Raw genomic sequence first — 143011 nt, 5'->3', positions numbered from 1 at the left:
AGTCCAGTGCTCAATCCACTGAGCCACACCAGCCAGGGCTCAGGACAATCCCTTTTGAACATGGCCAAAGAGGTGACAGGGTAGGGATCCTAAATAGTCTGATCATGGGGCTGATCACCAGAAAGATCAATTGATTAAAAGATAAGAACTTTCAGCCCCACCCACCAACATCTGGGTAGGGGAATAAGGGTATCACAGATTAAGCTCTATAAAAACTCTTTATTGAGAGGTCTTGATGAGCATCCAGGTTGATGAATGCATCCACATGCCAGGAGGGTGACACACCTCAGTTCCATGGGGACAGAAGCTCCTGCCCCTGGGGCTTTTCCAGACCTCACCCATGTATCTTTTCATCTGACTATTAAGCTGTATCTTTTATAATATCCTCTGTAATGAAACTGGCAAACATAAGCATTAGAAATGACTCTCTGAGTTCCTTGAGCTACTTTAGCAAATTAACAGAACCAAGGAGGACTGTGGGAACCTCCAATTTATAGCCAGTTGGGCAGAAGCAAAAGCGGCAACTTGAACCTATAATTGGTGCCTACAGCGAGGTCAGTATTGTGGGACTGAGGCCTTAACTAGCAGGCTCTATTGCCAAAACTAAGTTAAATGTGTAAGACACCCAATCCGTGTCCACAAGGAATTGGAGAATTGCTTGGTGGGACAGGGAAGCACTCCAGAAATGCCTTCCAACATGCAAATATATATTTATCTAAACAGAATTTAAACAGGGGATAAAAGTAAATAAATATTAAGTCTTGTAAAGGCTCAAAAAGTTATCACCCACAGAACTTCTTTAAAATACTTACATAAGAATACATCAATATAAAAATTTTAAATGAATACTAGAGAATAGAAGATGTGCTGTACAAGAAAATGCAGCACACAAATATACAGTTAGGTCTTAATATTGTTGATGTATTTCACACTCAAACACAGTGTGAAATATGGTCATAAAACTCCTGGTGATAACAACACTTAGAGATTGGAATGAAGGGATGGGTGTAAAAACCAAAGTATATAAAACCTGGCGCTATGCAAAGGTTAACTCCAGGTATTCCTAAAATTAAAATTTTCAGATGTTACTATTATTAAATATAAATATTTCTAAAAGTATAAATTTGTATATAATTGAAAGAACAGGAACTGGATATGTAACTTCGAATCTAATGAAAAGAAATTTAGAAAAAAAATTGATCAATCAAGAAAAGAATAAAACAGGAAAGTAGAGCAAAAGACAAAAGAAGAAATGACAAGAAGAAATCCAAATATCTCTAGAATTATCATATGTAACGGTCTTTTACCAAAAGAATATTGGATAAAAATAACTATATATGATTGAAAAGAACTGTATTTACAACAAAATTGTACCAAAAGTTTTAAAAATGATACACTAATCAAGTGCTAAGAAAACAAAAGCAATTTAACAATATTACAATCAATAACAAATACAATTCACAATTATAAAATGGAAAAGGTTACTCTTTTGATATTGATAAAATATATATTGCCTCTTTCTATCCCATACTAATATCCCTTTTCAACAAAGAGTCATCCTCAGCTTAGAAACTTCTGCAGGCATCCATACGGCCTTAGAATTTATAATGTTGTTTTGTTTTTAGTACATTTATTTTTGTAGTTAAGTTCTATTCATGGATATTTCACTTTTATTTTTCAATGATAGTTTTAATAGTTTTTGAAATAAATCTTATGAACTATAAAAAGCTAATGAAAGTAAAATACAGTCAAACCAGTTCTCAGATGTCTTGATTCTCAAGCAGTTTGATACTTGGCCAAGTTGTTCATGGGAAAAACTGTCTTGTTGTCAAATCAAACTTTGGTTCTTGGTTCACGACCTGACAAGCCCTTTCATGTGGATACCTGTATAATCAGTAACGTGTCTCTCAGGTGACAAACAAAGGAGGAGATTTGGTTTTCAAACAAATAGCTTCTCAAGCTGCCTTCAGGAATGAATTAAGTTCTAATGAGCAAAGTTCGAGAGCTGAGGTTCCACTGTACTAAATAAATAATAGCATGTGCGAGACCTGGGTAAAGCAAAATACTTGAAGGCACCATGTGAAGCTGCACAGATATGACAAAAACGAAAAGGTGATGTGGCACCGAATGGCTAGCAGCTCACCCCAATGAGAATTATAAAATTCTTGGAGTGGGATTTCTAAAAGTGACTGCATTTCATTTGGTTACTTATACGATCGTTTAAATGAGTAAGTTCATTAACTACAAACTTTGGTATTTTAACTTTATCTATGTAATTGTTATTAATTACCTGTATCCTCATAACCAGGCAAGCAGTCTGGTTATTGGGGAACACAAGGAAGTTCAAGAAAACTTTCTTTTTCAATAGGTTAAGGTAAAATCTGAAGTTGATTTGCCTTTATAGGTTTGCCACTGGGTATCTGAGATAGAGGCTGATATGTTAGCAAAGTCCTATGTAATGAAAGGCATTGTTTTCAACAAGAACTTGTACTGTAAACAATTAAGAGCCAGTGGTGTCATTAGGCTAAAGTAACCAGAACCCTCTTGGAGGAAGGAAGAAATAAGAGTAACAAATAGAAAGACAAAGATCTAGCAAGATACCTTTGAAGAAGGAGAAGATAGGGCTGAGGAAGGAGAACTTAGTTGTTTTTTTTTTTAAAAAAGGGGCATAAATGCAATTTAAGCTGAACCATAAGACACTTTTTGACACAAAATTAGTAACTTGGTTGTTTTTTTTAAAACTTGTCTTCAAGAAATTCAATGGTTTCTATGGTTTGGTATCCTAGATTTGGTTAATTTGGCATTTAAAAAATAGCTTATCCTTTTCAGTTTCCTAATAAAATTCCTTTTGAAAAAATACCAAGAAAAAATACACGTGACACCAGCACAACTGAAGAGGATCAATGAGCGAGCCTGGGTATTAGTTCTGCCTGACATATCAAATATTTGCATGAGAATTGAACCTCAGTTTTTACTTCTGTGAAATGTCAAGTTTGGTCTAAATGGCCCCCCAAATACCTTTTGGCTTCACATTCTATTATTTAATGATAATAAGAAAATTTTGTATACATTTAGATGCAGTAATGACAACACACTCACTCTGCTCTTAGAAGAGCAAAGAGTCTGGAAATTTGTCCCCTTACCTACAGAGGGCCCTGTGCCTGCTCTGGCCAACAGATTATGGCAGAAACAACACCGTGCCAGTTTCCAGAACAGTACCCTAAGAAACTGGCAGCATCTACTTCCTGTCTCTTGAAAAACTCTTTCTGGGAGCCCTAGGCTGCCATGTAATAAATTTAACTACCTTGCAACTATCATGCTAGACAATTTACAAGCTGGTTCTCTGGTCAATGCTTCCAGCTGAACTCAGCCTTCTAAACTTTCCTACCAAGGTATCAGTCACGAGGGTGAAAGGTCTTGGACCTTTAGACCATCCTATTCACCAGTTTATTCATCGATGATGTCAGTCACTTCCACATGGAACAGAAGAGTCTCTCAGCTGAGACCCACTCAACGTCCTTGCCCACCCAATTGTGAGATACAGTGAAATTGTTTGACACGGCTAAATCTTGAGGTGATTGCTTATGCAGTAATACTTAAGTGAATCAATATGGTAAAAGATTGTTAGAAGTAGATCTTTTTTTCCCTGGAATTATGTTTAGTTTGTGGAACACTAGGGAGACAATTTATGAATTCAGACCTTCTCATCTTGGATATTTTCAATGATTTGAATGTTACATCTAGAGAGAACTGCATTATTCCTACAACTTCTTTTTGCTCCTTACCCTATTTTGGGGTGGCTGCATGCCAATTGGAGGACCATAACTCTTTTGTGCCGAATGATAATCCAAGTTTCATTAGGTAAGACACAACAACTTCTAGTTTTAGCAAAGCGATTTCCTCCCAAATGTTTCTGCCTGTCATGGTCAATACGATGTTGGAATTGGGAGAAATTCCATATCTATCAGCTGAATTTAGATAGAAGAGTTGAAACTTTTTGGAAGAGAATTTTTTTACTACTTATCCTAATATTGTTTCATTTCAGGCAAGTTACTCAAACTGTCTTAGCACTGGCTCTACTGTTTGTTTTTAGTTTTCAGCAAGTACATATATGTGTGTAACATCTTCCACAAAATAAACTCTGGCATAAAATACGACATATAGCATGAAATGAATTTGATGATGAGAATAAATTTCTTTCAGATTCAGTCCCAAATCTCCTTCTTTTTCTGTTCACCTCAACAGTTACTGAGTGCCTTCCATATTTCAGTCTACGATCTATTACTGGAGATACAAACATGGGGTAAGTCACAGCTTCCGGCCTTGAGGATCTCAGAGATTAAAGAGGAGTTTGTAAATCAAACTAGTCATGTAAAACCGTACGGCTCACACCTGAGGAATTGTAAGGGCTCATGATCATGGCAGCTAAAAGAACAGAACGCAGCATCCAGGGATGTTATTAAGATACAGAAGCAATCCATGTGAAACACAGCAGGAGAGATTCCCTACAAGCACCTAGTGAGGCAGGAGACAGTGTTCTCAAAATTGCAGTCAGAGAAGCTGACAACAAGAAATATATTGTTTAAAAAATCTGGGCAACAAAAATCCAAGGGAACTAAATGTGCAGAATTAGCATAAGATTTTGAATGGCATTTTGTAAAGGGCTTGGTTTAGGATGCTGTTTTTTGTTAAGGAGTTTTAAACGAAGGCAAATTTGAACATTTGGTGCCAGTACTACAAAAACACATCACAAACTCCACCATTACACTACGAGATATTGAAAGTGAAAGTAATTGGAATAAAATTCCAGCAGTCTACTTACTAACATGAATGCATACATATTTATATTGACATTGGATCTACAACAGCTCTAAAAGTCAGCTAATCTGTACCCTCAAGGACATATAACACTTCCGGACACCTATTCAGCCAGAAGCTCTTATAGGCAACATGAGTGTCACTAGGGAAAAATTTAAAGGTGCAGATGAAACTCTCACTCAGCCCCATCTGCACCATACTCCAGACCCTGCCTGAGAACCTTCCTGTTCCTTCTTCAGACAATGAGCTCAATGAAGGCTATTTAAAATGAAATGATATCCTGTGATAATGCATCTATGCACTTTATCCATTCAAAAATTAATTGAGTACCAGCTATATTTTCAGTATGCTAAATCCGCTTTATTTGCAGATGACATGACACTGTACATAGAGAACCTTAAGGACTCCACCAAGAAACTACAAAACTGATAATGAATTCAGAAAAGTAGCAGGATCCAAAATTAATATCCAGAAATCAGTTGCATTCTTATATGCCAATATAGAACAATCAGAAAGGGAAATTAAGAAAACAATACCACTCATGACTGCTTCAAAAGAATAAAACACCTAGGAATAAACCTAACCAAGGATGTAAAAGACCTGTACTCAGAAAATTATTAAACACTGAAGGAAGAAATTGAAGAAGACACAATTAAGTAGAAGCATATACTGTGTTCGTGGATCGGAAGAATGAACATCATTAAAATGTCCATGCTAACACAAAGCAACCTATAGATTCAACACAATTCTTACCAAGATTCCAATGATGTATTTCACAAAACTAGAAAAAATATTTCAAAAATTTGTATGGAACATCAAAAGGCCCCACATAACTATAGCAATCTTGAGAAAGAAGAACAAAGCTAGAGGAATCACACTACCTAATATCAAACTATACTATAAGGCCATAGAAATCAAAACATCATGGTATTGGTATAAAAACTGACACATAGGTCAATGGAACAGAATAGAGAGCTCAGAAATAAACCCACACAGTTGTAGTCAATATTTAACAGAGGAAGCAAACGTATACAATGGGCTAAAGGGAATTTATTCAATAAATGGTGTTGGGAAAATTGGATGGACATGCAGAAAAATGAAATAGGATCACATTCTTACACCACACACAAGAATAAATTCAAAATGGATTAAAGACTTAAATGTTAGACCAAAAACCATAAAAATCCTAGAAGAAAACAGGCAGTAAAATCTTGGACATTGCTTGTAACAATATTTTATCTGATATATCTCTCGGGCAAGAGAAACAAAATAAAAATATAAGCAAATGGGACTACATAAAACTAAAGTTTTTTTGCACAGCAAAGAAAACCATCAACAAAATAAAAGGACAATTCATGGAATGGGAGAAAAATTCAGCAACACATCTGATAAGGGGTTAATACCCAAAATTTATAAAGAACTTATAAAACTCAACACCCAAAAACCAAACAATCCACATAAAAATGGGAAAAGGAACTGAACAGACAGTTCTTCAAAAAAGACATATGGATGGCCAATAGACATATGAAAAGATGCTCAATGTCACTAATCATCAGAGAAATACCACAAATTAAAACCACAACGAGTTTTTACCTTACCCCAGTCAGAAGGGCTATCATCAATAAATCAACAAACAGCAAGTGCTAGGAAGGATGTGGAGAAAAGGGAACCCTTTTGTATTGTTGGTGGGAATGCAGATTGGTGCAGCCACTGTAGAAAGCAGTATGAACATATCTCAAAAAATTAAAAAATATCTGCCTTTTGACCCTGTGATCCCACTTCTGGGAATATATCCAAAGAAACCCAAAACACTCATTTGAAAGAACATAAGCACCCCTATGTTCATTGCAGCATTATTTACAATCACCAAGATATGGAAGCAGCTAAATTGTCCACCAGATGAGTGGACAAAACAACGATGGGACATTTACACAATGGAATACTACTCAGCTGTAAAAAAGAAGAAAATTTTACCCTTCTCGACAGCATGAATGGACCTGGATAACATTAAACTAAGTGAAATAAGTCAGTCAGAGAAAAACAAACACCATATGATTTCACTCATGTGGAATCAAATGAACAAACTGAACAAGCAAAATAGAGACAGACTTAAAGATAGAAAGCAGAATGACAGCTATGGTGAGGTGGGGAGATGATCAAATAGGAAAAATGACCCATGGACATGGACAACTGGGTGGTTGGTGACTGCTGAGGGGAGTGGGGTACAAAGGGGATACATGGTAATGGAAAAGCTACAATAAAAATGTTGATAAAAAAGGAAATGATGTGTTGTAATGATATATCTTGGCACTGAATTCATTCAAAAATATTGAGTACCACCTATATTTTCTGTATACTAACCCATGTAAATTCTATTTTTAACACAAGTGGTTCTTTTAGCAAATGAGGTCTCTGAACTATCTTCAGGCCTCTTCCAGTCTAATACTCTGTGATCCTAGAGCTAAGATTTCTTTGATACAATTATTTTTGTCTAAAGAAAAATTTTATTCTATCTCCACTCCAGAATTGATCATCAAACTTAAATATGTCTGTCTTTGTACAAAATCGTTTTTGACTTAGGACAAAAGTATCATCAGTGTTCACAACAGAGAAAATACAAATTTGTTTTCTGAAAGTGTTCAAAACAGATAAAATAGTATCTGTCAAAGATCTTTATAGTTATAGAATGTATGCTTTAAATGTAATGGAAACTTTAGTAAGTAAATTAATATTTATATCTGACCTAAAAATGTCTTAAGGTACACTGACTTTAAAAATCATTAAGAAAGGAACAATGGCCCCTGTCAGCATTTCTGCCTGGGAGATGGCTGCCCCCGTAGCTCTTACCCTGATGCCAGACAGTTCAGTTCTTTCCCGTGTGGCTCTGGTGCCTTTCAAGCTGCTGCCCTAGTGCTGAATGAATGTGGTCTTTCAGCTGGATTCTCATCTCTCAACATTGGTAAATATTCATAAGATCTACTACACCCTAATAAGTTAAATCTAACAGCAGACATTGGCCAAGATGATGACCAAACAGGAGGCCTGCAGTTTTGAAGTTTTTCAGAGTGCTTTAGCAAGTGATGCTGCCAAGTAAAAAGAGAAGACCTGCCACTGGAAATGATTTATCTACCAGGAAAAGTGGACATGATAGGTATGTCTCAGAGACATTAGATCAAAACTAGTGACGTAAGTGACAAAGTGGCACATTTCTGGCTAATCCATTGTGGGTCTTTTAAGTGTACAAATGCCAGCTGGAACATTGTTTTGGTTCTGCCAGGCAAACTTCCAAAGTGTAATTATTTCATGTCATTTATTTTATACATGGGTTTATAAAACAAAAACACATTAGGTAATTTGAGTGCTTAGAAATTAAAGTTTTATCTTAGTGCACTGATCCACCAAAAAATAAAAATAAAAATAATTAAAATATTTTTAAGAGGAAAAACAAAATTGGAACCTTAAAAGTATAGATCTAAAATTAGGATTTTAGCGTCAGATGATGCATTTTATTACTTTTAAGATATTCTCATATCATATAGAGTTTTAGGTTGGATAAATATTTGAATTCTTTAGGGACTGGGAAATATTATAGGGAAAGTTTGCCCACAGAAAAAGCATAATAAAGCCCAAAGGAAACCTGAATCAGAAATTAAATCTCAAAATCTTTCAAAGAGACATGTCTTGGCTTTATGAAAGAATAGTATCTCTATGTTATATAAAATTCATTTTTCATGTCATGCAATTAGTGCTAATAGTAACATGCAATTTTTTTTAAAATTTCAAGTACAAATACTTTGGTCAACAACTCAGATTATTTCAATGGAATTTCCAAGTGTGTTTTATTATGTGTGAGACTATTCCATACTATTGTGGTCTGCTTTTGGTTTATGATACACTATCATTAACACATCCCTTCTCTTATTTGATTTTGTCATGTTTAATTTTATTACAGTATATTTCCTCTTCAGATCCTCTTCCAATTTATATCATATCTGCCCCACTTTCCCCAGGGTCTATCTAATGTGTTTTATTTCCCTAGAAAATGTCTATATCTCTAAAACACTCAATGTTCCTCCATATTCAGGTGTTTTTAATTTACATATATGAGATTGCACTATGTATAATATTTTTATCTTACATATTTTTGAGAACTATCCATGTAGCTTTGATTACATCTAGTTCATTATTTCTGACTACCTCATAGCATTCTATAATATGTATCATCACATTTTATCTATCCATTATCTCAGAGATGGACGAACATGGTGCCTTCAAATGTTCATTTTCACAAACAGTGCTGAGACAAACTTTGCTTGAGTCTATTCCTTTCTGGGGCTGTGCAAGGTTATCTCTGGGCATATTACCAGGACTGGGGGTTCTGAGTCATATATTATATGCGTATTTATTTGTCTACCTTATTTGTCTTTCCAAAGAACCAGCTCTTGGTTTTGTTGATCTCTTCATTTATTTATTTTTTTGTCTTTCTTTATTTTATTGATGCTGCCTTTATCTTTATTATTTCCTTCTTTTTTCCCCCACCAGCCTTACTCTGTTGTCCCTTTTCTAACTTCTCGGCTTGAACTCCTAGCTCATTTGTTTTTAATTGTTCTAGTTTTCTAATAATATATTCAAAACATTGTCTCCATGAAGCATTGCTTTAATGTTCCTTACACTTGATATACAGCACATTAAATTAGTTCTAAGTATTTCACAAGTTTCTCTTACATTTTTTCTGTTTAAGCCAAAGTCATTTAGTAGTATGCTATTTCAAATCTCCAAACACATGGGATTTTTAAAGACGTTCTTTTATGCCTTCTTCTCCAAATGAGTTGGCGAAATATGTTGAATTGTGTTAAGAATGAACTGATACTACACTATCTATGGACCTACACAGGTGTGGCCCAAAGTCAATGATGAAAGGAAATTATCCCAGAGGGCAGAGCTTGAAGCAGCACACAAGGTCACCACCTTTGTGTAGACAGAAAAGTAGCCGGAAAGACTACACATAAGATCTTGAGGAGTGCCATGTGACTTGGCTGGTGGGTCAGGAGCCAGGAGGAATAAGACTGCGGAAGAGATATGTGGGTAGATGCTTGGAATGAGCATAAAATATACCAAGTAACTCATCAAGAGAGGTTAGCTAGCTTCTGTCCTTGGCCATGACAGTGCTCACAATGGGCCCATAAAAAAGTAGTCATGGTGGTCGTATATGTACTCTACAACATTGCCTTCTCCTACCAAAGCTAATCCAATGACCACTGCTGTTGAATTATCAGATCTGCCTGTAGCAGAGACTGATGCAGTGTGCTAAAATGGTACTGTCACTCTAAATCAATCAACAATTTTGTTCAAGTTGCTTGCATTGGACCCGTTTACAGCTAAGAAGACATAAGTATATTCAGACGACCAGGACTCACTGGTCGTACCACACATGTTATTGCCTGAATAAGCCACATTGATAGAATGTTAAAACAACTTCTTTACAGGTACAAGCTAAGACATCAGCTTGTGGATGACAATCGAGTTGCAATCGAGTGCTGCCCTTCAGGATGTGACATATGCTTTGAACCAATGGTCATTATATTACTATGACTATAACAGCCAGAACACATGGGTCCAGAAAGCAAAGAATTAGGAGTGCCTCTTGTCATCACTCACAATAAACCACTTCGGAAGTCTGTACTTTTATCTGCAAAACTTATGTGATGATGGACTACAGGGGACCAGGAAGGGTCTAATAAATCTGAAGCTGTGGCTGCCACCTGATTATTTTTGACTCTTTGGACCAGTGGGCCAGCAGGCAAAGAAAGAGAACTATACAGGATGGTGTAATTGACTTACTACATTGTGAGGAAACAAAGTTACTACTAGTGGGCTGACCAAAGAGTTTGTTTACCTTTTTCCATACAATGGCTCTAGTACTGATTAGTTGTCTTTAACTTCATTCAAAACAATATTTTTAGATTTTATTGTGACTGGTGTCATATCAGTGTGCATTTAAAAAAACTCATCAAAATTGGTGAATTTTTGTGCAGCCATTTTAATCTTGAAGATGAAAGAGGCTACGCTACATTTCCAGCATGTTATGCTTTATTATTTCAAGAAAAGTAAAAATGCACTGAAACACACAAAAAAGATTTGTGCAATGTATGGAGAAGGTGCTGCAACTGATCAAAAGGGTCAAAAGTGGTTTGCGAAGTTTCTTGGTACTATTGACATTGTGGCTAAATAATTCTTTGCTGTGGGGCTGTCTCATGCTTTGGAAGATGTTTTAGCAGCACCCCTGCCCTCTACCTACTAGAAGCCACTAGTGGGAAATGGCCGACATACTCAAAATATGCAAATCAATAAAGTTATTGGTGAAAATGAAAAATGTGTCTTTTATTTTATGGAAAACACTAAAAGGACTTTTGGGCCACCCCAATACATAATGGGAGAAAGAAGAAGCATTCTCAGAACTTAGGACATTCACTGGGTTTATCTTAATGCTTCTATGTGTAATGACATCACTGAAAAGGCCATTGAAGCAACTGTGGATTAGAGAACAGTAAAAAGATGATCACATCCCTCAGGGATGAGCATCTGAGTTTTGTTAAAGTGAAGCAACACAGGCTAGCAGGATTGCTAGCCAAGGATGAGTGGAGTATAAAATGACCGCTAAAGAGCTAAGATGATGAGTAGCATCAGGATCAACTGCAGCAGAGGTTACAGCTTGTCCCATTAGCTTTCTATTGATTGTAGCTTGTTTTATTTAAATTTTACTTCATTTTATTTAAAATTGTGATCAGTCAGTACATTGAATAATAGTGACTATAGAAGGGTAAGTGAATGTGGGGCATAAGTAGATACGTGCGGTGTGAGATTCAGACCACAGCAGATGCTCTTGGTGCCCAACCCACATCCCCTGCGCTTCCTACTTCAGGCACTGTGGCCCCCTAGCCAGAAGGTTTCCTGGGACTCAGGAGGGTGTTTGTCCATATGTGGGGCAGGCTGGAGTCTCCAGGGAGCTAATGCCCATGAGAACAGTCCTTAACCAATGAGGGTAGGAGTGGGTGGGTAAGTCCCCCAGCTTTTTTACTCCTTGAATGTGACAAGTTTGCAGTACATTCTAGTCTCTCAGAGTGTCCCGAAGGGATTTAATCTCATTGCCTGAGTGATAACTTATTCCTTAACCTATTCTGTATTGGCTTTCTCCCCTTCCCTACTTCACTTCTGCGTTTCCCTATGGTGGCTTAGAGTCACCAATAAAATAAAATATTTGCTCTCAAGTCCTTTGCTCTGGGCCTGATTCTGTGAAAATCCAGCCTAAAATAATATTGGTATATTCTCTTCAAAGAAGAACAATATCTTAGCTTTCTCTCCACTACCGCCAGTCTAATACTCTACAACCAGAATTTTTATTAAGGCATCCTTTTCCTTTCCACCCTTATTTTTGTTCGTTTGTTTTCTCTCTTTTTTTTGGGGGGGGGGGTGTAATGATTATAAGGACAGTGAACATTATTCATTGTTCATTTTTCTTGTTTATAGAATGCTTCTTCCAAAAAGTATTTTCAGTAAAGACTGTGTGTGATAAAATTCTAAAACCTTGTATGCTTGAGAACCTCTCCATTTTACTCTGACATTTAAAAGATCATCTAGATATAAAATTCTAATTCAAAGTTGCTTCAGCACTTTTTTAAATTATATTTTGTCATTGCAGTTGTCCCAATTTTTCCTCCTTTGCTCCCCTCCCCCCAGCACCTCCCACTCCCTCAAAAGCTCTCCATATCCATGGTTTTGTTTCTGTTCTTCTTGTTTGCTTAGTTTGTTTTTAGATTCAATTGTTGATAGATATGCATTTATTACACATTTATTGTTCATAGTTTCGATCTTTTTCTTAAGTATTTCCCTTTAATATGTCATATAATAATGTTTTGGTGATGATGAACTCCTTTGTTTTTTCTTGTCTGGGAAGCTCTTTGTCTGTCCTTTAATTCTAAATGATAGCTTTGCTGAGTAGAGCAATCTAGGCTATAGGTCTCTGCTCTTCAACTTTGAATATTTCTTGCCAGTCCCTTCTAGCCTGAAAAGTTTCTTTTGAGAAGTCAGCTGACACTCTTATGGGAACTGCCCAGTAGGTAACTAACTGCTTTTCTCTTGCTGTTTTTAAGATTGTCTCTTTATCTTTAATCTTTGGCATTTTAATTATGATGTGTCTTGGAGTGGGACTCTTTGCATCCATCTTGTTTGGGGCTCTCGGTGCTCCCTGGACTTGCATGTCTATTTCCTTCACCAAATTAGAGAAGTTTTATTACATTATTTTTTTCAAATAGATTTCCAATGTCTTGCTCTTTCTCTTCTCCTTCTGGTACCCCTATGATACAAATGTTGGACCTCTTGCAGTTGTCCCAGAGGCTGCTTACACTATCCTCATTTTTTTTTTTTGGATTCTTTTTTCTTGTTGTTTTTTCTCCTGATTGGTTGCTTTTTGTTTCCTTATGTTCTAAATCACAGATTTGATTCTCAGCTTCATCCGCTCTATTGTTGTTTCCCTGGGTATTGTCCCTGGGTATTGTTCTTTATTTTACTTAGTGTATCCTTAGTTTCTGACTAAATCTCTTTTATGCTGTTAAGGTCCTCACTAAGTTCCTGGAGCATCCTTGCTACCAGTGTTTTGAACTCTGCATCTGATAGATGGCTTTTCTCCATTTTGTTTAGTTCTTTTTCTGGAGTTTTGATCTGTTCTTTCATTTGGGCTATGTTTATTTGCCTCCTCATTTTGGCAGCCTCCCTGTGTTTGTTTCGATGTATTAGTTAGAGCTGCTATGACTCCCTGTCTTGGAAGCATGGCTTAATGTAGTAGGTAAGTACTCAAGGTGCACCCTTTGTGTAGGCTGAGTACACTCTCCTTTTGTAGTTAAGGCTTGATTGCTATTGACAGATCAATGGGAGGGATTTACCCAGGCTAGTCAGCTGCAAGGACTGGCTGTGACCACTGACCACCAACCTTCACCCTCTGTGGAGGATCCACTGTGCAGGGGTAGGGTGCTGTTGCGTGACATGGTCTGTAACTGCCCAAAGAGTATTCATATGGAAAAGTCATGGTTAACAGCTTGGATGGATCCATAAGTTGGGTGGGAAAGAGTCTTCAGGGATCTCCAAGGCAGGGCAAACAGTGTTAACCAGGTTGATGGAGACTCAGATATGGTACCTGCCTGCTAGCTCTGTGGCTCTGTGGCGGAAGGGCTCAGAAAAGGGACAATGGCCTCTGATTAACTTTCTGTCTAAGAGAAAGCTATTCCCCGGCTCCTTCTTTGATGCCAGTCACTTTAGTTCCTCCCTGTATGCTGCTGGTGCCTTATCAAGCAGCTATCTCAGCACTGGAGCTCAAAGATAGTGAGTCTGAGTTAGTCTGTGTGTGGGTTCTTTAAGGGGAACTGCTTGTGACTCCAGCAGTTTCTTCCACCAACTCATTCCTGATAATTTTTGCAGCCAGAAGTTATGGGGACTTATCTTTCTGGCTCTGGAACCCTGGGCTGGGGAACCTGGTGTGTGGCTGGGACTCCTCACTTCTGAGATATCCCTCCCAAATTTTTATCCATCACATGGGGATGTGGGACCAGCCATTCTGTGTTTCTGCCCCTCCTACCAGCCTGGATGGATATGGTTTCTTTAATTCCATTGTTGTCAGACTTCCATTCAACTTGATTTCTGAAGGTTCTAAGTAATGGTTTTTCTACCTTTTACTTGTAATTTTGATGTGGTTGTGTGAGGAAGTGAGCTGTGTTTACCTATAATGACATCTTGATCGGAAGTCCACCATCTTTTTCAAATGGGTACCCTCTTGTCCCCTTGCTTATGCTATTGCTGTTAAGAAGCATGATGTCATTTTAATTTTTGTTCAACTATAGATGTCTTGGTGCCTCTCTCTGAAACTTTTTAGTGTATTTTTTCATTGTACACATCTTACTGTGTATTTTTACAATAACTGAAAGATCAAATAGTCTATATGACATATCCTTAAGTTAGCACATATTATATTTGGCATTTTAAAACATTCTACCTTATCACTAAAGAGAAAGAAAGCTTTATGGGTCACTACAATCTGAACAGGAACATGGCAGGCATGAAGGGGTGCCACTTAGATCTGCCCTCAAGACAGAAGCTGCCATGAGGAATGAAGTGCGCTGACAGCCTCCAACTTCAGTGCCTTTAGGATCTGTCCCTGTGTTCAAATCAAGGTCAAGTTCTCCCTCTGAACAGCTTCCTGGAGAGACTAAGCCCAGCATGGGTACCAAAGCATGGCAATTTCCTCCCAATTCAAAACTCCTGTGTGAGCAGTCTTTGTACTGGAGCTTCCCTCTGGGCTGAGACTTTCTCAGAGCTGAACAATAGTCTGAGGCTCTTCCTGCCCAGTCTCTCATCCTTTCCCTTTCACAAGTGTCGACTTGCACTGTGGACTGTAGGCTTTCTCTGCCCACGTTTGCTCCCTGTGCTCTTTATCTTGCACAGGTGTTACCTCCACTACACCTCTGCATTTTTAACTTCACATTGGTGTCTGCTTTCAGGAGGACCCAGACTTACAGGAAAAAATGAGTGTCTATGTGTGTTATTTATTTAAGTGGAAAGCCCAGCTGAGAAGACTTGCAATCTGATCATTTTCCATATGCTGCCACGTGAGTTGCACTACTGTTCCCAGCATGCTCTGCTTTTTCTAATCCTCGTCCCATTAAGGTTTGCAGTAAAATGAATTTAGGAATACCAAAAATAGATATATTTTATTATAAATCAATATAGTCTTTTTCTTATAGCCTTCTCTGGCTTGACATATTTTGTATTTAGAGTATACAAAATAATACAAATACTATTATCTCTTTAACCCACTCATAGTTTACCATACAGACTCATTTTCCCACCGACCACAACTTGGATACTGGCTTGGCAGTACTGATTAGTTTGTTCCTGTTTACTTTTTTGTGAGTGGTTTTTGACTCATTTAGTTAACATTTTCCACCTTCAGGGTTTTTTCACTTTACAAAACACTAAAACTGAAGTATTCAGACACCAATAATTCACAATATCTTTGTAGATTGTACAAAGCAAAGAATACATTTTAAAGCATGAAGATAAGAATTGTTTTTAAAACCTGATGTATTTTGGTAACACTTTTTACAAATGCAATTGCAATATGTTTGTTTTTATATAAAAACATTTTGATTTAGTAAAACTTTAATAAAGGACCTCTCTAGGTACACTCTTTCAGTTTAGCTGTGGTAATTAGGATTTGTTAAAACACCAAAAAATTTCTAGCTACTCCTCTATCTCAATCAATTCAAATCACTGAAGTTTATAGAAAAAAGATTATATTTCTTTAGTCTGAAGCCTTTCTCTAATTACAGGTACTCAGCCTGCCAATAAGAAAATTGCAGACAGTTTATGAAAAACATGTGGTTTGTAGTGGTGTGATTATGATTATTCACATTTCAATTTTTACCATGTATTAATTTGCATACTGACTTTTTCTCTCTGTGGTTAGCATCAAATGTTTGGCACCAGTGTACTCATATCAAATAGACTACTGTGGTGATACTTTTCTGAGTTCACTATTTATTTTTTGTGTCAGCAGAAACCACAAAGCTACTAGGTGTCACATAACAGCTGCATTGCAGCAAATTTTCGTTGAAAAATAAACTTACTTTTTTGCCCTGGTCTAGTGCATTTTTGGTATATGTATTCCAAGGCTTGTCCCTGGAAGAAAAATGCCTGGCACATCACAGGAAATTTTCTGAGTAATTATTTTGAGTTGAAAATGTTGAATTTAATTTCAACATAATAAAAACAAAACCAAAAACCTAGCAACTCTCACCTTGCATAGGAATTTTAATAGAAAAAGTTTAAACTTATTTACTTTGTTAACAATTTCTTCATTGCATATAATTGATAAAAAACATAGACATCAGAATTCTGTGGGATACATTTTATAGACAAGCTAAGAGTATTTCTGGTAGAGGAGTTAATTCTGCATTAAAGGGGCCCAAGGTACTAGTAATGAACCAGAAATATTAGAAATCCCTAGATAATCCTTGTCAGGGCGGCTCAGTTGGGATTGTCATCTGGTAGAACAAAGGGATGTGGGTGTGATTCTCAGTGGGGGCACAAACCTGGGTTGTGGGTTCCATCCCCAGATGGGAGGCAATTGACCGATGTGTTTCTCCCATCAATGTTTCTCTCTCTCTCTCTCAAATCAATAAATATATCCTCAGGTGAGGATTTTTTAAAAAATCCCTAAATAGGAATAAGAAAATAAATAATTTGAGTAGCTGGAAATATATTAGGGCTACAGCAGGAAACCAAGCAAAGTCATTGCTCACACTGCACTTATTTCTGATGGAGGAGACAGACCACGGACACAAGTGTATGATTTTAACGTCAGACAGTGATAGGAGCTGTTGTTAATAAATTGTGTACTCAGACAGAGTGGAAGTATTCCAAGAGACAAACAAAATGAAACACATAACAACAAAAAAACCTAGGATGTCCCTGAAGAAATGGCTGATTCCAGTTCTTAGGCAGTAATAGTATAAAATAACCTTAGAATATTTTCTTATACCAGAAGTAAGTTATCAAAGACTGCACAATGTTATATCAAAATGACTCAGGAGCCAACTTGAGGAAACTCTATATCAGCCCAGATTCAAACAAAAGAGCCACAACAATGGTTATTGGATTAAACAGGTTTATTAAAAGAATTTGAATTTACATGAGTGTGGAAAAGCCAGAAAAGCAGCCAGAGAGTTACATTACCAATGTCTTCAGTCTGAAGGTTGAAGTGGTTTGAAAGGCAAGAAATCTACAAGCACCCGAGAAGCTGTCAATCAGGCCATTGAAGCAATTCAATCTGGTCACAGCAAACTCCTGGGCGTAATGGTTTCTGCTTCTACCTCCAACTTTCAAATTTTGCAAGTTCCTGTCATTGACAAACTGACTCAAAACCACACAGGAAATGCAATTCTGGGATATGTGGTTTCCAAACTTGGAGGATGTGGCCCAGGGTTCCAACTAAATACCAGCTCCCACTGTCTTAATATGGACAATGTGAATATCAATAAGGACAAATGCAATTAACTGAAATACATAAACTATGACTAAGTCCATAAGTTAATAATGGTCCTAAATTATACCTATTGCAGAAACAGCCTCAACTATCCCCTTACCTGTATCTCTGCCCCTGACCATGTGACTGCAGCACCTCTTAAAATCCAGCAACCACTTATGATAAAAAACTCTCAGCAAAGTGGGAATAGAGAGAACATGCCCCAACATAGAAAAGTCAGTAGAGGAGGGCATTTATTGAGCTTGCCTTATTTGTTTCGTGTCTCTCAGAGATAATTGTCCTTTGTTACCTAAAATCTAGTGTTTTACAAATTGTTGTTTCTTATATTTTGTATTTTTTAAAAAATTATTTCAGGCAAGAAGGTCACCTGGGCCTTGTTTCTCCATCTTGGCCACAAGCAGAAATGCTTTAGTGTGTTAAACTATTGAGTTTGTAGGGGCGGGGTGTGGAGAGACGTGACCCGCCAAGAGCTGAGATCGTAACATTAACAGGCACCTGTTGCAGGATGCTAATGACCTCATTATTTTGAGATTTAATTTGTAAAAAGGGAGCAAACCAAGCATTTGTCCTGTCTTTCTAATATAAACTCTATGTCTGGATAACTAAAACATTGATGAAGGACATTTCTCTTTATAGAAATACTTTAGCTAACAAATTAAGATGGAATATTAGAATTGGAATTTATCATTTTGCAACTCCTAATGAATTAATGGATCTAGGAAATACCAATGTCAACCTACATCACAAAAACATATAGCATACTTTCTGTTGTAAGAACACCACACTCTCTTGTGAAGCAGTTTTACCAATAAAATCTCATACGATCCAAAGATAAGATAAGAATGAAGTAATAACAAAACTCATCGGCAAAATCTAGACTGTGGGAAACTCTATGGACAAATTATGAATTTTTATTTTCAGTAAAGAGATTGCAGGGGGAAAAAGAGGGAACAGTGAAAGAGAGAAAATTTATAGATTAAAAGAGAATTAAGAAACTTATCAACCAGTTATATACCTTATTTGACTAATGATTCAAACTTGGAAGAAAATGATGTTCATGAGTGAAATGCCAATTTGAATACTGATTGGATATTTGCTACATTAAAGAATTTTTACCTCTACTTTTTCAGTTTGGGGGGAAGACTAAGAAAAGTTTCATCAATTGAGAAGTGCTGACCACGAAGAGTGAAGACTTAATGGTACCTAAAACCTGTCTTTAAAAAGTATAGCTTTCAGGCTTCTTCTATGTCAAGGGAAGGAGAAATGGAAGGGGCAAGAGGTGATCGATCATCTGGGTGGCCGTAGGGGCCTGGAGAGACTGTGCTACTTGGTGTGTCTGGTCACAAGGTTCCTGCGAATCTTTGATAAACAGTACATACTTCCTTATTCCTCAAGCTGAAGGCTAATAGCTTCTACTTAGTCTTCCACATAGACATGCTAATCATTAGGGAAATTGTTTTCAGTTTTACTGAGAAATAATTGACACATATCAGTGTATAAGTTTGAGGCATATAGCACAATGGTTCAATTTGCATGTACAGACAGTCCCTAACTCACAGTCGTTTGACTTCTAATTTTTCAAGTTTGTGATGGTGCAAAAGCAATATGCATTTAGTAGAAGTCATGCTTCAACTTTTGAATTTTGATCTTTTCCTGGGCTAGTGATATGCAGTGTGGTACTCTATTATAAATGCTGGGGATCAGCAGCAAGATAAGTTTGCTCAGCTGTAGGCCAAGGTTAAGCGTTCTGTACATACTTAAGGTAGGCTAGGTTAAGCTATGATGTTCACTAGTGTATGTGTATTATCTGCAGTTTCAACTCACAATATTTTCAACTATCGATTTTTTAAAAAGATTTTATTTATTTATTTTTAGAGAGAGAGGAAGGAAGGGAGAAAGGGAGAGAAACATGGTGTGCCACAGAAACATTGATTGGTTACCTCTCACACACCCCTAACTGGGGACCTGGCCTGCAACCCAGACATGTGCCCTGTCCTGAAATTGAACCAGTGACCTTTCAGTGTGCAGGATGATGCCCAATCCGCTGAGCAATCTCAGTCAGGGCTCGACTAACAATTGTTTCATCGGGACATAACCCCATCTTAGGTCGAGGAGCATCTAATTGTGAACTGATTACCACAGGTGGTTCAGCTAACATTCATCTCATATAGATTACACTTAAAAAAAAAGAAGAAAAACAAAAGAAAAAAATTTTCTCCTCGTGATGAGAATTCTTAGGATTTGCTCTGTTAATAACTTTCTTATGTATTATACAACAGTTAGCTATAATCATTATGTTGTACATTTCATCTCTAGTACTAATTTATGTTATAAATGGAAGTTTGTACCTTTCGACCCTTTCTCCAGTTTCCCCTGCCTTTACCTCTTGCTTCTGGCAACCACAAATTTGATCTCTTTTTCTAAGGTTTGTTTTGTTGTTGTTTTACTTTTTTTGATTCTAGATCATATAGTATTTATTGTTCTCTGACTTATTTCACTCAGCATAATGCCTTAAAGGTCCACCCATGTTGTTGCAAGTGGTGGGATTTCTTTATGTGCAATATATTTATATATTGCACATTCAAGAGGGGACCCAAAAAACAGAATTTATATATAAAAAATTGTGTATTTATTCTTACATGTTTAAACTCCAGTCACCTTCAAAATATTCTCCATTTGATGCAATATACCTTTCAAGACCTTTTTTCCACTGCTGAAAACAGTGTTTGAATTCATTGATTTTGATGCCTTTTAGTGTTTCTGCCATTTTTTGTTTCACCTCTTCCACATCAGCAAAATGTTTGCCTTTGAGGACTTTTTGCATTCAGGGAAACAAACAAACAAAAAAAGTTGCACAGGGTAAGATCAGGTGAATAGGGAGGTTGGGGCTGGAGACTCACGCTGGTTTTAGTCAAAAACTGTTGAACACTCAGCACAGTGTGGGCAGGTGCGCTCGTAAATCACCCATCATGAAATGGGCAGATGTGTTGAAAGAGTCTTCATAAAAACATTCACTGAAGTCAAATGCAGCCTCTCACAATGACACCAGCTGGTACACTGATACAGATGGGTTCCTAGAACACTTACCTAGCGGGGGAAGCTTGTACTATAAGGAGCCTGCCCTCCATAAGGTAATTCTGCTTTGTTGGGGGCCCCCGTTCATATCTACCAAGAAACACTTCAAAATAGTGTGGGATGGGAAATGGGTGTGGATCTAGATAAAACAACTTTCCCGTGAGTTTAATAAATGTGGAAGCTGTTCTACTTTCTTATATCTCATGTTTTCTATAATAAAATTAAAAAGAGAATTCTACTGCAGAAAGTGACAGTGTAATGATGAGGGATCATTATTAGAGGGAGCAGGAAGGTCTCTCTTAGCAGGAGACTTTCGAGAAGTGGCTTGATGAAAGTTAAGTAGAACAGTGAGGTTTAAAAGAAGTCAGTCTATAGGATTTTCAGTGGGGCGGTGGAGTGTGGGGAATGAAGCTCGAGTGCGCTGGCTGAGATGACTAAGAGGCGACAGAGTTATTCTTTCCAGTAGCTCACTGTAAAGGGAAGAGGAGAGACTGTGGAATCTCACTCCCTTGGGCAGAGCAGGACACTGTGCCTTTCTGAAACAATACGGGACTTTCTCCGTGTTTGCTTGAAATTACCTCCTGACTGTTAGCTCTCCTCCTGGGGCCTCTTTTTCTAACCTGTTTCCTCTTGGCTTTAGATAGTGCTTTTCCTGCCTAGCTGTCCTCATTGGCTGTGTCCATTTCCTTTGAAGAGTTGCCTTTAAGTCCCATGTCACAAACCAGGTGCCACACAAGGGATTGCCAGAACTCTTACGCTGTTCGAGACTTTTATTTCTCAGCTTTATGCACACTGATTCTTCAGTTGCTTCCTCCTCTTGCCTGTTTTTCCCTTTCCTGACTTCTGACTTCATTGTTCACTTTCCATTTTCAAATTTGCCTTGCCTTTTAGACTAGATTTTCAGCATTATTCTCTTATATCCATCACTTTGTTTACTTGTTTACCAAGAGTAAGATCCCTTCTGCAAAGTGCCTTGAGCTGCTCATCTGACCCCAGCCCTAGGACCTATGTTGTTTACTAAGGATAAAGCAGTGGAAACTGCACAGTAGGTTGTTTAACCTACAGTTCTGGATCGCCTCCTTGGTGAAACCATGGCCATTTCATGTCCAAATTAAAGTTGTCCATGGCCAGCCAACCTGGCAGTAGAAGGAGAAGAACATTCCTCTGATGACTGGAATCCCTGGGCTCATTAACCATTAACAGAGACCAGGGCGGAACAGCTGGCTCTGCATGCAGAGGCCCAACCCCTACAGCTCTGCAAGCTCTCCCAATCCTGTGCTTTATTCCAAAGCACCTGCTGAAGCACTTCCCTGCAGCTCAGACCTGCTCCTTTCTAATGCTTTGTGTGATGATACGGGAAATATGCATAAAGCACTCTAGCTGAATTACGAAGTATGATGATGATTATCTTGAGAATAGTACTTGGGCTATACAGCTGCAACCTGAATTAGCTGCTGCCTTTCATGGAGTGCAATTTTTACTTGAAAGAGTGGCAGGAAGACAAGCCGTGTTCATTCAGATGTGGATGCTAGGAAGATATTTTCTCAAAATGGATGAAATAAGCTTGTCCCTTAAAGGAAATCAATGGATGGTATTTGTTGCCAATGATAACTTTCAAGTTTCCAACAAGGGAGAGCATATTATACATAATGCAAGTTGTTTTTATCATGTTTTTCTACTTAACTTTCTCTCAATTATCCAAATTGAAGGCCAGAAACAACTGTCTTCATTAAGTGACTCTTCTCATATGGTATTCATTATTTGAGAAAATTCACTTGTATAACTTATATACCATTTGTGGTAAAGGAACTATTTCCTGTAAAATAAGTTTTCAGTGACAAGAGCTATGCTTTTAAACTGCGACTTAGCAATTTTATTATCTCACCAGCAAGGGGCAGCAAAGGACAATGTTTGTTTGAAACACTGAGCTATTACGTGAATTTAATTTGGAACTTGTCCTGTTATTCTTCTGTTTAATGAATACGCCTCTGACCACATTCACACTTCTCCTATTGAAGCTAAGCTAGAGGGATCGAAAAGGAACATCCAAAAGAGGAAAGAATAAATTGTAACATTTAAAATGCAATTCTAAGAAAAGGATAATATCTTCCAGTCCTTTGTGTTGACCAGTGGTGAGTTTCTTATAATTTTCAGGTTGGGTCCCAGTACCTACCACTAGTTAAGTATAGACACAAAAAGTATCCATGGTGCATTAACGAAGAGGAAAGGGTGAAAGTGGTATCTTGTCATAATTCTACATTTCTCACAAAATACAGGTTTCCTGTCTGAGGTTTAGTCATCTAGCTTTTTTAAATTATTTCATTTTTAATAAGTATTTATTAAGCATTTACCATTAAGCCAGAGCCATACTACGTACTGGAGACAACTGATAAAACTTGTACAAGCCCTGGCCAGGGAGCTCAGTTGGTGAGAGTGTCCTTCCAGTATGCCAAGGTTGTGGGTTTGATCCTCAGTCAGAGCACATACAAGAACCAACCAATGAATGTAAAAATAAGTAGAAATACAAGTCAATATTTCTACCTTCCTCTTTCTGTCTAAAAAAATCAATAAATAAAAACTGATACAATACCTGTGCTGTCCTCCTGCTGTTTTCTTGTTTGTTTGTTTGTTTGTTTTCAGTTGGGGAAAGTCATGCAAACTGAAAGAAGAGCTAGAGATAGAATAGCAGAACACCAAGCATGAACAGAGAGTAAGATGCTAGTGAAGGTACGGGCAAATGCCAAGTCCTAGAACTGGTGATTTTTCTTCAGAAACTTCTTTGAAATCTTTCACTGTTTTTCCCAATCACAAGGGCTGGTGTGACAAAATATAACTTTGTTTTTCTTATATCTGAATGAAATATGTCTTAAGACCCTACTCTGTCTAAAGGATAAAGCTTAATTATTTTCAATAAACTCTATTGTTTTGGGGATTTTTGAGTATTTCACATTTTACTCAAATTTAGAATCTGCTCTCAACAGCATTATTTCTTCCAAGGTTTGGGAACGTACACCTATTTCTCTCGTTCCATATGTCTCAATGCTGTGTTGTAATCCATGAGAGGTAACTCATTTTATATGGCACTTGTGTGTTCTCTTTCCACGCTGACATCAACATCAGAATGTGATTGTAACCAAGATGTGATCTGCTCTATGTCCTCCTAAGGATCCCTGCAGGGCAGCCTGTTCTCTCCCTTCCTCCCTCCCTCCCTTCATCCCTCACTCCCTCCCTTTCTCTAACTTCTGCATCCTATTTGTCATCGTTTGGAAGCACTCCCATGTCACCACAGGTGATAGGGTGTTCACTGACCCTGCATCAGTCCCATTTCTGCCCCATATCCTAGGTAACTATATTTAAGGTCTCTACTGCACTCTTCTGGAATAGAAAATTGTGTGGGAACTGTTAGATCAGGGTCCCAGAAGGAAAGCAGACTCAGAATCTTTCATTTTCAGAGTTCTCTCAGTACATTCTGGGTTTTCGACTACCCACCAGATACTTTGGACCTTAATCATTGGAAGGACTGAATGAGATGAATACCTTTTAAAATTTCTTCTATGTAATACTTGCACCAAGGCTTCTGAACTTGAAGACCAATATTTAGCATTTATTCCAGAGAAATTTCCTTGAATGAGAGAGGCTAAACTAATAAAGAACATGCATGGGAAAGAGTATAAAGTAATATTTCACATACTGACCCATATGTTCAACTCTGCTGTTATTTAAGAATAAAAACCAAATCAACATATAACTTGTACCTCAAGCATATTTTTTTCTTTTTAATGCTAAGCTCTTCAAAAGAGGTTTCCATTCCTGAACCATTTATCAAGTATTAGTTCCAGTAATATGGCACCTATGCAACAGAAATAAAAATACTTTGAGATTTCACGAGCATATCTGTTTCAAGTTCACTATTGTATATCTATATTGAATTGTCTACCATACACAAAAGTTGACTGGGTATTCTCTCAGAAAAATAATTTTTTTCCAAAAATGGATTGCCATCTGGTGTCTGCTGACATGGCAAGCCATGTGCACAAAAAAGGCCAAGAAGAAAAAGGGACCCCCTTTTACAGAGGGGGGAAATGGTTAATGGGAGGAGCCGTTATAACCATACAGCTTTGTTGTAAACATAGAGTTCATCCTGTAGCTTTGGCAACTGACTTAGAGTAGGAGAGCTCTTCCCAAAACCCTCCCGATTCCTGACTAGCTTAGGTAGCTCATAAATTTTGGTAAAATACAGGGTGTTGGGTGTGTGTGTGTTGTGTTTCCAGAATTCCAATAGTATCTGTGAGTTTGAGGTTAGCCACCAGAGGGCAGCAAATAGTAGCACAAAACCTCACACTTGCAGTAGCAGCTGATTATGACTTAAATATGAATGTTAGATCACATTAAAGATTTTCTTGACACAAAAAAGATTTTTGTGGCTATTTTTAAAAATATAAAAATAAGTGCTATGCTGGTTATTAGTGAAAAAGTAATCAAATTTATTTTCAGTAGCACTTTATTCTAAATCTTTCTTCCAGACAACCAGTATCTGCTCACTGCCCAATGATTTTTTTGCAGGGTGATATTTTTAAAGTAAGTTTTACTTGGCTAAGAATGGTGGAATGAAGCAAGATTCCCCAGTGACTAAGTCAATGATCAAATACGTAATTATAAAACCTACAAAAGGTGTGGGGGAGGGTAAATCTTACCACCAGCAGCAAAACAAATAAAGGGTTGCAACTGGATACCATAAAGAAATGAGGTCAAATCAGGACACAGAAAATACTGTTACATTGTATCATACCTCCTTAACTTGCCTTAACCTTCCAGAAGAATTATTGGGAAAACTGAGTCTCCTGAAAATTCTTGCTGATGTCATCCAATTTGGAAATATGTGGACAGAGGAGTTAAGTAGGTAACCCTGAGAAAAATGAGAGACCCACAGTAACACAACCTAACTTGAGAATTCATCCGAGATAAGATGGGGCAATAACCTTACTGTCTTTAATAGAACTGCATTGCTTTGGAATGACAGCCAATGCAAGAATCCACTTCTGACAGAATCTAGAAAAGAGCTCAGATGGCAGATCTCCAGCAAGGGTAACACTCTTCCTGCACAGCAGGGCTCCACCTCCGCCATGGCAGCATGCTCAGTGATCACGCTCACCACTCCTGTTTGCTCATACATTTGAAAGAAAGACCAGCTGGTTACAGATTAGACGGCAAGTGAATTAGTACTGTTGAACCGGGTAGTAACACCTGATAATAAATGTGACTCAGGTAAAAATAAATCACATGGCAATTATGAAACTATAGTAGAGTAAAAAAGAATAAACAAGAAAAAAAAAGAAACAACGAAGGAAGGAAGGGAAAATTACAGTTCATAATATTCAGAAGGCTGCGAGTAAGCGTAACTCAAACTACAGAGGCAGAGTCCCCATGAGTGTTTTCTGCTGTGCAGTAACATAGTAACAAAATGAATAATCCAATAAAAGAGCTAAAAACCAAAAGGATTAGAATTAAAAGGTTATAAGGAAATTTCAGAGACAAGAAAAGAATCTGAAAACTGACCCATAATTGTAGATGTAACAAATAAATTGTAATAACAGAAATAGTAAGGGGAAAATAAATTATAATAACATGGAGTAAAGGCTTGAGATAATTGTAATGACCGCAGAAGAAAAAAAGCAAATTTAAAGTAATTTTACGTCCACTACTGGTAATCTGGTAAACTAAGTACCTAAACTGATCCTATTGCTGAGAACAACTAAAATTGTTGAGCAAAAATATTTTAATAATCTTAAATGCATGGAAATCTGCAAAGAAAAAAGTATGTAGTACTGAGGCCTAAAATAAGTAAAAGGCAGGAGGAAACTCTGAAAGGTAAGTAAGGCACTGAAGTTGGCTTTTTGTTTTAACGGAGTTACTGAGCTTAGATGATATCAAACATTAATTTTTAAGGTTTTAGGGATGGGAGATAAGCCCAAACCTTCCTCAAGTTAGGGATTATATCAGCTAACCGCTTTTTAATAAAATTGCCCCTAAAGTGTTATACTTGCAGTTTAAGAACAAACTACAAAACACCCTGACATCATTCTGGAATTGGAAAAAAAATAAAAGAAAGTAAGAAAGAAAAAAGAAACAAAGGAAATTGCCCATCTTGAAATTTGAACATTGAACTTTGATTGTAATTGGAAACGAAAAAGGATTTCTCCTGAAAATTTGCAACCACAGTCAGGCTGCCCTTTCCGTTGGTATCCTGAATACGCATCCCCTCGTATCCAGCAACACACACAAACAGAAGCCAAAGCCCTCAAGTCAGTAATTTGGTTCAGTTGATCCAGCACTGATAATGCCCACACATGCCTGACAGAAGCACGTGTTGTGCCGGTTCGCCCATGAAGAAACCCACTTCAATGCAGGCCTCAAAACACTTCCACAGGCAAAGCTGAAGGGAAAATGAGGGCTCAAAGTAAAGAGGAAAAAAAAAGTTAATAAACTCACTGTGAAATAAGGCACCATGAATGAGAGCAAGCAAAAACAACATAAAGGCTCAAAAGTCTTCAGATACAGGAATTGCCAGATAGAAAAAATAAAAATAACTTTGTTTAAAATGTTTCAAAATACAAAAAGTCATAAAATCATGAGTAAAGAATAAATAGATATGTAAAAGAAACTCAACATTTCCAGAAATTAAAAACTAATAGAAATTCAAATCTGAATGGATGTTTTACATCAAATTGTCTATAATTAAAGTTCAGAGAGCCAGAGAAGTAGGAAAACATGAAAGAGACATGAAGGGCAGAATGGAAGGTCTAATATGTATCTATGTAATTGGAATCTGGAAGGACAGGAGAGGAGAGGGGAGGGAGAGAGGGCGATAGGGAGGGGTCATATTTGAAGACACTGATTGAGACTTTTTAGAACTTGTGAACGCTAAGGAGGATAACTTAAAAAAAGTCCTACTTTAAGATTCACCAGAGTTTAATTACAGATCATTTAAAGGAAAAAGAAACAAAAAAATTAATAATTTAAATGAAGGAAAACAAAAGGAAATTCTTAAAAGTTCTATGGCAGTTTTCAAAGGAAGAAATGTATCCAAATCTCATTTCCTACCCCGTCCCTAAGAAAAACTTTGTCTTATTCTTTCTCCAAATACTTTAAAAAGAGCTGGAGAAATCCATGCTATAAATCCTATTCCTGAATAAGGCTTTTTTTTTCTTGTCAGTTGGAAAGGTTCTTTTTTATTTAGGTGGTAGTTTAAAGATCCTTTAAGACCAGTATCAACGCATAATCTGTGCCTCTAAATCAGGCAAACGTGGAATTACAATTGTGCGATTACCACAAAGTCAAACTGAGCTGAGTTAAGATGATAATAGTACAAGATACAGTTTGCTGTGAAGACTCAACGAAGAAGTCCACTGTGTGGCGAAATAGTTACGACCAGCTGCGTAGTAGGAACTCACCACCGCAGTCTTCGTACAAGCCAGCGAGCTCTGCACGCTGCCAGGAGCACGAACCTGCGTGCGCGCGGAGCCGCCAGGCTCCAGATTGTCCTGCGCCAAAGGCCGAGCCAGCAGCGGTCGCCTTTGAAAAAGGCCAACCCTCAAAGCCAGCGCCAGGGCGCAGATGTGGTTGTGGGCTGAGTGTCTGCAACAGACCTTCGGCTCCAGATTCCATTTAAACTCTCCAAAGCTGCACTACCTATGTATACTAAATTGATACTAAAATCAAAAGAAGGGGAGAGGACGGACAGAGAGAAGGAGAAGAAAGAGAAACAACCGAATAAAACCGGACAAACTCACATGTCTCTAGGTACAATTACGCGTTCAGAAATATTTGGGAATAGGTGCAAATGTTTTTTGTTTTTGTTTTCCCTCTTCTACCTATTGTTTTCTTCTACCATAGTTTCCTTAATAATTAATGATGATATATCATTCTCTATGGAATATGTGCAAACATTGTATTTATCTGGTATCTTTTCTTCTCATCTTCGTAAAATGCTACTGCTTTTTTTCACTCCGTCTTATCAAGATTTATTTTGGAAGGGAAGAATTGAAAGAAGCTGTTCTTCAGAAAGTAATACACAATTCAATGTGATTACACACAAAACTTTTTAAAAGACTGGAACCAGAATAAAACATAATGTAGGGATGAAGAAGACTCCTATCATTTTTTCCACTTGCTGGTTTTTACTGATTATGTTTTTCATTCATGAAAATAAAAGGAATTGTCTTTGTTCTAAATGGAGTTTTAAAAATAAGAATGTAAATTCTTTGAGTGAAGTGAGGCGACAGGCAGAAGTGTTGTGGGTTATACGGTCACATCAGAGACACTCAGTTACAGCTCGGGCTTCCACAAACACCGCGGAAAACCGCTCGGACACTACACGTCCATGTCTGCAGCATATTTTTCCTTGTTTGGTAGTTATTTTTAACTAGAATGTATGAGGTTTCTTGGTTTTCTTTTCCTGACTAAATTTATTGGGGTAACTGGTTAATAACATTACATAAATTTCAGGCATACAACTTTATAACATGACATCTCTGCATTCTAAGATGTACACACCACTCAAAGCCTAGTCTCCTTCTGTCACCTTGCATTTGAGCCCTTTGCCCTCTTCATCCTCCCCCACCCTGTTCCCCTCTGGTAACCACCATTCTGTTGTCCATATTCATGAGTTTTGCTTTGTTTGTTTGTATGTTTGTTTTGTTTGTTATTTTGTTGCTAGTATATAGAATATTTTGAAATCATTGAGTTAAAATCAACACTTATTATGTGAAGAATATGGTTTATTTCATATTTTACCATGTTTTGGGTATAAGCAACATCAAATTCCAGCATACGTTAATTTAATATACACAAACTGAGTAGGTTTTTGTATTTCACAGACTGCTAAAATTTATGTTTAAACACCTTCTTTAGTTTGGACAATTGCTATTAAAACTGTTTAAGTAAACATAAATGATTTTTCACACTTTTTTTTTTTTACTAAAGATAACTACTATATGTTATTTTTCATTTGGGGGAAGATTTTGAGAAAACAATACACTTCAAGGTTTGGCTCACATTTAATAGAGTACACATACAACTCTAATGCAGCCATTGAGAAATGGGAAATGCAAACATAAGAAGCTGATTATCCAACCTCACCCTCAGATGCTTTGCTTATGACGTACTACGTGAACAGAGATAAAGGCAGAAGATTCTTAATGCATGCACACACTTGTAATTACAGTTATTTCTTTGTAAGTGTGGCAAGTAGAATAAATAGTGCTGGATCTTTTAGGTTGATAGAAAGATATAATATAAAAGAAAATCAAGCTTAACAGAGAAAATGATTTCTGAATTTAGGTTTATATTTTGAAACATCAGCATAAATGTTTAAAAGAGATAAAATTTACCTTTTATTCCCTTTTTAAAGGAGTTTGTAATTAGAACCTGAATATGTGGATGATGCCACAACCATGACGGACAGGCTGTTTGGCGGGCAGAGCTCATACACTATGTTCTTCAACATTGGATCGATTCTCTGGTGCTTGCTATAGAGGTGAACAGCTGTGAAGGGGTGACGATTCTGTGTTTGGTTAGCCTAAGAGTGCTTGATCCACAATTATATAGGATAGTGAGGAAGGCGCAGGCTCCAGTTCTTTATTACCTCTTTTCAGATGCTTGAGCTTAGTGAAAATGTTAAGAAATGCTTTTTCTTCAGCTTTTAAAAATATACAGAATCATTTCTAGAGTTCCCCAGGAATTAAGACCTGTTCCTTTTAAGCTGAGAAATGTACTGCATTTTCTGCTTCCCTACAGAGATATTTCCTACTCCAAAATGCTACCCCTTTCTCATTCACATACAGATTGTGTGACAGGGGGGAACCAGGGCCAGGGAGGATGTATGGAAGGAGTGATTTCACTAGAGGCGGGCTGAAAGCCAATAGCTGAATTTTAATATGACCAAGTATATTTATTTAGACCCATTTCAGAATACCAATCAAAGTAGGCAATTTAAAGCATTTTTACATAATGTATAGATGATTTATAATCTGTAACTACCAAACAGCTTATTGAAATTTATTATTATGTATAGATTTTTGCAAAAAAATTAATGTTCTGTGAATTTCATGTATTTTATTGCCAGTAAGGTATTCCTTAATCATTGAGAAATAAGGATAGTTTTCTTTTCTTTTTTTAGTATCATTTTTTGTTTTTCAGTTAAAGTTGACATAAAATCTATTAATTTCAGGTGTACACTTCAACGATTAGACATAACTTACTAAGTGATCATCCCAATATACACATCTGACACTGTACATAATTATTAGAATATTATTGACTACATTCCCTATGCTGAACATTACATCTTTATGACTATTCTGTAACTATCAATTTGTACTTATTAATCCTTTCATCTTTTTCACTCATCCCTGCATACCCCCTTCCATCTGACAACCATCAAAATGTTCTTTGTATCTATAAGTCTGTTTCTATTCTCCTTGTTCATTTGTTTTATTTTTTAGATTCAATTGTTGGTAGATATGTATTTATTGCTATTTTATTGTTCATATTTTGATTTTTTTCTTTTTAAAGACCTTTTAACATTCATGTAATACTGGTTTGATGGTGATGAACTCCTGTAAATTTTTCCTTCTGGGGAAGCTCTTTATATACCCTTTGATTCCCAATGATAGCTTTGCTGTGTGGAGTAATCTTGGCTGTAGGTCCTTGCTTTTCCTCACTTTGAATTTCTTACCAATATCTTCTGGCCTGCAAAGTTTCTGTTAAGAAATTAGCTGACAGTCTTATGGGAGCTCCCTTGTAGGTAACTAACTGTTGTTTTGTTTTTGTTTTTTTTCTACTTTTAGGATTCTCTCCTTGTTTTAACCTTTAGCATTTCAATTATGATGTGTCTTGGTGTAGGCCTCTTTAGGTTCATTGTGTTTGGGATTCTCTGTGCTTCCTGGACTTGTATGTCTATTTCTTTCACCAGGTTAGGAAAATTTTCTGTCATTATTTTTTTCAACTAGGTTTTCAAATTCTTGCTGTCTCTCCTGTTCTTGCTGCACCCCCTTGACGTGCATGTTGCCATGCTTGAAGTAGGCTCCTTACACTAGCCTTATTTTTTTTATTCTTTTTTCTTTTTGCAGTTCTAATTGGGTGTTTTTTGCTTTCTTATATTCCAAATTGCTAATTGGATTCTCAGCTTCATCAACTCTACTATTGACACCCTCTAAATTATTTTTCATTTCAATTAGTGTATCCTTCATTTCTGACTGGTTCTTTTTTATGGTTTCCATATCCTCTCTCATTTTCCCTTTTTTAGCAAAACACATATTACTTTTTATTTTCCTTTCTGATTAAATTCACTTGTATTTCTTTTTATTAAATTTAGAAATAAAAAAATAAATCAATTCTAATTATATTTAAGTTACTATGACATAGTAAAATGGAGCAGGCTCACTCAGAGAAGGAGATCAATATTCAAAAATATTTGAGATAGATATGAAAAGAACATAAATAAATAAACATGTTCTTTGAGTAACTTGCATTATTACTTTTAGTTGGTATAAAACTAAACACTCATGAAGAAATTAATGATATTAAGCACAAATGAGGAATTACTAAAGATAATATTATATATTCACAATATTTTAAAAAATATTTTATGTATTTATTTTTAGAGAAAGGGGAAAGGATGGAAAAAGAGAGAGGGAAACACATATATGAGAGAAACAGTGATCGGTTGCCTCTCAGACGTGCCCCAAGCGGGGACCTGGCCCACAACCCAGGCATGTGCTCTGACTGGGAATTGAATCAGCGACCTATTGCTTTGCAGGACCAGCCACCCCAGTCACAGCAGTCTTCACCATATTGAAACTGAATGCAAATTCAGTTTTAAAAAAGAAGTAGGATTTATACTGTGGTTTTTAAATACGATGTGCCCTTAAACATCATAAAGGTAGGGCACTTCAGGTGTGAGGAAAAAACTGAAAGTAAAAATAGCAGTGGAGTCGAGAATGAGCAAAGAATGTGAAGATAGTGAAGAGAGGAAGCAGATTGGAGAGCAGAGATTGTTAGGGCTCAGAATAGTGAGAAATAAGATCTTCCAGAGATTGGTATCTTTTGTTATTAACATTAAGACACTATAACAAGCAAAACAGAGACAGACTCATTAAAAAAAAAAGACCCTAAAGCCAAACAAGAGAGTTTGGATGCAATATAATAAGCTATAGGGAGCCATTATTGAATAGTTTCTTTAAATTTCAATATTCTTATACAAATTAGTAGCGTTTTTTCTTACACTCAATGGAGCCTAACATTAAGCCTTCCTTGTTGTTTTCATCAACTGAGAATTCTCATTTCAAATGAAAGTTTTCCCTTTAGTATATAAAGGATTGAAATACAACCATAGCCAGGTAGCTAGCTCAGTTGTTGGAGCATAGTCCCATACACCAAAAAGGTTGTGGGTCTGATTCCTGGTCAGGGCACGTACCTAGGTTGCAGGTTCAGTCCCTGGTTGGGGTGCGTATGGGAGGTAACCGATGCTTCTCTCTCACATTGATGTTTCTCTCTCTCTCTAAAATCAATAAACATATCTTTGGCTGAATACTAAAAATAAATAAATAAATAAATAAATAAATAAAATACAACCGTAATTCCGAAACATAAGAAAATAACTTCTGAATATTTTGATAAAAGAAATTAATGCTAGCATAATTGCTGTTATGATTTTAATAGGTTAGAAAGAGTGCATCACAATCTCGAAAGGTAAAATATACTAATAGGGATGAAAGGACAGAGTAAGGGCAGCATTTCCATAGCTGTGGGTAGAGTAGTTGGGAGTGACTGCTCACCACCGATAGCTTACAAGGAGAGGCAGAAACAGGAGGCTGTTAACCGCTTGATTGTCTCCAGACTCAGAAATAAGCAGCGCATGATGCAGAACGCAAGGTTCCATGTCAAGTGTACTCTGGCTCATTCCAGACCTAGAGAATCATAACAAAAATGCTAATTTATATTTGGTAGTCCTTTTGTGTTTTTCAAGGGCATTTGCTTCATATCAGTTTATCTCCTTAATCTTTAAACTCTAATCTGGAGGAAGCAAGATAGATAAAACTTGTTCAGCATTAAGTTAATGCTTAGCAGAATCAGGACTCTCATTTAGCCTTTTCTGATTTCAAATCTAGAGAGTTCTCCCCTGTAAATTGCTGCTTCTTATGTGATAAAAAAACATTTATTCTTTGCCCTAGAAAAATTTAAGTAATATGCCAATTGAGATTATATTGTAAGTTATTTTTTTCTTCCTGAATGCTTTATAATCCACTCATCAATGTTGATGTGATTTTAACTTCTGTTCAGTTTTGCATTAGACACTTTTCATATAGTAGCAAGTAGATTTCTGGATTCTGAATGGGACTCTACTAGTGAAACGGTAGTGAAATTTCATTCTCAGTTGCTAGAATTGTGTCTCACCAAACACTTACATAGCTAGCTAGGAGCTTTCCGTGGTCTCTCGAAAAGCTGTAAGCTCCACTTTGGTTAGAATAATGAGACGTTTACGGAGGACCAGATTCTTGGGCTCCACTCTGCACTAAGAGGCTTGGAATCTTTGGAATCTGCTTTTGTAACCAGCATTTCAGGTGATTCTTCTGCATACCAGTTTTAAAAATCTGAGAATTGAGTTACTCCTGCTCTTTCCTGCTGAAGAAATTACCCTTCTTTTCTTCTTCCATCTTAAAGTACAACAGTGTGTTGTGCGAAGGAGATCTCTTTTCTCCCAATTTAGTCCCTAACATCTGCAAAATGAAACACACACACACACACACATTCCAAGAGTCACAGTTCCACTCAAAAATAAGTTACATCGGCTAACGCAAGGAGCAAATGATCAGGGTGGTGATGGGGTAAGTGGAGGTGGGCAAAAGAGGGAAATGCGGACAGAAAGAGACTTTGCTTGGGGCCTAGGGTGCACGATGCAGTGTGCAGATGCTGTTATGTTGAGTTGTGCACTTGAAACATGTATGTTTTTTTTTAATCAATGTAACCTCAATAAATTCAATTTTAAAAAAGAGTGTTTTGTCTCTTCTGAATGTCTTTTGCTTGACTCCATGTGACTTCTAGTGATTCCCCCCTCCAATTTCTGCCAAAATTGCCTTTGGAATTTTAATAGGGAATCCATTTAATCTGTGGAATAATTTAGATAGCATGGACATTTGAGATATATATGAAATAGTCAACGTGTGTGTGTGTGCACAGAGGGAAGGGGTAAGGAGGAGTAAACATTTCCTTGATTAACTGGGTTGGGGTGGGTGAAACCCCAAGGCAGCAGACCCAGCAATATAAAAAATATTATGATGTCACAAGTGTAATTTTAAGAATGAGTATTAATTATGTATAATTTAGAAATATTAATTGAATATAATGAAAAAGATATTGGAGAGCATAGGAAAAATGACATAGCAAGCTTTGCAGTATCTACATAATCTAGTAAGTTCATTTCATTGCCTTTGCAGAGATGAAAATCCTCCATGGTAGAAATTAGAAATGTAACTAAATAAAAGTTTAAATGAAAGACTGCTTTGAAAATATTTATTGGTGCTGCTGCTAATGAAGATAATATCATACATTTTTTCTTCAAAATTTTTATGATTTCTAGCCTAACCAAGGAGTGTAAACTCGTTTAAAAGTATTTATATTTCCCAAGTGGATTTCAAGTACTATCAGGTTTTATACAGAGAAAATATTCTATATCAATAACCAAGCATTTATTTATTTATCCTCACCTGAGGACATTTTTTCATTGTTTTAGAGAGAGAGGAAGGGAGGGAGGAAGAAAGAGGGAGAAACATTGATGCGAGAGAGAAGCACCAATTGGTTGCCTCTCCCATGCTCCCATACCGGGGATAGTACGCGGCTGGACCGGGGATCAAACCTACAACCTAGGTATGTGCCCTGATGGGAAATCGAAACCTGAATCTTCAGGTTGTGGGACAATGATTCAACCAATTGAGCCACACTGGCCAGAGCTAACCAAACATTTATCATAATATTGGAAACTATTTCTTCCAATAGTTCGCTCATTTTATGTAATGGGAGAAAGCATATTGATTCACAAGACCAAGAAAAATAATCACAATGTCATAAGAAAACATTTATTTTATTCATGACAGAAATATTAACTTGTTTTTAGAAATACTTTCTAGCAAAATAAAGGTCTGAATATAATAATTGTAGTTATTAGGAGCATATAGAAACGCATATTTTCTCAAACAAATTAAGCAGACACATTTTGAACAGAGCAGGATTAATTTTGAAGAACTTTAGATTAAGAAAAAATCCTTTAAGCTTTTTTTCTACCACAATACAGTAAATCTGACTCCCTGACTGTAATTCAAAAAAAGGTCTTGTATAAATTCATGAAGAAACTGTTCATTCCCTGTAGTAGAGGAAATCATGTCAGCAAAAAGCATGTGACTAACCCCGCTTTCATAGTATTTGGTGGGAAAGTCAGTATGTTTCCCAGTCATTGGTTTCCAATTAATGGTCCATTTCTTTTTAACATAAAACTCTTGGATACAGAGGGTCAAATTTAAGGTTGACCCTGTACATATGGGGATTATACTCTGCTAAGGGAAGCTTTAAATTTGGAACTGACAAAATGGACATAAACATGGATGGCCCCAGAGAAGCTTTTCTTCACTTGCCAGCAGGAAACATGCATTCCCTAGATCACATACTGGGGCCGAGGGGAGGAAACCGAGGTCACCAGGAAAGGGGGAGATTGGTGGTGGAGATGCAAAATGAAAAAGGGTCTTACATAAGGACTGATCTCTCAACTGCCAGCACCTGGATGAACTGTGTGTGTTACGGATTTGACCTCATGGGTTTATCATGAAACAAAATGAACAAACTCTTAAGGTGGGCAATCCATAATATTTCCCCAGTCTTACAATAACTAATAATTTATAATAATAAAGACCACATTTCATAAACAGAAGTGGATTTTCAAATATGATCTGTACATAATTACGCTGAATGACAGAATATTGGATTGAATTTAGTATCCTGTAGTTTGACCTCTTATCTTTCTTTGGTGTCTTGTCCCTGCTTTTTACACATCATTTGAAATGTTTAGAAGAAGCAAAGGAAAAATAAAATCTGCACTTACTTTTTTGGTGCTGGTATATTTAAAATGGTAGCAGGAAGTTAAACTTCATCACTTAATATCTGACCACTTTTTATGGTATTTACAATTTTTTCTTCTATGTTATCAGTTAAATTATATACATTATTAATTATTACATTTGTTATTGACATGAAAATATATTTTTTGTAAAAATCCTCAACTTTTAGTAACTGGGAAATTTTTCATTGAAATTTTATTTCATTATATAAATCTTATAGAGGGAAGTATATATCATGTCATGTGTAATCTGTTTTTAGTAAATTTCAAAGAAAGTGCAAATTATTGATTATTAGTCCTATTTTACCTACTATTTGAACGTATTAAAAAGAAATCACTCATATTTGTTCATGAGAGATGGTGTGACCTGTACCTCCAGCATGTGGGGGAAACACGTGGATGAAGCGATAATTACTGTAGTGTGTCATGGCCCCTATGGATTAAAAAAATGCTCTATGTACACAGCAAAAATGAACTTGAAGGGGGATTTGACTTCTTTGTCACTTACAGTGTTGTTTTCCTAGATTTGAGCATCAGTCCAACTCAGAGAGGAGGGCAGTATGTGTGTTTGACAAACATCACCCTGCTTGAGATTTGTTCCTTTGGGTTGATGGGCTGTTGTCTCTTAGATTTCTCCAATATAATTATATAAATTTCTGAGGTGGCTGTAAATAAATCAATTTAACAGATTATTGTAATGTCATCAAGGCCTTTGATGAGTTAATTGAAAATTTTTGTGTGAAAAGGGGAAAGGGAAATAAGCAGAGAATGATAGGGCTACAGCAGGCTTTGAATGGTCAACACAGCATAAGGGCCCTGAGAGATAAAGAGGAGAAAAGAGGACAAGAGCGTTTTAGCTAAAACTCATCTGCTTGTTAGTTTTCCTTGGGCCAGACTGCTCAGTAGTGCCTGTGACCTTTGCCATGTCTTTAGGTGCTTCAGTACCCCAAAGAGAAGTCCTCATTTCACCAGTAGGGCCCTTCTTTTGAGTTTCTCATTTCAGCTGAGGTCAAGTTATCTGACTCATGTCTTTTCATCTGCCTGCCTGCTTATTAATATAGTTGCTATATCCTATAGATTCTACCTCCATTCTATCTCTCATCTGTTTCTTTTTTTTAATCTTTTAAAAAAATTTATTGATTATCCATCTGTTTCTTTCTTTATATTTTTATTGCCAAAATCAAGTTCAAGACTGCATCACCTCTTGTCTGGATTACTGATTTGCCTTCTAACAAGAAGGCATTATCACCCAGTACCTTATTAGCTTGAATCCATACCGATACATAGATATATTTTACTAAAAAAGTACCAGTGACTACTCATTCACAGACAGCAACCAAATGGACAGTAAACTGCTTTTTCTCACATTCAGAGTCAGCCACAATAATGGCTAACTTCTCTCTCAATCTCTTCTTTTTCTTCTGTTTCAAATAGTTGCCAAATTCATTGGTGCTCCTGCCGCCTGGAGCATGTCCTTTCATTCCTCTTACCCCAAAGTTGTTTATTTACTAACATTTTAGATATATTTTTGTGACATTTTCCTGATTTTTCTCAACTAGAAGTGATAATTTTAAAATTTGAACCTTTATAATTATGTGAACATCTTCCATGCCAGATTTAGGTTTTTTCTTTTCTATTACAGTGTTAATTTTTTGTTCTACCTTTTAGATTGTAAACATGATAAGAGAATAAACTCTATTTTATTGTTTCTTGTATCTTCTATTTAGCACATCTCAATACCTTCATGTAAAATAAGAACTCTGTAAATTTTGTTAGATTGAGAGTAATGTGTAGAGACGTAAAAAATGTAATATACTTTAATCACCCCATGAAGAAAGAATGTTTAGACTATACATAATGGTACAGCTTAAAAAAATATATTGTTTTTTAAATGATCTTGGTTGACAGTAGGCCTTCCAAAAGGCGGTCTGTGATCTTTTCTATTGTTTTCAAATCCCTATATAAATATGGAAAAGAAAATTATGAAATTGTTTTGGCTCACTTAACTAGTGGAATGACTAATTAAGAGATATATACATATATATAATTATTATTTTATATATACACATATATTTTTATTGTAATAAGGAGTCTTTTTTATACATTTCTACCACTTGGAAAACTAGGATTGTCTTGAAGTCAATGGAAAGCTGTAAGAGTCTCTATCAGGTTCTCTCTAACAAAAGGGAATGAATGTTGAAGTGGAAGGTATGGAGCTGCCGCAGTACAAAGCATCGTGAACATTTTAGTTAGCAACTGAGCTTATTAACATAAACAGAAATGAAATTTACTTTATGTTCCCCAAAAGACATTAGAAGTATAGTAACTATGGTGGGTACCTAGGGTACTTAGTGCCTAAAATTTAATTCCTAAATAAATACCTCCCCTGACCCCAGCTTCCCCTTTGAGTTATTGCTACTAGGGCAGGGCGTTGATTTCAAATGTCGATAACAGATAGGGAAATATTCCTTTAAGAATTCATATTAAACAAAAAGAATATGTTAAATATACAGAAGTTCAGTATCTAAAGTTATTTTGCAGTACCTAACTCACTTCATGATTACTGTTTACTATCTAAATACAAAGACATCATCAATCTCTGACTTTACATTTCTTCCAGTGATACTAAGAAAGAGTCCTTGTTAGCTCTTTCTCCCCTTCCCTATTGCTAAAGTGATAAGTTTAAATGTGTTAACATTTAGCATTCATTTAGTTACTTCACTTCAAAAAAACAAAACCCAACCTTTAATAATAAATCTTTGCAAACTAACGCCGGCATCGCACAAGTTTTTGGAATGCTCTCTTGAAATCTTCATTAAAGATTGTATAAATCAGTGGATTTATAAGGGAATTGAGATATCCAAGCCATGCCAAAAAATTTGACATTTCTTCAGAAATTTTACACTGTTCACAGACATTAACAACCAATTCTTTTACAAAAAAAGGAAGCCAACATATTACAAATGCGCCCAAAATTAATCCCAGGGTAGTGGCTGCTTTGCGTTCTCTTGTGCCTGAGACCTTTTGCCTTCTCCAAGATTTCTCATGTTTGAATTGAGACCTGGGACTTTTTACTGTGCTACGAATTCTATCAAAGTCTGTTGATGGATCAGATAAAGACTTTTCTAGCATGGAGTGGGTGGACACCAGTCTAGTGCTTTTCTCACCACTCTCCAAAAGAACTTGACCATTCAGTTCCTCCTTGGCAATCCTACTTGCTTGTCTCTTGTGGTATAATGTCTTTGCTGCTTTATATATTTTGTAGTAGAGGATCAAAATCAATGCCAATGGGATATAGAAAGCTCCAAATGTTGAGTAAATAGTGGAAACAATGTGGTCATGTTTGATGATGCACTCATCATCTCGACTACTTCCTTGGTGCCTCCAGAACAGAGGAGGCATAGAGATAAAAATAGATATAATCCAAACTACTGTAATCATAATGCCAGTATTCTTAGGAGTCCTTTTCCTGGCATACTCGACAGCATCTGTGATTGCCCGGTACCGATCCAAAGCTATAGCAGAGAGATGCAGGATGGAGCAAGTGCAGCATGTAATGTCAACGCTCAGCCAAATGTCACAGACCACTTGCCCCATAATCCAGCTCTCTCTCACAATATACACAATGCTGAAAGGCATCACCAGGACAGCTACAAGAAAATCTGTAACTGCCAGAGAGCAAATTAAGTAGTTGGCTGGGTGGTGCAGCTTCCGGGTCACAATAATTGCAGTGATCACAAGGGAGTTGATGGTGGTTGTCATCAGCGCCAGGCTGGAGAGAGTGAGGGACACCAGGATCTTGGATGGCATTCTGTTTAGTAGTTCTTCTGAGGTCCAATTTTGATCAGATGAATTTAAGAAATCCATTTTTTTGTTTTAAAAGATAACTACAGCTGAAGAATGGATACCTGTAACAAAGGAGAAAAGCAGTTCAGAGAAGGATTTGTAACCCAGTGAGAGAAAGACAAATTCCACGTGATTTCACTCATATGTAGAATCTAATGAGTAAACTGAAGGAACAAACAAGATAGAGACAGACTCAGAGAGAGAGAGCAGGCTGCCAGCTCTGGGGGTGAGGGTGGAGGGATGGAGCAAAAAAAGAAAAAAAAAGACTCACAGACATGGACACCAGTGTGGTGGTTGTGGGGCTTGGGGGTGGGGGAAGTGGGGGTTGGAGGTAGAAAAGGGTGTAAGGGAGATAGGTGGTAGTGAAAAAATACAAATTTTAAAAAGACTTTTCTCTTCAAAATAATCTTTTTAAAACTGTTTATGTATATTTTCCCAGGATATTCAAAGGATAAAAAAAATGAATTGAAAATGAAGATTTTATTTTATTTTTAATTTAAGAAACCAGTAAAAACAGTAACAAACAGTAACTTTGAAAACATTTCTTAAAATGCAGCTCAAATAAAACAATTTTATGAGTTAATTAAACTATTACTCAGGAAAATTTGTACCATTATAAAATTGAATTAAAAAACTATATTAATCTTAGCTATGATGTTCTCTTTGCAGAAGAAAAAACTTAAAAACACATATCATTAGTATTTATTTATGTGTTATATAAGAAAATATTATTTTAAAGGCAGTATTTAAAATCATAAACAATTTTATACTAAATTCAAAGTTACATTGAGAACATTATGATTGAGTTTATGAAGACTGAAGGAACTTTTAATGTATTTTATGTCATGATATAAAGGTCATAGAGGAAAATAAACAAAATAAAATATTTTTAGTATCTCTTAGCATTCCATTATTATTTTATGAAGTTAGGAAAATATCAAAATGTTTCCTAGTCTTTGTGGATAGCAGTAGTTTTAGTTTAAAATAAAATAAAATTAGTTACAGTGAAATAAATGGGCAATGCTGCCCATTATTATAACAACCACTAAATAAGGTGACCTTGACCGTAGGGAGAGCTCATAATAGCACACAGCCCGGGACGGCAATTATTTTTTCTATAAGCCACCATTATAACAATTGTGTAACCTTACTTTTGAAAGAAGAGCTTGCAAACATGGTTTCTGACTTTTGCTTTGGTCTATGCTATTATGTAATTACAAGTCAAATAAGAGTAATAAGAATATACTTGTTTTTATAAAATAATTTTTTACATCAACCTTCTCTCTTCCTTTAATAATTCTTTAGCAGCTCTCTCTGTCTTAGGAAGAGACAGAGAGAAGAGAGAAACCTGAAACTTGATTCTTAGTTATAACTAATAATAATTGTACTTCCCTATTCCTTAAATAATTTTTACTTTAAATGGTTATTTCATTCGTTGAAACTAATAGAACAATACATTAAAATACTTGATATTTTTATATCAAGTGCTTCTTATGAAGAGTGTGTATATTTTAAATCATCACAGTGCAGCATATTTAATACTCTATTGCAACTGGTTTACCACTACTAAATTTCATTTTTATTTTCTCCTATTCATTGGAGGCCGGTTCTGATGGTTTGCTCCTAAGCAAATTAAGTGGCAGAAGGAATTAGAATACCTGTTACTCAGAAAATAGGTATTTCTGCTGTGTGTATATCAATGTTATAAATTATATCAACACTTACCTATTTTTAAAGAGCAAGTAAGAAAACTCCAGGTTTTCACAGTTTCCCCTGTTTTCAGCCTGTTATGAGAGTTATGCCATATGACCGTATTTCCTAAATTAGTGTTGGAGCATAGGTCCATCAGCATCATTAGAATCCCTGTTATGTGCTTTCAATATCAGTGGGCCTCACAGTGTTTCGCTATCTTCCTTGGAAACAACTCTGGGATGGGGTAGGGGGTCAATGGTCAATGGGGGAATGCTTATTCCAAAGCCATTTAGAGATCTTAGAAACATCATAGATGAATTAATTTATAACTTCCTTTCAAATTTACCCCCATTCTTCCATCATAACATTTGCACTACTTATTCTGTAAAGAGGCTAAATATTTTCTTAATTGGTTAATTCTTTTGCAACAGTATTTAGTGTTATGAGAATTCATTTAAAAGAGCTGCCATTTTCCATGTCATGAGCAAAAATAACTTTCCACTGTAATTTGCCTGATAAACAGTTTTGGCACAAGAGCCTCTTTAAGAGATAATCCTCAAATTACATTTTGAATAGAATATTGAAAAAAGAGAAACTAAAAATAGTTTCTATGTGTGTTTCCATAATAAAATGTAATTCTGTGGGGAAATGGACCAGCTTATAATAAGAAAGAGAATTATTTGATAATTCAAATGATTTCTCAAAGCACCAGCTTGTAGCATTCAAATTAGGCTCATTAAAATGGTACTTAGTACTAGGGAAAAATATCAAAACATGTCATAAATTCTATTGTAGTTTATAAGAAATCTCCTTAGTAAATTTGGAAAATTAATCTTCTGATAGAAAACAAGGAAAATAGGAAAACAATTGGGTTTCTTCACCTTTTTGTCTTATTTTCCTTGCCACTTATAATTAGAATTTCAATAAAACATGTACCATTATTAATTCAAACATAGCCTTTAATTAGATTTGTTCAGATTCTTTTACATCTAAAGTTCCCACTGTGAGTCCTCGTGGTGCCAGGGACCACTTCTGGGTTGCCGAACATAGACTACGGCACACGAATTTCTCCTACTCTTAGAACGTAGACTGCATTCTGTATTTTGAATGTCTTTACTGGGTAATAGTTAGGATTACTCTAAGTAGAGCCTATCGTTCCATCAATTATATGTAGCCTTTTTCATAATAACAGACAGAAAAACTTCCCAGGATTTACTTCTTGACTTATATAAGTTAAAAAAAAAGTTGATTTATATTCAGTTGTCTGTTTATCTTAATGTCCAATTATATTATTCCCATTCAGGATAACCTATAAACTCCTAGTTTAATTTACTTTAGATTATAAAGACTGGGGGGTGGGGGAAGGCATACACAAATAGCTTTAATAATAACATTGTAAAAAGACAAAAAAAGTAACATTCGATTCTACCAAGACCTCATGAGAAACTACAAAACTGTCTGCTCTAATTAGAATAATAAAAATACTTGTCTTGTCTGAGTGGTTACTTCTCCAGGGACTATGTTAACTGCTTTACATATACTAACCCACTCAATTGTCCTTGCTAATCTACAAGGTAGGAACGGGTATTTTCTCCCATTCCATAGACAAGAAAACTGAAGTATAGTGATTTAATGAACTTTTCTACAATAATGATATAACTGACCGGTGGAACAAACCCATGCAGTTAATCATCATTTTATTGTCTGTGAGAGGTTTGTTACTTTACTTAATAAACCCTGTTCTAGTATTGAGGTCAATGGATTTTCTTTTGTTCTGTAAAATAAAGATTATGTTATAGAGTAAGAAGTATGTTCAAATGGAGGCAGGTATCCAATAGAATGAACTGCTTATTTCTTTCTGGTAATTTTTAAGATAATGACCAGATGTAAGTGTGCAAACTGATGTGCAAATTATAAAAGTAGGAATGTGTTCATAGTGTTTTTAAATTTTTTATTCTGCTTTTCCAGTTCTGAGATGTCCCTCTGTTCTTATTGTATATCCTTGCTCCCATTTATTTCTTTAAGAACTGTTGTTTATTGAGTGCTATTTATGTGCTGACTAATCTTCCAACTGTAAAAAATACCCCCGCAAGAACCACCAAACAAACAACCAAACCTATTCCTAAACAAAACAGCAAAATAACATATTGTTCTTATTTTTAAGACACTAGCATGTTTATAAAACAGCTAACCATACTTATAATACAGTCATACAATGCAATAAGGGCATTATAGAGGTAGGTATAAAGTGTACTGCTGGTGAGGAAGATTTAATCATTCCGTGGTGAAACAGTGAAAGCCTTTGCGGGTAGAGGAAGGTGTGAGAAACAGCAGAAGCATAAAAAGGCAGGATGCATATGGAGTAAGTAGTCCGATGTGAGTACTACAAAGGCACATCAGCAGCAAGAGTGGAGGAGAAAGATGAAAGTTATGGTAACCAGAAAGACACACTATAATAAGGACACGAGATTTTCTTTGCCAGGCAATAAAAAGTCATTGAAATGTTTCAGAGGGTAAGTGAAAGGATAGGATCTGCGCTTTGGCAGAGTGAGTTGTACAGGTAGACTGATTCAGCTTGAAGGGACTGGTGCTGCTGCTCTAGGGAGAAAGCATAAGCAAAAAAATTACAGAGAACTCTTAAGTATGTAGCTGAAATTAGAACCTGAGAAAGTCATTGGAATAAAACTGATCTAGGTTTTTTATCCTCCATCAACACTCTAAAATTAGGGATTCTATATCAGAGAAAAAGATAATCGAATTGATTCAGGACTGGATTAGGAATTGGGATGCAGGCTGGGATCAAAGGCCAAGGAAGAATTTGGTGGTGATGCTGGGTCAATGCAGATTCAGAAAGGAGCAGATCAGAGAGGGCAATTCAATGAAGAAATGGGCCAGGGATGGGTAATTTGAGGTCTTGATGAGGTTAAGGAGCAGGTGTAATGTAGGTTCAGGTAATGTATGAGGATGAAAAGAAGAAAAAGAAAGAAAGAAAGAAAAGAAAGAAAAGAAAGAAAAGAAAGAAAAGAAAGAAAGAAAGAAAGAAAGAGAGAGAGAGAGAGAGAAAGGAAGGAAGGAAGGAAGGAAGAGAGGAAGGAAGGAAGAAAAGGAAGGAAGGAAGGAAGGAAGGAAGGAAGGAAGGAAGGAAGGAAGGAAGGAAGGAGGAAAGAAAGAAAGAAAAGAAAGATTGCAGTTATGTTCAGAGCCTGGGATTGCAGTTTCAAATTTAAGAAGTGGTTTGAGGACTGGGGTAGGAAAACAGTAATAATTGCTCTAACTTCTTCAGCTCAGTAAAGACTTGCTTACAGAGAGCAATGTGGGTCTTCACAAACACTTTATAACACTTCTAAAGTCAAGGGCATTGCTCACATTTTCCAGGTATGTGTATAAATTTTCTTTATTTTGTTATCATTGTCTGTTGGATATAGTCTTTAAGTCTCTTGAACTCTGGTTCTTGATATACCCTACTAAGGTTTGTCAACTCAACCGCCTTTTTGGCTTTCGATACCCATTTTCTGCCTGTCGCATCTTGCTTCACCTATTCAACTTAGGTGGTGTGTCTGATTCCCACACGTTTGACCTAGTCTCATTCCACCCTTTGGATTATCATTCCCTTAGACTTCCCACTGTCTGCAATAATTCCCATTTCTCTCATGCTCAAAATACATTCACTTTCTCTCCCGGGTGCCCCAAACTCATCCAATCATGGCACAGTCTCAGAGTCCATAATCTTGGGTTTTGCACGAGATCAAAAAGCAGACGAGGCTCTAGGAAGCTGCAGTATCTCTTGATTCAGAGGTCTGTAAGGTAAAAACGAAGTTATCTGTTGCCCAGTTCCCAACAGAGAGTGATCAGTCAGGGACAGGATACTTGTAATAGATATTTCCATTCAAAAAGATGAGGCCAATAGAGGCACAAAGCAGCCTCTGATCTGAAATTCAGCCAGGCAAATGCCAGAGTGCAGTACGTGGAGGATTAGAAATGCACCTTCATAAGAGGCTCACTTTTGCTCTCTGATTTGCTTGCCTAATCCACTGGATCCTGTGACGCTGGAAGCCTCTCTCTTAACTTTGCTTTCAGAGAGGTCATGTGTTTTCTATGAGAAATAGTCTGGATTTACAGATAAGTAGACTTCTCAGCCTGCTTTTTGCCTATAGAAGATGTTTTTATTTTGAACTGTTTCTTTCCTCTTTGATCATAATTAGTATAATTCTCTTAAAAACTTCATATTTCCCTGTGAATCGGATTGGAAATCACAACATGCCTGAAAATGCCACATGCATCATTTTTCAAGATAGACTTCTGTCTACTTTGCACAGAATATTAGAGCTGTGGGGTGATACCGTTAAGATTCTTACAAGCCCTTTTGTCTAGCTGACAGGCTCTACTAGGCCGCCTCTTAAACCTTTTTGAAGTTTTAATAAAGAATTTTCATATTCTTGATCTGTTCTTTACCCGAAGGCCATGTGTGCTTTGAGAATCGTTGCTATCCTCCCAGATAAGTGATGAGATATAGTTTTGTTTTCCTTCAGCAAATCTTATATATGTCTTACATATGTCTTCTAAATTATGCTTGCAAAGTATAATTCTTCCCTTTCCACACCTTAATATACACAGCTAAGAAAAAAAAAACCAAAAACACCTGTAACTGACACTTTAAACAATATGCTTGGAAATCATCTTTGCCAGATCCACAAATTCATCAAGCTTATTTTATCTTTTATGTTACAGGAGGCACATTCTTACAAATTGTTTTGCTACCACAAAACATAGGTTGCCCTCTTTCTAGTCTCCAAGATAGTTTCATCACTTCCTTTTCAGGCACCATTAAAAGTTGGCTCACTAACAGTCTCCTCACTGGTTTTTTTAGGCTCTTCCTGCCACCTGGTCTTAAAGCCAAGGCCATGGGTACTGACCCTGAGCTGACAAGGATGAACTGTGTTGGATTATTTGTTGTGAGTTCAGCATCACTAATGAGCTCCCGATCCCTGCAATGTACAGCAGCTGTAGGGAGCTGTATTTTGATGAAGAGGGGAACTCACACATGGTTTGGGAGGCAGAAGAGGAGGACAACTGATGACCCTCTGGATGCGGTTGCAGCGAGATGCATGGGCAGATGTTGGCAGGAGCTTCTCTGTCTGCTTCTGCACAATTTCTCAGATACTTTTGAGAAATACAACAGTTTCCAGGGAAGACTTTGAGAACTGTCCACGCTGGGACTTAGGCTCAGATGTTTCAGTGTCTGCTTCTTCAACTTTAGGCAGCAATTGGATTTTGACCTGAAATTAAATTTAGACTTTCCTGACCTTCTTTTCCTAGTTTTCCCAATATTAATGTAAACTCCAATATCTTCATTGAATTTCTTATTCCAGGAATATTTGGGTGACTCTGTTACCCTGACAAGTCCTACACTAATACAAGGAGACACATTGCTAAGTGGTAATTAGAAATTAATAACCAAAGTACCCTTAACCCTTAACCAAATCTTAAAAATGTGAAGCCAAATTTTCATTAAAACCATTAATGAAAGAGCCCTTAACTTAACCAAATCTTAAAAATATTTAGAAAGAAGAGAATAAGTTGAGTGAAATTTTACACACTCACATGTCATTTCTTGAATTATTCTGGTTACTGTTTTCAAGAGACACCTGCATAGTAATCTGTTACAGTTGGGAAAATAATTGATTGCAACAATGAAAATCTTGGGGAAAACTGCAATGCATTTGGTGAACACTGTGAAACCAGTTATAGGAGCACCAGCTATGGCAAAGGAAGCAAATACACATGCACAGTCTCAGTGTGCCATGCTATTTCCTTTGACACTGGCTGAAATCTGAAGAGGGAGGGAGCTGAGTATTGGTGTAGGCAGAGGAGGGATGGGGGACATAGGAGCAAGGGGTTGTGAAGGTAGTAAGAACTGATGTTATGAGATTGAGAGTTCAGTTTATTAAAAGGCTATCGAGCATTGTGAATGAAACCCACAAGTGCTGGAGTTGATCAGAACTTCAGTCGAAATCTGTCTTCACCATTTACTAGTGTTGGCTTGGGAAAGTCATTTCAACTTTCAAAGACTCAGCTTCATTATCTGTAAAGTGAAAATAATAAGAATCAAACCTATAATGTGCTGTTAAAGATGAAATCCCTTCGGTACCTGGTACCTAATAAACTCAGTATTTATAATTGTCATCTGTAGTATGGAACTAGCAACCTCTAACTTTAGAATTATCATAAGCATTAATAATGCTTTTACCGGGGTAAAAAGCATTGCTTTTATTTTTACCTAGCCAAAATTCCATAGTACCATTATCGTCTGATTTTCAAGTTCTCTAATTCTGTGTCAGAAGGTGGTTGTGGTAGGAAGCGACAAAGTACCATGAATGAGGACACACTCTCAATATTCTCTCAATATCTGAATTAAAATGGAAAATGGGTAAGCTGTTAACAAGTTAGAGATGGAGATTTTGAAAGAATATTTTCATGATCTTCTCCTTTGCTAACATAACTTCTCTTTGAGTGCTCAGTAGGACAAGTAGTTCACTCCATAGTGACATTAGATATAATGCTGTTATAATGTTGTATGTAAATAATTATCACCAGGAACTAGATGACATCTTGAAATTCTGTACCCTTACTGGAAAAGTACTAAAAAAGTGAGATTTAGCTCTATACTAGAAGTAAATATATTTCAAAAGTTCTTTCTAAGGGATAGAAATAGATATTACATGAAAAATGGAAACAAACAAAAGCTAGGATAGCAATATGTATACTGCACAAAATAGACTTTAAAACAAAGCTTATAACAAGAGACAAAGAAGAACCCCGCAATTCTACTTCTGGATATTTACCCAAGAAGGCCTAAAACACTAATTCGAAAAGACATATGCATCCATATGTTCATTGCAGTATTACTTATAATAGCTAAGATGTAGAAGCAACCTAAGTGTCCATCAATAGATAAGTGGATATAAAAGTAGTACACATATAAAATGGAATATTACTCAGCCATAAAAATGAATGAAATTTTGCTATCTGCAGCAACATGGATGGACCTAGAGGGTATTATACTAAGTGAAATAAGTCACACAGAGAAAGACAAATACCATATGATTTCACTTATGTGTGGAATTTAAAAAACAAAATAAATGAACAAATAAAACTGAAACAAACTCATAGATACAGAGAACATTTTAATGGTTGCCAAAAGGGAGGGGTGTTGGCAGCATATGTGTAAAAAGGGAAGAGCTGGCCCTGGCTGGTGTGGCTCAGTGGATTGAGCACGGGCCTATGAAACAAAGGGTTGCTGGTTTGATTCCCAGTCAGGGCACATGTCCCCATTAGGGGGCATGTGAGAGGCAACCACACATTGATGTTTTACTCCCTCTCTTCCTCCCTTCCCCTCTCTAAAAATAAACAAATAAAATCTTAAAAAAAGGGAAGAGATAAAGAAGTACAAAGTGGTAGTTACAAAATAGTCATGGGGATGTAAAGTATAGCTCAGGGAGTATTATCAATAATATTGTAACAACTATGTATGGTGTCAGATGGGTACTAGACTTATCAGCGTGATCATTTAGTAAGTTATATAAATGTTTAATTACTATGTTGTACACCAGAAATGAATGTAATATTGTATGTCAATTATAATCAAAAAATAGAAAATTACCAAAAAATTATTTCTAAAGTTAGTATTAACAATATGAGGAATATCTTAATCTACGCATTTAATTTTTCATTTTTTTAAATATTTTATTTATTTTATTTTTACAGAGAGGAAGGGAGGGAGAAAGAGAGGGAAACATCAATGTGTGGTTGGTTCTTGAGCGCCCCCTAATGGGGACCTGGCCCACAACCCATGCATGTGCCCTGACTGGGAAATGAACCAGTGACCCTTTGGTTTGTAGGCTGGCACTCAATCCACTGAGCCACACCAACCAGGGCTAATTTTTTATTCTTAATCTAGAATAAAATATTAGATTAGACAAAGTCTATCACAAAATTTGGGGGACAATAACCAAGTTTACCTAAACATGAATGAAAATATCATGGTGAATCATTTGGAAAAAAATATCGCATGCTTAGGATGTGTTAAAATTCAATGAAAATTGTGACGTTAAAAGAAATCTAATTTTAGCAATACTTCCATTAACAACTTTAATTTCTTGATGCATAATAACTAGTTAACTAAGCTAAGCTGTCAAGGTTTGAGCAAGTTCAAGCACAACAACCTACTTTTCTTTCTCTCTCTTGGTCTTTTTTTTTTTTTTCAAACCAGAACTTGACTGAACCAGAACAGGCATTAGACTGTTACTTATAGTTTATGCAAATGTAACTAATGGAATGAAAGTTATTTCTCTTGAACATGATGTATGCTCTTCTATTTTATTCTATTTTTTTAAATATGTGAAATTGAAAGCATTGCTATTCCTCTTCTTTGATCTTTAATCCACTTTCTCTCTTTTGACCCCCTTGACTTAAGCTTTATAAAGTATATATTTACATCTGACAAGTTAGTAAGTACCAAGTAATTAACTGAGTATCAGAAATAAAACAAATGACTAATATCGGCATTTATTGAGCACCCTTGGGTTGGTAGAGCTCATATACGAAGCAGAAATCTAGTAACATGGTGTGAGGGGTTAAAAGCTCTCAGATCAAATTGAGTAGTTGACTTGCCATCTTCAACTCATTGACATTATAGCATATTCAGCCCTGAACAGAAGGCAAATGTTATGTAGCTGTGATTTGGAGCTCTGCTTACGTGCAATCTGGTCTCCCAGTCAGCTGATTAGTCAAGGCTATTAACTAAAATATGAAGAAAATCTTAACATTTAAATTTGGATAAAGCAGCCTGTACTTGACTGAGACATATTTAGCCTAAATATATACTAGTTTCATGTAAAGATGAGGTATTATGATTTTAAATAAGATGGATACTTTTTATTTTTATTTTATTTGGTTAGCTTTACTTAATCTTGTAGAATATATTCTGTTTGTCTGGTTTACCTAGTGCATTATCCTAAAATGCCAAGATATAAATTAAAGCACAGAAGTTGGTTAAGATTGCAAGGTCTTGAGATTCAGCCCCCCCAAAATTATGAGAAATCTGTCTATATCTGAATGAGCAGAAAGGAGAACTCCTCTTCATGTACTTTGACTTAACATACTGTTTTCAATCTGAGAATATTGAAATTGCTATAGTTTTTCTCTTCTCCAGGATTTTTGGTTTAACGTGTTATAATGTAAAGAAGAAATTTTCAGTCAGTAACTTCAATCACTTTTACCCTTTTTTTTTTACTGTGATTCCTACTATAGTAGTGACTTTTTATTGTCTCTAGATGAAAAATATTTTAATGAAGTTACTTGGAAATTAAGCTAGTAAAGTCATATGTTTTAGAAAATAGTATAAATAAAAATTATAGAATGTGCTGATATTTCAGAAATGTCTTGGATAAATGATAAAGATTTATATATTACCTAGTGGTGCTTAGCACAGAACCCATCTGAACTGTCACCAAAACAGAATGACAAAATATCAGAGAACACAATGGTTCAGCCTCCTGATTTGTTGCCTAAGTTTTGTGCATCAGTCAATACTGATTAAGCAATGCAGTGTGAGCTAGGTTCTGTCTGTACCACATGTACACGAAAGATGCTGCCCAAGCCATCGAGGATTATATAGTTTACCAGTAGATGCGGCAAAGAGACCAACACCTATCAGCGAGCATTTACTCAGTGTCAGCATTGTAGTTGGCACTCTGGGTGTACAATGGATATGTCATAAAACACTTTCTCAAAGAGCTCACTGTTGGGTTATATGAGTCACTGCACTATAAAGAAAGATAGGTGCACTATAGTAGACATTTAAAAAGAACTCTAGGCATTGAAACTTTTTCTTTCTTATAATAGTAAAGATATTAACAGCCATATTTGTTGGATATTTAAAATTAAATACATTAAAATGCAAATGAGTTGGCAAATAAAATATTCAAAACTATAATAGCAGTAGATTAAATAATAAGACAATTACTGAAAAATTGTCCTCTTGTTTTACTGAGAATTGATAATAGAGATGTTGAATATGAAAAAATTCAAAGGAAGAATTTTGAATATAATGTTTGTTCGTCAGAAGTTGAGGGAAGCTTCAGCATGATGAACAATTTTGTTGCCATTAAGAAATCATCTCACATGGACAAAGCCAAAGGGGGGTAGAACCAAGGGGTGGGAAGTGGGGATGGCTGGGGTGGGGGGAGTGGTGGGAGGAAAATGGAGACAACTGTACTTGAACAACAATAAAAAAATGTGAGGAAAAAAAGAAATCATCTCTACTTCTTGAGACTTCATGCTCTGCAAAGGTGTTGATCATTGGTGCCACTGAGGTGGGTACTAGGGCTGGGATGTACTTTCTACATGGCAGCTGGTTCCTCTGGGTGGCTGCTGAGCAGATAGATGGAGGTTGATAGATGGAGGTTCAGGCAGGGGCAGGGGCAATTGCTGCCTGCTGCTCCACAGCTTTTTTTCCCCTTGATCCCTTCCCTCCCCTCGCCCGCCCCCAACCAGAGCTGTCAGCCTGCTCTCTATCTATGACTTTGTCTCTCTTTTTTTTGTTATTTCATTTGTTCATTAGATTTTATGTATGAATGAAATCATACAGTATTTGTCTTTCTCTGACTGGCTTATTTCATTTAGCATAATGTTCTTCAGGTCCATCCATGCTGTCACAAAGGGTAAAATTTTCTTTTTTATGGCCAACTAGTATTCCATTGTGTAAATGTACAATAGTTGTTTTATCCACTCATCTACTGATGGACACTTGGGCTGCTTCCAATCTTGGCTATTGTAAATAATCCTGCAATGAACATAAGGGTGCATGTATTCTTTTGAATTTGTATTTCAGGTTTCTTCAGGGCATTTCATAAATTCCCTGAAGTGGAATCACTAAGTCATAAGGCAGTCCCAATTTTAATTTTTTGAGGCATCTCAAAAACACTGCTTTCCATTGTGGCTGCATCAATCAATCTGCATCTGCACCAACAGTTATTTGTTAGTTTGATTGATGATAGCTGTCTGAGATGTGTGAAGTTATATCTCATTCTCTTATTTTGCATTTCCCTGATGATTAGTGACATTGAACATCTTTTTACATGTCTATTGGTCACCTGTGTGTCCTCTTTGGAGAAGTGTCTGTTTAGGTCCTTTGCCCATTTTTAATTGGATTGTTTGTTTTTTGGTGTTGACTAGTATAAGTTCTTTATACATTTTTGATGTTAATCCCTTATCAGATGCATCATTGGTGAATATGTTCTCCCATTCAGCGGGTTATCTTTTCATTTTATTGATGATTTCCTTTGTTGTGCAAATACTTATTAGTTTGATGAAGTCCCACTTGTTTATTTTTTTGTTTCCTTAGCCCAAGTTGATATAAGAGAAAAAGCATTGCTATAAGAAATGTTTGAGATTTTACTGATTGTTGTGGCTAGGAGTTCCAGTACTATGTTGAATAAGAATAGTGAAAGTGAACGTCCCTGTCTTTTTCCATCTTAAGGGAAACAATTTTAACTTCTGATCCTTGAGTATGAAGTTGGCTGTGGGTTTGTTGAGGTATGTTCCCTCTATTACCACTCTGCTGAGAGGTTTTTCATAAATGGGTGATGGATTTTTCAAATGCTTTTTCTGCATCTGTTTTTAAAAAGATATTTATTTATTTATTTATTTATTTATTTATTTATTTATTTATTTATTTATAGAAAGGAGAAAGGAGGGAGAAAGAGAGGGAGAGAAACATCAATGTGTGGTTGCCTCTCAGGCACTCCCAACTGGGGACCTGGCCAGCAACCTAGGCATGTGTCCTAGACTGGGAATCAAACTGGTGACTCTTTGGTTCATAGGCCCACACTCAGTTCACTGAGCCACACCAGCCAGGGCTTTTCTGCATCTATTGATGTCATGTGATTTTTATTCTTCATTTAGTTTTTATGGTGTATCACATTTATTGATTTGAGGACTGTGCCAACTTTTCAGTTTCCATTCTCCTGTTTTATAATTTGACATTAGCTATTTTTTTTGGACTGAAGTTTACTTTTGTCATATACATAAAAAAGTAAGTGCATAGTGCAAAAAAAGATAGAAAATGTCTACCAAAAAGCTTTTGGCAGGACTAGGTCGTGTAGCTCTGTTGGTTATAGTGTCGTCTCAATATTCCAAGGTTTGGGGCTCTATCCCCACTCAGGGCACATAAAAGAATCAACCAGTGAATGCATACATAAGTGGGGCAACAAAGCAGGGCTTCTCTCTCTCCCCCTTCCTCTAACATCTTTTTAAAGGCCACATGATGTAGCACATTATTTGTTTAGAAATGCTTGTCACTAATTCAAAGTTTCTGTAAATTCATGTCATTAATTGAATTAATCAAGGTTTATGAAGAGCGTGGTGATATAAAAAATAGAAATCCAACCAAGTCAGCGTAAGAAAAGGGGGTCATTAGGAAGAGTGACAATATTAGACGAGGTCAGGAAATATAGCTGGTCCAGTTTGGGGATTGAAAAGAGAAAAGCAAAGGCAAAGGGGGATCATGTTATTTTCTTTCCAGATTTTAGTGGCCTCTTTCATCCTCATTTATCTTTGCTCTTTTCCTTACTAACTTTCCCTGCTTGCAGTTCAGCCCACATGAAGTCCTGGTGCCAGTGTTACATAACCGTTCCAGTCAATTGCCGGCTTCATCCCACAGATAACTGACTCAGTAACTCCCTGTCCTATGGATATTCTGAGGAGAATGTTAAACTGGCTTTAGAGTAAGGTGTCCTTAAATATTACCAGCAGAATGGAGTCAAGCTATGCCAAGGGGCGAGGGGTAGGTGGCAGAAGGAATTTCAGGGAGGGGTGATTACCCCAAACTATGTCAACAAAATCTAAGTATTAAGGAGTATTGAAGAATTAAATTACTGATTATTCCATGTTTTTTCTTTATTTTCATTTTTGACGCTAGTACAGATGTCCCCATTCCCACCCCCCACCCCTCCCCGTTTTGCCCGCCTCTACCGCCCTTCCCTCTGGCGGTCATCACACTGTTGTCTGTGGCTATAGGTTATGCATGTATGTTCTTTGGCTAATCCCTTCACCTTCTTTCATTCAGCCCCCCTATTGATTACTCCATGATGATAATTTTTATTGATATATTTATAGCCAGGGTAAGTAAATGATATCAGAGGCTTAGAAGTGGTTAGTTTGACCTAATGTGTACTTAGCTGAAGATGAGAAGATTCAGAGTAAGGGTAGGGGCTATGTTGCATTTTTATACTTAAATATTTTGGACAATTTTATAGAATTTTAATATTTGCCTTTAGAAGATCCTTGGAAGAGGGTGAATACCTTGGCATTCTTCTAAAGCAGGAAGAAAAACAGATCATGTGAGAATCTTAGGCCATGATATTTTTGGCGATTGGTACAGATGTGGCCCCAATCTCTTTGAAAGGTGGTTTTCTTCCCTAGGACATTTTGTGCTTGTAGGACTACACCAAGGCAGTCCCAGAGGAAATTGCTCTAATAAATAACTTTCTGTAGTGTCAGCCTTTTTGGCTGCCCTCCTTCCTCCCTCCCCATCTTGCTTCTTTGAGAAGAGTTAATCCAAATCTTTAGGTAAAGGAAATAAGTAGAGAACTGTGATAATTGTGTTCTACTCTGCAATTCATTTTAGGGGCAAAGAACCTCCAGGGATTTGTGTGGGTGTTGTGGAAAAAGAAATTGGTTTGAGTTTCTGGATCCTGCTGTAAGGAGGAAAGCGGAAAACCAGAAAACTGGCCTGGACTGGAGAAAGGTCTTGGCACTAAAAGGGAAAGAAGAATTTGATTCCTCAGTATTAACAGATAATACTGATAATACTGATTATTCCTCTAATCGTTAAATGTTTAATGAGTTCGTACCAAGTAGGAAGTCGGGTGCTCTGGGGCTACAGAAACTGAATTACAGACTTTGCTTTCAAAGGATTTACAACTTAGTCATAAAGACAAACGACTTACAGCTTTGGATAAGATAAAGCACTAATTTAGAGAAAGTTAAAATCTGGCCCTGGGATGCAAATACAGATGCTTTGCCGGAATCCTTTCAACTCCATGGACATTGAGGAGTCACAAAATTCTTAGTTCTGAACTGCAATATCATGGGTTTCCTAAACATGACCTAATGTCGCAGGTAACACTTTGAAGCCGACAGGAGTATTAAAAAGCCCAGACTGGGGCTTGCGACGTAGCGGTAGAAAGGCCGTAGTTCAGTGTCACCGTGAAATGAGCACAAAACACACAGCAGGTGGCTCGTTGATCTCTTCTCTTTGGGCATCACTTTGAGGATAAATAAGATTTAGTGAGGGCAAGTCTGAGGTTCTTAAATTCTTCACGTTTAGGCAACTAGACAGCTGAGCAACTCCTTCCCGCCTAATGTTCTGATATACAGTAAAAAGCTTTCTTAGAGTTACTTGTGGCAGGAACTTGTTTCCCATAATTGAATACTTTTTCAGAAAAAGTAAATGGTTATGATTATTGTCCCAAAATGATCTTTGTAGAGAAGTCACCATATATCAGTTTTATACATATGTTCTCCATCTTTGAAGCCAAAGAAAATATTCTCAGGGTAAACTTGGCTTTTTGATAAATAGGCAACTATCCAAAACAAATCAAGAAGATAAAGGTATTTCAATAAATAAAAAAGGTCAATAATTTACATTTGGTACATTTATTTGGTTAGAAAGGTTAAACATGTCACTTATCTTTGAGACTACGAATTTTCTATTTATTTAAAAAATTTAGTAAAATATAATCAGAGTATAAAATCAATGTTTTAATAAGCCTTGATTAAACTAATGAAAATGATGAAATCACACACAATTATTTGATATATTAGGGATTTATGAAAAATTAAAAAAACAAAACATAATGTTTAGTGTTATCAAAGTAAAACTTATTGTACATAAGAATCATTAGATTAAATTATAGGACCAAAGAAAGAATATTTGGGGAAAGGTAGAGGGTATTGATTGTCTGCATTTGCGTAAGAGTTATTTGAAACCAATTTGTTTTGATCATTTTTAAATAATCTTACCAAATAAGGACAAAGTGAATTGTCATTTGTATTCTCTGTTTATATTTTTTCCCCATTAGTTAGATACTATAGAAATTCTGTTAATATAAATCTGAGGACTATAAATACTTTTTAAAATGCCGATCAATGAAAAATTGACATAATTTAGTTTTTAAAAGAATTTCTGATGATTTCCACTCTTCCTAACTTAAGTATAAAGAAGAAATCTATTATGTCTATAATGAATTAATTCCTGACACAGATATACATTTAGTTTCCTTTTTTATTTTTAGAAACAACCTTGATAGTACAATTCTCATATGTTGACTTAAGTATAACAAACTTCATTTTTTCTTTTTGAATATGAATTTCTCTCTTGGCTTATTTTTAATTTTATGCTGAGTAAATAATACATATTTAAATAAGAAATGTTTGTGAGTGAATGATTTTTTTAAAAAATCGCAGTTTAACATAGCCTTTGTAACTATTTCTCACACTATCAATCTTCATTACCTAAACCACTTTTGCAAAATTTACTTAACATTTGCCTATTAGTTTTCCATATTTTTCTCCTTAAAAATTGCTGCTCTCAGTAGTTGCCAAAGCAGCAATTTTGAATTCCTAGACAGAAACTAATTTTTAGCATCTGTTTGGAAGAAATTGAAGTTGCTTTTTTCTTTTTCTTTCTTTTGTGGCATGTCAGTATTTAAGAACTAAAAATTTACCTATTTTCATTACTTGTATTCTATATGTAATTTTGATGCAGTTTAGATATTTAGCACCTTTAGGTTGCCAGACTTAGCAACTAAACAACAGAATGCTGAGTTAAATTTGAATTTCAGGGAAACAATGTATAATTTTTTTAGTATGTCTAGAATGCTTTTGCTGAGAAAAATATTATTTGTTTATGTGAAATTCAAATTTAACTTGGTGTCCTGTATTTTACCTGGAAACTCTAAAACATTTTACCATATTGGAAGATTTTGTGTAAACATTGCATTCCTTTTTAGATCCTACCTCCTCTCTTTATGTAATTTCCTTTATTTCCATCTTTAGGCTACAAAATGAAAAAAACAGTGAATTTAGTTATATAATTTTCCCCCATACTGTGAAGTAGTCTTCCTGTGTAAGATACCAGATACTATGTTTATGTACAATACATTAAAACTATATTTAAAAAAATTCAACAGCACAATAAGTAACCACATTCCTGATGAAACTTTAAGTCTTCAGTTTAACATTTCATCTCAGAATGCACTATAAAATCTCCTCTACATCTTTTGGGCTTACTCCCTTGATTGCAGTTGGCTGGGAATGAGTTCTCTTCCAATGATGAGTAGGGGCAAGCTCAGTTTGTTCATTGGATTCCACCTATGAGTGAAATCATTTGGTGTATGTCTTTCACTGACCGGCTTGTTTCACTTAGTATAATGTTCTCCAGGTCCATTCATACTGTTGAAAAGGGTAAAATTTTCTTTATTTTTTTTAATAGCTGAGTCACATTCCATTGTGTAAAAATGTCACAGTTTTATCTACTCATCCACTGATGGACACTTGAGCTGCTTGCCTATCTTGGTAAATAACACTGCAATGAACATAGGGGTGCTTATGTTAGTGTCTTGGGTTCCTTCAGATACATTCTCAGAAGTGGGATGGCTGGATCAAAAGGCAGATCCATTTTTAGTATTTTGAGGTATCTCCATACTGCTTTCCACAGGCGCTGCACTAGTCTGCATTCCCACCAACAGTGCAAAAAGGTTCCCCTATCTCCATATCCTTCTCAGCACTTGTTGTTTATTGATTTATTGATGATAGCTATTTTGACAAGTGTGAGATGATGTTTCACTGTGGTTTTAATTTGCATTTCTCTGATGTTTAGTGATGTTGAGCATCTTTCAATATGTCTATTGGCCATCTGTATGTCCTCTTTGGAGAAGTGTCTTCTCCAGGTCCTTTGCCCATTTTCCAATTGGGCAAAAACTGCAAATGTTCCCCTTAAGATCAGGAGGAAGACAAGCATGTCTATTTTTACGTCTCTCATTCCACATAGTATTGGAAGTCCTAGCCACAGCAATCAGACAAGAAGAAGAAATAAAAGGCATCCAAATTGGAAAGGAAGAAGTAAAGTTTTATTTGCAGATGACATGATACTCTACATAGAGAACCCCAAAGATTCCAAGAAACTACTAGAACTGATAAATGAATTCAGCAAAGTAGCAGAGTACAAAATTAATATCCAGAAATCAGTTGCATTTCTATATACCAATAACAAACTAACAGAAAGGGAAATGAAGAAAAAAATACCATTCACAATTGCTTCAAAAGAATAAAATATCTAGGAATAAACCTAACCAAGGTTGTAGAAGACCTATACTCAGAAAGTTAAAAGACACTGAAGAAAGGAATTGAAGAATAAGTGGAAGCACATATAGTGTTCATAGATAGGAAGAATTAACATCATTAACATGTCCATACTACCCAAAGCAATCTATAGATTTAGCACCATTCCTATTAAAATACCAATGGCATATTTCACAAAACCAGAACAAATATTTGAAAAATTCATATGGAACCACAAAAGGCTTCACATGGCAACAGCGATCCTGAGAAAGAAGAACAAAGTTGGAGGAATCACAGTACATAATATCAAACTATAATATAAGGCCATAGTAATCAAAACAGTATGGTACTGGTATAAAAACTGACACATAGGTTAATGGAACAGAATAGAAAGCCCAGAAATAAACCCACACCCTTATAGTCAATTAATATTTGACAGAGGAAGAAAGCACAGACAATAAGCTAGTTTATTCAATAAATGGTGTTGGGAAAATCGGACAGAAAAATAAAATTAGATCACATTCTTACACCACATACAAGAATAAATTCAAAATGGATTAAAGACTTAAATGTTAGACTCAAACCATAAAAATCATAGAAGAAAACATAGGCAGCAAAATCTCGGACATTGCTCATAGCAATATTTTATTGGATATATCTCTCCAGGCAAGGAAATCAAAAGAAAACATAAACAAATGAGACTACATCAAATTACAAAGTTTATGTACAGCAAAGGAAAATATCAACAAAATAAAAGACAACTCACAGAATGGGAGAACATATTTGCCGATACATCTGATAAGGGGTTAATATCCAAAATATATAAAGAACTTATAAAACTCAACATTAAAAGAATATAGTAATGTACTTTTTACATCTCATGTTTGTCTCTCTCTGATTTACACACTGTCTGAAAGTCTCAGAATGTGAACTGAAGCAATCTATCACTTTATTGATGTAACTAAAACATTCAGATTAAAGTTCAGGGCTGAAGATGTGGGCACCTATACGTGGAGGTGGCGGTTGAGAATGTGGTGGTAGATAAAATAACCAGGGGCGGAAGTATAAAATTAGAAGTGGTTTTAATACTGGATTCTGTGAGGGAAAGCCCCTAAATGGGAAGCAGATAGGACAGAAGTGGATTGGGAAGGGAGATGACAAAATAAAGAGAATACATTATCACAGAAACCAAGGGAAGAAAGAGCATTTAAGAAAGAAATGATGACCAGCAGTGTCAAATGCAGCAGAAATATACCAGACTATGTGGTAGGTAAAGGAATCCTGGATTTCACAGTTAGCAATTTATTAGCAGTCTTTTAAGGAAGGATTTTAATATTGTTGTAGGACTGGCATAGAAACTGCATTAGCGGATCAAGTAAATTAACAATTTAGCTTAGAAATAGCTAATATTTATAAAATGCTTCTAATGGGCCATGAACTATTGAACTCTGCTTGTGCCCTTGAGCACACAGAATTAAAGAATTAAAGAGAGAAACAGACAACATAGAAGTTTAAAACAAAAAAATCTTTTTCCAGAAAATGATAAAACAAAAAGATTTATACCCTCTGCCAAAAAAAGAGTAAGAACCTAGAGCATCTAAACAACACAATTTTATACTGTTGTCTAATTTATATTTACAGACATCCAACAATTGCAATAATGCAAAAGCCGTTGAGTAAAACTCTAAGTATTTGAGAATTGAACAACATACTTCTAATTATTCACGGGCCAAATAAAGAATTGCAAGAAAAATTAAAATATTTTGAACTGACTGATAATAAAAATGCTATATGTCAAAATCTCTGGAGATAACCAAACAGTTCCTAGAAGAAAATTAAGAGCTTAATGCTTACATTAGGTATAAAAGAAGACATAAATAAATAGCAATACAGTGGTAAGAAGTTGTCAGCAGCCATTCCTTTAGTCTCATCCCATAAACTAGAAAAAATAAGAGTAAATGAAATCCAAGAAAAAGGAAAGAGATAGTAAAGATAAGAGCAGAAATCAGTGACATAAAAAAATAGAAAAATATAAAGAAAACTAACAAAGTCAAAAATGGTCTTTTGAAAAGATCAATAAAAGCGATCTAGGAAAACAAAAGATTAATATCAAATCAACAATAAAAGAAATGGAAGAAGGGTTTTCTAAACAAATCATAAAGATATTAAAAGGGTAACAAGAAAATATTAGTAATAATAATATCAACAAATTTAGACAATTTAGATAAAATAAATTCCTTGAAAGACAGAAATTACCAAAACTCATCAAGGGAAAAAAAGATAACCCAAAGAGCTTTATATCAATGAAAGAAATTGAATTAGTAATTAAATTCAAGGAAAATTCTAATTCCACATGGTTTCACTGATGAAGTTTACTGAATATTTTACAAATAAATAGTATAAATTTAAAAATATATTTTCAATAAATAGAAGTGGCAGAAACATTTCCAACAAATTTGATGAAGTTAATATTATCCTGATACCAAAACCATAAAAGGACATTAAAAACCAACACCAAAACCCCAATATCCCCCATTAACCTGGGTATTAAAATCTTTATTAAAATACTACCAACTGAATTACACAAAATTTAAAAGGAATAACACATTTATGACCACATGAGATTTATCTCACGACTGCAAACTTACATTAATGTTAAAAAGGTCCATCAATGTAAGTCAACGTATTAACAGAGTAAAAGAGAAAAACCACTTTATCAATCGGAGCAGGAAAAATTGTGACAGAATTTAATAACTATTCATGGTAAAAACTCAGAAAAGTAGGAACAGAAGGTAACTTTTCTCCATCTGATAAAAGGTACCTCTAAGAAATCTACAGCTAACATCACATTTCATTGGTCAAGTCCGAATGCTACTTCTAAAACTGAGAACAGGTGAAGAGTCTTGCCCTCACCATTTCTATCCAGCATTGTATGGCACAGACACAGCAATGAAGGCAAGAATAAATTCCTAACGATCTGAAAGGAAGAGGTCAATCTTTCTCTATTTATGGAAGTCACATCTATGTATTTAGAAAATCTATAAGAATCTGAAAATCAACAATTAGAATAAAATAATAAATTGATTTTATTTAATAAATAATAAAATGAATTTTGCCAAGTTTCAGGGTATAAAGTAAATAAAATCAATCATAATTTTATATGCTGGTCAGTACAAATTTAAAAAGTAATTTTCAAGGACTCTAGAAACAAAGTATTTTGGAATTAATTTTAAAAAACACATACAAACCACCTTCATTGAAAATTATAGAACATAGTTGAGAAAAATTTTAAAAAGACCTAAAAAACTGGAGAGGCATGGATTGAAGACTTGGTAAAATGAAAATGTTAATTATCTCCAAATTTATGTGCAGATTCAAAACAGTACAAGTCAAGTAGGATCAGTTTTAGAAACTGGCAAACTGAATCTAAAATTTATGTGGAAATGTAAACCTATTTTTAAAAATAGCAGTAAGGATGTAGAGTTGATGATTTCAAGACTAACTCTAAAGTTATTATAATAAAGACAGTGTAATATTTATGAAAAATAGACAGAAATTATAGGAATATAGATATATAAATTATATACATATGGTCAATTAATTTTTGAAGAATTATCAGGGCAATTTACTGGGGAAAGGAAATTCTTTTCAATAAATTATACTGGAATACCTGGTTATCCATATGAAAAAAAGAATATCAATCCTTTACAATACACAAAACATAACTTGAAATGGATTATAGACATAAAAGCTCAAACATTAAAACTTCTGAAATAAAACATAGGAGAAAATGTTGTCACTTTAGTTTAAGCAAAGCTTTCCTTGACAGAATAAATTAGTATAAACCATACTTGAATAAGATAATTAAATTCAACTTCAACGTTTTAACCTTTGATTTCTGAAAACACTGTCAAAAAATAAAGTGTAGTGATAAAATGAGAGACAATAGTCAACATATAAATGACAAAATATATGTACCCAGAACATAGAACATACAAAGATCTTTTACAACTTAATAATAAGATAATTAACTAGTTTTTAAAAGTTAAACTCAAGAATCAAACAGACACTTCACAAAATGAGATATTTGAATAGCCTGAATCCCATGAAACGTGGTCAACATCATAATCAACAGGGAAGGGTATTGAAAATGATAATGCAATTATCATTCGAATGGTTAATATTAAAAAGTTGGAAAGTTCTGTTGATGAAAATACGGAACAAATGGAATTCTTAAGCACTACTGCTGAAAGTATACAATGATAAAACTACTTTGGAAAACTATTTGCACCTTTGACAAAGTTAAACATATACAGGTCATATGACCCAGCCATGCCATTGCTGTCATAAGAAGTAAAAACAGCCCTGGCTAGTGTGACTCAGTGGATTGAGCACTGGGCCTGTGAACCAAAGTGTCTCTGGGTCCACTCCTAGTGAGGGCACTTGCCTGGGTTACAGGCAAGGTCCCCAGTAGGGGGCACTCAAGAGGCAACCACACATTGATGTTTCTCTCCCTCTTTCTCCCTTCCTTCCCCTCTGCCTAAAAATAAATAAATAAAAATCTTTAAAAAAAAGAAGTAAAAACATGTCCACAAAAATCCTTGTACGTGAGTGTTCAGTGCTCTTGTGGAGTCATGTGAGAGAGTAAAGGTCTGGAAGTGGCGGAAGGAAATTAGGAGAGGGTCAGCCTGTCCTCTTGGCTCCACAAGACAAAAGAAAAATGATAGTGGCTTTTATTTGAACTTTATAACCTGCCATTAAACTGTTTACTTTTCCCAATGTCATTTCTTTCCTTCAAAACACGTATCAGACTTAAAGGAATTTGGCAGTCCTTTACAGTAACCGATCTTTTGGAAGGAGTTGTCCTTCCCCAAGGACTGGGGCAAAAGAGGGACGAATTCACATCCTAAAATAACCTTCTTTTCTTGAGATGCAGAGTCATACATTCAAGCTGCTGCTATTCTTGGCAACTGATTTATCTGTCAGTAGTAGAGGCACTTAAGTAATTAATCATTTTCTAAGCATTTAGAATGGAGTTTTTGTAAGACAGTGTTAGAAAATACCCCATAAAAGATCTTTGGTCTGGTTGACAAGACAATTAACTTCTATTGTTGGGTATGTTTGTGAAGAACAAATTTGCATACACACTTTAGCAAGTTAAGAGTCTGATTTGAGAATTGTCTTTAAAAACTGTTATTTCCCAAACCAGTGCTAAAGTAAACAGTGGTTAAATTTAAAGATACAAATTTTGGTTTTAAAGAGAATAGTTTATGTAACTAATCTAAAAGTAAATACAGTTCCTTTTTTATAGACCTTAGTAAATACGCTCAGAGTAAGGTCTCAATGTTTAACAGCACTGAGAGTGTTACTGTGGCTCATTAAGGACCCCTGAAGCGAGATTCTATAATTGTTTTTGAAAAGGAAACAATATTAAAAATTACAGTCTTCACAGAATAGTCTTGAAATTGTCATATTAAAAAAAGTATTATATAAAAAAGAATACCAGCTGGTAAAAGAACTGAAAGGTGACTTTTGTTAAGTCCTTTTCTCACTTGGGACTTTCAATTTATGTGTAAATGAATTTAATGAAGTAATTTGACATAACAAAGATAAGACTTTTCAGACAAAGTACACCATCTTAGAGCCTTTTTACAGTGACCTCTTTCTTTGAAAATAAGGTAGATGCCTTTTGGTCTTTCAAATCCCCTCAGTTCACAGAAAGTGTTATAATAACTAATAATGGTGCTCTGACATTGGGGGCAGGCCGATCAAAATGAATGAAGCTGTGAAAGTAGTCAACCTAACATTCAGAACCTTTCAAGTTGAAGGTCAATTATATTTACTTTTCTTTATTCCTCTGGATTAGTGATTTTCAATAGATGTGCTGCAAAATATTTTAAAACGTGATATCTGATTATTTAGTTAGCAGCACTGACATCTTTTCCCTTGGACTGTCAAGTTAAAAGATGAAAATAGCTAACACAATAGCCATCCTGTGTGAATGAATCAAAATTTTACCTATTTTTTAGCAGATTGGAAAAATATATAGTTTTTGGTGTGCTGCAGAGTTTTAGTAATTAGTTTCTGTGTGCCGTGAGATGGAAAAGGTTGAAAATCGCTGCTGGAGGGTGTTAGGATAAGCTTTAATGTTTTGTAATATTTTTCTGAATGTAATTTTATCAATGAAGTAAGGATCTAAGAAGGTTAGTGTTAGTAAATAAAATCTTTTTTATTTCATTATTTAACAAAACTATACATATGAGTGGTTTAATAAATTTTAAAGCATAGCAGAAGATTTGAGATTGACAGTCTCAAACTTTAATTTTGTAACATTAAGCCAAATTTAAAGTTAACACATCAACAGTATTCTAGTTGGGTGTATTAAAGAAGAGAGACATAAACATTTATGAAACCATTCTTGTTAATAATAAACATGACAATAAGTATAAAGATCACTAATATTTTCCACACAATTGCTTTCTGACAAGCATTTTAGTTTTCACATACATTATTCCAGTAATCTTCGCCAAAATCTCGGGTAGTAGTTGTTATTGTTATCCCATTTCACAGATGATGTAAATGAGGCTTAGAAATTTTTGATAATTTTTTCAAGGGCCTGTAATTGTTGGCCTTTGGACCTCCAAAATAAGCTTCTAAATACTATACTATAGAGCTTCTCTAATATTTTCTGTACCTTTGACATGTGTGCTTATAGCTAACAAAAGAACTTCTCTTTCGAAGTGTTGTGATTTGATTTGAGACCATATGTGAAAATAATTCTTCTAATGTTCATTGAACAAAAGAAAATTATCAATAATTTTTACTTAGACTTAACAATTAAAACATAGTACTCTGGGAGGATGAATTTATTTTCATTTGATAATTTAAAGAGAGAACTATTTTAGTAGTTATTTCCCCCAAACATGTTTATCTCCCCAGTACTTTAACATTTAATTTAAAGACAATTTAAAAGTAAAAGACTTCCATTTAGCGCAGTCCTTCTGGTAATGAAAATTTAAAATACTCCAAATGAATTACAAAGAAAATATATTGTGAAGGTATTGATATTACTTCAAGATAAAAATAATCACCTTAAACAATATTGTACATTGCTGATTTTAAAATACAGATTCAGCCCTGGCTGGTGTAGTTCAGTGGATTGAGTGTGGGCTGTGAACCAAAGGGTCACTAGTTTGGTTCCCAGTCAGGGCACATGCCTGGGTTGTGGGCCAGGTCCCCAGTGGGGGGCCAGGTGTGAGGCAACCACACATTGATGTTTCTCTCTCTTTCTCCTTCCCTTCCACTTTCTCTAAAAATAAATAAACAAAATCTTTAAACAAATAAAATAAAATACAGATTCATTTCAAACGGGGTTCAAATATACTCATTGAAAGACATACTTGAAGAAAAAGACCAAATGTGTTTCTAGACTCAAAATTCCGTGACCATTTTCAACACAGCTATTAAATTATAAAATAATTCAGAATATATAAGGACAAAACCTTATTGTTTCTTCCCTTTTCACACATTTGCTAGACTTACTGGTATATATGTGAATTACACCTATCCTTTTATCTGTATTTATCAGGAACATTCACCTGTTTACACAGAACAGGTTGGTAGCTGTGCCCTGTTAATGGCAGTGCTCTAGGCAGTAGATTCATGAGGAAAGAGAGTTGTCTTAATTTCTTTGTTTTTCTTTTATATTTTTATTTATTTGTTTGTTTATTTGTTTATTTCTAGAGAGAGGGGAAGGGAAGTAGAAAGAGAGGGAGAGAAACATCAGTGTGTCGTTGCCTCTCATGTACCCCCAACTGGGGACGTGGCCCACAACCCAGGCATATGCCCTGACTGGGAATCAAACCAGCAACCCTCTGGCCCATAGGCCAGTACTCAATCCACTGGGCCACATCATCCAGGGCTGTCTTAATTTCTGATGTGTCATTGTTTCTTGGTGTCTTTGAGATACCCCAGTATCCAAATATCCTTCCCAGTCAATAGCTATAATTAGATTCTGTTCATTAAAACCCAAAGGACCTTAACCAGCAGAGTACTGCAGAAAGTGTTTTGGGTGAGTAGGAGATCTGGGGTTGAGTGGAGAATATCCCTTAATGTCTGAAGGACCTTAAGAGTTGGGAAAGATAACGGAAATGACAGCCAGGGAGACTCTCCCCTGCCCTCACTGACCACATTTCCACTGACGTGTCAGAATCAGCAATGAGAAGAAGCTTTGCCTTGATGCCAAATTTTATCACTGTTTTCCTGAGGACCTCGGCACTTTCTCTACCAGTGAAGTGCCAGGTGCCATGTGTTATTTTTTTCCCCCTGGCTGTTGGTTACTGTTGCATTCATTGTAGTTACCAAAATTGTCTGAATGGAAAACACCTTCACCTTTGAACCTTGCTTCAGACCATAGCTGATCCTGTTAGATTCCAGTTCTTACTCCTCAAATCTAAATCTGTCATACCTAATATCCCTGTTTACCTATAGTTGACAAGATAATATGAAAAGTAAGACATCTCACTTCTCTGAACTCTCATACTGCATTCTCCACAATGAAAATGGATGGTTTCACTAAATTGTCTAAAGTAGCAGGTACAATGAATATTACTACAAATTGTTTTAATTCTTGAAGAGGTGTGGGTGCTGACTATTAGTGTTATCAAAAATATGTTCAGAATTGTCTTTATGCCTGTATTTATAATAAAAACATCTTGTGGGGATGGTCGATGAATTTCTGTTAAATGTCTCATCTGTGTGTTACATGTAACAGACATATTATTTAGACAAACCATGCATTTAAGTTTATGTGAAATCAGCAAAAGAAAATATGTATATAGATAGATGATCTTGAGATTAAAGTTAATCTTAAAATGTAAATAAAATGTGGATCGTGCTCTCAAAAAAAATGGATGTCTTCACCACCTTACAAGCAACAGAGCTGCTCTGAGAAGCTCCTGCACTCAAGGGCTCTCCTCCACCGACCGCCTTCTCCGCACCTGCAACTGATCACGCTGCTCCTTCGCACCGGAATGCGCACGTCCTTCTCGCTTTTTACCAGTTAGTGTACCCTTTTCTTCTGACGAACACTGGTCTTGCCTAAATTTCTGTGTTCATTATCTCACAGAAGGGAAAGTAAGCTTATGCATGGGTAAACAGAAGAACAAAAGGACTGAAACCAAAACATAAAGCGAGAAGAATGAAAACCTGTGGAAGGCAGTTCCTGCCAGCAATGTTTGTAGTGGGTAGTCAGATCACAACTGCGCCATAGCAAACAGTAGGGCTTGTTTCTGGTACCATGAATTGACTCTGTACACGTGAGTTGTATTTGTACAAGTGTAACATTCATCTCGGAGATACAGGGAATCATACCTAATTATGAAATTTAAAAAATGCATATGAACAGGTGAACCAAAACCACCTAAAATATTATTTAGAACTTTTAGAGCCATCCAAATAAAGCATATTCTATTCACAAACTTCACCATATACCTAGAGACCATATATGTATTTTTCATTTAGAAGTAAATTAAGAATATCTGTACTAGTGATATTTGTACACACACTTTAAAGCACAGAAACTGCTTCTACAAAATAATTTATTAAGATACTGGTGGAGATAATTTACACATATCATGATTACCTCTGATGCAAAATTGTAAGAAATGCTTTAAAATTAATGCACTATAGAGTCACTACTTACAGAAATAACTGGATGTTAATGTGTATTCAAGTCATTGTTCCCTGTCTTTCTTACTTTTGTAATTGAGTATCTAGCGCAATGCTTTGCATATAGACCCACATCAATAAATATCTGTTGCATAATAAATGAATAAATGCAATAATTCACTTGAGGTATTTGCAAGTCCTGATTGGTATGTACACAAATAACATGAATGGTTAGAAAGAAAGCACAGAATAAATTTATACCACGAAGTCTCATATTTATTTTTTTTCTTTCCTTATTCATAGAACAAATACTTTTGTCAAATGTGTCAACTATCATTTGGGGTTTCTAAACAGTCCAGAATAAAAAGATTAATGATAAATGTTTCAATGAAAGATGCCCAAAGAATAAAGGACATATAAATAAACTAATAATTAGAATATTATAAGTAGTCTGATAAAGATCAAAATGGGGTGCTATGAAACCATATAGAAGAGGCACCTGCTTGAGGTTGTACTGTCAAGTAAGACACATGAAAGATGCTGTTCCAAGAAGAGTCTTCTGTATATATTTATGCTGATTTGATCTGTTGTCTAAGGTAAAGTATAAGGCTAACTTGAAGTCCCTGTTAAACGGGAAAGTCAGTACTGAATCACCTGCAGGAAGTACCTTTTACGGGAATCGTGGACATAATTTCGAAGATTCAGCTTCATGCAGATCTATCAATACTAACTTTAATTACTTAGATACTATCATTGCAGTAATGTAAAGGAATGTAAATATATGTATGATTTTATGGTTGTGAAAGAGACTCCTACAGGCTCAGGCCTTAAAATGTGAAATGAATATATCTGCTTTTTGAAAAAGCAAAGAGGAAATAATATATTTCAAGTTAAAATGTTCATGACCTTTCAGAGCTTGCACTGCGCATAAATTAAACAAATATATCTTGACATCTGCCTTTGTGGAAAATTTCCAACAAAAAACTAATTCTTGTGACAATTCATAATCTCACATCAAAGCATGTAAGTTGAATCCAATCAATATGCACTTACACACTAGATGCTCCGCCATTTTCTATTTTGTCTTAGGGTGTTAATGCAACAAACAGAACTATGTTCTCATATGTCATGTTGGTTTATTCTCAGTTTTAATGACTCCTCCAAACACCCAGCAATAGATATCTGCTATTGGTGGGTCATCTTCAAATATGAAGAATAAGCTTATTTTTCCAATGATAATGAAAAACTCAGTTGTGTATATAATATGTAGAATTACATCAAAGACCAAATATTGAGCTAGGGAGAATACCACATGAGATAGTATATTAAAACACAAGAAAAGGTATAATTGAAGAGGGAAGAAGAGAAGCAGGAAGAAAAGAAGAACTCTTTCAATATGTAAGAGTTTCAATTTGTAATAGGTACCAACAGGCTTTGGAATAACAAAAAGCATCATTGTACTTGTCAAGAAAAGAGAAATAGGTATAATACATAGGAGAGTAATATCGATATGTTTGTTGAAGATGAGTAGGGATAGAAGTTAGATTTTAAGGGGTTAAGAGAACATTTATATTGAAAATTATAAGCAATATAGGATAGAATCTTCAGTAAGAAGTATAGCCAAGATTGTAGTTCCCATTTAATATTCACCCCCCTCTTAATTCTAGCTAAAATATTATATTTTCAAGCCATATTTGTAGCTCATAAATTTTTTATTTAGACAGAGGGGAAGGGAGGGAGAGAGGGAGGGAAACATCAGTGTGTGGTTTCCTCTCCGGCACCCCAGGCATGTGCCCTGACTGGGCACCTGGCCCACTACCCAGGCATGTGCCCTGATTGGGAACCAAACAGGCAGCTCTTTGGTTTGCAGGCCGGAGCTCAATGCATTGAGCCACACCAGCCAGGTGTAGCTCATAAAATATATGTGACCAAGTTCTGGCCAATGAGATGTAACAGGAAGTGTTGTGGGGAATTTCTTCAAAGAAGCATGAAGGCTGCTTAAACAAAGCTGAATAGGACATGTCATTTTCCTCATTCTCCCACCACAGGCCTGGATGCCAGTGCAATGGATGCTATAGTACCTATTTTAGAACAAAGAGGTGAGCTTGGAAATGAAACTATGAACTGAGGAAGGTAGAACAGAGAGATAGGAACCTAGATATCTGAAGACACTGTGGATCTGCCATGTGAGCCTTAAATTTAAAGTTCAGCTTCTTTTATATAAAAGAAAAATAAACTTCTATCATGCTTAAAGAAATCTTATTTTCAATACTGTTTTATAACTGAACTTAATCCTTCTCATATACACTGATTCTGTATCTCCAGGGCCTTTAAATCTCTACAAAGTATCTGCCACTACTAGTAGGCTTCTAAAGGAGAAAAAAGGGAGACTATGATTTATTGATATAAATCCACTGAATTGTTCTACATTTAAATCACAGATACAAAACATATAAACAATTTTTTTCGTGGTTAGTGAATGTGTACATGGTCTTCAAAACAGACTTCATGTGCAAAGACAGACCAGAGGTATTCCGAAGCATGTATATGAGCTAGGTTATGCTGTGGCAACAAACAAGGCCAAAGTATTCATGACTTAAAGCTTCTTGCTCACAGCGCATGTGCAACATGGGTTGATGGGGGGCTCTTTTCCATGCGGTCACTCCACACCAAATAAATTTCCTGTGCACAGAAGGGGAAGAGTGGTCTAGATAGTGGGGCATTATTACTTACTTGGGTGACCTCATCTCCCCTCACATTCCATTTGTCAGAACTGCTTGTTAGTATGTGGCTACGCCTGAGTTTAAGGTGTGGGAAAATACAGTATTTCTCAGACCCAGAAGCAGAAGAGAAGTGGGTCTTGGGGAATATTAATGATATCTAATACCTTATGAAAATGTAAAAGAATCTATGTGAGAACTTAATGTACAATAATAATGTTTTTATATTATGGTTGCAAGTTCCAGTATAAATTAAATTAATTTCTTAAAGATTCTCGTCCACAAAGAAAAACCTAAAAGATTTCCAGATAAAAATTTCTAGGTAAGACTAATATTTCTTTAGCAGGTGTATGGGAATTCATCTGAGAAATAACAAGTCTTTGCTTGAGAAGATGAGCCCTCGAATCCTGTGGGTGCACAAACACCCACCCAGGTTTACTCGCCCCTTCACGTAGCAGACACAGATTGAGCATTCGTTACCTGCAGGTCGGATAGAACCTACTGTTGAGACCAGGGCCAAGGGAGAAGATTCGAGAAGGGAAATGGATATGACTCTAAACATTTATAGAATTCTCTCTCAAAATATAATTTTATTCACAATACAGCAACTATATTATAGTCTCCAAATACATTTAGGTTATCAGATGGTTCTTGGGAACTAATTACATCATCCTGATTAAAACACTGCAGGAACATTTATCCCAAATGGGGAATTTTAAAAAGGATATATCTAAGTAAACAAGTTTTCTATGCGTATCAGATCCTGAGAAGACTTTTACTAACCAGCTCATGCTAGTTGCATAAACATTTTGTAATAATGTAACAGTGTGGTTATTTTTCACAAAATACAAAATTCACTGGCATTTTAATTCCAGTCATCAATCTGATTCTTTTTGTTTCTTTAAAATGGTATTTATGGAGCTGCTTAAAGTATCACTGCTAAAGTATCTTATGATAGATTCATAACAATTAAGTCAACATTTAAAAGAATAATTTTGCTAGTGAAATAAGCCAGACAGAAAAGACAAATACTATATGATCTCACTTATATACAGAATTCAAAAAAGTCAAACTCATACGAACCAAAGAGTAAAATGGTAGTAAAATGGTCAGGAAGATAGGGGATGAGTGGGAGTGTCAAAGGGTGTCCCCTTTCTGTTATAAGATAAATAACTTCTCAAGATCTAATGTATCACATGGTGATTATAATTAATAATTTCCATTGTATACTTGAAATTTAAGTATTCTTACTCCCCATCCTACATACACAAAAGGCAAAAGGTAGCTGATGTGGTGGGTGTGTTAATTCACTAGACTGAAGTAATCATATCATGATATATATGTATGTTAATCATAGCATTATAAACTTTAAAAATAAATCACATTGTAAAACTTAAAAAAAGAATGACAGGAAAAATCTATGATGGGCAATAACACAAAACACAAGCTGCTAATTATGCTTTCATGTTCTAGATATGTTGGTATAACTCTTGTGGAAATATTTTAAAAGTATTTTTCCCAATTCTAATTATTTCTCTAGGTAGATGACTTGAAATGGAAATATTGGTTTAAAATGTATGAACACAAATTTGAAAGAACAAATTCAACACATACTTTCAAATTGCTCCCCAAACCTTATACTAATTTACACTGCAATATATGATCAGTTTACTGATAGCTCTTCATTTTGGTTTAAAAACTTATCAAAATCATTCCACTTTTTGCTTTTTTCCCCACTGCTTTTATGCTAAGGAAGTCCCTTCTTATTTGGAAACCACATTGTTATTTACCTATATTTAATTCTAATATTATGACTTGTTTTATTCTCTTGCCTTTGACCTAGTTATTTTGTATTTATTTCATTTATTCCTTCTTTCCTGCACAACTTTGGGCTAGAATTGTTAGCATTGTCATGGTAGAGGTGGTATGACTGTTTCTAGAATAAATGGTCACCAAGAGCTTTTTACCTTTGAAACATCTGGTGAATTTGCTATAGCTTGATGAGATCTTCCAAATCAATTTAGTTTTAGACAACTTAGTACTTTGTTAATTATGAAAACATAGCCACTTTAATTTCATGTGTTCTTTCTGTTGTGCTCAAACCATTTGATTAAAAATGTCATTAACTCTTCATTCCTACTAATAGAAACTCTAACAGTTCAGTTCAACTAGCAATGTTATCAGTAGATTGTCAACTGAATGGATTTTTATTCCAAATTGAATGTGAAAAAACAATTTTGACATAGCATTCCTATAATGACTTGTTCAATTGCTATGAAGTTCTACTTCCATGAAAATGATTGCTTTTTACTAAATGTACAGTTTGATAACAATACAGATCAAGAAGGACAGGTAAGTTTCATGAAACAAGTAAACAGTTTCGATGAATGTTAGATAGGAACGCCGATTTTGAAAAGTTAATTATGGAAGACCAATTTTGAAAAGTTAATCTGCAGCCTAAGTTTTTGGTATTTCTATCCCCTGAATCATATATTGTGAGACCTTTTTTCAAGCGAGAATTTAAGATTTAAAAAAAAATTTCCCTTTCATTGTAAAATAAAACACGAGACAAATGTGTACCTCAACAAATTGTTTTAAGGTGACCATTCTTGTAACTCTCACCCAGGTCATAAAATGGGCCTTGCCAGGGCTCCCCGGAGCCCCTCTCTGTTCCTAATCCCAGCCATGGTCCTTATTCTCCCTCCACAGCAACCGTCATCTTGACCTCCACAGATATCAGATCCCTGTGTTTCTTTGTAGTTTATCACCCAAAATGTGCATCCTTAAATCCACCATTTAGTCTTTAAGCAGTTCATTTTAAAGCTCTACAAAATGTTGTCTTTGTGCCATTTTCACAGTGGGAAGAGTGGAGTGACAGCTTCCATTTTTGCTAAATAAAAAGTTGTACAGTGGAAAGTTGAATTAACCTCTAAGTCCTTCGTGAATGGAATTTACATTCTCTTACTCACCAAAAATAGACAATCAGTAATATCATCCTTTAGAAGAAATTTATTTAAAAAGTGTTTTGATGATAGTCACTGTTGTCATAGGAGAAATCTAAACTTTTACATCATATTTTACACTACTTATTTCTTTGTGTGGACTTCACAAAATTTTTGTTTTTGCCAATGATCTCAACCTATATACCAATGGAGGAAAAGAAAATATATACATTTTAAAAATCAAGAGAAAGTGGAGAAAAAGTTGAGTTTTGAAAGGGAATGCTAGAAGAGCCTAGGCCAACAATTAATGCAAGTGGCATCAATTTAATTTTCTTTGTTTTTTAAGACAAATATTTTCACTGAAGAATAAAACAATATGGAGAAGTCGACAAATCTGAAGTATAGAGATTTATGAATTTTTACAAAGTGAGGTGTCATAAGTCACCTCTCAGATCAGGTGGTAGGTCACTATGGGCACCTGAAAAGGTTCCCCCACGTGTCCTCCCACACATGTTACTCCCACCCTCACTATTCTGACTTGTGTCCCTGTGGATTAGCCTGTTGGTATTTGAATTTCATATAAATGGAAACATGTGGTATTGGGCATTCTATTGTGCTTGGCTTCTTTTACTCAATATTATAATTTTGATATTCATGTTAGTTCTTTTTTGTTAGAAAAAATAGCAATAGTAATTAGTTCTTTTATATTGCTGTCTATTATTCTACTGTATGAATATACCACATTTTATTATCCGAGCTACTGCTGAAAGACATTTGAGTTGTTTTCAGGTTTTGATTTTTTCCATATAAAGCTTCTGGGGGCCTTCTTTGCCTTTTGGAGAATACACAGGTGGCCATATTTGTGTTGATTAAATAGCTTGGAAGGAAATGATTTTGTGAAGAGTATTGAAGGCACAACCTTGATACAAGTAAAGAGTTTTCCAAAGTGTTGGATCTTTTTTACACTCTCATCAGTGGTGTATAAGATTTCCAGTTGCTTGTCATCCTCATTAACATTTGGTGTTATCAGCCTTTTAAATTTTAGCCATTTTTAAAAATGTACAATGGTCTATCATTGTGGTTTTACCTTGTTTTTCTGATGACTAAGGAGAAGTCATAAGAAAAACATATTTTCTTATGCTTATTGGTCATTAGCTATCCTCTTTTTTGAAAGTGTGGTTCACGTCTTGCTCATTTTGTGTTAAATTGCATTGTCGGTCTCTTTCTTACTAATTTGTAGAGTTCCTTTATATATTCTAGATACAAGTTTTTCATCAAATGCATTGCAACTGTCTTGTTGATTCTGGCTTCACTTTAATTTTCTTAATCTTTTGGTTATTAAAAATTATGGACTGTTAACAAGTCCATATTTATCTTTGTAGTTTTTTTCTTTGTGTGTCTTGTTTAAGAAATCTTAGCCTACTCCTAAGTCATGAAGGTATGTTATCTTTTTTCCCTTTTTTATCTTCAGCTCATGACATGTTATTGATTTTAGAAGACAGAAGGAGAGAAACATTGATGTGAGAGAGACACATCAATCAGTTACCTCCTGTACATGCCCCAAACTGGATGGGCCCCGCAACCTACGTATGTGCCCTGACCAGGAATTGAACCCACAACCTTTTGGTTTACAGGACGATGTTCCAGCAACTGAGCCACACCGGCCAGGGCAAGGTATGTTGTCTTATAGACACTTTACTGTTTTATTTTTTATTTAGGACTATGATCAATCTGGAATTGACATTTGTGAATACTGAAGGATTGAGATCATGATTCATTGTTTTTTCTCCCATCAAATTAAATGGATCCAGAATAATTCCTGCAAATAATAGTTTCTCCTATTGCATTATAACAACATCTTAATATAAAATATAAAACATATAAATATATAAAATAGATTTAAAATATAAAAGTATATAAGATAGAAGACAACAGGTAAAAAGGACGATTAAATATGAGACAACTGATCAGTAAAAGCCAGAGGCTGATTTTACAGCCAGAGCCCTTATGGACAGAACATTGTGGACATCACTAATTCCTCAGGCTGCCAGGAGCGGCAGCTGACTCAACGAGATGTAACAACCATATGCCTCTTGATTATAAATCAGGTGACTCTGTGTATGTGAATATGTTTCCACTTTTCCTCAGTTTTGGTGGGCTTATGTAAATAGTGTATCTTTAAGCAATAATGATATCTAATACACATTCCTTTAAGTAGCTGCCTTAATTTCATTCTTCGCATTTATCTTAGTACATTCAGAAGTAAAAGGAAGTTGGATCTAGAAAAGAATAAGAAACATTTTGTTTTTTGGATTCATGTGGGCTGAATTCTCTTGACGAATAGAAGAAAATCTGCAGTCATCTATCAAAATAATATCTTACCAAGAATTTGAAATGATTTAAAAAAGATGTATTCACAGTCTGAATCATGTACAAAGCAGTGTCTGTAGCAGCAAAAGCCAGCCAATAAACACATGAGAGTATATGATCCCCCGGAGCCTGCACCCAGCCCTGCCAACCGCACAGGAAACAGAACGGTCCTGCACTTCCCACTCCAGATGGTTGACTTTGAAGCTGCTCTGTTGCAACAATTATTTATTTTAAAAGGAAAATTTCTTCTTGGGAAATTTTCCCTCTAAACAGATCAGACTAAAGTGCTAACATCACATTCCAGAGCCCAGGTGGACCCACCTACTTCCTCAGGGCAAGGTGGTACCCATCAATAATCATTTTAAATGTAAATGTATTAAATGCACCAATCAAAAGAGATAGGGTAGCAAAATGGATAAAAAAACAAGACCCATGTGCATACTGTCTATAAGAGATGCATTTCAGAATGAAAAATACACATAGACTAAAGGCAAAAGGATAGAAAAAGGTATTTCATGCATGTGGTAATGAAAAAAATACCTGGGGTAGAAATCATTATATTAGACAAAATAGACTTAAAAGAAAAAGGTTGTAACAAGAGACAAAGAAGGAATACAATTATAATAAATGAATACAATCCAACAAGAGAATATAACCCTTGTAAACATTTATCCACTCAACATAGGACTGACTAAATACATAAAGCAAATCTTGATGAACATAAGGAGTTTAATAGAAATAACAGTCATAGTGAATTTTAACTCCTCATTGACATCAATGGACAGAAAATCAACAAGGAAACAGGATCTTTAAATGACACATCAGACCAGATGGATTGAACTAATAGTTTTAGAGCATTTCACCCAAAGCAGCAGATAGATAAACCTTGCTTTATGTAATTGAGAGTTATGTCATATCTCTCAGGACTTCGGTTTGCTCTTGAGTGAAAGCTGTAAATTGAAAGGAGCTTTTTCAGATATCAAATATCAATAGTATAATCATCAATAGTTCTATAACGTAAGCAATAACTGTTGTTTTTTTAAGTATTTTAGTGAACCCTGTCTTTTTCAGGGATTTAATAATTTATTCAGAAAACTCTTTGACAGAGATGGTCCTGATAGGTGACGATAACATACTATTCTTTGTTTTGTAATAAGCTCCATCACAAAAAATATTTACCACTCTGCCCAAAATATCCGGATGCGAACTAACTGCTCTTCATTGCAGTATAGATGAAAAAACAAACAAACAAAAAACAAAGCCAAAAACAAAGATGCATGATAATATAATTTCGTTTTATTTTAAAATGTTGTATTTATGTATGCAACATTTTCTTTATAATTTATACTATAAGTGAATCTAAGTTGAAATACAATGGCATCAAACATACTAATATTTCTGAAACACCCACTTTGTGCCAATAATTGTACTGGGCAGCATTACAAATGTCACTCATGACAAGCCAGATTTTCTCCTCTTGTTCAACATGAGAAAACTGATGGTCAGAAAAGTGAAGTAAAAAGAGCTGGAAATGAACTCAGGCCTATATGACTTTGTAGTTCAAGTTCTTGCCATCGTGTCTTGCTACCGTTGCGGTAATTATAAAGCAAGAAAACATTCCAGAGGATCTGGATATTACAATAGAAAATTCTAGCCCTGGCTGGTGTAGCTCAGTGGCTTGAGCATGGGCCTGTGAACCAAAGGGTCACGGGTTCGATTCCTGGTCAAGGCACATGCCTGGGTTGTGGGCCAGGTCCCAAGTTGGGGGCGTGCAACTATGCATTAATGTGTCTCTCCCTTTTTTCTCATTCCCTTCCCCTCTCTCTAAAGATAAAGACATAAAATCTTTAAAAAAAAGAAAATTCTAATGATCAATGGAAATTGAAGTATTAAACGAAAGAGAACTAGGCACTTAAATCTTTGGGGGAAATGCCAATAACAACATTAAAGCGACTGCCTATTCTGCAGCATATTCCGTTTTATAGTTTCAGTGCTTTTTATCAGTGCCTTTGAGGTATCATAACATGTTCCATATTCCATTCTTTGGCTTATTGTCCAAGTTAAATAGAATTTTATCCACGATATTGTTTATCACTAATCACCAGAACTGAAACCACAGAGCTCTTGGTAGGATCTGACTAGAATGCTGATACCAGGGATTTGGATATGTTAAAATTTGTAATTGTAATTTAATATGTCTAAGGAAATTGAATCAGTTTTATAAATGGTGTCAATGTTTAGGGGAAATTAATCTGTCAAAATTGTAAGTCAACTGAGAATTGATCAAAGAACAAGAGAAAACTACATGTTTTTTTCCTTTAACAAAAATACTACATTTACGCCCTGGCTGGTATGGCTCAGTTGGTTGGAGCATCATCCCATATACCAAATGGTTGGGGGTTTGATTCCCAGTTGGGGCACATACTTAGGTTGTGGGTTCAGTTCCCAGTCAGGTGAGAACAGGAGGCAACCAGTCCATGTTAATCTCTCACATTGATGTTTCTCTCTCTCTTTCTCCCTTCCTCTCTCTTTAAAATTAATAAACATACTCTTTAAAATTAAAAATACACACTATACTTACATGTGCATTTATAAAATGAAATTTCTCTTTGGAGACAAACACAATTAATTTAAATAATAATTTTAGTAACACGGAAGTTAAAAAATATGCACCATTGTAACCATTCTTTATGTATATATTCACAAAATTCTCTTCCTGGACATTAAGAGATAATTGGTTTGAGGTGAATTGAGGGGACCCTTTCAGCAGAAACTCTAGTCCTAGCAATAGCATCAATATGTGGGTGCTTTAAAAAACAAATTAAGCTTGCCCTGCTTGGTGTGGCTCAGTCAGTTGGCACACTGTCCTGTAACTGAGAGGTTTGCGGGTTTGATTCCTGGTCAGGGCACATACCTAGGTTGTAGGTTCAGTCCCCCAACCTGGTGCATGCAATCACCAGCCCCGGAATGTAGGATCTCTGGCCGGGACACCTACAGGAAGCAACTGATGAATGCTTCTCTCTCACATCGATGTCTCTCTCTCTCCCTTCCTCTTTCTCTAAAAAGCAATGAAAAAATGTGCTCAAATGAGGATAAAAATATTTAAAAAATTAAACTTTATTTTGTAGTAATTTGGAATAATGAGAAGTGCCTTTTGCATCCCATTATATCAGGGAGTACATGATATCCATATTTCATTACTGGTAATGTTAATCTTGATTACTTAGTTAAGGTAGTTTTGGCAGATTCTGCATTGTAAAGTTACTATTTTTCCCTTTCCATATTCTTTTCTCAGTCCAGCCCATATTCTAAGGAAGGGGTTGGGGGCTAAGCTTCACTTCCTGAAGGGAGACGCTGTTTACATGTATTGTCTGGAATTCTGTAAAGAAGATTTATCTACACTCCCAATTATTAGCCTCTTAAAAGTCCAATATCTGAAGTTACCTGTCTGTTGTTTCTTGAGGACTGCTAAGAGGATTCATAATAGATATGAGTAGGTAAGTTTTATGAAAACTGCAAAGTTTTAAGCAATTATATTCTCTCAGGTATATTTTTTAGGGTAAGTTTTAAAGTACATATTTAAATATAGGAGAAATTTTTATCTAAGTGTATTAATGTACTGAATATTATCTTGAATTATGTTTGCTGCCTTGAGATGCCACAAAGTGCAAACTTCACCAGTGAAACACAGATTTTGGAGTAGCGACGGGACAGCACAAACGTCGTCGTAAGAGCAGCACAGTGCACGGGTGCGCTCTGTGATGACGCTGTGTTCTCCGGTCCCTGCTGGGCAGTTCAGGACGTAAGGTACTTTGAAGTAAGAACCACAAATGCATAGCACAGCGTTTTAAACCTCTCATTAAAATAATAAAATTACCTTTGCTATAGTTGTCTTTTGACAATTTATTATCAGGAAAAATTGTAACATATTTTAATAACAACTTATGATACTTTTATTACTTTAATGAAATTCAAATTATATTTTTTCACCAAAAGTCCTTAGTGCAAGACTTGCAATCTAAATCAAAACGCTATTATGTCTAAACCACAGTTAAATTATTAATCTCATTTTCATGTCAGAATTTCACTTGTCAGACTCAGCAGGCTGGCAATTACTGAGTGCAATAAGTTTTCCGTTATTAGGTAATCCAATGGTAAATATTAAATGATCAAACATGAGCTCATTTAAAGGAAACAAGGAAACAATCAATATTGCTGTATCTGGATCAACAGAAAGGACCTTTTAACTGCCAAACATTTTCTTGTTGCATTTCAAATGTAGGTACATGAAAAATTTTTTAACCTTATAATCACAGTCAGAAAATTTATTCTAATATGGAGCAAAAAAGATGTTCTGTAGACTTAAATTTTAAAAATTAGATCTTTTGTGGTTAGGAGACTTCAGGGTATTCTTGGGCCATCTTAAAATCTAAAAATAAAATATTTTCTATTATAATTGGGAAATGGCAGGCGGTAGGATACAAATATTATTTTTTTGTATTGTGAATTTAGTTATCCACAATTTTATGAATACATCTCCTTCAGTTCCTTAGACAATAATATGAATTATGGATTGTGACATTTCTTGACTACTTATTTTGCACTAAGTACTGTTCTAAACACTTTAAGCTCATCTCATTTAATCTTTACAACATCCTTGAGGTACACACATATTTTACATATAAGGACAGTGTTTTAAGGAAATTATACATTAGTAAGAGATCAAGAGGAAATAGAATTACATTGTAAAAGTAAAAATAGGAAGCAGATTGTGATTAAATATAACTCACAGTGAATATTTTAATTGAATAGTTTCAAAAATGTTTATTGTGACAAATAAAATTTCAGCTGATAATAACAATTAATACCATGCACTACATTTACACCTAGATTTCAGATAATGTCACCATTTTGACTTTCAGCATACTTTTACATTTTAGTGAAGGAACTATTTTGTTGAAATCTATAGGTAGCCAAGAACAGATTCATAGTATATATGATTTCAAAAAGTTTTATGTGATTATCACATGTATACTTATAAAGCACAAATCCAAATTCATTTTCCACTTTCTACTTAAATATATTTGTATTATATCCACACACACATAAGTTTAGTACCTATGTTTTCTTCCATGCAATTTACTATATCAGTTCTTATATTTAGGTTTTTGATCCATTTTGAGTTAATTTTTGTGTATGGTGACAAAACATAGTTAAAATAGCCATATTACCTAAAGCAATATACAGCTTTAATGCAATCTCCATCAAAATCCCAATGGCATTTTTCAAAGAAAAAGAACAAAAATAATCATCAAATTTGTATGGAAGCACAAAAGACCCCGAGTAGCCAAAGCAATTCTGAGAAGAAAAACAAAGCCATAGGTATCTATCACACTCCCTGATTTCAAATAATACTGCAAGGCAGCAATAATAAAAACACCATGGTATTGGCAGAAAAACAGACACACAGAACAGTGGAACAGAATTGAGAGCCCGGAAATAAAGCTACATGTCTATGGGCACATAATTTTCCACAAAGGAGCCAACAACACACAGTGGAAAAGAGAAAGCCTCTGTAATAAATGGTGCTGGGAAAACTGGAAAGCCACATGCAAAAGAATGATACTGCAACAATTTAAATATACAATGTTTCACAGCAAAAGTCAATCATAGCAATAAAAAGGAACAAACTACTGATGCATACAAACTATTGGATGGATCTCAAAGGAATTACACTGAATGAAAGACAACCTCATATTTTCACATATTATAAAAATTTACTTACATCAACCTCAGAATGACAAAATTACAATGAAGGAAAACAGCAGTGGTTGTCAGGTGTTAACAGTTGGGAGAGAGAATATCGTGAAAGGAATCTTTGTAGAGATGGATAGTTTTGTATCTTTTTTTGTGGTGATAGTTACATGAGTTTCCACATTCGATAAAATGGCATAGGATTATGTAAGCACATTTTAACAAGGTTAATTGGGTGAAGGGTACATAGGATCTCTTTCTACTATTTTGCATCTTCTTATCAATCTATTAATTATTTTAAAATTGACAAAAAGGATCATTATTATTACCAAATAAGCAAAATCATTAAATAACTTGAAACTTTCACCCATGAATTTAATTTTTAACTTTAAAAATATTCAGCCCTATAACAGAGATAGCAAATAAATCTGTATTTGAAGTTTTGAAGTCCATCTTTCATAAAATAAAAAACACTTCTGTGTTCAATCACCTCCCCTGCCTGTTATATTTTGGTAACAAACTTAAACATTCAAAATGTAAAGGCAAGAAAACTGATTCTAATAAATGCACCAGCCAAAATAATTTAGGAAGTGTCAGACTGAGAAAGAAGAAAAGAATTAGAGCAGTTACACACAATTTTGACTGGGTTTTTCTGTATAGACCCCTAAAAATTTATTCTGTGTCTTAGTCAGTAAAAAGCACTATGACGATATACCTTCTGTTTTAGAGCCTTTATATAGATTGAAGATTCAAAATAACAAATATGACATTACATTTTCTACCATGTTTATAATAGAAACCCATGGGTCTCAGACCAGAACTGTGTTCAACTTCCGGCCGTGTGATCTGCTAGCTTGGTGACTCCACTAGGCATAACACAGTGATGGGGTAAAGGCCACTGGGAAGTGGGATGAGGGCTGGGCACAGCAAAATTAATGGAATCAGAGAGATAATTAAATCCTTATTTATGGAAATTGGGGTGGAAAGGATTCAAGAGTATGTGAGTGGTCAGTCTTAAGAGCCAAGTTAGCTAATGAGTTTTTAAATAGCATGAGGATCCCCAGCATCTGCTGGAATTGGCAAATGCACAGCCACTATAATTTTGGTGAGAACAATTTTAGCTTAGTGATGGTAATACTTGAGAAATAAATTAAAAAGAGGAATATATCAAATGAAATCATTCTCAGGATTTTAGATGCCAAGTCAATGGGAGATATGGGTAGTAGAAAAAGATAAAAAGATATATAACTTCTGCACAGCAAAGGAAACTGAAACAAAACAAAAAAGGAAACCTGACAAATGGGAGGAGATATTTGCAACCGACACCTCTGATAAGGGGCTAATATCGAAAATGTATGAAGAACTTATACAACACAACACAACAACAACAACAACAACAATCTGATTAAAAAGTGGGCAGAGGACCTAAACAGACGCTTCTCCCAAGAAGACATACAAAATATGAATGATGTCTCCCAAGAGGACAACAGACTATGAAAAAATGCTCACTTTCACTACTATTAGGGAAATGCAAATTAAAACTACAATGAGACACCACCTCACTCACACCTGTTAGAACAGCTATTGTCCACAAGACAGTTCAGCTGTCTCAACCAGGAAATCAGCAACCCTGCTGTAAAAGACCAGGTAGTAAATATTTCAACTTTCAGACCAGATGGTTTCCGTCACAACTACGCAGCTCCATCATTGCAGCACAGAAGCGGCCATACCAATACCCAAACGAGTGAGAATGGTTGTTTTTAAATAAACTTTCATCGGGGATTCTGAAATTAGAATTTCCTTTATTTTGGGGGGTTATTAAATATTATCCTTGATTTTTAAAAACAATTGAATAATGTAAAAAACATTCTTAATTCCCAGACTAAGGATGGATTTGGCCTGCAGACCGTGGTTTGCAGATTCCCAATGTCAGCCTTTCTATTCTCATTCATTCATTCATCACTGTTGAATGATATGTGCTTATCACTCTACTAAGCATTAGGAATTAAAAGACATCTTTTACATCTTTTCATTTCTCAAGAAATGTAGATTATCATGGAGGAGACACATTAAAAAATAATTATTATCCCATATAACACACACGCAAAATGACGTAGAAGTACGGGGGGAGGTGGAATTGGAAGAAGAAGAATGATGATAATAGTGTGTATTAGTTACTATTACTGTCTTCAAAAGCAACAGTAATATCTATTAAGAGGGTTAAGTATAAAATTAGAAATTACTTTGTAAAGGCTAAATATCTATGGAAATGTTAGTAACTACTATGTCTAGTAATTTTTTCCAGAAATTTAACATTTATTAAACATTGGTTCTCTACAAATATAGAAGGAAATACTCAAAATAAGATTGACCTACAACTATTTCTTATGTTGTGTATGTATACAGTCATATATATTAATACACAAACACACACGTGATATCTTATTATTTTCATTTAGAAATTCAATCATATGTCACATGCATTTTATGGATTAGAATAATCCAAACTTAGGTTTTACATCCAAATATATCATTTCAGTCCCAGATACAGCCATTAAAATGAATAGGAACATGGCTATTAGGTAGTCTGCAACAATTTGGATACTCATCCTGCTATGTAGTCTCTTGCCACACATTAAGCAAAATACCTTCCTCAGTTAAGCAGCATCTATATACAGGGTGGGGCAAAAGTAGGTTTACAGTTGTGAGTATGCAAAACAGAGTTTATTCTTGTACTGGTATTTATTAATTATTGTATTATTTTCCATATAAACAACTGTAAACCTACTTTTACTCCACCTTGTATGTTTTGAAGATAGAGCAAAATAACTCCTTTAATCAGAATCTTACATGTAAGTTCTGTTCCCTAAGTTACTTATTTAAAATGCAAGTAGATAATTTTTTCAGAATAGAAAATTTAGAATCTGTGTACAAGTTCAAGTTGCATAAAATTATAAAAGGGACTTTCTATTTTATTTTTTTTAAATGCTCATTTGAGAACATGTTCATCGATTTTTAGAGAGGGGGGAAAGAGAGAGAGAAGGAGAGAGAGCGGAAGAGAGAGAGAAACACAGATGTGAGAGAGGAACATTGATCGGTTGCCTCCCATATATGCCCAAAGTGGGGATCAAACCGGCAACCAGGTTTGTGCCCTGACAGCACTGACCTTCAAGTTTTCTGTGTGCAGGGCGATGTTCCGACCAACTGAGCCACACTGGCCAAAGCTATGAGGGCTTTACAATGTGCAGGGGTCATCTGAGCTGTTTGCTGAAATACTGTTTACAGATCCCAGCTCAGGGGTTCTGATTTGGTAGGTCAGGAATCAGGCCACTAAGCATATAATTTTTTAAACAAATAGCTTAGGTTATGTTGCTAAAGGAGGCCTAGGGACAACACTTAAGAAATGGCTTTAAGGGGAAAACAGTTAAGGTTTTTATTTTTTCTTAGTTCCAGTTTGGGAACATTCTAGACACTTAAGAACAGCAGAAGTCTGTTCACTCTATATGCCTTTATTTAAAAACAACTCTCAAAGGAGCAGAGTCTTTGTGGAAACAATGAAAAAATTCCAGGCAGTTTAGGGCCAGAATAAGCAACACCGCAGACAAAGACCAACTGAGTTCACTCTTTGGACCTTAAAAAGTCTAAACTTGAGGCAAAAATCTCTCACGCATGGCCTTTCCTTGACAACTGAAGAAAAGGTGTCAGTGATCCAGGCCCCCACATCCTAAAGAACCTTCAGGTAAGGAAATGGTGATTGCGAGACACTTACGTCCTGTTACTCTACTTTGAAATTGGTCAGTTTGAAGACAAAAGCAAACAAAACAATAAAGTAAACATAACCTTGCAAATACTTTCTCTATTCATCAACTATCCTGGAACTCTTGTTAAAAGTTTCAAATATCTCAGATGTAACTTCCAAACGTCATTAATTTGTTACGAAATGAATGCTTGATATTGTCAGTTGTGAACCCCCGAGGTGATCTGACAAAGGCGCCGCTTGATTCTCCTAAAGACAAAGGTTTTTGCCTTTATTATGAATTCAATTGCAAAATATGTACTGTGATAATCATTTCTTGCAAGAAAGTATTTCTGTGTATGTATGTGTATGCATAAATAATATCACACATATGTATTATATATATCAGTAATTGTGTACTATCACATTCATTTAATGAAGGAAGTGCTTTTACAAATTCACTTTGCCTTTAACAATGCTTTCAAGACTCATTTAAGACATGGCTTGCCCTGATGGGCGTGGCTCAGTTGGTTGAGCATCATCCCGGAAATCGAAGTGCTGGGTAGGATAGGTAGTAAACTAAGACAGGGAAGAGGAGGAAGACAAGTATCACCCATTATTGACTCAGCAGTCCTGAGCATGGTCCGGTGAGATCATCAGGTGCTCCTAGATCACAAGCAAGGATAGTGCAGGAGGAGGGGCATCCTTGAGACTCTGTGCTGGGAAAGGGAGCCTCTGTAGCAATTTCACTAAGACAAAGAGTCTTTGCTACCTGAGAAAGAAAGCCTTTGTAGCTGTATATTCCCAAGGTTTGGAAAGGGAAGAAGGAGAGGGAACCTAGAAACTGACTAAAGTATATGATTCCGGAACCCCAAGAGCTCACTCTTTTTAGCCAAGTGCCCACTTGTAGCCTTGGCTCAAGTGTGTAGAATAAACTTACTAATAAACTTACTAACAACTTTATTTCCTCCATACATAGGGCACTTAGATTAGACAAGTGCTTCTTGTAGCTTTTTTGCTCAAGTGTGTTTCATAAATAAACTTATCTCATTTCCACTACATGTGCTTGACTCTCCTTTGAAGACATTCTCTTGTGAGCGAAACAAGAACCAACTAAGGAACAATCTCTGGGGAGGGCTCTGGAGGCCCCAGCCCCAAGTCAAGTCTCTCCCGGGTTAAAAAAAAAAAAAAAAAGAAAAAAAAGGTCACCAGTTTGACTCCTGGTCAGGGCACAGAGCTGGGTTGTGGGCCCCATCCCTGGTTGGGGCACGTGTGCTGGGCAACTGATGAATATTTTTTTCCTTCTCTTTCTCCCTCCATTCCCTCTCTCTAAAAAATAAATATATAAAGTCTAAAAAAGAAAAAAAAAGACATGGCTTTTAGCTTCAGTTTCTTCAGTGTGAGTTTTCTTGTAGTTTCCAAGCAGGTACCACGGCATGGTGGTTACCAGCACAGGCTCATGGTGTCAGAGAGCCTGTGCTTCCTACCACATAGCTGGACCTTGGATGAGTCACTTATGCTCCCTAATTCTCAGTCCTACATGGATGACAATAGCACCTACAGTACTGATAGTTATAGTAACAGTGCATGGGGTAATTTTAGCACCTATTTCATGTGGCCATGAAGACTACAATAACCCATTGTTTGAGTGCAGGCATACCTCAAAGATATTGTGCGTTTGGCTTCAGACTATGGCAATAAAGCAAATATTGCAATAAAGCTGATCACCCGAAATTTTTGGTTCTCTAGTGCATATAAAAATTATGTTTACTCTATACTGTGGTCTATTAAGTGTGCAATAGCACTATGTCTAAAAAAAAACAATGTCCATATCTTGCCTAAAATCCTTTATTGCTAAACAATGCTAACCACTTCTGAGCCTTCAGTGAACGGCAATCTTTTTGCCTGCGGGGAGGGTCTAGCCCTAGTAACATCAAAGATCACCGATCACAGATCAGCATAACAAACATAATAATAATGAAAAAGTTTGAGGTTTTGTGAGAATTAGCAAAATGTGACAGAGATGAATGAGCAAATGCTGTTGAAAAGGTGGCACCGATAGGCTCGCTCCGTGCAGCGTTGCCACAAACCTTCAATCTGTAAACAAGGCAGCCTCTGCGAAGCACATTAGGCGAAGGGCAATAAAACGGTTATGCTTGTATAAATTTCACAAGGTTAACACAACTCAGACAAATAACGATACACATGTCAAAGGTTCCATTCAACTCATTAATGAATGAATAAACTGATCAGATGGCAAAGCTGACTCAAAGCATTTTGAGGATCTGGGTACTTACAGGCATTTTAAAATAATATTAGCATAAGATTTCTAGGTATGATTTAAAACTGATTAAGGTCCTATGAGATAATAATCACAAGTGGGTTTATTTTTCTCCTATATAGAAAGCCAAAGGGGGGTAGGATCAAGGGTGGGAGGTGGGGATGGCTGGGGTAGGGCGGAGTGGTGGGGGAAAATGGAGACAATTGTACCTGAACAACAATAAAAAAAAGAAAAAAAAAAAGAAATTATTTCTTTGGTTTGCAGGCCAGGACTCAATCCACTGGGCTATACCAGCCAGGGTAAGAAATTATTTCTTAAAAAAGAAATTACTTGTATCCGTGTTAGAAAAACCATCTATAAATTAAAATGTAACTTCACTAAGTCTGTGCTTTTTATCAATAGCCAACAGTGAATTTAATCAAGCACGTTATGTATATTATTAGATAATTTGAAATGGGCCTTTTAAATATTAAAAGCATGACCCTTTGCCCTGTTTAGATATCTTAAATAATTTTTCTTCATACCACTTAATGTACAGACCCTCTAAAAGTTAGTTACTAATATTTTTTTATCATTATTATGTATTTTGTAAAATATTTTGTATTATATTTTGTATATTTAAAAAATAGTTTGTAAAATATTTTGTTCACTCTGATTAGGCTAGCATTTTACTGTATTATAATGCTTGTCTATCATATTGGCAAATTTCTGTAACATATATAAGATCACCTAAAGGGTTACTTAGGTTATACTGAGGTCATGCACAGCTTCTACTACTCACAGGAACCAGGAGGATAATTGTGGATTTACCTTACGTATTGATGAATTGTTTTCTCATTCATCACTTACTGATTGAATGCCAGACTCTGGATACTGCAGAGTCCCTTCTTTCAAGAAATTGTGTCTAACATTTATTTATATGCAATATTATTTAAAACACACTTCTATTTCAAATGTCAATACATGTGCCATAATCATTGATTAGAAAAAGATCCCACAGCAAAGCATTTTTTACAAAGTGGTACTGGTTTTCATCCAGGAACTTCTTTGTACAACCTAAAATCACCAGAGCGAGTGCAGGAGAGTCGCCTAATTGAAGGTACAAGCAGCAGTATAATGCCAGTGCTCACAGCTGCAGCTCTCTAGTTCTGCCCGCTTGCTTTTTAAACATCCAAAATACATTCTGCCTTTTAAAATAAAGTAACCAAGATTCAGTAAGATGTTACTTCATCCACATTCTAGAGATCTGCTCAAACTGATTTGCTGTCATTAACTTCAAGATATTTGTCTTTTATTAAAGAAATTTTCTCCATAAAAGGAACAAGAGAAATCATGAGAAATTAATATCTTCATCACGGTAAACCACAGAATCATAAAAAGAGCTATTGAGTAATAAATTGCATCATTATAATACATACCATTCACGTTATGACCACGAATATTCCCGCTGTTCTGAAAAGGGATCTGTGTGCCTATGTCGGTGGGCCCATCGATTTTCTTCACACATTTCAGTGAGTCCATGTACAAGGGTACTTCTCAGTATTAAAATAACACATGTACTAGAGAAATGTATACACAAGAAATGGAATTTATGCCCTGGTTCTGAGGAAAGCTGTGTTACTTTTTACCCCAAAGTGATATATATATGAAAACATGACATTTTTGTACATAACTTCAAGGGGTCCAGAGACCCTCTAGAACTGCATTCTGAAGTAACAAATATACCACAAAAAGACTTGTATTTACATTAAATGCTCAGGGAGAGTTTATTTTTTTATACTCTGCCCAATTATTTTTAAAATAAAAATTAATTTTGTTTAATTTTTTAAAATTATTTTATTGTTGTTCAATTACAGTTGTTTGCATTTTCTCCCCACCCTTACTCCCTTCTTTTTAATATTTTTAAAATTGTATATTTTCCATCACTATCAAATCTAGTAATAGGACTCTATTTTGTATATAAGACTAAAGGTTAACTTTGCTTAAATTAGGAGAATACTATTGCATATGTCAGACTAAAGACTATGTTTGGGTTAAAAATTTTAAACAAAGAATAATAGTCATTTCATTGAGATCATAGGTATACTTCTTTTGCAAGTATTAATTATTTTCATTTGAGGATATCAATAATCTCCAAAGTATTTACAAATTGAATACATCTTTGATTAAATAACAATGTCTCCATCATTTTCACAAATGACTTACATAAATAATTCCTTTTCCAAAGGAGGACCAATTTATTACTTCCATGAGAATAATGATGTGTCTTGTTTACTTGAAGCAACAAAGAGTACCAATTACATTCTTGGTGAATGGAAGTTGAACGTACATTGCTTCTCAGCCCCATTCAAACTAGAGTGGATGTGGAGATGTAATTAAGGGATCCCTTAAGGAAATGGAACTCCCAGGAGAGTGATTGTGAGAGGTAGTGGTCCGAATGCCTTCTTATGAATGGAAGATTTCAGTTTTAGCTTATTATGAAAGATGATAATTTCTTTAGGCACATTCAACATATCACTTATATTCATTCCACGATTTCAGTCCTGGATTTCAGAAGTTTCTACATGTTACATACAAATGATAATGAATTAAATCCTTTCAGAAATTAGTAGGTCATTCTCGTGAAATCACCTAACCCAAACATCGGAGTTCGGAGACGAAAGTGACATTTTGCAGTACACAGAAGGAAGTGTTGGTGAGCTTGTAAAAGAAGCCATCTGTGGTTGGTGCTGTGTTTGCTCTGGTTGGGTGGTGATCCTTTCCAAGTAGAGAGGCAGAACCAGACCTTAAAGCCTTTTTTATGTTTGTTTTAGTTTTTGTTTTGCATGCTGATTTTGCACAGCAAATAAAAACATTACTTGTCCAACTTTGAAATGGGACCACATCTGCCAATGATTTTCTGTTGATAAATAGCACTTGAAAAATCCAGAAGAGAAACAGAGAAAGTGTTTTTGTTGGTTTGGTTTTGTTTTGTTGCTTGGAAGGGAGTGGATTTAATAAAATATGAATGGTTTTTTGCACTTTTTCATCCAGAAAGTTAAAACAAAAAGTATTAATCTGTATTTTTAAATGGTGAGGATCATTTTTAGAAAATTCACAATCAATATGTTTTGTATTTTGTTCTTAGAATGTCTATTTATATTCTAAAACCAAAATGAAGATTTATTTCTTGTTAAATTTTCAAGGCTTAGTTATGAATTTTGTGTTTGATTCAAGTTGTTTTCTGATTTCATTCTTTTGTTATCACTCTCTACTCAGTGTCTAATTTACTGCTGATCCTCCAGGGCTGAGTGTCAAAGTGAAAAAAATAGAATCCAGCCCTGGCTGGTGTGGCTTAGTGGATTGAGTGCTGGCCTACGAACCAAAGGGTCACTGGTTCTACACATGCCTGGGTTGGGGGCCAGGTCCCCAGTTGGGGGGTGTGTGAGAGGCAACCACACATTGATGTTTCTCTCCCTTTCTTTCTCCCCTCCTTCCCTTCTCTCTAGAAATAAATAAATAAAATCTTGAAAAAAAAATCCACACAAATTAATTTTCAGCTCTGAGCAACATTAAGAAGCTCAATGGGAACAAAGATTCAATGTGCTTTTCAAAACAAAATTTTAGATTATCTGTAGATTTCAATTTTCCATTCACCATTGTTACAGATAATTGAATTGTATTTATTCTTAAACTTAAACTGAATTTGTTATAAAATTCCTTTTCAAGTAACAAAAAGGGCCTAAAAATATTCTTATCTTTTCTCAAGCATGAGATTAATATTTTTTAATGCTTAACTGATTATACTTGAATGACACTCTCAGCTTGTGTTATGTCAGGAAGTGCAAAATTCCCACTTTATCAGTTATTTTATAAAGTGGGGTTTTGAAAATTCTCATGCATAAACTGAAGACTGTAGAGATATATGATAACCTATCAGATTTCTTAAGAGATAGGCAGAACTTATAAAAAGATCTTAAATTAGTGTAAATAATGAAAACACATCACAAATATGGGAATGGACATTACAATTGCCCTCCCCATTCCCAGATAGAATTATAAAACAATTTTCAAATCTTCTTGTCTACTGTAAGGTAGGCTTATTGGCTAGATGTTTAAATGTTCTCTTCTCTCTGGCCTTGACCTCAGTGCTGAAGATCCCAGGCAGGGAACCATAGAAATTTATTAAGTTACCATAAGAGAGCATATAGATCCTAGGTATGTGTGGTCCCCTTCAGCCTGGATATACTGAGGTTAAATCTTGTACAATAGCTGGATACCAGCTATTCTAATATCTCTTCATCTTTTTCCAAGTAAAGTTTTTTTCCCCCCTCAGGGCTATCAAGGTAGGGATATATGTTTTCTGAAACAAACTTGGAATATGAAAGAACTTTGGGAATGAGGGTTTATTTTGAAGGTTATTAAAATTATGCTTCATTGATTTCCAATTTATTTATTTAATAAACTGCCTAAAATATAATTAACTTTTCTAAGGCTTTTTAGAAGAAGGTTTTGAAATTTCTCAGCTTTAAAATCTCAATCGTAGAATGTTATTTTTATGCAAATAATATAAGTACACATATCAGAGTATGCATCTAGGTTTTTAAATCTTAGTGTTCTGAATTTTATGAAAATAACAACTGCATATAAATCATATTTGTTTATGATATATAATAAAAAATGATAGCATAGTTTGACAAAGAAAATCTAGGAAAAGAAAAGATTTTCAATAGTAATGATAATAATACCTTAATTACCCATTAATATTTCATGGACCTTCAAGCACAGTCTAGGTACTGTGGTACAGTTATCCATCCAAGGAATTTGCCATACTTGTCATGTATAATGCACACCCATGTTTTTGGGCCAAATTTTCAGGAAAAAAATCTTTCATTTTAACCTTTTAATTCAATTATTTATTTATTTATTTATATTTAGAAACAAAACTGATTATAATATTCCAGGGTATTACTTTGCATGTGTATATCATTATTCTAGAGTTACATTTTAATGCACAGGCATAAATAAAGTAATTAAAAACATTTATATAGATACAGAATTAGTACTACCCACATATAATGTGCATCCTTCTTTTTTCCTCAAAAATTTGGGCAAAAAAGTGTGCATTATACACTGAAAAATATAGTACATAATAACAGATAAGACAAATAGTATACAAATAGTACTAACATGACAAGATACGTGTTTATATAGACATACCAAAGTGTAATGCGGGCTTCCCGTAAGAAAACATGGAACTCAGAGTTTCCCACAACCACGTCAAAAGCAGAACTAAACTGCAGAACAACCATCATTCAGAACTGCCTAAAATCTAGCTGAACAGAAGGTCTAAATCTAAGGATATAGAGAAGAAGCCACAGTGAGAGTGCTAGGAGGGGGGAGAGATGCAAAACAGGCTATTCCCACAGCCATGTGTGATGGTTAAAAATTAGGAGGAAGTCTCAGTCCCCACCTCAAGAGCATGGAGTATCAGCCCTATACCAGGGCCCGCAGCCCAGGGTTCCAGTGCTGGGAAGAGAAGTCCCATAACTTTCGGCTGTAAAAACTAGTGGAGAATGTGGCTGAGGGAGATGGAGGGCTTCTAGACTCCTAGACACGCCTCTTAAAGGTCCACACAAGGTCTTACTCAGACTCTCTCTGAGCTTTGACACAGAGAGAGTAGCTCAAAAGGCACCAGGGACATGTAAGGAGGAACTAAATTTTCGTGATTGAGGTAGGTTGAAGAGCCAGCTTTCTCCTAGATAGAAGTGCTGGCAGAGGGCATTTTTTCTTTGCTGAGTCCTCTCCCCACAAAGCTGGCAGGCAGACACCATATTTTAGTTTTCACCAACTTGGTTAATGCTATTCTCCCCAACCTGATGATTTTCTGAGACCATACCCTACCCAACTTCCAGGCCCACTCAAGCCCTTTCCAGTGGCTTTTCCATACAAATAGTTTACCTGGTTTGTGCTGCTGACTTTCCAAAAATCTCTGAAAAGAGCAGTACCTGTTCTGGGCATGCCCAGTACCTCTTTCTAAGTGGCCCTAGGCCTGGAACTAGTAGCAGATGTCCTTATTTTGTAGCTTGGCATCTCCTGGGCACCTCCAAATCCCGGCAGAAGTAGCAGCCATAAGCAGATTGCTTTGTTGCTTGTGCTGGTTGGCCTTGGCATGTAACAGGTGATGGCTGACTGTGGCCTACACTTCCCAAGTGTCCCTGAGCCAGTGCACCCTGTGGACAACTTCAGACCATGCCAAAACACTCCTAAGCATTTATATGAGTGACATAGTCAAGGGGTAGACTTGGTGGGTATTGAGCCCTGCTGAAGTGAGTTCTGCTGGAGCCAGCCCCTGAACTATAGATCTTCCATTATCCATACAGGCAACAGGCTGGTGGGTAAATCTCTTCCACTGAGGTGCCAATAGCAATCAAGGCTAATCTACAACACAAGGGTACACACAGCCCACACAAGGCCCAACTCAGGTGCCTAGGGAGGCTGAGCCACTGGGCCCTACAGGACACCTGGTATATAAGGCCACTCTACCAAAACTAGGAGATGTAGCAAACACATGGGGCAGCCAAAATGAGGAGACAAAGAAACATGCCCAAAATAAAATAACAGAACAAAACTCCAGAAAAATAACTTAAAAAAAAAAAAAGGAAAACAAGCCATCTACCAAATGCAAAGTTCAAAACACTGGTTATAAAGATATTTAATGCACTTAAGGGAAGAGTGGGGAAATTTAGTGAGAACTTCAAAAAAGAGATATGAAAAATAAAAATAGAGATAGAAGCCATAAAAAAGAACCATTCAGAAATGAAAAACACATTAATTGAAATGAAGAATACATTATAGGGAATCAAGTAGAGTAGATGAAGCAGAGGATCAAGTCAGCAATTTGAAGATAAGGAAACAAAAAACACCCAATCAGAATATCAAAACAGAAACAAGAATTAAAAAAATAATGGGGTTGTAGCAAGGAAAAGAGAGAGAGTAAGAAGTTGAAAACCTATTTGAAAAAAATAATGACTGAAAATTTCCCTACCTGGTGAATGAGATAGACATACAAGTCAAAGAAGTACAGAGTCCCAAACAAGATGAACCCAAAGAGGCCCACACCAAGACACATCACAATTAAAGTATAAAAAATCAAAGACAAAGTAAAATCTTAAAAGCTGCAAAAGAAGAGAAGTTAGTTACTTACAAGGGCGCTCCTATAAGCCTATCAGTTGATTTCTCTGCAGAAACTTTGTAGGCCAGAAAGGATTGACAAGAAATATTCCAAGTGATGAAAAGTTAGGACCTACAACCAAAATTATTCTACCCAGCAAAGCTATTATTTAGAATCAAAGATATAAAGAGCTTCTCAGATAAGTAAAAGCTAAAGGAATTCATCACCACCAAATGAGTATTCCAAAAATGTTAAAGGCTCTACCTGAAGAATTAGAAGAATTAGAAGAATTAGAAGAAGAAGAAGGAGAAGTCAATAAGTATATATCTATCAATAATTACTGTAAATGCAAATGAATTATATGCTTCAATCAAAAGACATATGGCGACTGAATGGATAACAAAACAAAATCCTTACATAATCTCTCTACAAGAGACTCACATCAGATTGAAAGACAAACACAAACTGAAAGTAAAGGGATAGAAAAGATATTTCATAAAAGCAGAAACAAAAAACACTGGGGTGGCAAATCTTATATTAGACAAAATAGACTTCAAAACAACAACTACAAGAAGAGACAAAGAAGGATTCAGCAATTCCACCTCTGGGTATTTATCCAAAGAAATCTAAAACATTACATTGAAAATACATATACACCCATGTATTTATTGCAGCGTTATTTATGATAGCCAAGATATGGAAGCGGCCTAAATGTCCATCGGTAGATGAATGGATAAAGAAGTGGTGTACATATATGGCGGTGGGCAAAAGTAGGTTAACAACTGAAGTACAAATGAATTAATACAATAATTCATAAATAATAATATAAGAATATTATATATTCTTGTATATTCACAACTGTAAAGATATTTTTGCCTACCCTTGTATAATGGAATATGATTCAGCCATAAAAAATAATGAAATCTTGCCATCCACAACAACATGAATGGACCTAGAGAGTATTTTGCTGAGTTAAATAAGTCAGACAGAGGAAGACAAATGCCATATGATTTCACTTACATGTAGAATCTAAAGAATAATAGAAACTCACAGACTCATACACAGAAAACATTTTGATGGTTGCCAAATGAGAGGAGCCTTGAGGGGATGGCTGTAAAGGGATTAAGTACAAGTTTGTTGTTACTGAATCATCATAGGGATATAAGGTACAACACTGGGAATATATTAATAATATTTTAATAACAATATGTGGTGTCAGGTGGGTACAAGATTTATTGGGGTGATCACTTCATGAGTTGTATGTGTCTAATCATGGGGCTGCACACTTGAAACTAATGTAATATTGTAGGTCAACTGTGATTTAAAAATAAAAAACATTTTTAAGAAAGCATAATGGAAACACTAAGCTTGGAAAAACTGACTTCCTGAGATGCACCAAGGGTTGACAAAGCTTTATAGAAGAATCTATCTGAGAATATTAGGCTTTTACTGGGTAGACAAGGAGGGAATGGCATTCTAATTGGACATACTGGCCATGTAGGGCACGAAGGAGTAAAGCCCATGCACATTATTGAATGCCAATGAGTATCGGAGCTGAGTATTTAAAAATATGCCTGGGTAGAGTAGGCAAGGCTAAGAAATCTGTATTTTTATTTGTAACCTAAGGGAATCACTGATGCATATTAAAGCAAGAAAATAATAGGAAGAGAAATAGTTTTCAACTATTCTAGAATGAAGATTTGCAGAAGCAAATGGTTTCTGTAGACAGAACAGGATTTCATTCAAGTTCCTTTATCCTCATTTAGAAATAAGGAAGTCTTTGTTACGCAAAAGGCATCTATCAGCACAAAAGGGCTAAGAAAGTTTCTGCAGGTGTGTTCTGAATAACGCGATGGTGCCTAGAAGTGGTAGCAGAATGCAAGAGAGCTAACGTCTGGTGAGAATCCAACACATGCAAGGAAATATCTTTCAGTACAAGTGATTTTATTTAGTTTACACAACAACCCTATAAATGTGAATTATTATCTCAAAGTTAAAGATGTGTCCAGAGAGGTAAACTCGCCCGACATGATACCACTGTAGATGCAGAGACAGGATCTGAAACCCTGCCTCTCTGGTATCACAGCTTAGACTCTCCTACCTCACAGGCCATCTCTGCCGTTTAGTTTATACTGATATTAGCAAGATGAGTAATCATTCCCAAATCCTACTGCCTTTCAGGACTTTGGGACATGATTATGAGCTGACCCCTCTCTGGTTTCATGGTGCGGTGAGAAGCCGTGAATGCACCACTATGAGGCTAGAATGCGTGAGTTTTTAAAAGAGGTCATGGTGCTGGAGAAGGAAACAGATGCCAGAGGTATTCTGTAAGTGGAACTGAGAGTATGTATTGACTCATTTGGTACAGGAAATGAGGGAAAGTCCCGCATAAAGGAATCACTCTAATCACTCTTCTAGCTGGAGAGACTGCATAAGAGAAGGTTACCATCAATCCACATATAGAATGTGAGAGGAGGAACAAGATCCATGATTAAGAGAATACAATACATATGACCCCAAAACAATGTGACATACTTTAATAATTATCCAAATACATTCAGGAGGGAGAAACCAGTGATTTTACAAAAGTAAAATTTTCATACATTTCCTGGTAATAATTTATTGCAGGCCCAGGCAAATAAACACTGTAGGAGACTATAAAATTCATTATCAGTCAGGTCAGAACAACCCAAAGGAGTATTATCCAGAATTCTTTAAGTATATAAAGAACAACTTTAAGATCTGAAACACACACCCCTTTTTGGTAAAAGACATGCAACTTATGCTCCAGAGTTAATATAACCAGCTATTGTCTGAAAAGTTGTTAGGTAAATATGATATTTTGAGGAGTAGGAAAACAGATTTATTACCATGACATATTTTTATGTGCTTTGGCTATTGCACAATTTGAAATGATTTGGCATAGTAATATTTCTAAAATCACTATCATATCTGAATATCATTTCTGACTATGGGAGGAAAGAAAAAATATGTTCCTTAGTATAAAAATTCAGGAGGTACGGCAGGATGACTGGAGAATGGATAGTTCAAATATAAACAAAATGAATTGCCCTTGCCTTGTTTTCGAGCGCTTTCATTCTAATAGAATTACCTTGAATTGAAAATAGTAGAATTATTTCTTTAAAACAATATGACATTTTTGGCTCTCCATACTCAAAAGGAACACCAAGAATGTATTTCCTTAAAAAAAGAATGTGTTTATGAAAGCACGTCTAGCACATTGAAGGTCATGTACAGCTGTCAATCTGATTCCCATCAATTCCAAGGCTGTTTATATTATGGCTATGAATTCATTCTTGCACAAGTATTATTAAGTGTCTACAATGTGCCAACCAGCATACTAGGCATGGGTCTGGAAATAAAATGGAAAAAGTGCCTCCATGATAGGGGAGAGAGATAGTAAATAGATAAACAAATATAAATATAATTTCAGCGAGGGCTTTGTGCTATAAAGAGAGATAAATGAAAAGAACTGTTTTACACAGATGAGCTTAAAATAGTGGCCAAGGATCCAATCATGTAGCTTTTTGTTATCAGATGCCAATGTTACCAAAGAATTGGTTTATTCATTGGCAATTCTATTATTATTTGTTTCAGTTAGGAACTCAATGGACATTAAATTCAGTTGGAAAATATTTGGTTTACCTGATATATTCCAAAATGCTTAAACTGAATTTTGATTGTCATGTTTAATATTGTCCAAGATAAACTTAAAATTTGATCTACCTCAGTAGATACTCAAATGGTCATGTAAAACTTTATGGAACATAAATAAAGTAATAAATACTAATGTGGATTGAATCTTTAAATCTTAGCCACTTTATTTTAGGCTCATTCTTTTCCCTTTAAATAGAAAACTAATATTAATAGTAACAAATTTATGAGATGGATTTTAACCAATGTACCAATATTCAATCATCTTATGAAGTGCTATTAATTATTCTAAAACACTTATTAGTATATTTCCAAATATCTAATTGTATCTTTGATGGTGTGTGACCATCCTTTTGTACATATCTCCACATCTTACAGGTGGCAGTAAGCAACACATCCCACTCTGTACATAAGAGCATAAATTATTTTAAATGGGTCATGATCCTAGGAAGCTTGTGTTCTTGAACTCTTTACTCATGCCTATTTCTTTCATTTTTTTATCTGCCAGATTTTAGGATTTAGACTGGCTTATTATTACTACTTTTCAAAGTTGGGTTAAAGTATGAGAGAGTACACCCAAAAAACAGAAATTATTTTTTGGAGGGCAGACCCCCCGTAGTACAGGCTTCCCCCAATAGGTGAGTGTTTTAGAAACCCATCTGTATCAGTGCACCAGGTGGCATTGTTGTACGAGGCTGCCTTGGGACTTCAGTGCATTTTTTTGAAGACTCTTTCAAGTATTTATCCACTGCAAGAAGGGAGATTTAGGAATGCACTTGCCCACACCGTGCTGAGTGTTCAGCAGCTTTTGACCAAAAACACCACTATAAGGTATCAAAATCAACAAGTTCAGAAACTGTTTTGAGCAGTGGACAAGATGTCTCAATAGGTGTATCATATCAAATTGAGAGCACTTTGAGTGTGACTGAAGTTTAAACATGTAAGAATAAGTACACAATTTTTTATAAATAAATTCTGATTTCTTTGGTCCCCCCTCATATTTCAACTGTTCAAAGAAAAATGTGAACATCCACATAGAAATGTAAAAATGAAGAATATTAAAGTCAACAATTAAAATTATATATTTGTGCAGTCTCCTTGAAAACAAGCTCACTATGTTTAAAAGTTAAGTTGTTCACATTTAATATTTACTTTTCCCCCCATTTTATTAAAGTCTATAATTTTTCAATAGTAAGCATGGATTTTGGTTACAATACTAATTAATACTAAATCTCATTTTGGGAAATTTATAAAATATAAAAACATTTTGCTTTAGATTAGCTAATTTTCTTGTGTTATCCATTAAACATTATACTCATATGTTGGCATGATGGAAGTACATTTCAACTGTAAAGTTTTTTCATTAATAAATAATTCATATGATGCAATTTTATTTCCTTATAACTTGCCAAATCCCAACATGAATATAGACAAAAGCAGAACATATTTTGAAAACAAATTGCATTATAATGACAATGTCAAAGAAAAAGAAAGAAAGAGAAAAAATAGTAAGGGAGAATCTAGTTAATGTATACTTTACTATAATTCTCCTAGCATTCTTATTTTTTCTTAATGGTTTTTTAATTGTATTTCTTCCCGTTACCATTTAGTTCCTTTACATCCCCCTCCCATACTGTTGACATGTCCATGAGATACCTTCCCTTTTTGATCAACCCTCTGTCGTCTACCTCCCCCTGCCTTAGCTGTCATCCTGATTTCTATCTATGAGTCTGTCTCTATTTTGCTCACTAGTTCAGTTTGTTCATTACATTCCACATAGGAGTGAAATCATATGGTATTTATCTTTCTCTGACTGGCTTATTTCACTTAGAATAAGGTGCTTCAGGTCCAACCATACTGTCACAAAGGGTAAAATTTTCTTTCTTTTTATGTCTGAGTCTCATTCCATTGTGTAAATGTCCCATTGTTGTTTTATCCACTTATTTATTGATGGACACTGGGCTGCTTCCATATCTTGTGATTGTAAATAACACTGTAATGGACATAGGAGTGCTTTATGTTCTTTTGAATTTGTATTTCTTCATATATATTCCTAGAGGTGGGATGGTTTGGTTGAAAGGCAGATCCATTTTTAATTTTTAAGGTATTTCCATACTGCTTTCCACAATGGCTGCAACAATCTGCATTCCTACCAACTGTACAAAAGAGCTCCCCTTTCTCCACATCCTCATCAGCACTTCTTGTTTGTGGATGTATTAATGATGGCCATTCTGACAGGTGTGAGATGGTATCTCACTGTGATTTTAATTTGCATTTTTCTGATAATTAGTGACATTGAGTATCTTTTCATATGTCTATTGGCCATTTGTATGTCCTCCTTGAAGCAGCATCTATTCAGGTCCTTTGCCCATTTTTTACCTGAGTGGTTTATTTTGGTATTAAGTTTTTTATAAGTTCTTTATAAATTTTTGATATTAACCCCTTATCAGATGTAATGACGAATGTGTTCTTCCATTCTGTGCGTTGTTTTTTTATTTTGATGATTGACTTTGCTGTGCAAAATCTTTTAGTTTGATGTAGTCCCATTTGTTTATTTTTGTTTCTCTTGCTAAAAGCTATGTCCAAGATTTTTCTGCCTATGTTTTCTTTTAGGATTTTTATGGTTTTGAGTCCAACATCTAAGTCTTTAATCCATTTTGAATTTATTTTTGTGTGTGGTGTAAGAAGGTGGTCTAGTTTCATTTTTCTGCACATATCTGCCTTATTTTCCCAACACCATTTATTGAATAAGCTATCTCTAGCCCATTGTATGTGCTTACTTCTTCTGTCAAATATTAATTGAATATAAAGGTGGGGGTTTATTTCTTGGCTCTCTATTCTGTTCCATTGATCTATGTGTCTGTACCATGTTTTTTTGATTATCATGGCCTTATAGCATAGTTTTCTATTAGGTAACATGATTCCTCCCACTTTGTTCCTTTTTTTCTGGATCACTATTGCTATGCAGGGCCTTTTGTGATTCTATATATATTTTTTTAATATTTGCTTTAGCTCTGTGAAGTATATCATCGGAATCTTGAAAGGAATTGCATTGAACCTCTAGATTGCTTTGCATACTATGGACATTTTAATTATGTTAATTATTTCTACTCATGAACAGGGTATGTGCTTCCACTTATTTGTATCTTCTCAATTTCTTTCTTTGGTGTCTTATAATTTTCCAAGTAGAGGTCTTTTAAATCCTTGGTTAGATTTATTCCTAGGTATTTTATTCTTTTTGAAGCAATTGTAAATGGGGTTGTTTTTTAAATTTCCTGTTCTGTTAGTTTGTTATTGGTATATAGAAATGCTACTGATTTCTGGATATTAATTTTGTATCCTGCTACTTTGCTGAATTCATTTATCAGTCCTAGCAGTTTCTTGGTGGAATCTTTGGGATTCTGTATGTACAGTGTTGTGTCATCTGCAAATAAAGAGAGTTTTACTTCTTCTTTTCCAATTTGGATGTCTTTTATTTCTTCTTCTTGTGTGATTTCTGCGGCTAGGGCTTCCAGTGCTATTTTGAATGACACCCTATTTTGACAGCCTTAGTCAAGCCCTGACTGTGACTGGCTCTGGAAATCTGTTTGGAGTTATAAGTGAACCACAGCATGTGGTTCCTTCTCCTGGGCTCCTTTGTGTGCATAAAGAATGAGGCTACAGATCAAGGCTGGCTTCTATCAGCACCTGGCCTGGGAGAGGGTCAGCTACAGCCTCGGAACTCCCAAAGATCTGTCCCTGCCTGTCAGCTTTCTGTTCACTTAAGGAGTGAAACTCTTCTAGCTGTACTCCTCAGCAGCATAGCATAAGCACCACACGGTGGGGCAGAGTAATTTCTGTGGGCAGGGCTATTGCTTCCCCTCAGGCTTATGCTACTTGGAGGGGAGTGCTCTGCATGAGAAAGATGACTTCTGCAATATGGGGAATGACTCAACACAGGAATCCTGAAGGGTGTTCCTTTAGTTCTCTCCCCAGGGCCACCAGCCCCAGACTCTCCTCATGCATCTCTAGTCCACTCTGCCCTCCTCTGCCAGAGCACAGGGTAAGTGGCTGCAAATGGAATTTTGTGGGTTGGCCCTTTAAGAGGCTCTCTGCAGCTCCAGCTGTCTCTTTGAGTCTCCAGGCATCTCTCCATGGACCGAAACTCTACTGTTTTTCACAGATGTTTGTTATTTGTGTTCCTTTCCCAGATCTGGTGCTATAGGCTGGGGAGCTCAGCTTGTGGTTTACACCCCACACTTCTCAGCGGGAACCCCCCCAGCAGCTGAAATATCCTTCCAACACTTCAGCTGCCACCGATGGGAGCCCAGCCAGCGCTCGTGCCTCTCCTCTGCACTCCCTACCAGTCACATTTGTGGTGAAGTGGTTTCTTCTCTCTGTCTGTGGTTTTAAGGCTTTTTTCTCACTGGGGTTCAGTTGGTTATTCAGGATAATTTATCTACAATTTAGTTGTAATTCCAGTTTTGGTCCTGGGAGGAGGTTAGTGTAGCTTTCATGTACTCCTCCACCATCATGGGTCTCCCTAGCATTCTTCTACAAATTTAGATGATTTCATAACCTAGAAAGTAAAACTGCCCTATGTAGATAATACATAAGATAAAACAATTGAAAGGACTATTTTAAAATACTTGAGTTAAGAAAAATCGTATCTAATGTCCATGGATTAGCAATTAAAATACATATATCTGTATCAAGGTGTGGGGAAATAAAAAAATGTAACAAATTTACAGTGACAACTGGTAAACTTATTTTAAAAAGAGCCTTGGTAATAAGCAACACACCCTGAAAATGTGCATATCATCTGAGAAGTAATCCTACTGCTGGATATTTATCATGCAGAAACAATGTAAATGAAGTAAAATAGTATGGACATGAGACAATCATTGAACCATTTATAACTGAAAAAATGTTTTCTGTTGTTCTATATATAACACTATGTCCCAGGATATATTTCCTGTTACATGGAATTTTGGAACAAAGCTGAAGACAGAAGCCAACATAACCTGATATATAAGTTTATAAATTTACCAAAAAGTTTCCAGTTGTTGAGACTAGTCAAATTCCTATAGAACTTATGGAGAGGATTCCAAAGTTACCCTGTGCTACAGCTTGAATGTTTGGTGTCCCCCTAAATTCATTATGTTGAAACTTAATCCCCAATATGATAGTATTTGGAGATGGAGCCTTTGGAGGTATTTAGGCCTGGAGGTTAGATCCTTCATGAATAGAAACAATGCCCTTATAAATGAGGTTCCAGACCTATGTTTTCTCCCTTCTGTCATGTGATGATAAAGCAAGAAGACTGCCATCTATGAGCCAAAAGGTGACTCTCACAACACAATGAATCTTCCAGCACTTTGATTTTGGACTTATTAGCCACCAGAACTGTGAGAAAAAGAATTCTATTTTTTTATAGTCTACCCAGTCTATGGTATTTGGGGGGCTGAAAGAGCAGTGGCAGTAGAGGAGCCTACAAATCCACTATTTGACAGGACAGAGCCGCAGGTCTTCTGCAGATCAAGTGGAAGCCTAGGATGACATTTAGGTCTGAGACATCATCTTCGCCATTCCTCCTGCTCCTCAGAGCCTTTTGCTTCTGGAGCTGCCTTATTCTCTGAGAAAACTTCATGGTGGTGTACTGGCAGGCTGTCTCATACACAGGAAATATGCCAGCTTTGTCATCCTTCCAACAGCCCTAACACTTGTATATGGATTGTTTTTGAAGTTCCTATCACAAATTCTCTGATCTTTATGTCAATTGATACCAATACTGTCTTACGTGTGAATGTATTTAGTACAGCTTTTCACAGTTTCTTTGATTAGTTAAGAAGGTTGCGTTTCATCTCAGCTGAGATCTCCCTGTTGAGAACTCCTCAAACGTGAAGCAAATAAATCTGTGCTGAATTACCAGAGTTACACTGTATTTGTACAATTCTTTAGAGCAACCAAGAATTAAATCACAAGACCTTGGCTCTCCTTCCTGATAATGATGTCACTTTGGGATCCGACAATAAGTAGGGTGTCATTTCTGAAGGTTATCAAATAGTTTCCACAGAATTTGTACTTGTCAATTCCATCTTTGACAAAGAATATCTGTGAACTTTCCTGACTTGGACAGAGCTGTGCTTTACACAGCACGGCTTCACTGGCAACATGAACAGTAATAGTGCCTATGTGGCATCTGGAAATCCAGTTAATGATGGAAAATTTGATATGTATTCAAACCACTTCAGTAATCTTACTGCTTGTTTTCTTTAAATTTTAAAATTTAAGTTTTTTTATGTGACTTGGTTTGAAGGTATCTGAAAGATTGCTGGAGGCAGAGGTCAAGTTATATCCAAGCTGTGCATTTTATTTGTAAAATGTAATAGTTAGCAGAATGCCAAAATCATTGTTTAGTTCATATGCAGTAAAATAATAAAAATGCTGAGCTCTCAACAATTCATCAATTGTAATATTCCCAACTGGTACAGTTTCAAAGACTCATAAAGGATATTTTGCTGCTACAGTACCATTCTGTGTAGACATTTTTTAATGGGAATCGTAAGGACCATTGCCTGACTTTTTTAATTGCATAGCAGTTTTTTTATTACTTTTAATCTTTTTAAGAAACATTCAGAAAGTCATTATCACTATCAAAGATGCATTTTATTGACTGTGTATAATGTACTGCATATCATGTACTGCATAGAGCTGTACTTCTCATTTTTCAGGAACTTGAAATGTAAGAGAATAATAACAATGTAGACTAAGACAATTCAAAAGCTATGTTAAATAAAGTTAATAATTATCCCTTGATAGCAAAGTTAATACTTTTCCTGCACATTGGAAAATGTAGGAGTTAGTGAGAATAATAAATCTGGTAGCATTTAATATCATTTCTCTGTGTGTATGTATATGCCTGTATGCTCGTGTGTACTATTCAAAACTTCAGAAAAACTATGGACTCACAAAATTTAAAGTAGTCTACTTTCTAAAAATAGTATCTTAGATTTATGAGATGTTTCTGTAATTCATTTTCTTATTTTGATATCAAACAACAGGTGTGAGATTTTAAGGTCAAGAATTACTATACCTTTTTTGCAGGTAAATAAACAGAAACACAAAGATTTTTAGAGTCATGACCGAGATGCTACCACTAATATGAGTCTCAGGGGTATTTGCTCTTTGGACTTTCATTTGCTTATTGAATATTTATTAATATTTATTGATTTTTAACCTTATTTTCATCACTACTCAGTAGGTAGACAATGATTAAAGGCATGACCTTGCTGTTCAGAAGGTTGTGTCATACTGAAGGTGGGGAGATATTTTGTACATAAACTACACACACATATAATAAGTGCAACTATAAATATATACAAATAAGAGCTGTGAGAGGCCAGTCAACAAAATCGCAACTTTTATGGGGACTCTGGAAAGATTTTGTTGAGGCTATAACTGTTAAGTGTTTTTTGGTTAAGAAATTCAGAATAGTGAGTTAGTCTGGTTTAGAAATGAATGTGAAAATGTAGAGGCCTGATAATGAAGAATCTTTACACCAAGTTAAATGTATTTGATTTTACTGCTCTAATGCCCTCTTGATTTTTGTCTTAGTCTATTGACTCCCAAGTACCACCAAAACCAAAACAAATTATATATGAGATATAGAAAGAATAGTAATAAAAAAGCAGGAGAGTTTAGCTGTAGAAACCAATTAAAGAGAAAGTTTCAAGAAATATTTTCTGAAGACAAAAGGTTAAGAATAAGTGTAGCCACAAAAAATTTTCTTACAGATACACAACATAAAAGGAAATCAGTTCTGACATCCACAGTATAAAGTTGGAGGTTAGTGCGAATGTAGAGGTTTTCTATGCAATTAAAAGTAAGTTGTTATCAGCTTATAGTGGAGTGTTATAACTATAAGAAGTTTTATGCAAGACTTATGGCAACCTTAAAGAGAAATCCTACAGCAAGTACAAAAATAATAAAAAAAGAAAAGAATCAAATTATATTACTACAAAAACTCCATCAAATCACACAGGAAGACAGCAATAGAGGAAAAAAAGGAACAAAAGAATTGCAAAACTGACAGAAAACAATGAACAAAATGACAATAGTAAGTCCTTCCTTATCATTAATTACTTTAAATATAAAACACTTAAATTTACCAATCAAAATACATAGTGTGGCTGAATGAAGAAGAAAACAGTTTACCGTCATATGCTGTCTATAAGGGCCTCACTTTAGATTTGAGGATGCACACAGAGTGAAAGTGAAGGAATGAAAAAAAAATAACACATTCAAATGGTAACCGAAGAGTGCCTGGGCGGCTGTACTTAAATCAGAAAAACAGACCTTAAATCTAAAACTGTCTCTAGAGACAAAATGTCTACAGACATTATAACAAAAGGGTCAATTCACTAGGAAAATACAATTATAAATATATATGCACCCAACACTGGAGCACCTAATACATAAAGCAAATATTGACAGACTTAAAGAACAAAATAGCCAACAATGCAATAATAGGAAGTGATTTCAGTACCCACTGTCAATAATGGATGGGTCATCCAGACAGAAAATCAAGAAACAGCAGACTTGAACAGCTCTATAGAACAAATAAACCTAACAGGCATACATAGAACATTTCATGCCACAGGAGCAGGTACACATTCTTCTCAAGAAGCACATAGAACAGTCTCCAGGATAGATAATACAACAGATCATGAAACAAAGCTCAACAAATTTAAGAAGACTGAAATTCCAAATTCATTTTGTAACCACAGTGGAATAAAACTAAAATAACAAAAATGAGAGATAAAACTTATGGAGTATCTTCAAAAAATTTAAAATGGAACTCCCTTTCAATCCAGTGATTCCACTTCTGGTAATATGCTCTAAGAATCCTGAAACATCAATACGAATATATATATATGAAACCCTATGTTCATAGCAGTGTTATTTATAAAAGCTAAGCTCTGGAAATAGCCCAAGTGCCCATAGTAGATGAGTGGATTAAAAAAACTGTGGTACATTTGCACAGTGGAATACCATGCAGCAGTAAAAAAGAAATTCTTTCATTTTGCAACAGCATGGATGGATCTGGGGAATATTGTGCTAAGTGAAATAAGCTAGTCAATGAAGGACAAATACCACATGATCTCATTTATATGTGGAATCTAATGAACACAGTAAACTAACGAACAAAATAGAAACAGAAGCATAGATACATGGAACACACTGGCAGCTGCCGAAGAGGGTGGGACTGGATGAAAGAAGGGAAAGGGACTAACCAAAGAACATTTATGTATGACCCATGGACATGGACTACAGTATGGAGACTGATTGTGGGAAGGGAGGGAGTGGGGCTGGGTGGAGGTGGGAAAAGAGAACAAAGTGAGAACAACTGTAATAGCATAAACAGTAAAAAAAATAAAAATATTCATTTCTTCTCTTTCTGTGTTAGTTCATTTTTTAAATTTACCCAAAATATTCCAAAATCTGACTGCTTCCACACATCAAAATCCTGCAAATACCATTTTAAACATCAGACTTTTTAACCTGTTTAATACACCTAAAACTTATTTTCTTCCAAGAATTCGCATGACATTATTTCTACTTTCCCAAAATTGTATTATTGTGGCAAATACCACGAGTTGGCACACCCAATACCCATTCCACAGTCCAAGTCTTCCTTTTCCTTGATCACAGAGTGTGCAAAATGAGAAGCAACCAAGCCAGATCACGAAGATTATCCATGTGCCATTGCCCCACATATTCTTCAAAGTTTTGTGCTTTTCTTTTTTTAACACTTCAAGCATGGAAAGGAAAACAAATGTAGTTAATTCTTGCCTCAATTCTTTCCATGGTATCTGCATTTCTCAAGAACTCACCTAAAAAAATTCTCTTATGTGAAGAAAATTTCACATAAGAGAAATTTTCAGGTAGCAACACAGGTGTATAAACAACTGAGGCATGATCATATTCCTACTAATTATACCATATCCATCCTGACTTCGTTTTAATGTAAGAGCAGGAACAAGGAAATGAATAGTACAGAAGATGAAAGAAAAATAATATTTATCTATTAACCAATGACATTATTATTTATTGTCTTTTAATCACCAAAAGATACCTATAAAATAGCTTCTCATTCAGAATTCTACAGATGACTAAATTAAGGTTTAGGTAAATTAGGTAATTTTGCTAAAATCACACACTGTTGAGGAAGCTTGGATTCCAGTTCTTGAGTTTCTGATTTTCTGATCCCATGGTCTCAATCGTTTTGAATTGAAACGCATCACCTCATTCAGTACCTGCCACCAGGCACAAGATATCTTTTACCATTATCAGTTAGATCTCATGTGGCCTGTAAACTATTTTTTTCAAATGTTACAAAGATTATACCAGAGACATACTGAAGTTGCCTCCTACTGGCTTATTTATGGGAGTCACTGGGCACATTTCTTTCCCACTCTGTGTTCAGTGACTTCACCTTGATAATTTGAAATTGAACATTTCAGAGTATTTACACTGTAAAAATTGGCAAATTCTATAAACTGAGGCTCTTGGTCTCCCTTCCCCAGCTGATTGTTACACATTTACCAGAACAATACTTGCCAAAACACTTTTATCCAGATGTTTTAGAAACAACTTTTTTTTTTTAACTTTTCATTTGGCACCTTTATTTAGGCAAATTATTGCACGCAGCCACCTAACCATTTGCCACAGTAGGCCTAAAATTACAAAACCTGCTTTGGGTATTTCTTTCCCTCTGTTTTTTTATTGTTGTTCAACTACAGTTATAACTTTAACATTAATCTGTTTCCTTTGCTGTTATATATCAGAGCTGAGTTTTCATCTGTTGACATTTGAAATACCATTGTCGTGTCTTTTATGCTTCAGAGATCCCCACTGTCACAGAATAAAACTCATCAATTTCCTTTTCCCCCTTATGTACTCCTAGCCCTTCCTTGCCCTTTTTTTAATGTTGTAATTCCAGTGTGTAGTTGTGCCAAAAACTGTCACATCCCGGTAGTTTAAGAGCTTGTCTGCAGAAATGTTCCTTTTCACAACAGTACTCAATTGAATGTCCTTAAAATACACAACTGAACTTCAAGGGGAAATTTATGGTAATCATTAAGAGAAGCCAATGAGCCAGACAATTAAATGATTCTCAATTTTTAGATCATGATTCACATATAATTTAAAATATTTCCTGAGTGAGAATCTAAGAAGTGTGAAGTGAGTAGCTTTTCTGAACTATGAGAAGAATTTAGTTAATAACTTGCCTGAAAGCAGAAATATATAGCCTATGACTGATTTGTACACAGAAGAGTCAGATTATTTGAGAAAAAACAAGACATAGTTTTAATATTCTGAGCTTATAAGAGAAGATGGAAGATCTATCTGACATGATAGATCTGACACCTGATACCTGACACCTTACTAGCCAAAATTCCAGGAATTTTTGCTTGAAATAGTGTAAATCAGTTTGATAAAAAGCATACAGGATGGGAATATAATAATTTTTAATTTTACCTCCTTCGATAAAGCTCTACATCCAGGAGTAAGAAAAAATAATGCTGTCGGACTCAACTTGTCACATTCTTAATGTGGGTCAATGAATGGCATCAAAGGAAAGTTCGAGTAGGAATAAAAGAGTGTGTTCTTATGTTTGCTGTCTATTTGAGGCCCTGGGATGCATACTAACATCTAGTTGTCTGGCCAACATTGCAGCTGGACACTGCTGACGTTTATTGTGGCAAGGATGTTAAACTCAAATAGAATAAATTATGACGTTTTGATGAAAGAAGTTTTCTGGGGATTATTTGTTCCCTCCACTCTCTATGAGACCACAGGGTCTCGGAAATGCTAAAGAGTTCAAACAATGGCTTATACCAATTTCTAATAGAATCCATATCAACTTTGTTTGGTTACAATTCCAAATAGGATAAACATGAATTTTTCTCCAAAAGAATAAAGAAATAAAAAAATTACCAATCAATATAAAAAAACAATGACAAATAGAAAAACAAAGAACAAGAAAATGCTGAAAATTGCTTGGTCTGGCTAAAATGGAACCTGATATTTATAGTAGCTAATTAAAAAAATAGGGTGAGGGGAATATTTTTCCTTGAGTATCCAGATTAGGTAAAAATAAAATCTAATAATATTTTGCTTGTATGAAAAATGTCAATATTGGAGAATATTATTCTAAGTGAAATAAGCCAGTCAGTAAAAGACAAATACAATATGATCTCATCTATAAGAGGAATATAATGAGCAAAATAAATGAACAAAACAGAACCACAGGCATGGAAACAGGGAACAAACTGAAAGTTACCAGAGGGGAGGGGAGAGGGGGATAATGGTGTAAAGAAGGGGAAAAGACTAGACAAAGAACATGTATGGATGACCCACAGACATGGACAACTGTGAGGGAATTGACTGTGGGACAGGGGGTGGGATAGGCAGATGGCAAAGGGGGAAAACTAGAGCTGTAATAGAATAACAATAAAAAATGATTTAATAAAAAAAGAAAAATACAACTATACAGTGATGTAAGTCCACAAACTTTTGGCAAACCTAAAGAAAGGAAAGATAATAAGGCTGATATCAGCCAAGATGTATTCAATTAAGAAAAGATAAAATAAATTTTACATAGAAAAGCAGACAACTACATATCTGTAAGTACTCAACAGAGCACCATATACAAACCATATAGTGGATGTCCAATGGGAGATACACACAATTATACAGAGAAACTTAAATGAATCTCTAAAAATCAATAATAGATAAATCATATAAAATAACATAAAAATATTCCCCTATCTCCAAAAAAATAAATCAAATATTTTTTTAAAAAGGCCCTGTCTGGTGTGGCTCAGTGGGTTGAGTGCTAGCCTGCTAACCAAAACGTTGCTGGTTTGACTCCTAGTCATGGCATATGCCTAGGTTGTGGGCCAGGTCCCTGCTTGGGAGCTGGCAGCCATGCCGTGAGAGGCAACCAATCAATGCTTCTCTTGCACATCGATGTTTCTCCCTCTCTTTCTTCCTCCCTTCCCCTCTTTCTAGAATATAAATAAAATCTTTAAATAATATAAAAATAATATAAACACACAGAAGTGATGAATATAATGCTACATGTTAGTGCTGTACGCAGCACATACTTCACTGTTTTTCAACAGTGCAATGAAATTTTATGCAAATTAGACATATTAAACTAAAAATAAAACCTTGCTGAAGCATCTTGAATAGAAATCACATTGGACCCATTTTCTATTTACAATACAATAATAAAAGTAAGCATCAAATAAAAACATTTAAACACAAAAACACATAGAATTCAATGGGATATTATTTGGTTTGTGCTATTGAGAATAATACGTAATTCTAATGGAATTGCTCTATAAATGTAATGATAGACTATTGTTTTACTTAGAAGATTAAACAGACAAAACTTTTAGATAAAAGAGATAATATCGTCTACTTAAAATAGCTAAGAAAATCAACTAGAATAGATTTGTATTAATATGAGTTTATCAAATTAGATAAAGATAAATGAATAAAAATAAGTGACTGTTCTGTGAACTAAGCTTACTTAAAAGGAGATATAAAAATCATTTATATTAATATTCCATAACATAAAATGCCTAAGAAAAATCTAAGAAATATGTAGAACCCACAGTCAATTATAAATCTTCTTGGACAAACATAAAATTAGTCCTAAATAAATTGGGAAATTTCATATTCCTCCATGGATAATTCAGTCAGTCCTTTCAGATTACTTTTCACCTAAAATGCTATTGTCATAAAAATCTTAACTTTTTTGACATCTCAAAAAATTAACCACACTCACTGAGGGAGAAAAATAGGAAAGAATAAACAAAATTTTGGAGAAGAATGATAAAAAAACCCTTGCCCTCTATTTGTTAAACTATAATTTATAATACCTAAAAGTAGTCCAGGTCTGCTACAACCATCAGGAAAGAGAGGAATTAAACAGAACTGATGACTTCTATGTGTAGGGGGATAAAATAACTTTTCAAAGTTGGATATTAGTATGATAGGCTAACTTTAGAAAAAGATCAGATGCAAATCATCATACCTGATATATGAAAGTGAATTATAGCTTAATCAAAAAACTAAATATAAAGTAAATAGGACATAAAATTGAAAGATATGAACAAATATCCAATTGATCATGGCATGGAATGTTGTAAACTTACTTCTGGTGTCATGAAATCAAAACCAAGCCACAGTAAAAAAAAAATGAAATGTTGAGCCACATAAAATTTAAATTTATGTGCCATCAATAATTACCATGGACAAGTTCAAAGACATCAACAAAGGAGAAAATTTGCAACATATGACAGATAAAGGTTTGTAAAAACATAAATATTCCTGTAGTAATATGAGCAAAAAGCATGGGCAAATAATTCTAGAAGGAGGAATTCAAATGATGATAAAGATTAAAAAAACCTCCACCTTACAGTAATCAAGTGAAAAATATACATAATTTTGGCTATTAATTCCACAAAAATGTTAAAAAGATATAATGCTCAATTCTTGTGAGAATGCTGTGATAGAATTATGAAGATTTTTATTTTATTCTTTAAATCATTTTATATATTCTTGCTTTCAACAATTAGGCAAATGCTATTGGAATAAAATCATATTTTTATATATTGGAAGCATTTGTAAAACAATACTTTTAGTCTTAAGTGTAAATTTTGCAATTCATTTTTGTTTCTAACCTAACAATGAAAATAGTAAAACACATCTTAAAAATGAATCCAGAGGAGAATTCACTTTTTCCTCAAATACTTTATGGTCAAAGGTCATATTCTATAGTTGCAAGGTAATTGAATTGAGCTTAAGTGTCAATTTGTGTCCCTAATTCCAGCATTTATGATCCCTCAACTCTGGGACAAACCATTTAGTTTCTGGGAATCACTTCCGTCTTTGGCCAAATAGGTATAACCGTTCCCGTCTGGACGTGAAGATAAAATGTAATAATATATTCGAATGCAAACGTGAACACTATGAAACAGTTCTTGTTCCTAAGCCATTATGACTGCACTTACGGAATTATATATGTACTTCTAATGTTGCCAGTTACTCTGCCGGTTACTCAAGAAGTTTATATCCAGAGCAAGCGCATTTCTTCTGTTTTTCATTTAGCGAGGTCCCATTCCACTTTCATATGCTGTAACATAAGTTTATTCATTCGGAAAGTATCTACCTTCTTATCCCCTGTTTCAGTATGATTTCTACATATTTGTATCATATCAAATTATATGTTTTTCTGAGAAAACATATGTGCCAACATGTATGACTGGTTTTAATGTAATCACCTTTAGTCACTGCCTTATTATTGTCTACTTACAATTTTACAACAGTGTGATGTACTTAACATACTTTTTAAAAAGTGCAACAATCTTGACAGATTTTCTCCACTTAGGTCCTGAGGCAGCAATGATGTTTAATGAAAGGTTACAACTGCTTTTAGTGATACTGTGAGGATAAGCACAGAAAACAAACTTGTATAGATTTGTGCTAAATCTTGGTTAGCTTTAGGACAAAAGTGAAGTTTGTCAGGATTAAAAGCCATTTATTTGAAAGCCCTTTCCAGGATTGTGACTATGAAGGGAAGAATATTAGTTTTTCTCTTCTGATTTCTTGTCATACTTTAGTGGCCAACTTGACCTAATCAGGAAGGAGGGGGAAGAAAGATCCACAAATGAATTGGAGAAAATGGTCTGTGAGCATTTGAAATCCTTTCCTGAAGACAGAGACGCTCCAAGTCACACAGTCTAGACTTTAGCTATAAAAGAGAAGAACAGACTTTATCTGAACTAGAATTACAGAGACTGAAGGGTCCTTGCCATGTTAAGCACAGCTGCCATGATTCCAAGAATCAGCTAAAAGATGCTTCGAGTCATTAGTGTTGTGTTACAGTGGCCGCATTGGGTAGCGTGCAGATAAAATGTTGAAATGGCCAGATCCCAAATCTGGAACTCATTATTTCAAATATTATGCAATAAGAAGGCATGTAAATATGCAATTAATTATTCATCATTACTTGTACCACTTAACTAAGCCACCTCTGCTTGAAAGGATGAGCCAAGCTGGTCTTTTCCTGAAATTACCTTAGCTATGAATGCAGTAGTAAGGAATATTACTGTCTATGGTCATCAGAAAACAAAATATCACAGATGCCTTATAAAGCAAAGTATTATAGAACCATAATGTAATTATAAAATTAGTGCTTTTGATGGGTAGGTATTTGCACATAACTTTGTTTTAATATATACATACTGATTTCTACTTGACTTGTACAAACTATCAATCTTAAAGATTTTGTTTAATTCTTATTCTGAGTTTATACACTGTTAATACACTGCTATATATTAACTGCAAGATGGAGAAATGACACAAGTTAAGGAAAGGAAAACAAATAAATCTGAATTTTGTCAAATGACTAAGAATTTGCCAGGTGGAAGGAGGGCCATTCAGAGCTAAGTGAAGAACAGGAGGAAAACCTCAGGTGTCAGATACGCAGGAATAGTTCCCTGTAGCTAAAGCATGCATAGCAAGGTTGGGTGGCAGGAAGTCAGTCGGAACAGAAATCCACATAAAGGAGGAAATACAGGAGGGTTGGGTGAGCTACAAGGCTTGGCTTGTTCCCAGAAGGAAAGGGAGATCCCCAAAGGAATTTAAGGGTGGGACAGAATTAATCTCTAAAATTAATCTGGAGAGAGTATGGGGCAAGCGATTCATGGGGACAAGGCTAAGTCCAGGGAGATGAGATGATGAGACTGAAGGTATTTTCAAAAGGCCAGGCCAGGCATACAGAGTTAAAGTCAGTCAGAGGTGGTCAGAAAAGATTTAAACGGCTCATCAGGGAGTAGGCTGACTGAATTTGGCTGTGTATGGAGAAAAAAATTTAAAGGAATTTGGGAGTCTATCTGATGGATTAGGGAATACAAGATGCTTAAGCATTTAGGGGTGAAAGACAGGTTTTGCTCTGAATCTGTTGACTGGGACTAGAGGTCATTTATCTGTCCATTTGGTGATATCTAGGATCAATAGCTTAATGAGGAGGTGCAAACTGGAAAAGCAGAAGAAGTGGGAGTTTTCCCAAGTCCAAGTCCCACTGGTGCCACCCAGTATGACTTGACTTCTCCTAGGTCATTGCACTAAAAAACCCTGTACCACATATGAGAAATTTATTCCCTTTCTTTCTACTTGGATTAACCCTTAGAGAGCTTCTGTTTGGTGAAAATTTGTTTTTAACTTTTGTTATCTTTTTTTATATAAGCCAAGTGAAAGTCAGCCTCGGGATCAAGGCTTTTAGTTGGCAATAAATATCTGATTTAAAATTTAACAATATCACTATTTTTCTAGATTCCTTTTTGGTAGTAATGCCTCTTATTTGTAGCAGTATTATTGATTTTGCATTAACAACAGTGAGAGAAATTTTATTTCTATTTCCTTATGTTTTAAAATTTGATTCAACTTAAAGAGAAGTAATGTAAAAAGATAATTTGGGGTGAATGTATGGGGAAAATCAATAAGGTAGTATGGGTGGGGACTTGGATATGACAAAAAGGACCATTCATGGGCAATGTTGAAACTGAGATTCATACTCATATTTGGAATAACTGAGATCCATCGTCTCATTTGGAGATGAGTGAAACCATAGTAGCTGATTACATTACATTATAAGAAGGTCTCGGAAGTTTCCTTAATTCCCATGGGTGGGCTTCAATGACTCTGTTAATTGACAGAAAATATCTGTAATTATTTGCATCTATGTGCATTTTTTTCTCTGGGGAGAGATATCATGGTTGTCTGTTTAGTTTTAGTTTTATATTCTCAAAGGGATCTTTGACCAAAAGAGAATTTTTAAAAATAGAGTAAATGGAGAAGAAAGCAGAGCCATAGCTGACTGTGGGGCAGGGCTATCAAATGAATGGAGGAGTAAAATTCAAAGATGTAAGTAAATTAAAAGAATGCTGTCACTGACTTTCTTCCAGAATAAGAAAGTCATCTTTGAGTCTAAGGAAAGAGAAGAAATGACTGGTTAATGGTTAAGTTTGTCAAGTGCTCCTATCATAGATCTATGAGCTAAGCTTCCAATCATCAGTAGTCACTGATTTAATAATACGGTTACAGTCGCCAAGAGTTTCATGGGGTTGTGGGAGTGAAAGCCCAACTACAGTGGGAGACGAGAGGAGTCAGGGGAAGGGAGGAGATTGTGACAATAAATGAAAATTAGTTTTCTTTCCTTTAGAAGCTGGCTGAGAAAGGAGAAATGAATAGGAGACTAGCTATAGAGAGAGTTCAGGCTCCTCCTATAAAGCCATGAGAGGTTTTCCTGTTTGCTTGTTTTAACGATGGATGTGATATGACTTTAATAATAAAGCTAAGTGATGGAGTCATTCAATAAAGAAGATGCTAAAGTTGCAGGTGATAGAATGTTTTGTGAGCCAAGTTCAGACCGGAGAGGAGCAGTTATGGGATCCAGAGAAGAGAGGGAGGTCAGTTTGACTACAGACACCACTGGAGGGCAAGAGAGCAGCTGAGCAGGTAAACATGCAGGAGTTAGAACTGGGGACTGAGCTTTGTTCCTGGGGGTCTCTGGATTTCCAGTAAAGAAGAATCTTCCTGAGAGTGAAAAGGGTCAGGGGAGGAGACAGAATCACTTTTGAGACAGGTGGCAAGCTGTGCTCCCACTGCTAAGGAGAACAAACGGTCAGATAAGATTTGATGAGAAGTCTAACATTAGAACTAAGACTTTATGATAGCACCATTTGGAACAGTTTATATGAATGTCCCAGGCAGCACTGAGCTTTAGGAATGAAGTAGGCTGACCAGAGGACTGATTCAGATCAGGGGGGTTGTCGGAAAAGGCCCTGCCTCACTAGCACCTGGAAGGCCGTCCCCCACCTCTTATTAAAGGATTCTGTTCCCATAATTGTCCTCTTCATTTGTCATCATTAATTTTTCCTGTTGTCCAGTTCATTCCTACTGATGTAATTGCTGACATGCATAGCTCCCATTTTAAAATAAACTTCCATGGCCTGCTCCAGCTATACAATCCTCTTCTTGAAAACTTCTTGGAAGTGGATATTTTTAGGGGGGAGGTAGGTCAGAGTATTCGCAGCCTCACCTCCCATTCTTTCTTCACTCATTATTTATAATTTTTTTTTCTCAGATTTATGTATAAAATTTTATTTGGTATTTTGAGTAGCTAATCTATGTGCACATAGTTCAAAGGTGTTAAAGCACATACAACAGTTAACCTTCCTCCCATTACTGTGCCCTATCACTCAGTTTCTGTCCTGTAGGCAACTATTCACTTTTTTCTGTATAGTTTCATGTATGAGGGGGGACCCCAAAAAACAGGAATTTATTTATAAAAACGTGTATTTATTCTTACATGTTTAAACTTCAGTCACCTTCTAAGTGCTCTCCATTTGATGCAATACACCTACTGAGACGTTTTCCACTGCTCAAAACAGTTTTTGAATTTGTTGATTTTAATGCCTTTCAGTGCTTTGATGCCTTTTCATTACCTCTTCCACATTGGCAAAACATTTTCCTTTGAGGACTTTTGTCATTGGGGAAACAAAAAAAGTCACTCAGGGGTGAGATGGGGTGAATAGAGAGGGTGAGGCCCAGGGGTCATGCTCTTTTTGATCAAAAACTGCTGAACACTCAGTGCTGTGTGCACAGGTGCACTTGTAAATCACCCATCATGAAATGGGCAAAGGCATTGAAAGAGGCTTCCAAAAAACATACAGCAAAGCCAAGCACAGCCTCTCACAACAACACCAGCTGGTACACTGATACAGATGGGTTCCTAGAACACTCATCTAGCAGGGGAAGCCTGTCCTACAAGGGGGCCAGTATTCCAGAAGATAATTCCAGGTTTTTTGGATTCTCCTCATATAGGTTCATTTTTCTTTGTTATTTAATATATGATAACATACCATGCATGTTATATTGCAACTTTTTCTCCTTACTTAACATACTTTGAAGATTTTTTCATGTTAGTACATAGAAAAATGCTTTAATAATTTTAACAGCTGAATAATATTCCACTGAATGGATGCACATAGTTTATTTTGCTTGTTTTCTAGATATTTCTTTTCAATCATTTACATATATTAAAAACAGCGGGGAGTAACTTTAAATACATATTATTTTTCCTAATTGCAGCCATATGTGTAAGATAAATTCTTAGGATGAGACTCATTATGTCACAAGTCACCAATCTTTGTTCAATCCTTATCAATCTTTTGTCACCACCATATCAATTGAAAGAAGATATGTCTTTGCCTTCTGAAGAAGAGTTAACCATAGCTGACTATCACTTCCTCTTTTTTAAAAATACTTTCTTCTTTTGGCTTTCATAGTATCACACCCTTCTGGATTTCCCATTTCACTAATTGCTCCTCAGTTTCCTTTTCTGGCTCCTACTCTTTGCAATGTCTGTATTTTGGACTGTTCTAGAGCTCTTTTCTCAGTCTGGTCCTGTAAAAACAGTCTTTCTAAAATTGTTTCATGAAGTTCCATTGTTCTGGCCCAACTACCCTTCTGATGCTTGTCCTGTAATATCTAATTGGCACTCAAAACTTAACTGCTTCTTCTTAGTTTTCCTGTATCAGTGGTGACAATGGCATTCTTCCAGTTGCTCTGGTCATAAATCTAGGCGTGACCTTTGATCTGTCAGCAACCGTATCTACTCCGTTATCAAGTGTTGTCTTCTCTGTCTCCAAGTATATCCAGAATTTGGCCATTTCTCACCATCTCCACTGCTATTGCTCTGGTTAAAGACAGGCTGGGAAACTCTAGTATATTCTTGACAGGCTCCTTGCTTACCCTCTGTCTTTCACCAGATCATCTTATCCCAATAGCAAGAGGATCCTGGTAAACAGGTTCCCACTAGAAATGCTTTAATGGCTTCCCATTGTGCATAGAAGGAAACAGAAACTTACCATGGTTAAAAGGCCACCCATTACTTCTGAGACAAGGAAACACCAGCAAGGACTTGGAGAAATTATCAGAACAAAACAGCCCCCCTCTTCAATACTCAAGTACACTCACTGCCGTAATCGTTGCCTACTTACATTCATTCTTAAGCTCTGAAATATTTCTCCGTGTACTTTTTTCAAGTGGAAGTAATCATTTCTGTCATAGATGTCAGATGCCAATTCTAAGTTTCCTTACTGCTCTTCATGAGTTTTTCACTTTTAGAGCAGAAATTAGTATTTCTTGCCTGTGTAATTTAAGGCTGAGGGAACGGAAAAGCAGGATCTCCTGCTGTGGAGCACAGAAGCTGTGGTCCTGTATCAGATCACTACAGACGCTTCCCCAGGGGCCCCGGCCTCCTCACCTAAGCATTATCAGTGCTTTCAGTTCCGGCATTCAAGAACTACCTTGTTTATTCTGCCTCAGATAACATCTCTGCCGCCTTTTAAATCAATATTTAAAAAAATAGAGAATCCTGTCGTGGCCTTTTAAAAATTAGCATGTCCATGTTGTTTTACATTAGCCATTTATTATTAATAGATTAGCAAGTGCCCTTTAAAAATCTTTGAAATGATTTCAGTAATAGTTCATTAAATTCAAAAGGGACCATATTTACTAAATAAGAAAATTCAAACTATCACTCCTCTCATTTCCAATTAAGAAATGTTATAATTTTATAAGTCTTTGAAAAGAGATATGCACCCAATTTTAAATTTTAAAAAATCCTAAGAAAGGTGTGTTGTATTATTTGTATTACCAGCTTTATGGTAATAGTCTTCATAAAAACAGTATGCCCAAGAACTTTCAAAAACTAGTTAGTTAGGTAATAACATTTTTTTAAGTTTAAAACAATGGAAAAGCTGCCTTTAAAATGTGCTATTGCTCAGTCCTGCCATCTATATAATTTGCCTAATGAGGCAAAGTGGCAAAAATTGCATTCTTTTTTAAACCATTCCCACAAAGATCTTTATATACTTTTCAAAGAGAATAACCCCTTGATATTACTTAGGTTCATTAGCTCCATAATAAGCCTCAGTGTATAAAGATTGACAAATGATTTACCCTGATCAAAGGGGGTGTGAAACAATACCAAAATTTCAAGGACAAAATACGTAAACTAAGTTATTTTTCATATTTGGGAATTTCTAAGCTAATGCCAGGCATGTATAACATTTGTTCTAGAAACATCTGAGTTTAATGAACAATCGACCCAAAGTGTAGAAAAACCACTTCTGATTGGAAACAGAAATGGTTTTAATTGCCAAGACTGACCTTGACACACGGATCTGATCTGAACGGGGTGGAGGGGAATGAGGACTACACTTTCTTTGGAGGAAACACAAAGTGATGATGCTCCAACCTGCTTATGAGTTTGTAGAGGGAGAAAGGGAAGGAGAAGGAGGAACAGCAATTGCAAACCCAGTGGGGTGGCAGCCACTTCCTCAGGTTGGCTTTGTTGCTCTTTCTGTTGACACTCCCACTGCATCAGTGAAAGCCAGCTCAGAATCCATGCCACTTCCCTCAACAAGCAGATACACAAACGAGGCAACTCAAACGTAAGGATTGTTGATTAACAAATCAAATTTCAAAAATGTATGTGTAACTGCAACCAGGGTGAAACCCATTTTGAATGTTCCATTTTTCTGGCTGATTACATAGATAATCCAGAAAAATTGAGGGGAGGGGCTGGTGAGCTCCCTGCATATGTTATGGTAGATATGCACTTAAATCAGTTTATATTACAACCGGCAAGGTGCCTGGGAGGTATTTTGCTTACAGAAAATAAAGTCCTCTCAAGGTTTCTACTGAAACACATGGCATCCAATGCCTTATACAGGGCCACCTCTAAGTGCAAAGGAAAATAACCCAAACCCCAAATCCAGCATTTGGGTTACCCAAAATGCTAAGCTCTGTATGTATTTTTTGCTCATCACCTCCATTTCATTCCGTAACTTACTGGCAACACAAATACGGCTCTCCCAGCCCCTCCGGTGACGGGAATCCAGAACAAGAACTGTCACCTGGATCCCCTTTTCTCCTTTGCTCACCCGCCCTTCCTCTGTACGGCAGGACCTGCAGCAGCCCAGGCACGTAGCGGTCCTGGGTGGAAGCTCTCTTCTGCGCTTTTACTTCAGTGGTTCGTACCCGCCGGAAATCAAATTCTAAAACTGCAACCTTTTCCCTGTCTATGCATCCGCGCAGCTCCTCATTATCTTATTTCCCCCAGAATCCTTCCCAGGTAGCCCCCCGCCCCCAGGAATGGATTCGATGATTCTCCCATCTTTCCAGTGCTGAATTGTAGCCTGTGCCCCGTCTCTCTCCACCCCAGGGGTTCCTCAAACCAGGAGCACCGGCAAGGTGGGGTGTCGCGGGATCGAACTGCTACCCCTGGTCCTCCCACCAGTCTGGCTCGCCTGCTCCGCCCAGGACCACGCCTGCTCCCCTAAACTTCGCTCCGGGGGGCAGAGGTGTTGCGTTGAGTGGGGAAAAGCTATTCCAGCGTTGCTCTTGCGCCCCAAAGTGTCGGAAAGGACTTAGGCTCCAGCTCCGCAGGTCCTTCCCTAGCGCCAAGGGCAGGCGCTGCCCAGGGTTCCCCGTTCTCCTTCCCACTTGCGTGCCACGGTACTGGGCGCAGGGGTGCACACTCACCTCGAGCGCTACTCTGCAGGGGTTCGGAACGGCGAAAGTTGACCTCAGATCCGGGGATGGCGCAGGAGCAGGGGCAGCGGGGCGCCTGCGGAGACCAGGCGGAGGAGAGTGGGGCGCCGGGTGGTCTCGGGGCCGCAGAGCTGTCGCGCTGCAGGACCTGGGGCGCTGCCCCCGGGCAGGTCCCAAACACAGAAGGGTGGACACGCGGACAGACGCTCGGGGCGCACCACCACCCCTAACGCTCCTCTCTTCTTGCCTTCACCTCTTGTTTCCTTCTACACTCCTTTCTCATCTTGCTTCTCTCACTTTCACCCTCCTCCCTCTTCTCTCAGCGGTCTCCTCCCTCCTTTCCACTGATGCGTGGACAAGGACGTGGGAGGGAAAAAGTCCCGTCTCCTTAATTTGAGTGATACCTTGGAGATTATCTCTGTTCACGGAATCTGGAAATGAGGTGAACAACCTTTCTGAAAGCGTAAAAACCAAAACGACTTTAATCTCCTTTCCCCTAGCATCTCCTTCCCAGTGGCAGTTTGTGTCCGGTTGGGTAGCAAGGAATGAGGTGAGGTCAGGTAAGGAAAGTGAAGAGGGAATTAGAGGCAGCAGTCCTTGGAAGTGGGGACGAGAACTCGCCACTGAGTGAGCGCAGAGATGCGTTTACTCACAACTTGACAAAGCAGCTTTTGTGGGGGAGAACTGATGTTGAAGGTGACAGAAGAGAGGTAGCCAAAGTAGGGAGGACAGGTTTTAATCAAAACTCTGTTCTAAGGCATCCATTGTGCTCTAGCTCTCTCTCTCTCTCTCTGTGCCTTAGAATACATCTCTAGTGTTTTGACCTGGATTTGACCTTAAGAAAATAGTTCATCTTTTCCTGCTCGGGGCCTTAAATCTTTGTGTTATTTTTTTTCCCCAGAGTAATGTTTTATTGCCCAGTAGCAAGAGTCCCTTCAGCTAGCTTAAGGGGCACTCCCCAAACCTGTTTTGACTGACCCTAAAAACTTGAGTGATTCTTGGAATGTGGCAGTTTTCTGGCACAGGTGCTGGTCTCTGATGATGGGAAGGGTGGGACGGATATTTTTGTTGAGAGCTCCTCCCCCACATTCCACAGGGTGACCCTCCCAGGGCCGTTTCACTCTGGGCCTGACTGTTCTAGATCCTTTTTTCCAGAAAAGAACTCCTGTTACTAAAGTTGCTTTTTGCTTTCCCACTTTCTAATACTTCCTGCCACTCAAAGACAATCTTATATAGATCTCCCCTAGAGACTAAACCTGTATTTTCCAGCCCATCTTTCTTCTGTTAGTGAGGTCCTCTTTACTCTCTGGCATCACATATTTACATGAGGTACATAAATAAAACACTAAACATAATGCTTGGCACTTAGTGCTCAAGAAATGTTAACTGAATTATTATAGGTAATGACTTCAGATGATCATTAACATTTATTTCATGTTTTTATTCTCTCACATAATTCTTAAACCTTGATTCTCTGTGCAAAACCATGATTCATACAGTTTCCGCCCTTGTCCTTTATGAATATCTGACTGTGTCACTATGGCTACTCATTGAGGAAAGGATAGTAAAAGCAATCCGAGAAGAAGTCAAGATTAATAACTCTCCTAGTAGAACTAGGAATTTCCCTAGAAGATATGATATAGACCACCTTGATTTTACCCTTGTACCCAGAGTGATTTGTAATGAATCTCACAGACGACAGCCGTGGAGAGTGTCCAACGTTACACCACCTCAACAGGCAGTTAGGAATGTGTCCATCTTCTGCACAGGGGGATGTTTCCAGATGCCATATTTGGACCTGAGCAATTGCAGTTAACAATTCTATTGCATATCTGGGAAATAAATTATATTAAAAGAAGATTTGGGAAAGACCTCACCTATGATGCAAAGAGGATCTAAGGTTTCAAATGTTTGTGCTATTGCTGCTGCAGCAAATTTGCTTCGGTATCAGTGACAAAAATGCACCTTGCATGTGACAACAGGTCGGTGTACCCCAGAGATATTCCATTTACTATTCAGTACACACAACTAACTCAGCTGTCTAGACACTCAGCATGGGTTACTCGGAGTAAGTAGAGAATGAGTAACTATGCTGCTTCTTTAGTTATCTTAAGCCTGAATCTCAGTGAGAAAGAGACCAGAATCTCAGTCAGTCATTAGGCTCGCAGATTTTACGTTGTTTAGGTTGAATTCAGTCATCAGAGACAAGTTCTTTTTGAAAGCATAGAGGAAAGATCCAGAAAATGTCATTACCTAAAGGTCTTGTTTATTTTTAATCTTAAATATGCGAGGACACTTGTGTCGTATATGTAGGCATGACACAAAAAATCTATTTCTTGAGCTTTTCACAGAAAGGAGATTTTCATTCAGAACAAATTGTACTATTTTGATAATATTTATCTCAGTTTAAAACTCAGTTGAAATTCCCTTGTTTCTTTCCGTTAAGCTGACTATGCTGTTAAGATAACTGTAAAACCCAACTATAAAATGTAAAATTAGGGAAAAGGTGAGAGGTTGTGAAAGGATGTTGTAGACAGAATTAACCCAAAAAGTGCAGGCCTAAATGAGGTAACCTTTCCCTAATGGTTTATGTTTTCCTTGATTACTATGCTAAATCCTGAAGATTAACCTGACCTCTTAAACCTCAGAAACAAGATCCACTGACTCATTCAAATGACATCAAAAGGTCACTTTTTAGGAGCATTGTTTTAGCACCACTTTTTTTTTCTCTTTTGGAAAAATACTGCAGAGTAAAATGAAAACTCCTGATGAAATATGCAAACTTTCTCTAAGTTTGTGGGAAGATCATGTTACTTTTGATAATAATGCAGATTGACTACTCATTAAATTCATCAGGTAATTGATCAGATCCTTTGAAAGTCAAATAGGCAGGTATGCAGAGGTTCTTCAATAAACACAATTTACTAACTTCATAATACACAGAGGAAGACTGGATTGGAAAATAATCCCTATCATATCATAATGCTACTTTCTTTTGAATAGAAAATATGCCTAAGCAACTCTGAGAGAATACTAGCATGTAAAACACCAACAGAAAAACTGAGTTCTTTAAAATGCTTTGCCCATAAACTTAGGGAGAGGTTGCTTACTTGAATGGTTTAATTTGCATCATGAGTTTTCATTTTACTCTGCAATATTTTTCCAAAAAAATGGTATTTAAAATAATGCTTATAAAATATGGCCTTTAAATGTGATTCAGTTAGCTAAATTTATCAATCATTTTCCAAACATGTGGGGTACAGTGTAGCGGAAAGATCACTTGACTGGAAGCTTCCATGTCTGTCACTATGGAACAATTTTATTGTAGGTCAGTAGGGGCAGTTCGTTCAGTTAGTGCACGAGATAAACTCAGACTCTTAACTGATGTTCATATCTGTAGCCACATTGTTCTTTAGTTCCACTAGTGGAAGAACTGCAGCGTGGTGTTTTGCATATTATAGTGTGTATTGATGGTTGGCCAAAAAGTCCATTTAGTTTTTTCCATAAAATACAAGGCACATTTTTCATTTTCACTAATAACTTTATTGATTTGGATATTTTAAAAATGGTGCATATCCTTCGTGGTATAATGTTGACTATTCTCAATTAATGTCTTGATTTGATCACTATCAACTTCAACTGGTGAACCTGACCATGGAGCATCATCCAGCAAGAACTCTCCAGCACGAAACTTTGCAAACCACTTTTGACATATTTGATCTGTCACAGCACCTTCTCCATACACTGCACAAACCTTTTTGGAAATAATAAAACAAAAAGTTGCAAAAAGTTGCATTTTTACCTTTTTGGAAATAATAAAACAAAATGTGCTAAAAATGTTGCATATTGTCTTCCATCTTTAATATTAAAATGGCTACACAAAAATTCACCAACTTTGATAAGATTTTTTTTAATGCATGCTGATATGACAGCTGCCACAATAAAATCTAATAAAATTGCTTTGAATGAAGTTAAAGACAACTAAGCACTACTACAGCCATCTTATGGAAAAACCAAACAAACATTTTGGCCAACACAATAATAGGCCTGGGCAAAAATCTTGAGGGCTATGTGATATGTAAAAATGAGTAGTTAATAAGTCTACTATGATGACATGACAACAAAATAACTGTTGCTCAATTAAATTAAAGAAATTCTAACAAAATTAACCTACTATATAATCAAACCCTCCAGCTAAAATCTTGAGCTATCTCAAAAAATAGTCAATACCAGTAAATCTAAGTTTCTTAATAATTTTGATGCTATTCTCAGTTATAATTGTGTTTTATCTATAGCCATTGTTTATATTAGTCTTAATATTTTCAATGTCATTTCATAATTTCTCATTTATTCTGTATTAGGTGAGGAAACATGAAAATTGCAGTTATGTCTCTGCACTGATGAGAAAACTGGGCATAAAGATTATGAAGGAGACTTGCATTAGAATTGAACTAAATTGACTCTTATTTTTGTCTGGTCATTAACCAGTTTGGTGACTTAAAGAAGGAATTTAATTTTTCCCAATTTTAGCTTCCTAAAATTTTACATGGGAATAATGCCAACATTATCTATCTGTAGAAGTTACCCTGAGTTTATTGGAATATAGTATGTGAACGTTCGTAAAAAGGGTAAAGTATTACACAGCATAAGGTTAAATTTATGTGAGGAAAGATTGCAATATCAGGACAGAATCATCAGGTTTTGACACAAATGAGATGCCTTCAAGGTTGCCAATCTTTTGATCAGAATCTTGTCCTGTCAACACATATAAACCAAATTTAAAATGAAGACATTTTGTAGAAATGTAATTTGCAACTATAGAGCTTCTGAACAGCCAGATAGGGTGCTTTGTGTGTATTGGTAGCAGTGAGTACACTCAACCAATTTGGAACACTGAAAGGCAACATTAAAAAAAATAAAACAACCAGTATGTAGTTGAGAAAAATAGCTCTTTCTCTCTTATCCTCACAGTGTCCTGATGGTTATTTCTACAGAGATAATAGCAAAGAAAACAAGAATGCTTTTGAAAAACCAAGGTAAAACCCTATACTAGGTCATTGCCAGTCCTCAAAAATATATGTATGTAAAAGAGGCTTTACTGTAATTAAAGTCTACCCTTTGATATTTACTAGAACAAAAAGTAGACTTTATGTATTTAAAATGGAATAAAATTATCCCAGAACATTAGTATTTAGGAGATTGATTAATACATGTCCTTGATGGGGAACAAATTGTGATTATTTAAAAAAATAATGTATTTATTATATCTTTATGTCTATGCTTCTTCTTATGAATGTGAGATGAGACTATTACCTAACAGCTGGGTAAAGCCATTGGTAAATTATGTTACTTAATTAAATAAAATTCCCAAATGATTTTAATACAATTTTTTCAAAGCTCCATTCCAGTTTTGTAACCATTTAAAGTGCCTTCATAGTAATAGTCCAAACAAAGAGCCCAGTGCAATAGTTAATTAGTATGAGTAAGCCCACTGTTATGATTGGACTCCTACTAAGAACATTTGATGAAGTAGACAGTTTCTTTGAACTTGGGTTCACCCATTAAGCTGTTCATTTCCAAAAACAAGAAAATTCCTCAACATTTTTAAATTACAATTTTTTATATTACCATAAAGAACACACATTTACATAAGTAATAATATTAATGAGTTTGAGTTACATAGGTAATAATATTAGTGAGTTTGTATGTCTCAGTACAGCTTTGGGAAGCAGACTCTCCAAACACTTAATTATTTTTCCAAGATGATGCCTCAGCCTGTGTCAATCTTATTACTTTATCCTTTACCATACTTTGTTGTAATTTTTTTGTGTTTGTGTACTTGTCTCTTTTCTTCTAGATTCTGAGCTACTTCGAAAGGAGCCACTGTTTTATTCATATTTGTTTACCCTTGGAAATTTGCCTAGTGCCTAGAAATTAGAAGATACTCAGTAATTTTGGAAACATATGAAATAATAAATATAGTAGTATATATTTTTAACTTTTTATTAAACAAAACCTACCAGAGGGAAGGGGGTGGGGGTAATATAGGGTAGGGGACCAGGTGTGTGTTGACAGAGGGTGACTGGGCTGTGGATGGGGGCACTCGGTGCAGCGGACAAACCATGTGTCATGGAGATGTATGCTTGCAGCTTGTACGATTTTGCTGGCTAATGTCACCCCAATGAATTTAAATAAATAAAAATGAATAAATAATAAATAAAACTATTAATTTATCTTTTTCTATTTTTTTCAATTATAGTTTATATTCAATATTATTTTGTGTTAGTTTCTGATGTACAGCATATTGGTTAGACAATCATATACTTTACAAAGTGTTTCTCCCTCGTATTTCCAGTACCCAAGTGGCACCATACATAGCAATTACAACATTATTGACTATATTTCCTATGTCATATTTTACATCCTCATGACTATTTTGTAACTATCAATCTGCACTTCAATCCCTTCACCTTTTTCACCCCCCAACCCCTTGTCTCTGGCAACCATTAGTCTGTTCTCTGTATTTATGAATCTGTTTCTGTTTTGTTTGTTTGTTTATATTGTTCATTAGATTCCACATATAAGGGAAGTCATATGGTGCTTGTCTTTCTCTGACTGGCTTATTTCACTTAGCATAATGCCCTTTGGTTCCATTTATGCTGTTGCAAATAATAAAATTTTCTTCTTTTTTGTGTCCAAGTATTATTCCATTATATATACATATAAATATATACAAAAGAAGATGGTGGTGATGTAGGTGGGAGCTGAGCCAAATTGCTTATGCATCCAACTGGGACACATAGCTGACCTTCAGAAGAACAGAGTGAACAGCCAATAGAATCCCAGCTGATATGGAGTTTAGATGTCAAAGTGTGTAGAGGATGCTTAAAAATGGGCAGTAAGGAGATTTTGTAGGCTGATGGGAAGGTTCCCAGGCCTTGCACCAGAGACGACGGCTGCCGCAGGAGCGTTGGAGGAGAGCTGGGTCAGTGATACTAGCCTAGCGGCTCCCTCCCTTCCCAGGTCGGGGAAGTCCCAGACCCGTGCCAGGAGAGGCCTGGATGCATAAAGTCCCTGGGGGAATAAAAAGGCAGTAAGTGACACACAGCCTGCAGCATACCCTGGCTGGGGGGGTGGTTGCCGGTTGGGACAGTACTAAAGAAATTGGGGAGCTGGGTAACACGTGGAGCTGGGAGAAGAGATGTGCCGTGAGGAGCCATGACCCAGACAGACTCTGGACTGGTCAGAGAGGTGGACTGTGTAGAAAGCCTGGTGGTTGTTAGTAGCAGTAAGTTGCACCCAAGGGGACTTTTCTCAGAAGGGACCTTGCCTGCGCAACAGCAAGCCGGGCCAGCAAAGAGGGAGTGTGGGCCCCTCTCGGTGCACCTCACAGCCTGACCAAAGGGTTGCTAAACTAGGTGCATTATCAGCACCAGCCTGGTGCAAATGCGCAGAGTGGACAGTGTGGGCCGCACAATGCTCTGAGGGTGTGAGCTGGAAACTGGGCACCTGTGATTACTGTAGCCTAGTTTTTCAAGTGTAAGACAGTAAGACCTGAAGCCATGAGAAAACTGGAGACGCATCCAGAAAGAAGTCAGAAGGAGACCACCAACAGCTGAGACAAATTTTCTTTTGCTATCTTTCAGGACTTCAATATTTTTTTAAATTTCTCTTCGTTCCATTTATTTAGGTTTTTATTGTTTTATTTATTTATTTTTATTCTCCCTTTCATAATGCATTTTAATTTTTCTTCTTTCACTTCACTCATATTCTAAATGACATACTACTCCTGGTCTTTTACTTGTTACTCTTTTTATTCAGATTATGTATCTGTTATCATACTATTGTTATTCCAATACCACACAGCACCCTTTCCTGGTCTTAGTCCATTTCGCCATCTTCCTGAGCTTTATTACTGTTGTGGCTAACTTTATTTTCCATCACACCACCCCAAGTTTCTATCCCTTCTCACTATTTCTCCTCCATCTAATCTTGCATAAGTGCTCTTCTTTCTTAAGTCAGCCCACATTATTTTTCTCTTCTAATAAGAGTCATTTCTTTTTGACCTTCTATAAACAGTGGCTAGTTGGGTAAAATATCACAGTCATTGCTGTACTTCTCCAAAGGAACACCTGTTTGCTCACTATTTGTTTGTACTTTAAATCCCATAGAATACCCTCCTGCTGTCTTACTCCATTTTGCCTTTGCTCTGCACCCGACCAGTTGAGTGAGAAATTTTATTTTGTTGTTTTCTCTCTCCCTTTTTTTTGTTTTTTCCCCCTCTCTCAACCTTGGTTTTACTCCTTACTCTTATCAGTTTGCTTCCTACATTCTCTCAAAATCATTTTTCTTTACTGTAGATATCTCATGTTCACTTTTTGCTTTTCTACAATATTTTTATTCCCGTTTCACCTTTATTAAACTTCATTCAGCTGTTGTTGCTATAGACCCTGCTGTGGTTTTTCAATAATTTTGCTCCAGTTCGTCCAGTACCTTTTCAATTTTACTTCAAACCTCATAGTATACTCTTCCTTCTTCTTACCCCATTGTTCCCATTGCCTGTTCGTGTGTTAGTTACATTGTAAATTTTGCTATCTCCCTTTCTTTGCCTTGGTTCTTTCCCACTCTACTCAATTCTCCTCCCTCTTACCACTCCACAACATTTCCCCCTCTTTCAATCATTTCATATTCCCTTTGTCATATTTTATAATATCCACAATCTCTCTTCACATGTATTAATCTTAGTTCAATTGTTGTTGAGATTGCTGATGTGGTAGGTGGACTCTTTTTGGTGGTGTAGGTTTGGTTGTCTGGTAATACTGATTTGTTAACCAACACCTGTACAACAGCACACAAGACAAGGAGGGAGTTGAGACTACCAGTAAGCCCCCTGGAGGGGAGAACCCACCCCAAAGAAGCCACCTACAGGTAAAGCCCAAGTACAACAAGAGAGCCCATGCAAAAAAAGAAAGGACAACCCTATAGCATCCAGAAAAGGAGGTCAAAGAGAGCTCACCACTGAGTCCCACAGAACCCCTACTACAGAAGTTCACCCTATGAAGACAGTTGGCAAAGCAGAGCATCTAGAATCACATAAACAAACAAAAAGAGCCACCTACAATGGGGAGACAAAGAAAGAACCCACAATCAAAAGAAATAGAAGATTCCCCAGTAAAAGAGCTAAATGAAATGGAGGCAAGGAAATTATCAGATATGATGGAATTCAAAAGAGTGGTTATAAGGATGCTCAAGGAACTCACTGACAACTACAAGGAACTGAGTGAGAACTACAACAGTATGAAAAAGGAAACAGAAACTATAAACAAGAACCAAGAAGAAATGAAGAACACAATATATGAAATAAAAAAAAAAACACTAGAAGGAATTACAAGCAGGATGAAGCAGAGGACCAAAATAGTGAGCTAGAAGACAAGGTAGAAAGAAATACCCAAGTAGAGCAGCTGCACACACACACACACACAAAATCAAAAACTATGAAGATAGTTTATGAAGAACTGCAGGACAACATGAAATGCAACAACATTCGAATCATAGGAATACCAGAAGGAGAAGAAAACTTCCCTAACCTGGAGAGTGGAAAAGTCACACAAGTTAAGGGAGCACAAACGATCCCAATCAAGATGCACCCAAAGAGGCCTACTCCCAGACACATCATAATTAAAATGCCAAATTTTAAAGACAAAGAGAGAATCTTAAAGGCAGCAAGGGAGAAACAGAATTAACATACGAGGGAGCTCCAATAAGGCTAACAGCTGACTTCTGAACAAAAACAGTACGAACCAGATGGGAATGGCAAGAAATATTACAAGTAATGAAAAACAAAGGCCTGAATTCCAAGACTACTCTACCCAGTCAGGTTCTCTATTAAAATAGAAGGTGAAATACAGAGTTTCCCAGAAAAAAGAAGGTTGAAAGAATATACCTCTCCCCAACAAGCACTGCAAGATATGCTAAAGGGACTGCTTTAAGAAAAGGAAGAAAAACAGTGAGGGAGAGAAAAACAGGTACAAAAGGAGTAAAATGGCAATGAATAAGAACCTATCAATAATAACCTTAAATGCAAATGGATTAAATGCTCCAATCAAAAGACATAGGGTAGCTGAATGGGTAAGAAAACATGACTCACACATATGCTGCCCACAAGAGACCCACCTCAGAACAAAAGACCTACATAGATTGAAAGTGAAGGGTTGGAAAAAAATATTCCAAGCAAATGAAGAGGAAAAAAAAGCTGGGGTAGCAATACTTACATCAGATAAAATAGACTTCAAAACAAAGACTATAAAAAGACACACAAAAGGATACTTCATAATACTCAAAGGAAGAATCCATCAAGAAGACATAAATAGCCATGGCTGGCGTGGCTCAGTTGATTGAGTGCTGGTCTGTGGACCAAAAGGTCACTGGTTCAATTTCATGTCAGAGCACATGCCTGGGTTACAGGCCAGGTCCCCAGTAGGAGGTGCATGAAAGACAACCACACATTGATGTTTCTCTTCCTCTCTTTCTCCCTCCTTTCCCCTTTAAAAATAAATTAATAAAATTTTTTTAAAAAAAGAAGAGGACATAAACATTATAAAAATATAAGCACCCAATATATAAGAAAAATCTTGGAGGACTTCAAGAAAGATATGAATAGCAACACACTTATACTAGGGGATTTTAATACCCCACTGTCAAAAATGGATAGATCTTCCAAACAAAATATCAACAGGGATATTGTGGCATTGAACAATGCCATACATCAAATGAACTGAACTGATATATGTATATATGGAATCTTTCATCCCAAAGAAACAAAATACACATTCTTTTCAAATGCACAGGGAACATTTTCAAAGATAGACCACATGATAGGACACAAAACAAACCTCAACAAATTCAAGAAAATTGAAATTATATCAAGTATTTTCTCAGACCACAAGGGCTTGAAATTAGAAGCCAGCCTGAAGGAAAAAAGTGAAAAACATTCAAATTCATGGAGATTGAATAGTATGCTGTTAAACAATGAATGGGTTAACAATGAGATCAAAGAAGAAAACAAACAGTTTCTGGAAACAAATGAAAATGAACACACAACAGTCCGAAACATTTGAGACACAGCAAAGGCAGTCCTGACAGGGAAGTTCATAGCAATACAGGCCTACATAGAAAAGATAAAAACATTTCAAATAAATAACCCTACATCTATAAGAACTGGAGGAACAACAACAAACAAACCCCAGATTAAGTAGAAGGAAGGAAATAATCAAGATCAGAGCAGAATTAAATGACAGAGAATATAAGAACAATTCAAAGAATTAATAAATCCAGGAACTGGTTCTTTGAAAAGATAAACAGAATTGATAAGCTTCTGAGCAGACTCATCAAGAAAAAAAGAGAGAGGACCCAAATAAGTAAAGTCAGAAAGAAAGAGGAGAGATTATAACTGATACCACAGAAATATAAAGGATTCTAAGAGATTACTATGAACAACTATGTGCCAAGAAAGTTGAAAACCTAGGTGAAATTGACACATTTCTAGAAAAATATAATCTTCTAAATCTGAATGAAGAAGAAGCAGCAAGCCTGAACAGACCAGTAACAGCTCGTGAAATTGAAACAGTAATAAAAAAACCTGCCAGCACACAAAAGCCCTGGACTGGATGATTCACAGAATTTTATAAAATATTTAAGAAAGAACTAACCTCTACCCTTCACAGACTATTCCAAAACCTCCAAGAAGAGGGAAGACTTCCAAACTGTTTTTTAGAGGCCAGCATCATCCTAATCCCAAAACCAAATTATCATATAAATTTTAATCAGCTTGTAATTTCCTTAATAAAACTAACCAAAGATTGATAGGGATTGTGACAAATCTATAAATCAATTTAGGAATTATTTAACCATGTTCATGCTCTGGCTTTTGAAAAAGGAATGTGTTTCCATTTATTTAGGTCTTCTTTAATTTCTTTCAACATTGTCTTATGGTTTTCAGACTTCATTTTCGCACATCTTTTATTTAACTTGTTCCTAAGTAATTTCTTTCTCATGCTATTGGTAATGGAATTGTTTTGTTAATTTTTTTTGTTTGTTCATTGTTAGCGTATAGAAATACAACCAAATTTTATAGATTAATCATGTAATCTATAATTTTGCTTAGATCTTTCAATAGTTCTAATAGATTTTAGTGAATATAAAATGGGTAATCACTGACATCCTACAGGCATTAAAAGTATACTAAGACAATGTTTTGTGTCCAACTTTATACAAAAAAAAAGATAATGTATCATAAACAAGTAGAATTTATCCCAGGAATGGGTTAACATTCTAATATAAATAAATGTAATATATCACATTAGCAGGATGTAAGAGGAAAACCATATGATAATTTGAGTAGATACAGAAAAATATTTTGGTGAAATTCAAGTCCCATTACGATTAGAAGTCTCAGCAAATTGAGATGAAATGCCTTCTATCAGTTTTAAGAAGTTACTTTCTATCCTTAATTTGCTTTTTTGGTATAGACTCTATGGCTGCTATGATTCTCCCTTCTGCTAATCTGTTGATTCCCTAAGAAAGAGGCAGGCAATATGGGCTGGTGAAGGATGTTCACAAAACATCTCTTTGATAAGTGTTGCTTTATAAAACTTTTTTAAAATAGAAAGTAATACATACTTGTTACGTATTTTTTATAGAATATAGGTAAACAAAAACATCCTTAAAATCACTGCAACTGCTCTAATTATCAGAAATTTTTTATACATTTTATCTTTCAATGAATTTTTCTAGACTTTTTTTTGTTCAATAATTTTACATCTAAACACACACACAAGGTCACGCATGCTCACAGACCATATACAAACAAAGAATGTTGACTGGACATTTGTTAAACTGTTGGGAACCGCCCTGCCTGGTTTCAGAGGCTGTAACCCCTCATGGTTAAGGCTGAGTCAGAGTTGGGACCATAAGCCATTAAGGAGACAAAGCTTATCTCCCTGGCAGGTGTGCCACCCCTGCCCACTTCACCCTGCTTGGCCCTGAGCTTGGCCAGTTAGCCAATGACGGGTAAGAATCCTCAAGGGAGGATCAACCTAAGACAGGTTCTGGTCACGAAAGAGGCCTGCAGGGAAGGACTCAGGGGGCTGTGGAAAAAGGGGGTGATGGACCCTCGCCCCTTGGCTTTGAAATAGCCTGAGTCCTCATTCTGTCTGCAAGAAGTCTCCTAATCTCTTGGCTGCCTTGCTTCCCTTGCCTGACTTAAGCCTGAAGCAATAACAGAGGGCAGTGCAGTCCTGTGCTGGGAGGGGTGGATTCCCTGGGGAATCAGGCCTAACAAAAATACATACATTCCTGTGAAACCTACTTAATTTGTACCCTCAGTTTAAGAGATAAGGGTCCAGACCTGAGATGAGTCTGGCGCCTAAAGTTTTATGGCCCTCTAACTAATTGGCTGTAACTCAGAATAAGCCCTCAGAGTTCTCTGTAAATCTTGTATTGTTTAACCCTTACTGACTGACAATGATCAATGAGCTTTATCTGTATTCCTATGCGAATGAACCTAATAAAAGCCCCTGGAGAGAGAGGCTAGGGGCCCTTCTCCCCCTGAGAGAAACGGCCACCTTTCCTCCCCAAGCAAATCATGTCTTGGTAGTCTTTTTCTTCGGCCGTGGCGGAACCTGGGGGGCTGCGTTAAAGCCCCCCGACATTAAACATTTCCTGCTTACTATGAAGTTCTCTATGTAGTCACCTTCATAGATGGCCATTTATTCTACAGAATAGAGGGTAGCCTAATTTCTATAACAATCATCACTAAATATTTAGGTTGCTCTAATATTTTGCTATTATAAACAAGGCTGAAATGAACATTCATATATATATATATATGTACAGCCTTTTTCCTTATCTAATACAAACTTTTCTAATATTTTTATTAAAATAATTGTCAAGATATTTGAAAATTGTATTTTATAATTCACATAATTCACTTTGTCCCCTTTCCACTGTTTTAGAATCTTTTCTCTTTTTATATACCTAAATTACAATGTATAGTTTTCCCCCATTTTCTTATTTTGTTTCCTTAATACCCTGAAATGTAACTTGTTTGTGACCAAGTGACTAACACATTTAAAGCCGATTTTCAAATTTTCATCCATCTTGAGTTTATATGCCTATCTAAAAATTTCTGTTCCACCTCAGTCAGTAAAGAGATTATTGTCATTTGTTCGTTTATCAGCAATTAAACCTTTGGCTCCAAATACTGACACGACTTTTTTCTTTATCTTTTTTCACTCAAACTCAATTTAAAAGAATGAAAAGAAAGACTTTCTGTTATATACAGACTTCTAACGAACCACATTTTGGTATTGAATCCATAGAATGCTATGGTCACTAGTTAGTTCAAGTATCTTATGACTTTCATAAGAAAGAGGCTTCTTGGACTTGACTTGCCTCCCCGACAAATTAGCTGTTTATACTTGGGGTATTTATTTAACTTCTGTGTTTCTTGGTATTTGCACATGCAGTGAAGACAGCGAAGACAGCATTCCCTCCATTTGCATGTGTTTAATGGAATTAATTAATCAACAAATAAAGGAGGAATAAGTTAATTCATATAAAGAGCCTATAATGGCATCTAGTATGTAGAAAACTCTCATTCAATGTTAGGTATTATACTTGTTATTTTAAAAACCTATACTGAGAGAGAACTCCTGGTCTAACCCCACTTGGTGTTGTTTATTTTTTTGTTACATGCTGCACTCTTTTATCACCAGGGTTATGTATACACTTAAAATTTTACTTCCTAGAGCTCCCTAACTTTCATTTGTTTCTATAATCCTTCCCAGACGTTGCTTTCATGAAATTTTGTCTATTATTCTTGCTGAGCTCTTTTAAATCTGCCTATCTGAAGTCTGGAGGAAATCTATCCCAGGGCTTCCTACACTTCAAAATGCCTTGGAATCATCTAGGGATCTTGTAAAAATGTAGGGATTTTAATCCTCTCAGTTTTGCACTAGTCTGAAATTGTGAATTTCCAGCAAGCGTGCACGGCATGGCAAAGAGCCACATCTGTGCTGCTCACCCGCTGCAGCATAGCTCTGTCAGACCTGACTCCAGGCTTCATGTTTACAACATTCATATTAGAATTTAATAGGCAAGTTTGTATAAAAACTTCCACACATTATTTTTTATATGCATATAAGCCTCCTATTTAATATGGATAATTTTGAAATTCATAATCTTGTTTGGTGTTAGGCAAATGAAGGTAGTCTACAAAAATCTGTCAAACTGGTTTTGTATTAACTTAAACTATTTAGATGTAAATTTGCTTATATACCTGATAATGATAATGATAAACTTCATCAAGAGGAAGAAAATTTAGTATAGAGGCTTCAAAAGATGTTTGTTTCCTCCCACCAATTTCTTCTAGCTGACTAATAATCAAAATTAACAGAGATAGACTGACAGGTAATAATGTCCCAAGCATACTTTTATGAATGCATATTTGGGGGTGTCATAGAAACAAGACCCAAAGAGACTTTGGGCAGTTGTGGTTTATATGCCATTCTGGAGCTAAGGAGAAAGAGGGGGTTGTGGTTGGGGACTTCAAAGGACAGAAAGGTAATTCACATGAAGATGAAAAAGCAAATGTTTGGCAAATAAATGTTTGCTGGGCTATCTTTAACAAGGGAACACAGGGAGGACTTTGAACAAATAGGCCTTGGTAAGTTCTGTCCACCACACATTAGATTATATTCAACTATAGTTATCTGTGATCTCTCTCTACGGAGAGCAGGCCCTTTATCTAAATAACTTTTGGTAGGTGAAATGGGAGGGCCAAAGGTTCTTCCTGAGTTTTCTGTTCCTTAACATCCAGTTTAATCAATACCCCAAAAAACCATTTTGGGGCGGCAAAACTGCTTCCCTTCAACAGTATGATAAAGTGGATTAATCACATGCCATTGGATACCCGAGTTTAGTCTGACCTCTGCCAACCCATTACACAGTTTTAATATGAGTTTATTCTTCATTAAAATGAAGAGGTAAGAATCATCGTTCCCTAAGGTTTTATTCTGCTTTAAATTTTATGATTCCATTGATCTTGCCATTACTTCACTGGTTGGCATTTGCACAGACATGATATTTATGGTGCTGCTTGTTTCATCCTCCATATTTGCCTCGCATTACAACAGCCTTGCACTAGGAGGGCAGAGTCTCATCAGCTTAACAAGCATTTTCATGTATAGCTAAGAGTAATATTATAGGTTATAGTGTACCTAACTCTCTTTTTCCTGTTAAAATTAAAATCATTGAAAAGTAATTGCCAAAAAAATATAGCTTCTCATTTACACTATGTACAAGTTTGTGGAGGTAGCTTGTTTCCAGAAAAAAAATGCTCTTATTATTCACCATAGGCTCATATAGAGTCCAGAAAATGGTGTGACTCTTCTCTACTTTTCCTGGTGAGACTTGCTTAGTTTGACCCTGGGCAAACCAAGAATCTCTTCTCAGTCTACCCAGTTTATTTCTTTTGTTACAAGTGGAAGGTGGAGGAGAGGTCTAGGCAGTAGAGGAAAGGACTTACAGGGGAAAGAAAAATCCTTGCCTGCCCCATACTAGTTAGAACTGTTAAAAAAGATAGATATCATTCTGAGTATTATTTAATGACCTTCTAATGCCTGAATATAAATAAGAGACTTTTTCATTATATTCTATTATCAGAGAATATTTAACTAATTCTGGTTTTATTTTTATACTTAAGAAGAAAACAAGCCTAAATCAACATATATTTTTGTGTTGTTTTTTTTTTCCTAGGACTTTGGATGATCGTACATTTCATTCCTGGACCTTTACCTTCCACCCAAACCTGGATAATCTCTGATAACATGAGTGTTTCCTTTCCTTTCTTTTTTCTTTTCGTTGCCTCCCTCTATCTCTCTCTTCTCCCTTTCTTCCAATTGGACTTTCTTAATATACTTAATATCTAAATAACTCACCCTAACACTTTTGAGAAAGGAAACTGCCTTTAAATTTCATATGGCTTTGCAGAAGTTAAAAACATGTAAACAGAACAAACTAAGTCCAAAGTTAGTAAAAGAAAGGAAATAACAAAAGTCAGATTAATTTGTGACAAAAAAGTAAAGAATATACAATGGAGAAAATATAGTTTCTTTGCTAAATGTTCTTGGAAAAACAGAATAACCACATGCAAAAGAATAAAACTGGACCTCTGATAGGAGACCATATTTGCCAATACATCTGATAAGGGGTTAATAACCAACATTTATAAAGAACAAAACTCTATACCAAAACAACAAACAAACCAATTAAAAAATGGGCAAAGGATCTGAATAGACACTTCTCCAAAGGGGAAATACAGATGACCAATAGACATAAGAAAAGATACTCAATGCCACTAATTAGCAGAGAGATGCAAATTAAAACCACAATGAGACATCAACTCACACCTGTCAGAATGGCCATCATCAATACAACAAACAGCAAGTGCTGGGAAGGATGTGGAGAAAGGGGAACACTTTTGTATTGTTGGTGAGAATGCAGAGTGGTGCAGCCACTGTGGAAAGCAGTATGAAGATACCCCCCAAAATTAAAAATGGATCTGTTTTTTGACCCAGCAATCCCACTTCTGGGAATATATATGAAGCAACGTAAAACACTAATTAGAAAGAACATGAGCACCCCTATTTTCATTGAAGTATTACTTACAACCACCAAAATATGGAAGCAGCCCAAGTGCCCATCAGTAGATGAGTGGATAAAACAACTATGGAACATTTACACAATGGAATACTACTCGGCCATAAGAAAGAAGAAACTTTTACCTTTTGAGATGGTATGGATGGACCTGGAGAATATCGTGCTAAGTGAAATAAGCCAGTCAGAGAAAAACAAGTACCACATGATTTCATTCATATGTGGAATCTAAAGTGAACTAACAAAGAAAATGGAGACAGACTCATAGATGGAGAACAGGATGACAGCTGGGGTGTGGGAAATATTAGGGGATGGAGGCATTGAGCAAAATGGAAACTGGACTTATGGACATGGAGAACAGTCTGCTGATTCATGGGGGGAGGGAATATAAGGAGACTAAATGCTAATGGGAAAAATTCAATAAAGATTAAATTTAAAAAAAAAACCCTGAACTTCTGTCTTATACCACTTATAAAAATCAACTCAAAATGTATTAAATGATGACCTGAAACCATAAAACTCCCAGAAGAAAACAGAGCCTAGGTTTCTTTACACTGGTCTTGGCAATTATTTTTGGATTTGACACCAATAGTAAGTGAAACAAAAACAAAAATAAGCAAGCAGGGCTACATCAAACTAAAAAAGCTTCTGCACAGCAATGGAAACCATCAACAAAATGAAAAGAAGCCTACAGAATGGTAGAAAATATTTGCAAATTACACATCTGATAAGGGATTAATATCAAAAACATATAAAGAGCTCACATAACTCAATAGCAAAAACAAAACAAAACAAAACCCCCCAAACAATCTGATTTAAAAATAGGCATAGAAATTGAATAAACATTTTTCCAAAATAGACATCCAAATGGCCAACAGGTACATGAAAAAATGCTCAACATCACTAATTATCAGTGTGATGCAAATTAAAACCAAGATTGTATATCACTTCACACCCATTAGAATGTTTATCATTAAAAAAGACAAGAGATTAAAACGTGCTGGTGAGAATGTGGAGAAAAGGAAATGCTTGTGTGCTGCTGGTGGGAATGTAAATTGGTGCAGCCACTATAAAAACAACATGGAGGTTCCTCAAAAAATTAAAAATAGACTGCCATATGGTTCAGCCATTGCACACTAGGGTATGTATTTAAAGGAAATGAAAATTAGGACCTCAAAGGGATATCTGCACACCTCCATTTATTGCAACATTATTCACA

The 143011-nt window shown here is 35.9% G+C and overlaps 1 protein-coding gene across 1 annotated transcript; it reads right to left on the bottom strand.

The window, feature by feature from the left end:
• Nucleotides 1–39792: 39792 nt before the first annotated feature.
• Nucleotides 39793–124396, bottom strand: HTR1F (5-hydroxytryptamine receptor 1F). Its single transcript, XM_024558208.3, has 2 exons — nucleotides 124069–124396; nucleotides 39793–41059 (listed from the first exon to the last, which is right to left on the bottom strand). Exon 2 carries the CDS (start codon nucleotides 41016–41018, stop codon nucleotides 39918–39920), a length of 1101 nt encoding a protein of 366 aa, XP_024413976.1. The 5' UTR covers nucleotides 41019–41059; nucleotides 124069–124396; the 3' UTR covers nucleotides 39793–39917.
• Between the last annotated feature and the right edge of the window lie 18615 nt (nucleotides 124397–143011).

The sequence above is a fragment of the Desmodus rotundus genome, chromosome 2 (assembly GCF_022682495.2).
Source record: "Desmodus rotundus isolate HL8 chromosome 2, HLdesRot8A.1, whole genome shotgun sequence".
Classification (NCBI taxonomy): Eukaryota; Metazoa; Chordata; class Mammalia; order Chiroptera; family Phyllostomidae; genus Desmodus; species Desmodus rotundus.
The sequence above is the reverse complement of the archived record's forward strand: the minus strand, read 5'-3'. Positions and strand labels throughout refer to the sequence as shown.

Coding starts and splice junctions, on each gene's coding strand:
- HTR1F (XM_024558208.3), bottom strand. CDS start 41,018: ATGGATTTCTTAAATTCATCTGATCAAAATTGGACCTCAGAAGAACTA.